The sequence below is a fragment of the Antechinus flavipes genome, chromosome 4 (genome assembly GCF_016432865.1).
Source record: "Antechinus flavipes isolate AdamAnt ecotype Samford, QLD, Australia chromosome 4, AdamAnt_v2, whole genome shotgun sequence".
Classification (NCBI taxonomy): Eukaryota; Metazoa; Chordata; class Mammalia; order Dasyuromorphia; family Dasyuridae; genus Antechinus; species Antechinus flavipes.
The window spans coordinates 485,334,204-485,477,583 of record NC_067401.1 but is presented as its reverse complement, the minus strand read 5'-3'; the positions used below and the strand labels follow the sequence as shown (position 1 = coordinate 485,477,583).

The following is a 143,380-nucleotide window of genomic DNA, read 5'->3' as shown; positions in this document are numbered from 1 at the left end:
AGCATGGCTCTGTCCCCACCTGCTATCCTTTGAGATGGCAATGCTTGCTTTGGACTATCTTATTCTAGCCACATGACTAGAGCCCATAAAGCAGCTGGCTTCCAAGCATACACATAAGGTAGAGTAGGCAACCTGTGAAGTTCCATCAATGACAGCAACATGTTAAAGGCTCTTCTCAAACGGTGAACACTCAATTGATTTTTCTTTTTTTCCTGAATTTTCTATTTAGAAACAGAAGCAGTGATTTAATAGACCAATAAAATAAGGAAACTTCCCTTTTTTACTTTGTTGGGGTGAATCAGCCGATTAAAATTTAAGTGCCTACTTTGTACCTTGCATTGTGCTGAACAGCAGAGATATAAAAACTTTTGAGAATGTGGAGGAGTTAAGGGAAAGAAAGCATGAAATCACCCATCTACAAACAAGATTTATACAGGATAAATTAAGGATGATCACAGAGGGAAAATACTAAGAATGAGTAGGAAAGAACTAATTGGCCTCTACTCCCTCCTTTCCTCCAGATTAGAAGCAAGAACCAATATCAGTGATGACATCATCTCGTGAGGAATATCATAGATTGTGAACTAAAAGACTTCAGGGATCTTCTAGTCCCACATTTCAGATCTTATCTACAACATTCCCTACAAGAGACCATGTAGCCTTTCCTTGAAGCTCTCCAGAGACAGAGAACTCATTTGTCTGCCAAGGCAGTCCATTCTGCTAAAAGATAAGTCTGATTGTTAGGAAACTTTTCTTTATGTTGGGCTGAAATTGTCAGACCACATTCAAATCATTGACCAACATTGTGCTGAATACTGGGACACAATGAAAAACAATTTTTTCCTTAGTATTGTTCTAGGTATCACATTTTAAGAAGGATATTGACAAATTGCAGAGTCAGGAGGAGGAGGAGGATAGAAGATAGTGGGAGTACTGAATAAAACTCATGCCATGTGAAGATCAGGTATTTTTACATAAGGAAGACATGATTCATGAGAGGACATAAGAACCATGGTGGGGAAGAGGGGCCATATTTGTTCTTTGTGACTCCGGAGCACAAAAATAGGAGCAATGGGCAGCTGAAGGGGAAAGTGTCAGGATTTCTCTTTCATGAAGAGAAAAATGTTTGGCTTGTATCCCTATTTTATATACCTGTATACCCAAGGTCATGTAGAAATTTCTTCGGTGAAAAGGAGTCCACAACTGGAAAAAGTTTAAGAAGTCCTGGCCTAAACTAACCCTTTCATTTTATTAAGAGGAGGTAACAGTTCCAGAATCATTCATGTGATTCTCCAAAGACATACAATTAATGAGAAAATTGAAACTTAAACCTAGGTCTTCTCAAAATCCAGGATCAGGAACTAAATACAAAATTACATTATTTTGGAAAATGCAAAAATAAAAACATCAACAATTAAAATATTAAGATAACCATTTGGAGTTGAAACTTCATTAAATACTTAGAAAATGGTCATTGCATTGTATTGTGAAAGTAAATAGATTGTTGATCCTGTTAATCTAGAACAGACAGCTATGTGATATAAGGCAAACTACTTTGTTTGCCTCAGTTTCCTTATCTGTAATATTAACTAGAGAAGGAAATGGCAAACCACTCCAGTATCTTTGCCAAAAAAAAAAACCCAAATTGTATCACAAAGAGTTGATCACAATTGAAATGACTGAACGCAACAAACTATCACTTTTTTTCAAATTTTATTTTTTGTTTTTCTGAACTGAAATACTAAAAACCATGAACATTTCCATATATAAAAAAGAACAGAAAGAAAAGATTGCATATGAAAGGGTGAATCCTATTGTCTACAGCTTAAGTTTTTTAAAGTACATAATAATTAAGCATGTTGGTTTCAAAACTATCCTGTTTGACCACATTATTCCTGAAACTTCTTTTTTTTCTCTTCTATTCATTTAAAAATACTTCATTAATGCTCTTTTCTTCTTTTTTGTCTTCTCTACTACCAGCTTTTTTTTTTCTCTTTCAATTTTCCCCTCAAAAAGGAGTTTATAAAAGCTTCAAATAACAAATGGGCATAAACAAACAAAAATAAACTTGTTCATTGATCATGTCTGAAAATATTAGCCTTATTGTGTATCCCTAGTCCATCACTTTGTCCTTTGGAGTAATGATTGAGGATTGCTATCAATCAGAAGTCTTAAATCTTTCAAATGTGTTTTTCTTTAAAATGTTGCAATTGTTTTTAAACCATCCTCCTATTTCTGCCCACTTTGTTCTGCATCAATCCATAGAAATCTTTTCAGGTTTCTAAGAATCCATCTATAAATCATCTTCACAAAACATCATTCATAGCCCAAGATTAAGATATAATTTCTTCAATAAAAACATAGTAACTCCCAGGTGAAAGTAGTCCACGAGGAGAGAAAAATTAATCAGGAGGTTAAAGTAGCCTGAAAAAAATTCACCTGGGGTCTCCAGAGCTGCCTAATAGATAATAGACAGAAAAAGAATTCTTTATTCTAGAAATGTCTTGCTGATATACTCCTTGCCTGAAGGGCAGTTTTTAGAGCTGGGTCTCAGGTAAATTTAATTCAAACAGTCCCAAGTCTGCTTACAACAGATCTGATGAGAATGTATTGTGTGTTGCTACAGTCTTTTAGCTAATATTTAATTTAACTTTTTTTGCAATAAACATATTAAAGATAGTGCCTATAATTTTTGTTTTCTACTTTGTCACTCCTTGGGTTAGGTATCAAAATAATAATTATGTCCTAAAAATCATTTAAAAGATTTCTTTATTTTTCCTTTCCTCCAAGAGTTTATCAAATATAGGAGATAAGAGGAAGTATGATATATTAGAAAGAGTATTGGGTTTAGAATCAAAAAGCTGAATCCAAAATCTTTGCTACTTCTGTCACATGAGCTATGCAATCTTAGTTATTTAACTTCTATGGACTTCAATTCCTCATTCATAAAATGAGGTGATGACCTCTAATGTCACATTTACCTCTAAATCTAGCATCTATTAATATAAAGATTATCTATTAATCTGAATGTATTACCTATTAAGATAGCTAAAGATTCCAAAATGGGAAGGAGGAAGGGAAGGCAAAAGAAGATAGTATGTGGCAAGAGAAAGGACTGAGCTGGATAGAGTTGAGGGGGTGTGTGTGCTCAAAATAATAGATGAGGTTTTATTTTGTATAACTTCACATGTAGTTTCTTAATTGTGGGTGAGGATAAGGAAGAGAACCTAGAACTCAAAAATCTTAAAAACAAGTGTTTAAAAATTTATTTTGAATATAACTTGGGAAAATATTAAATAAATAATTAAAGACCTCATTTCTAAAATATAAAAAAAAAAAATTCTGTTAAAAAAATAGATGAGGTTTTTATTTCAGCAAATGGCAGCTCTGAACCACAGTAGAAATCAAAATTTGTTCTAATCCCAAACCATCTCTTTTACACAGCATGTGGTAACATTCACCTTGGATTTATCACCTCTCTACCTAAGAGAAGGAAAAGTGTATTATCAACAATTCTCGGAATCCAAGTCTCAAGAATTATATGTGTAAAATTGTACAAATCATCAAAAGAGAAATAGAAAAAGAGGACTAGAATCCCCTTTGGGGACAGTTTAGTGAGAGATCTGGTCAACAATTATACAGAATGAGAAAGCTTGAAAGAGCTGTAATCTATACTGGTAAAGGGGGACAAATGCTTATGAGATCACAAATTTAGTGAATGACAAAAGTATAAAAAATAATGACACAAAGCAATATGTGAATGTTATAATTAATACAGACAATAGATTCTACAGAGAAGAGAAAGATTGTTGTATAATACCATATTCATAGAATGGAGCCTTGGCTATTCCATAATGTTTCTCCAAGAACTAAAGTGAATTTTCGTCTTGGATACTGGCCAGATGAATTGGCCAGAGCATGAAGTGCCTTAGCTAATGAGGAAAGAACCCTATAATGTACTATAAAATCATTGAAACTCCCTGGAGTCTCATAATTCTCTCTTTCTATATCCTGTATAAAACTTGTATAAACATAATAATTAAGGACAATAAAAAAGCTGACATATATAGCATTTTGAAGATTGGAAAATATATCAAACAACTCCTTTTTTGTATTTTAAAAGTATTTACCTTTAGCTCATGAACCCTCCCTGGTGCGCCTCCCTAATAATAATCAGCCAGCAGGTTCAATTAGATTTAATTTTTGTTTTTGTTTTGTTTTGTTTTTTTGCTGAGGCAATTGGGATTAAGAGACTTGCTCAGGGTAACACACAGGAAGTGTTAAGTGTCTGAAGTTAGATTTGAACTCAGATCCTTCTGACTTCAGGGATGATGCTCTATTCACTGCACCAAATTACCTGCTTCCAAATAGTTTTTAAAAGTGGTATTTACTCAAATGGCAGAGCAAGAATAACGATGATAGTGCTTCCCTGAAAAAATCTGAAGCATATTCTCCTGTAAATTTACACCAAAAAAGTAGGCATAAACTTAAAGTATAATGATCATGAGACATACATGTTGGGGACATATCTGGTCAAAATAATTTGCAACTTTGGAATATCAGGGTCTTGATGTTCTTTCTTTCTCTGAAGAATTCTCACGTTATTCACTGCAGGCACTGATGAGTCACTGTTAAGTTGAATTAATCAAACAGGTTCTTTAGTTACTAAGCTGGCTCCTCACTTGGCTGAGATGCTGTTGAGTTAGACCAGGAAGATTGCTCAGAAACTGGTCAATGCTATTACTAGGTTGGTGCAGATAGTCTATGGCCAAACTAGGCTGAGCAGGTCACGTGGCAAGTGGGCTGCTGCTCAGTCCTGGGTGTCAAACCATTTGGTCTCTCCATAGTTTATCTCTGCTGTATGGGACAATTTGCTGTATTCCCTGGGGATTTGCTTGTGATGGGAAGTTGCAATGTTTCCCTCCCCTAGCTGGTTGTTGCAATTAAAGGCAATAGCCCAATTTCAATTGTATTTCTAGTGCCTTTTCTCTGTTAATTGTTTGCTATTTAACCTGTATGTAGTTTGCTTTATAATATTCATATATTATCATATATAACATATATATAATATATATACAATATAAATATTTATAATATTTGCACGTTTTCTCCTAAATTAGATTGTAAATCCTTTGAGACAAGAGCTGTCTTTTACCTCTTTTTGTATCCCCAGTGCTTGCTACAGTGCCCCATACATAGAAGGTGTTTAATAAATGTTTATTGATTGAGAAGCTGCTTCTATCTGACTTGCTCCAAACTTCCAGGTAGGAGATGGAACAGTTGTAGATTCCCTATTTGATATACCTTCTGGTTCAGATCAGAAATCTCTTAGGAGAAATCTTTTTACTTAAAGTCAGTATCCCAAAATATTGGGATATCCCATTTCTTATGCACAGAAATGGCTTAAAAACAAAAGTAAGGGAGCAATCTATGTCCTAGTCATCCAACTTTTTTATTTTTTTTTATTTTTTTGCTTTTTTAAGCTGAGGCAATTGGGGTTAAAAGACTTGCCCTTGAACTCAAATTCTCCTGACTTTAGGGCTGGTGCTCACAATCTATGTCCTAGGGGCAAGTTTACTATCTGCTGGAGTTTTTCATGTATAGTTGAAATATAAGACTTAGATCTTTGGTATAACAGAATGCTTCCTTTATATCTGAAAGGGTTTGTCCTTTACATTGCATTGTGTCTGACTTTTGCTTTTTCCAACCTTTATCTTTGCTTAAGTACAAATATCCCCATATAGATATATTATCTCATTTGAACTTCTCCACAACAGAGAATATTATGGTCATTTTATAGAAAATAAAAAGAGAGAATCAAAGATTAAGTGACCTGCCTTGAGTCACAAAACAAATGAGTGCTAGGACTTGAATATAACTCTTCCTGACTCCAGATTTCATTTTCTGTCTATTGTGTCATAATATATTAGCACTGGAGTTTAAAAAAAAATCAACTTCATGTGTATCAGATGGGGGACAGATATGGCTAGATAGCAGTTTATCTGAAAAAAAAATTTCTGTAGTTTTTGTGAATTTAAAGTACAACATGAATCAGCATATTGTGGAAGCCAAATAAAAAGGGTAATGGATCTTTAAAATAAATAAAAAAGGACCACAGACTTTGGCTGAGTTCACAAAAAGCTTCTGTATCTTTGAACTTAGTGACCCATTTCCCTTTTAGTCCCAATAAACTTTCCAATGACTCTCCACGGCACAAAGACCTCTATTCTTAGCAGGATGGTACATCTTACAGGAATAAAGTTAAGTAAATATTGCATCATAACCCTTGTAGTCATCTATTTCAATAGGCACCAAATCCAAACTCAGACATATAATGTCACACTCTGCCTACTAGTTGAAGAAAAATGTGGAAAGAAATTGAAAATGTATTTTTTACATATCTTCCAATGTTCATTATTTAGACATAAAGAGTGATATTATAAGCAAGTTAGAAGAATATAGGATAGTTTATCTCTAAGATCTGTTAAGAAGAAAGGATTTTGTGTCCAAAGAAAATCTGAAACTCAAAAGTGAACACCAAATAGATAATTTTGATTATATTAAAACATTTTTGTACAAACAAAACTAATGCAGAGAAATCAGAAGGTAAGAAATAAATTGGGAAGATATTTTTTACATTTAAGGGTTATCATAAAGGCCTCATTTCTAAAATATATAGAGAATTGACTCAAATTATAAGAATTCAAGCCATTCTCCAATTGATAAATGGTTAAAGGATATGTACAGACAATTTTCAGATGAAGAAATTAAAACCATTTCTAATCATATGAAAAGATGTTCTAAATTACTATTGATCAAAGAAATGCAAAATAAGACAACTCTGAGATACCACTACACACCTCTCAGATTGGCTAAGATGACAGGAAAAGATAATAACAAATGTTGGGGGGGGGGATATGGGAAAACTGGGACATTAATACATTGTTGCTTGAAGTGTGAACAGATCCAGACATTCTGAAGAGCAATTTGGAACTATATTACAAAAATTATCAAACTGTGTTTACCCTTTGACCCAACAGTGTTTCTATCTAGGTTTATATCCCAAAGAGATCTTAAGGAAAGGAAAGGGACCCACATGTGCAAAAATGTTTGTGGCAGCCCTGTTTGTAGTGTCAAGGAACTGGAAACTGAGTGGATGCCCAACAGCTGGGGAATGACTGAATAAGTTATGGTTTATGAATGTGATGGAATGTTATTGTTCTATAAGAAAAAATCAGTAGGATGATTTCAGAGAGGCCTGGAGAGACTTACATGAACTGATGCTAAGTAAAGTGAGTAGAACCAGGAGATCATTGTATACAGCAACATCAATATTATACGATGATCAGTTCTGATGAATGTGGCTCTTTCCAACAATGAGATGACTAATGCCAGTTCCAATAATGTTGTGATGAAAAGAGTCATCTACACCCAGAGAGAGGACTATTGGAACTGAATGTGGATCACAACATAACATTCTCATTCTTTTTGTTGTTTGCTTTCATTTTGTTTTCTTACTCATTTACTTTCCTTTTTGATCTGATTTTTCTTGTGCAGCAAGAGAATTATATAAATATGTTTACATATATTAGATTTAACATATATTTTAACATGCATAACATATATTGCTTATCATCTAAGGGAGGAGTGGAGGGAAGGAGGGAAAAATCTGAAACACAAGGCTATGCAAGGGTCAATGTTGGAAAATTATCCGTGCATGTATTTTGAAAATAAAAAGCTTTAAAAGAGAGCGAGAGAGAGAGTAGATTCTGGGACTTCAGAGGAAGGATGGTTAAGATGAAATGAAATGGGAAAGCATTTATTATGCTTATATATTATGTTATATATTATTATGCTTATTAGGTAAAATAAAAATCTTTGCTAAGAATTGAGGATGCAAAAAGAAAAAAAGAGCTTCCTCCCCCAGTTGTAGTAGACAGAATCTAAAAGAAGGCACAGTGGTGGAACAAAAGGAAAAACTCAGTAGACCTTAGGAGGACTGATAGGAGGGTGGAAAATAAAGCCCTATACCTTGATAATACCTGAGGGATCTGGAAGGCCTAATGGCAGGGTATATTGTAAGGCTTAAAGGACCTTTAGGAGCAGTAGCAGAGCAGATGGTAAGATGCAGTGATTTGCCATTTTACCAGAATTATTATAGTATCACTTATCAAGCTCTAGATTCAGAGAAACTCATTATAAAGTTGGTGTTTGTTGGATATGGTAGGTCATACCTATAATCCCTACTGCTAGGGAGGATGAGGCTGCTGGGTTTCTTGAGTTGGGGAATTCTGAGATACAATAGACTAAAAATTATCAGATGTTTGAACCAAGTCTAGAGACAATATAATAAAGCTTCAAGTGAGCTCTGGGTCACCAGGCACCAAAAATGGGGTTATATAGGACAGGCTAGAAAAAGAGCAGCTCCAACCTTCTATTTCATTCAATGACAGGATCAGGCTTCTGAGTGACTTCTACTCTTCTAGAGTACTTTCAAAAAGAAAAAAGAAAAGGAGAGGGGATAAGGAGAAAGGGTAAAGGATAGGAGGGAAAGCAAGTCTGTTTTCTTTTCTGAGCCTCAATTTTTTTCCTGTAAAAGAAGGTTGGACTAGATGGAAAGGTAGGAGACACAGTGCCCAAAGTACCAAGTCTAAAATCAAGAATTTTCGAGTTCAAATCTAGACTCAAAAACTTACTATTTGTGTGATTCTGGGCAAGACATATAACCTCTGCCTGTTTTGATTTCCTTCACTTTTTGTAAGATGAGGGTTGTTGTGAGGATCGAATGAGATAATATTTATAAAGTGCTTTGTAAATCTTAAAGTGCTATATAACTGCTAGGTTCTTATTTCAGATCACTGTGTCCAGCTCTAAATAACTTAGATCCAACTTTTTTTTTGGCTTTATTTTCCCAGGATAATAACAATAACATATGTCTGAATATACAGACTCCCATTCAGATAAGGAAGCTAAAAATGCCAAATGATTAAAAAAAAAAAAGATTCCTTGGTATTTCCATGGGAAATTTACTGAGTTGAAGAAGGAAGACATGCTGCTGACATATGACCCTGTATGACCTTGAAGTAGCTTCCCCTCTCTGAACCTCTGTTTTCTTGCCTGCAACATGAGGGAGATGGTCAATAATCTCCATGTTCCCTTCCATTTTTAAGAGTCTACCAGTCAACGAAAGATGAGGTGGAAAAGACAAGCACTTTGTATGCTTTTGGGCAGCTAAAATTGCATTCGCTGCTCAGGGTGAGCCCTTTTTCAGTATCTTTGATGGTTACTACACCAAAAGAGGTTGCCGAGGACTGGAAAGAGAGCATGACATAATGAGTAGAGAGCACTGACCTCTAAGTCAGAATAATGTAGTTTTAAATGCTACCTCTGATACTTACTAGTTGTGAGATCCTAGGCAAGTTACCGTAACAGGAGATCCAAAGATAAAGTAAATTGAGAACAGAATAAATGTATTTGGTATAACTAAGGGAATCATGTGTTTTAACTGGAATCACCTAAGGAGGCAGCTAGAGGAAGACAAGAGCAACAAGGAAACAATAGTAAAAACAATATGAACTGCAATAGCACCCCTCTTTTTCTATATAGAAGAAAGCATTTTTTTTTATCTGATGCTTCAAAAAGATAATTTATTGTACCTTGGTTGTCTCAGCTGTGTAGAACTCTTTGTGATCCCAGTTAGGGTTTTCCTGGCATAGATACTAGAGTGGTTTTTTATTTCCTTCCCCAGCTCATTTTACAAATGAGGAAACTGAGGCAATCTGGGGTAAATGACTTGTTTAGGAGTACACAACTAGTAAGTGTCTGAGGCCAGATTAGAATTGAGGGAAATGAGTCTTCCTGACTCCAAACCCAGCACTCTATTCACTACAACATTTAACTGCCTGTAAGACAGCACACCCCACCAAGAACTTAGACAACAGCTAAACCCCTAAACCATGGAAATAATTGACAGTTTCAAAACAGGACAAGGAAGGAAAGGGAACAGAGATATCCAGGAATATTATCAGAGAACCTTGAGTTTCCTAGTCTCATAGAATTTATAAGTTAGTTGTGATCTCAACAGCCATCTTGTTCATCCCCAACACAAAGGATAACATACCAAAAAATGGTCCTCTAACTCCTCAAGAAAGTGGAGTTCTTTTACTCTCAAGAAAAGCTATTCATCATTTTTGGACAATTCTGCCATCAATATAAATTGGTCTCTTTGCAACTTCTACCTATCACTCTCAGTTCTTATCCTCATTAGCCAAATAAAACCAATCTTATCTCTTAACCACATGAGAACCCTTCAGAGACTTGAGGATGGCTAGCAAGCCCCAATGAGTGTTCTTTTCTCCATTTCAACATTCTCATTTCCTTCAACTGGTCTTCTTATTTTATAAGCTTAAGTTCCTTCACCACTCTGATTGACCTCCTTTGGACATTCCTCTCCAATTTATTAATCAGAGCTGACTACAGGACACCAGATGAACTTTTAACAAATAGGAAATATAGTGGGATCATTATCTTGCTGTTCCTAGAAGCCATGCCCCATGGTGAAATATTTATTAAAATATGTTTTTTTTTTAAGTTCATGGATCCCAATCTAAGAACTCTTGGCTTAGAGGTAATTTAGTCCAACTCTTTCATCATAAAGATGAAAAAACAAAGTTTCACAGAAATTCAAGTGGCTTGCCCCAAATCATACAGTAATTCATGTGAGATCTTTCCTATCCTCCCCCCACCAATGCACTGCCAAAATGTTAACAACATAGCTGTTGATGATCATCATAATGAAACCCTTCACAGAGCAGAAGTCATAAGAATATACCCAACACATTACTTTCACTTTCTTATGTCCCATTTACTGTTAACCGCCCTTGTGACAGATGACTTAAGTGAAACTTTCTTGAGGTTACCAGTGGTCAAGTCTTGGTTGTTTATTATGATGGCCTTTCCACAGTCCTCAATTCTTTTTGACTTCTCTACAAACATGTCTTACTGCTCCTACAAGTTCCTGCTCCTAGATACTTTCTGTTCTCTGTTTTTTGTGACGTTCTTCTCTTCCTGTTTGGCTGTTTCTTCTCCATCTACCTTCCAAGATCCTCATTTGTTTCCATAGTTATATCTACATATATGTCTCTATATATCTCTATCTATATCTATCTATATATCTATCTATATCTATATATCTATATCTATCTCTCTCTATATATATACTTGTCCTGGATTTTCTTCTCTTCTTTCTCTTTATACTTTCTTAGTAGTTCTATGAGCTCCCAGTGGTTCCAGATCATTTCTGCACAAAAGACTACCAACTCATGCTCAGTTCCTGTATTTCTTCTGACCTCCTGTACCACCAGTAGTCTAGTGTACCTCTCTGCCTAGCTATATCAGAAACATCTCAAACTCACCATATCTCAAACTGAACCTATCTTTCCACCATTTCCCTCAAAGCGAACCATCTTCTGAATTTTTATGTTTCTGCTAAGAGCAACATTTTTTCTACTTCTCCCCAAGTTCATAACCTCAATGTCATCCTCAATTCCTTATTTTCCCTTCCCTTCATCAAATCCAATCAGATGCCAAGTTTTATTGATTCTAAACTCCAGAGTATCTCTCATATCTATTTTCCTTACTCTCTATTAATACAACTTAACCTGAGTTTAATTCATCATTACTTCTCAGCTGTACTATTGCAATAGTTTTCTTATTAGACTTCTGTTTCTCCTCTTACTTCCTCAATCTATGCTTCACACAGCTACCAAAGTTACACAGCTATAAAGCACATCTCTAAGATAACATGCAAACTTCTCTATTTGGGTTTTTAATCACTTCATAATCTTCCCAAATTCAAATCTGGCTGCAGACACTTGCTACCTGTGTGACTCTGGGCAATTCACTTAATTCTGGTTATCTTAGTTTCCTCATCATGAAATGAACTAGAGAATGAAATGTCTCTTCCAATATCTCTGTCAAGAAAACCACAAATAGGTCATGAAGACTTGGACACAGCTAAAACAACTGAGCAACAAAACATCACCCTAAACCATCAGATCAGTAAATGCCCTTCCTTTTATATAGGAATAAAGTGATGTTGTCTCAACTCTATCCCATTTTAAAGCAACTTATGCTTTAAAGCCAAGATATAGACATCAATCTAAAAATGTTGGAAATGCCTAAAGAACATTCAGGTGGAAATATCCAGCAATCATTTTCAAGTTCTTGAACCCTGAACTTTGAAAAAAAAAAAAAAAAAGCAACTAACTTTGGAGTCAGAGGACTTGAGTTCAAACTTTGCATTTGTTACTTATTATTAGAATGAGAATTCCTTGAGAGCAGAGATCTTGTTTTTCCATTGGAGTTCAAATTGTGTCTTTGTCACATGGTCAGAAGGTGAGCTTCTTGACAGCAGTATCTGTCTTGAATTCACAGTGCCTAGGGCAGCATTTTGCGCAAAGCAAACACTTTATAATTGCTTTTTCAGCCATTGATTCCTTTCTTCATTATCCATACTAGCAACTAGGTGTCATATGCAAAAATGTTTGTGGCAGCCGTTTTTGTAGTGGCAAGAAACTGGAAATGGAACTGTCCATCAGTTGGAGAATATGGTCTATGAATATTATAGAATATTATTGTTCTATAAGAAATGATCAGCAGGATGATTTCAGAAAGGTTTGGAGAGACATGTGAACTGAGCAGAACCAGGAGATCATTATGTACAGTAACATTTAAGATTATACCTTGATCAGTTCTGATAGATGTGACTCTTTTCAACAATGAGATGATTTAGGATAGTTTCAATGATTTTATGATGAAGAGAGCCATCTAAAACCAGAGAAAACTGTGGGAACTGAGTACAGATCACTCATAATATTTTCGCTCTTTTTGTTGTTTGCTTCCATTTTATTTTCTTTCTCATTTTTTCCCTTTTTTGATTTGATTTATCTGATAATTATATAAATATGTGTACATATATTGGATTTAACATATATTTTTACCATGTTTAACACATGTGGGATTATTTGACATCTAGGGAAAGGAAGGGAAAATTAGAATACAAGATTTTGCAAGGGTCAGTGTTGAAAAATTATCCATGCATATGCTTTGAAAATGAAAAGCTTTAATAAAAAAGAAAATGTGTGAATAATAAATGCGCTGAAGTCTTTTTATGTCTTTCACATGTTTATTATTTCAACAACCCATTTAAGAAGTTTTTAGAGAAACACAGAATCCCTAAGTTGGAATGGGTTCCCTCAAGGCTCACCTAGTCATTCCATACTTACATCGACTTGTTTTTGCATTTCAGAGTTGTACTAGATTACATGTTCCCAGTCAGTAAATTATAGTGGCCTATACTAATTTTATATAATAAAGGCCAGGTGGCAAAACACAACTTGTTTTAAATATTTTAGCCTACTAAGCAAACAAATTTTTTTCATGTAAACAACAATTCCCAAATATTTTCATTTTTTCAGAAAAAAAATAACAAAACACTTCAGAATTTTTCCCAGAGGTTTTTTCGGCCTTGATCTCCAGCTGGGATTTTGTCTTCATTGTTTGACAGTCTGATCTGAGGAAAGCATTGTGATGTAAAGTTAGTTAGCTCAGCCAGAGTCATAATGCACACTACTTATAGCAGTGCAACACAGTTTATTGGCCCTTCGGCTGGATCTGACACCCTTGAGCAACCATGGATAGAGTAAGCCTTACAAGGTAAAATGGTTATCTTTCTTTAAATGTTAGAGGTTAAAAGTCAGCATCCAGTGTTGTGATTTCTTCGGGGATAATAGCAAGATTCCTGAAAAGAAATGCATTTAAAAGTTGGGATGCCTCAAACCACCAATCCATGGTCCATCTCAAGTTGCCTTCTTTGGTGTTTATAATTTCCCATAACAGGGAAATTATCTATAAAATGCAAAGAAGGAATAAGGCACAAAGTCCTAAGCTTATAAGTGGAAAACATGAAACACTGGGAAAATAGAACCCTGGCATAAGGTTCACTAGTAAGAAGAGAAAGGGAATGCGTTCTTCCCCCTTTCTTTTCTAATTCTCCAAAAGAACAAAAATTTCAGAGCCTTTTTTTTAATGAAAATGTGCAAAATAGAATCATAGGACTAAAGGGAAACTAGAAGGGCTTTATCTCATCCATCTCCTCTCCTAGTATTGAGATCATCATAAAAATCCACTTTCCTCTTACCAGAACGAGATGCTCGTCAGTCTCCACTGGTAATATATCATTCTAGTGTCTCATAGTCCTTTCAATCAAGTTGTCTTAAGTCATTATAAATCAATGATCAGAATAATCACTTACAAGAAGCATTGGAATTGAGCCCTAGACTAGACTAGCCAGTCAGTTGTTTGTTTATCTAACAAGAGCTCCTTGCCTATTTATCAGACCTATTGGAGGGGGGTGGAGGGGAAAGAGTGTTTTTATGTGTGATTTTTCCTGGGAGGAATATTTACAATTGGGAGCACTGTAAAAATAATGTCAGTCATTTAAAATGGGACCAGAAGAGGTAGCATTGAGCAAGATGGATAGGGAGATTGGGACTTTGAAGTCAGGAAGGATTGCTTCTTAAATATCAGTTATTAAACCCCGAGCAAATCATCCTCTCTGAGTTTCAATTTGTTCATCTTGAAAATGGAAATAGACAATAATTGCACTTGCTTCAGACAATAGTTGTGCCGTTCAAATGAGAGAATAAATGTAAAATGCTCTGCAAATGTTAAAGGATTATAATAGAAGTTGTTATTGATTTACATTTTGCTTCAATGTTCTGGCAACTAGGTGGCACTATAGTGCATAGAGTGCTGGGCCTGGAGTCAGGAAAACTTCCCTGAATTCAAATCTGACCTGGGAGGTGTACTAGCTGTGTGACCCTAGACTAGTCACTTAACCCTGTTTACTTCAGTTCTTCATCTATAAAATGAGCTAGAGGAGAGGAAATGGCAAATCCCTCCAGTATTTTTGCCAAGAAAATCCCAAATTGGGTCAGAAAGTCATACACAACTGAAAAATGACTCAATGACAACACTTAAAGTCACATGACATATTTGATCTTGCCTAACCTCCAAAGGTCATTCTATTTTCCCCATTAACTTAGTGGGAATTAATGAGAATTCTTTATTACAAGAATTTATTTAAAAATGACAAACAAAAAAGAACAATGTTATAAAATGCTTTCTTAACATTTCAGAGAAATTTCATTAATCATATTGTAAAATAAGTGAGTCTGGCAGGTTGTCTTGGAAAAATCAGGACTCATTTGTTAATATACTTATTAATAATATTTTGATTATTATTAATAGATGTACACTGAAAACATCCAGAAATGCAAATGGAAAGTATTGGTGTAATGATTATGTGTGCCTACAGAAGCAATATGGGGGTGATAGAAACTAACTTTGGAATCAAGAAGACCTGAGTTCCATTATACTGGCTGTGTGACCTTATCTAAGCTCATTATTCTCCCAAAACTCTAAGGCAAGCCTTGAAGACAGGGATGGGGAACATCCTGCCTATGTGCTATATATGACCCTTGAAATCATTTGCTAAGGCAATCGCATGAGATGATAGTTGAAAGCTAGGTACAACAACCACTTACATCTTGAATTCTATAACTTGATAAGGTAGTATGGCCAGGGAATGATGTTACAAATATCCAAATGACCTTTGGCAGAAAAAAAAATTCCCCTACCCTGCTTTAAGAATATATGCAGAAATAACGGTTTGGTCATATATACTTATTTTTTATTTAATTTATACTTTAACATATTTAATATGTATTGCTCATCTTGCCATCTAGGGGAGGGGGTGGGAAGAAGGAGGGGGAAAATTGGAACAAAGGTTTGGCAATTGTCAATCCTGTAAAATTATCCATGCATATAACTTATAAATAAAAAGCTATTAAAAATTAAAAAAAAAAAGAATATATGCAGTAGAATGGTCCTGGTTCTGCAATAATAAAGGAAATGTCTTCACCTGAATCCTTGAAACAATTATCACAGATCCAGACCACCATCATGCTCTCATCCCCAACAAAAAAGTATCTGTAGGAGATAACATTTAAGAGACCAGGGTTACGTGGTATCAGGGGGCAGACAACAATAACAATGCCCAAGAAAGCCGTGGCAAGTTATTTAACTAATAACTAACTTCTAGGTCTACCAAGAAAGACATCTTTTGATGAATAGATACTGTATCATGTGCTAACATGTAAGAATTTGAGTCTGTAAACATTTGTTATACTCCTGTCTTGTGGCAAACCACTGCTTTAGAGAATACAAAATTAAAAACAAAAAGAAGCTGAGCCTGCCTTAGCTGAGAGCCTGGAATAGGGAGATAACTGTGAATGAAGCTGACACAGAATCATTGTTTTTTTTTTTTGTTTGTTTGTTTTTTTGTTTTTTGGGTTTTTTTTTTAATTTTTATTTAATAATTACTTTATATTGACAGAATCCATGCCAGGGTAATTTTTTTTACAACATTATCCCTTGCACTCGTTTCTGTTCCTATTTTTTTCCCCTCCCTCCCTCCACCCCCTCCCCTAGATGGCAAGCAGTCCTTTATATGTTGGATATGTTGCAGTATATCCTAGATACAATATATGTTTGCAGAACCGAACAGTTCTCTTGTTGCGTAGGGAGAATTGGATTCAGAAGGTATAAATAACCCGGGAAGAAAAACAAAAATGCAGATAGTTCACATTGTTTCCCAGTGTTCTTTCTTTGGGTGTAGCTGCTTTTGTCCATCATTTATCAATTGAAACTCAGTTAGGTCTCTTTGTCAAAGGAATCCACTTCCATCAAAATATGTCCTCATATAATATCGTTGTCGAAGTGTATAATGATCTCCTGGTTCTGCTCATTTCACTTAGCATCAGTTCATGTAAGTCTCGCCAGTCCTCTCTGTATTCATCCTGCTGGTCATTTCTTACAGAATAGTAATATTCCATAACATTCATATACCCAGCCATTCTCCAATTGATGGGCATCCATTCATTTTCCAGTTTCTAGCCACTACAAATAGGGCTGCCACAAACATTTTGGCACATACAGGTCCCTTTCCCTTCTTTAGTATTTCTTTGGGATATAAGCCCAATAGAAACACTGCTGGATCAAAGGGTATGCACAATTTGATAACTTTTTGGGCATAATTCCAGATTGCTCTCCAGAATGGTTGGATTCCTTCACAACTCCACCAACAATGCATTAGTGTCCCAGTTTTCCCGCATCCCCTCCAACATTCATCATTATTTTTTCCTGTCATCTTAGCCAATCTGACAGGTGTGTAGTGTGGTATCTCAGAGTTGTCTTAATTTGCATTTCTCTGATTAATAATGATTTGGAACACTTTCATATGAGTGGTAATCGTTTCAATTTCATCCTCTGAAAATTGTCTGTTCATATCCTTTGACCATTTATCAATTGGAGAATGGCTTAATTTCTTATAAATTTGAGTCAGTTCTCTATATATTTTGGAAATGAGGCCTTTATCAGAACCTTTAACTGTGAAGATGTTTTCCCAGTTTGTTGCTTCCCTTCTAATCTTGTTTGCATTAGTTTTGTTTGTACAAAGGCTTTTTAATTTGATGTAATCAAAATTTTCTATTTTGTAATCAGTAATGGTCTCTAGTTCATCTTTGGTCACAAATTTCTTTCTCCTCCACAAGTCTGAGAGATAAACTATTCTATGTTCCTCTAATTTATTTATAATCTCGTTCTTTATGCCTAGGTCATGGACCCATTTTGATCTTATCTTGGTACACAGAATCATTGTTAAATGAAGAGATAATTGTAATAAAGATGAGGAGAGTACGTGATAGGCAAGGGAAATTTTGGTAGAAGAGTTCAGGATAATATTGGAAAATAGCCATCCAAGTTGTCTGGACAGAGTACAGAGAGGGGAAAGGGATAGGGAGAAAGATAATCTGGAATAAAACTGGAAAGATAGGTTAGAGCTAGATCACAGAAGGCCTTAGTGGTATTTGAATTCCACTAGAAAGAGTCCATTTTTTATCTTGGAGGCACTAGAGAACCATTGAAGGTAAGTGAGAGTAGGGAATGAGTAATCAGCCCTGTGCCTTACACATAGCCTGGGCAGCTATGTGGGAAGGGATTGTCTAGAGGAAGGTAAAGTTGGAAACTAGCACCTGCTATGTACAACTGAACTAGAAGCTCAAAATCAAACAAAAGAAGACAGCTCCTGACCTCAAAGGATATATGAATTCTATTGCACAACATATGTAACAAATAAATATATTACAATCTCAATGCTGTTTCAAAATAATTTCCAGAATGAGCATTGGCAAGTAGATGGAAGTAGGGTAGTAGGTTCAGAAAGATGACCTATAGAAGGCTGAGAAAGCTTTTCTTTGAAAGAAGTTACAGATTCTGGTAGTCAGAGATGAGGAAAATTATCAATCCAGACCTGAAGACTCATGGAAAAGGGAGATCTATAGTTCTATTAAAATAGGTATGTTGGTGGATGCCTGTAGTCTTAGCTGCTAGGAAGGCTATGGCTAGTGGATCACTTGAGCTCAGGAGTTCTGAGTTTCAGAAGAGGTAAAGCCCAGAACTGATATGGTAAACCTTCCGAAGTGGAAGACCACCAATAAGCTGTTTAAGGTGAAGCAATCTAGAGCAAGTCAGAAAAATAAAGCAGATTAAAGTTGTCATGTTAATCAGTATTGGGATCAGGCCCTTAAATGACCACTGAAGGTAGGAACTAATTTATGAAGAACTTTGAATGGCAGATTGAAGTTTTATTTTATCCTTGAAGCAATAAGGAACCATTGAGAATTTTTTGAATATGGTATGTCTAACACTGATTTTAAAAAATTTTTTTAATTTAATTTTTCTGTAACAAATAGGCTCTGGGTTCATTTTCTCAATTTTCTTCTTCCACTTAATCAGCAGGTCCAGTTCCCAGAACCTGCCACTAGAGCCCCTTCTTTGGATTCTAGAAGTTGTCCTCATAGAGTTGGGGATATCTTTCTCTACTACATCCCTCACTGGATCTCTAAAGATTACTACTCTGTTTTAATTTTGACCAGTCAAATCTTGGTATAATTAATGAACAATTTACATCAGTTAGCTTTTACAAAGAGCTGTTTATTAAGAAGATATAGCAACCCTAGAAGTATAAAAATGTCTCAACAAAACAAAGCAGGATATACACTCATTCTTTCTCCTTTACACCTTGGTGCCAGGGAAAGTAGACTCAACTATAAAATATTCCTCAAAAAGAGAAGGGCCAACTCTTCTCTAGGATCTCAGTTTCTGCAAAGATTGGGTTTAAATTTAAGGTGGGGGATTAGCTACACACACATTCTTTACTGGGTACTGGCCCTCCTTTGATTTACTTCTGAGCTTAGGCAAAAAAGTCACTCCTGCAGGCTACACTGGCTATCAGATTCAGTTATTCTGGATACCTATATGTACCTTTAGTGATGTTATCTTTTGAATTTCAAAATGTCATTGTTTTCCTGATAATCTAAGATCATTAAAGAATAAACACATCAGACGGAAAAGAAACAAAAGTACCATGTATTTGTTTGAGGATACTTGGTGACCAAGTGAGAAAGGGACTGCCACATGCTAAGAGCATTTTGCCTTCCTTACCTAGTCATAAGGGAAAGAGACAGACGACAGACAGACACAGAGATAGAGACAAATAAAGATACAGAGAGACACAGAATGAGAGAGAGAGAGAGAGAGAGAGAGAGAGAGAGAGAGAGAGATTGGCGCGGGGGGGGGGGGGAGGGAAGGGGCAGAGAGAAAGAGAGTCAGAAACAGAGATAGAAACAGAGACAGTAACAGAGAGACAGAGAAAGACAGAGATCTTTTGTCTGTCCATGTTTTTCATAAGCACACTCAATTCCAGTTCAGCAGCTCTATCTATTCAGCAGCATCTAATAAAGCAATGGGAAACAGTCAGTAAATTTCTGTGCATGCTCTATCTTGAAAAGATCTTTCCATAACTGTTCCACCATGTATTTCCATAAGTAGGTTCATCAAGCTTCCACTCAAATTTTCTGCAGGAAAAACATAATGTGCTTCCAGGATTGGGCCTCCAATGGCTAGTCACAGGTTACATTAACAATCACTTTCCCATTCAAATACATTGAGCTTTCTCCATTTCCCTACCCAGTGAGCCATTGTTTCTAACTAAAAATAAAGAAGAGGAAAAAAAATAAAGAAGAGTTCACCAATACTGGCTTCTAAGCCAGTGATAAGGCTATCTCATTTTGAGCCAGGTGGCCCCCTTGCTTTCCTAAAAAAAACTTCCAAGAAACAGAGCCAAAAGTCTTGAAGAGGAACCCTTTCTCCCAGTGCTGGGAAAGCTAAATCAGCATTTGGAGTTGTTGCTTTTTCTTTTGTGCTAAAGAACAACATTGGTATACTGATAAAATTAAGAAACATTAAAACTAGAAGAGTACAAGAAAATATATATTGTTTTCAGTTTTGAGAAAGCATAGTTGAGCTTGTTGATAATTATTTTCTAAAACAAAGAAGTTTTACAGGTAAGTTTCCAGAGCGGAGTCAAGTTTATGTGTGAAATGAGAGTAGTCACAATAATACTGCTTCCACTAAAGTTTCCATCCAGGGTCAGTGACAGCCAGACCTCAGAAGTAAAGGAGACAGCAATAACAACTCTCTGGATCTTAAAAGTAGACTTCTAATCAGGTCTTTAAAGCATTCCTGCATTGTTCTAGCCTGTGAAGTTCTGTATGAGGTTACTAACAAAATGTAAAATGATTGCAAAATGATTTCCCGGAGAAAGGCAATAAGAAATGGGGATCGAATTGGGGATCAGGAAAGATCCACTTTAAATAGTGGCACCTAAGTCAAGTCTGAAAAGGGACTCTGAGATGAAGAGGTTTGAGAAGAAAGGCAATTCTAGGTCTGGTTGTCAGTCCATAAGAAGTACAGGAAGGCCTGTTTGAATTGTAACCCAAAGCTTCGCTGTTACTTAAATGTAATAATTAGAAGATTTAAAGCTGGAGTGACTTTCATTTTTTAAGATCCTCTTGTTACCTCTTAGATCTGATTACAAGGTAAGCCATAGATCCCTGGGATGTGTGCTGTGTTCTCCCTAAGAGAACTTTATTAGCTTCCCAGATTATTCGCCTGCCATTGTCAAAGCCCAGAGTAGCCATTCCCTTGCGATCTTTTTAATTAAGAGTCCTGCTTTCAGTAAACTACAAGAGAACAAGAGCTACTTTCAGGGAGCATGATCGGGGTATGAATACCATATTGTGAAAGACAGGGATGGCTAGACTGACTCCAACTGCTGGGGGAAGGGCCTCAGGAACCTTGTGGAACACACAAACACAAATTTAAAGTGAACCTTGTCTGCCTGCCTGGAGAAAAGCCTAGCATGCAAGTGGGAACAACCAACCCTCTCATTTCTCAGTGTGCAAAGACACTCTGCTCTCTGCAGAAGAATTAGAAGTAAAGTCTCTAGGAGGGCTTATTTTTAGGCCCAAGGCACCACCCTTTCCTCTGGCACCAAACCAGCTTTGTTATTTTAGGTTCAAGGCAGGGCTTTTCACCTCTAAGGCCACTTGGTTTACAGAAAGTTTTCTAGAGAATCTCACTTGGCACTTTTAAAAGCAAGGATTTCAGACTCAAAACTTGCAAAAAGGTGAATCTTAGCTCAAAATTGATTGAGAAAGTGTTAGCTGGTGCAGATGTTGCACAGAAGAGGAATTTAGAGCAACTTCATGCTCCTTTTCACCAGGGGCACACCCACAAGCGCAGAAACAGTCTCAGAATATATAAGCAAGAGAGGATGTAAGACAGGATGGGTTGGGTGGAGGTGTTAGTTTTGTTATTATCACCAGGCATGATCAACGACATTTTACAAAGGAATCGCAGTTAATTTCAGTTTTAAAATAGTACGATGAGCAAGATTGACTTTGATACATCTATGGTTAACTGATGTGGCTATTCCTTCCAAAGAGACAGATTGAAGCCTATTTTTATCTGTGGAGAACTGTGTCTGGTGTTCTGGGTCCATGCCCTCCCCTAACTCTGCTGTCTAGCAGTAAAGAGCTAGTGAAAAATCCCAGATTGAAAAGTCAAAGGCTTAATCACCCTTGAACCCTTGGTAGTGAATGAATGTCAGGGGAAGGATAGAATGGTTATTTGTTAGCAACATCCAGAAATCTACTTTTAACACTGGTTTCCTCAGGAATCTGGTGCTTGGGTGATTTAGAAGAGCTCTCTGTAGTTTGGGTGTGTACAGAGTTTTAAAGTCAAACATAGAATGTTGATTTTATTATCAAATCAGGACCAATTTGAAAAGTTTCCTACCTAATTTTGCTTTTAAAAATAGCTACATGTAGTTTTCTTACTCACTTTTATCATTAAACATTAAAAGAAACCCCTTATAATAAATATACACAGTCCATTCAAAGAAACTCCTTATAATAAATATACATAGTCCAGCAAAACAAACCTCCCACATTGATTATGTCCAAAAATGTATGTTTCATTCCACTTTTGTCTTATTGCCTAGTGATATTATATCTTTCTTTTTCAATCTCTATTGGTTCTCCAAAAAGTAAACACTAGTTTTCAGGTAAACAGACATACACATGTGTGTATAAGTTAGTATATATTTTATACAAGTATGTGCATGTTTACATGTACATATGTATATACACATATGTACAGAGAGACACGTGTGTGTGTTTCTCCTCCTTTCTAGCTCTTGGAGAAAACACAGTAGAAGAATTATCTAAATTTTTCAAACCAACAACAGATTAAATAAGAGGTAAATATTCATGCCGTGCCATTGTCTCTTAGAGGTAGTGTGATAGAATGGGTAGTGCTCAGCACTTGAAGTCAGAAAGCATGGTCCCCTGATGAATAATAAAAATAATAGTAGTCTTCATATAGCACAAAGTACTTTACATAGCTTTCAAAGTTAAAAATACCTCATGTATGTTGTTTCATTTGACAACCTTGTGAGGGAAGTGCAATGATTACTCCCTTTTCACAGGTGAAGAATCTGAGGGAAATCCTAAGGTCACGTAGCTAGTGAATATGTAAGGCTAAATTTGAAATTAGGTCTTGCATCACTCATATTGTGTCATCCAAGTTGCCTCCATTTAAAAAAATTTCTTTGTATTCTCTTCCATGTCATCTCTCAGAGACTTAGTTTCCTCATTTGTAAAATGAGAGAGTTGGATCAGGTGGCCTCTGAAGTCTCTTTTAGCTCTGTATCTATGATCTTACAGCTAGAAATTGGGACTGCACTTGTGATTTCATTGGTGGAAGTAACTCCTTCGTGAAGAAATTCTCTTTACTAATGTGGGTTGAAATCTTCTCTGTATCAATATCTTACAGATGTCATAGAACATTGAGAAGTGACTTGCCTGAGATCAGAATAGTCAATATGTATCTAAGGCAGGTCTTCCTGGTTTCAGGGCTAACTATCAGCTTTGCCTTCCAACAACACTATAATGACCTCATTTCAAATTCACCTTGACCATGGACAAGTTCCTTAATCTCCCCAAGACTGGGAAAACTGAACCTTATCTACTAAATCCTAAAAGGGTTCTAAAAGGGTTCTGTCTAGCTCTGTTCTAGCTCTGTCATGGTGCAGGGAGTTCTCATACCCATACTACAATGAAGTCTCTCATTTGCACATTCTTGTCATAAAAGATTTTTGCTTAAAAATGAATCTGCCTATCGGCTTTATTGAAATAGGAGCTACTTTTCTCTCCTCCTTCCAGTAATCTATAAGGGTTCCTTTACACAGGCTATTAATTAACACAAAGACTTGAGGAGGGTAAGGATCCTTCACAGAGAAATTAAAACTAATGCAATGGCAGCCACTGCTGACTGTAGAACAGTAAACAATAAAGATAAAGTATCACTGAAATTATGTGTCAATAGGAAAAGGTTTCAAGTTTTAAATATTTTATCAAAATACAAATTTGCTATTAAAGCATTGAAAATTGTCTTCATGATAGCTAATGTTTTCAGTATCAGTAAGTTTTAGATTACAGTGGCCTTCTGTGTCAGTAATCAGTGATAAAGGGTAATGCCAGAAAGGGCTGGAGATACATTGGCTGCAGAATTTTATCATAAGAGTAATATTGCAAGGGAAATCCAGAAGAGTCCCCCATGCCAGTGTTCCAATTCTAACTCTTTCCCTGATATCCAACTACATGATCAAACTCTTTTCCAGGGAATAGAGGTTCTTTTGGGGGGGAGGGGGAGAGGCTTAAATTTAAAGGTCAGAACTGAGTTGATTTGTCACTTCTATAGCCAAGGGTTTCATTTGAGTAAGGCATCTTTCCAGGTATGGCTGAAAGAGCCCAACCAGGAATATAAACACCAGCTTATTATTTTTTGTCCTCCACTGCAAGAAGCCAGCATCGTGTAGTAGAAAGAACACTGTGTTGTTAGTTTTTTTCCTGTAGTGTGGAAAAGAGATAGAACTTGGGCTTGGCAATAATCAGTCAGTTCAGTTTGTGTGGGAAACTGTGCTCTTGGAAGACACACTTTCATATCCTTAATCCAGAATATGAGGAACAGTTGAAAGAGGAGAATTAACATTTGTGGAGAGGAATACAATCAGTCAGTAAATATTAATTAAGTACCTACTATGTGCCAATAACTGTGCTAAACACTGGAGATATTGAGAAAAGGAAAAAAAAAATCTGTCTTCAAGGGGAGACAACGTTCAAACTATGTACAAATAAACTTTGTACAGGATAACCTGGAAAGGACTGGGAGAGAGAAGGCACAAGAAATAATGGGGATTAGCAAAGACTTCCTATAGAAAGTGAGATTTGAGCTGAAATTCGAAGGAAGCCAGGGAACCTAAGAGGCATTGTAGATGAAAATAAACACTTGGTTGGGTCGGTTCTCTACTGAAGAGGTTTTGAAGGAGAGTCAGCCAAATATGGACTTTGAATGATCTTCATTCATATCAGGAGAGGAGAGTTAGTTTATTGGACTTCAGAGGTGTCAAGTATGAAGAATTGGTAAGTTAAGCATCTTTTGATAGTGCTGTGGTTCTCAGCTGAATGGTTACAATATGTATCTGTATACATAGTTGTCCAGCTACTAACAACAATTCAATACAGTTAGCATTAATATAGCTCATTAAAATTTTCAAAGCATTGTACACATGTTATCTCACTTGATTCTCACAACATCCAGTGAAGGTAGATGTTATGATGTAGAGAACCACAGATAATGGGAACCCTGGAGGAAGCATAAGATCCTTTAGTCCAGTAAAAGGAACCCTGCTAATAGTATCAGATTTGGCTCCCCACACCCGCCTAAGCGAGTGTCGCCTTCCTGAGAAGTCTGTGTTGTAATTAAAGCAGAGTTATACTAAATGGCAAAGAGACATTTACACACAATAGCAAGTTGTTTATATGGTACCACATACACAGCATATAGTTAGTGCATGAGCCGTGTGCTATAGTTATGTAAGGGTATTAGGGTATATAAGGCTGAGAGAATTTTGAATAAATGGTCTCCATGTTTGACCATTCATGTGAGTTTCACCCCTTCACTCATCTCCTATGATCAAGAACTAGTATCGAGCTCCTACAATGAGCTAGTCTGCACATTACATTATGATCCCCATTTTACAAATAAGTAAACTGAGACTTAGAGAGGTCCTGGTAGTGTCTGAGGCAGCATTAGAACTTAGGTCTTCCTGATTCCAAACCCAGCCCTTTATGCACTGCACCACCTAGTTCCCTAGATCAGTTCAGAAAAACCTGAGTGGGTCCATGGTTTATAGGAGGCTTGTAACTTGAGTTTCCAAAGTGGCTGGACAACCATCTCAGTGTCATCAGGGTTCTGGGGCCATTAACATGAGATAAAGGCCAGAAGTAAAAGTCTTGACAAGACCTCATCTTTGATAAGACATCATCACTATTCAAGGGACAGATGTCAATAAGTATTTAGTAAATAGTAAGCAGAGCAAGGAGAACATAATAATAGACCTCTGGAGCCCTAGGTATGTTCCTACCAAGTGGAACTGCCTCAGAAGATATAAGGACATTTTAATCTAGTGACTTCAGTCAGTGAATAAATATTTGTTAAGCACCTATGGATTGGCACCTCTGGCATGAGGGCTTGTTGAGTCCATTTCAAGCTGCTTGTCTACATTTGGGGTCTATCTGCCATCTAACTCTCACTTGTGATTCCAAGAAGCTGTAGCATACATAGCAGCCACAGCCTAGTAAACCTCTCAGTAGATGGGATAAACTAGGTTGAAGGTGGGTCTCAAACCTGTTAGTGAATTAGGGGGATATCTACCCCAATTGTGTGAAAACTTGATGGAATGAGTAAATGAGAAGTATTTGTTCCAGTGGCCATGAAGATGATTGAACATGCTGTGGAACAAGCTTAGTCATACAGCAAAGACTCCAAGGGATATCTACTGAATTCTGGACCACCAACTTTTGTCTTGCCACTCAACTTCAATAACTCTAGAAGAGAGACTGAGGTTGATGATTCTTCGCAACTGCTTCACTTAAATCCAGTTCATTTGAAAATCAAGACATCACTTATGATGTCATAGATCATCTTCAAAAATGAAGTGTCAAGCACTGTGTGAACTTCTGTGTACACTTTTGCTCTCAGAGAGCTCATGACTAATGGGGGGACAAGCATCAACTATGGTTAAACAAGAATTCACAGAATAAAATGGAGAAAATCAACACAGAGAAGGGACTAGAACAAAGAGAGATTGAGAAAGGTGTCCTGTACAAGGTGAGATCTTAGCTGGCTTGAAGGAAGCCTTCTGGGGCCAACTAGAATGAGTCCAAAGTCTCTTCACAATAGATATAAATACCTGGAAAGAAGGAGTAGCTTCAGTTATGTCTTTAAATGTACCAGGCCAAAGCCAGAAGGAAAAGATAAGGAGGGCTGGTGGACCTGCTCAGGGAACACAGCCAGTATAAATGCTTAGAGTGGAGAGATGTAACAAGGAGGGGCAGTGTCAATGGATGGAAGCATGGGAAGAATACAGCTATCCTTTTCACATCTTGACTTTCTCCACCTTAGTTTCAAGATATTCAATATATGCTAGTTAATATAGAAACTAAATGGGAATTTTTTTGGGGGGACAGAGTTTTGCAGAAGATGCAGATGACATGTGAAAGTCAGCAGTTGACAGAGAAAAAAGTTTAGAAACTCAGGAGTGGATATACACACACACACATACATACTTACACACATATATTTTGTTATATAATATGACATTATCTTTTAATACTATAATAATTCATACTTCTTCCCTAGTAAAAAGGGAGGGTCAACACATTTTATATGGATTTTCCAGGTTGGGAGGTACCATATCCCAAACTCCCTTGATGAAGAAGTTGTAACTGTACATGAAGGAAAGGTTGTGAGAAGACTGGGAAAACAGGGAGGAGGTGAACAGATTATGAAGGACTTTGAATGCCACAGAAGTTTTTATATTTGATATCAAAGGTGAGAGAGTCACTAGGAGTTACTGGGGGAAGTGACATGGTTAGACCAATGTTCTAGGAAGATCATTTAGATCTATAATTTCCTCAGGATGGACCAACTACCCAAGTCCATCAGTCAAAGTGAAATGTTTCCAGTTCTGGGGATTTCATTTTAGAAGAGGCACCAGTATAATGGAGCTCACCCAGAGGAGCTTGAGCCAGGATGGTGAGAAAGGACTGGAGACCATCTACTGGAGGACCACCTGAAGCAAGTGGACATGTTTAACTTGAAGAAAAGAAGATGTGGGCAGATCAGCAGAGTGTCCTCCAAGTGTTTTAAGGACTGATGGGCAGAACTCAATTCAAGGAAGCATCTATAAAATGTCCACTTGTGAGATCTTTCCACTCTTAAATATTTATACTGGCTGTGCCTCCTGCCTGAGATGCCCCTCCTTATTTCTTTCTCTTGATTTCTACCTTGTGAATTCAAAGACAAGATCTAGCAACCTCTGCCTTCCAAGTGCTTGTATTGTATGGTGAAAAGCCAGTGGACTCGTTCTGACTGACCCAAGAAGGCAGAAATTCAATGGCAGACTTGATCTGATAAACAATTTCTTAGTTTAGAGTACAGCCTGCTGTCCCAGGGGAGCTAAGGACTTTTTCTAAGGGCTAGTATTGGGGTATTGCAGAGCACACGTAGAGTTTGTGAGGATACGGTCTAGACGAAATGACTTTTAACAGTCTTTTCCAAATCAATGTCTATATCTTCTTTTTCCTCTACATAGTAACATCCTCAAGTAAGCCCCGCCCCCCATGCTCTCCGCCTTCATCTGTTTTGTCTTGGGAATTTGTTTCAGATGCTGGGCAAAGGAAGTCCAGCTTTCTGTGGCAGCTTGGCTAATAAATAAGCCTGGGGTTAGACATCTTTAGAGCCTTCTTAAGGACATTCGAGGTAGACTTTCTGGAAAGAAGAATGGAGTCATAAAGAAGGGACTAACAAAAGGTGACTTGCTGAAACTTCAGCCAGAAAGTTATAAAAGGAGTCGAACAAATACTGAATAATTTTCATCCAGCCTGAAGCAGAAGAGGGAGGAAAAGGAGGTGGAATCTATTTTCTAGGGGTCTGTTTGTTAGATCTGATCCCCTTGCTTCCTGATAATTCTCCTGATGGTACCAAATTTATTTCCCACCCACTTTTTCAGGCCGGAGTTGCGTATTTGTTTTATTTTTCCAGAATCCTTCTTTTATTGATATCGCTCAGAAAGAAGTGTCTCCTAATAACCTCTCCAGGTCTGCAGTTTGGACCCAAGACTTTCCACGCAGACCGTACAGATGAAAAACAACCTGGGAGGGAAGGAAAGACAATGGAGCAAAGAGGAGGAAAGGCTTTCCAAGTGGCCAATTATGCACAGCCCTGACATTGCTAGGGGTCAGATAGCTGGAAGATTAAACCTGGTTTTGCGGATAGTAAATTAGTGAATGAACTCTTAACAGCAACTTTAGGGAATGTGGGGGATGTCCGAGGGAAGCGACTAGCCAATTAAACAGGTTAATAGCTCCCCGCCCGAGTCTACCCGGGACTGGGGATTGTAGGGGTACTGACGGTTCAAGAAACTGCAGTTCTCCCCACCCCCTCCCATTCTGCTCCAACATCTCGGCCCAAATGGGCCCTGCCCTTCTTAACCCTTCTCTCCCGGGCACCGGCTCGGCCAGGACGGAAAGGAAGGCAAAGAAAGGGGGGGGGGGAGGGGGCGGGGTGCGAAGGAGGAGAAATTATGGCCATTTCCATCCCCCGGATGGTGCTAAGAGCTCCTAGGATGGCTATTTATAACCCCAGCTTCTCCCTCCCAAGCTTTTTCATTTGATGGAGAAGCGGGAGGTGAGGGGTGTAAAAGAGCCCCCAGCTTTTCCTAGCATTCTTTGAAGATGTGGGACCTTGCGCAGCCAGCAGCCGCCGCCTAAATTCCCACCCAGTGGAGGGAAAGAGGGGGTATTCCAGTCAGGGAGTTAGGGTTCACGCCCGTCCAGCCCAAAGCCCCTTAGGGCTGAGGCCATCGCCTATCCCGCCGCCAGCTCCGAGCTAGGGTAGCTGGGGAGAGCGGGAAGGATCCCCCTAGATCACCGGCTTGCGTCACTACGGCCAGAGCTCAGGAGTGGGTCCCGCTGATTTCAGCGCGCCACCGCGGGTGGGCAGGGGGGCGGGAGGCGCGGCCCGCCCTCCCTGGGGCCGGGCGCTGGGCGGCGCTGGTCGCAGCGACGGCAGCCCGGGCAGCAACGGAATCACAGCGGTAGCGGCGGCGACGGCAGCAGTAAGAGCAGCGGCTGCGGCAGCGGCAGCGGCAGCGGCAGCAGCAGCTGCAGCAGAAGAAAAAAGAAGCGACACGGGGCTGGGCGCCGGGTGGCGCTGAAGGCTGCTTCAGCAGCAGAGGCAGCAGCAGCAGCCTCAGCTGGAGGAGGAGGAGGAGAAGGAAAGAGGAGAAGGAGGAGGAGGAGGAGGAGGAGAGGGAGGGCTGTTAAGGGGCAGGGGCGTTAGCTGCGTCCTGCCTTAGAACCGGGAGGAGGAAGCCGCTGCTGTCGCCGCCGCCGCATTGCTACCACCGAGACAAACCATGAACCGAGCTCCTTGGCGGCCTCCCCGTGGCCCCACAGACGGCCCTCCCTTCTTGGAGGACAGCCGCCTCCTGTGAGTCCGGATCCGAGCGCCCTCACCTCGCCTCATCAGCACTCCCGCCCGCCCAAGGACCCAAAGGTAAAGGCGATGGGAGTGGGGGGTGCTGTCAGGGCCAGTGGGGGGCAGTGGAGGCGGGAGTTGGGGGGGTAAGGAGAAGATGGTGAGTGGTGCCAGCTCCAGCACCCCCAGCACCGCCCTCCTGGCTCTGAAGCCTGAGGGAGGAGGAGGAGAAGGAGGAGGTGGGTGGTGGTGACGGGGCTCCGTTATAATGTGTGACTACTACAAGAACTTGCCACCATCTCCACCACCGCCTCTCTTCCTTTTCCTCCTCCTCGCTTGCTTAGGGCTCTCGGCAGCAGCTTGCCACCGCCATCCTCAGCCCAGCCTCTGTGCTGTGCCTGTGCCGCAGCTGCAGCCAGCCGCCCACTGTGGCAGTTCCAAAAGCTGGACTCAACCTCCTTGGCCTCGCCCCTTCGCCCAGGCGGGGCTGGCGCCCCCGGTTCCCCAACCTGCTTGCTCTCTACTCGTGGGCTTCAGGTTCTGGGAACTGGAAGATGGAGAAGGAAGAAAGACGGTGGGAGGAGGAGAGATTAGCATCTTTGGGGCTCACCTTGGGCACATCCCTCAGGGGAATAGGAACTCCTTTCTCTCAGCCTTTCCCCACACCCATGCGAAGTCCGAAGTTGAAACTCGCTCATTAAGAGTAAGAGAAGGAGGTGGGAATGAAAAATCAGTGACGGCCGAGGGGTGTCCGAGAGATGTCTATCTGTTCATCGGCTTCCTCACCATCAGGAAGAAAGAGGGGGTAGCCAGACCCATGGGGGCGGGGAGGCATCCCAGTGCTCCGAGGCAGAGGCTGCTCACCTCTTCCCATCAGAACCTCCAGACTTGTGAAAACCCATTCAACCCTTCTCCTGCTTCTAACTTGTTCTTTCTGTGGCTTCTAAAGAATTGTTCTCCCTAAAGAGCCCAGTAAAAATGTGGTTTCAGAGGCAATTAGTCAATTGTACTTTCCTTTTGAATCCACTTCCAAGTCATCCTCACAAAAACCAGGCTCAATTTTAGAGCATCCCTACATTCTCTCCCCTCCCCCTCCTTCCCCCCACCGTGTGGGTCTTTTAGAATGTTGGTGCAAAACTTTAGGTACTGAAGAGTCTTTAGGCTTTTAAATTTTACCAGGAAGTCTGGGAGTATAAGAAAAGAATGATCTCTCTTTTTAGCTTAAGCTCTTTGGGGGGAAAGGGAGTGGTCATTGCAGGTCTTGACTATTAGAGGCCTTAATTAGTACACCAATGTCTTTTGGGTTTTTTTTTTTTTTTTAAAGACCGCTTAGAAATCTACACATTACTGTCAATGGTTCCCGATAAAAATAACAAACGATTTCCAAAGAAACAAGACTTCGGCACACCTACTTCTTTTAACGAGTCTATTTGCAAATACTGGGAGGTGGGGGTGGGGAGGGGGGAGGTAAGATACTGGTATCTGCAAAAGTTGTGCTCTTGTCTACATATATTGCAAAACACACAAAATAAGCCAAGTTAATGAATGAAATTTGGGAGAATACAAAGTTGGCTGTACTTTCGAAGTTTTGCTGAGGTCCAAGAAGTTTTAATGAGGTCTATATAGTGGAAACAGAAAAATAGCAGATCACATGTGTACCAAAAGGAATATTTTAAATGTCTTGCTTTAGACGGTGGGAGAATAGAAGTGAAGTTTTATGGGCTTATGGTCAGTGGTTAAATCAAATACCTTACCTAAAATCTAGACTGAGTGGGTGGGTGGTGGGGGAACCGCCAAAAAAAAAAAAAAAAAAAAAAAAAAAAGAGTGTAAGTTTTCTAGGATTGATGTCTAATGTTGCAAATAGTCTGGGTTGAAACATGTGTCACAGAGCAAACCAGTCTAATTTTTTTAAGTTGGCACTAAGCCGATTAAAGGAATGTCATAAAGTATTTTTTTTAATTTGTAAATTAAAAGCTAATTTTGGGTGTAATACATTCCACAAGGAAAATGCTTTCAGAGAAATTTGTGACCTATTAGTTACCATAGTAGTCAATGATTCATGTTTATGGGAAGCTCATCTTAAAAATAAACAGACCCCAGATTCCCAAACGTTGGAATAGTCATCCACTGTGGTACAAAGAAGAAAGCACTGGAAAGTCTGGGGACCTGGATTCAAATGTTGCATCTGCTCCTATTATTTAACTTTGTTGAGTCACATAACCTGTTGAAGTAACTTGCATAAGTACTTTTCTAGTCTGCATGCAGGACAGTATTTCATGATTTACTTTTCAAATGATATATCTTGAATCTAGTAACTACTGATTAATTTTTTTGTGTAAATGGCAACATAGGGATCTGGTTTTAGCACTGTTTGGACCTTTGAGATCTCTTTCAACCTTAAAGCCATGATCCTAATGCAAAACAGTTAAATTTCTAAGCTGTTCAAATTGTTATTCAGTCATAAATACTTGTGTCCAACTCTTCATGACTCCATTTGAGACTTTTTTGGCAAAAATGTTGGAGTGGTTTGCCATTTTCGCCTCCAGACCATTTTATAGGTGAGGATAATGGAGGCACACACTTAAGTGATTTGCTCAGTCACATAGCTAGTTAAGTGTCCAAGGCTAGATTTGAATTTTTAAAGATGAGTCTTCCTGATTCCAAATTGTACCAAATATCTAAACAGTCTGTCATTTTATATGTGAAGTCAATTTTAAAATGTTGCTCCCCAAACTGTCGTGCTATTCTTATTACATGTATGACACGATCATATCATTACTATGTAACAGCAGGCTGATGGAGGCAGAATACTGGATTGAATCTGGGCTTGAAATCAGAAAGACCTAGCTTGGAATCCCACTTCACTAGCAACTGCATAAGACATCTGCTATATCACTCAAGAGTAGCCATCTGTGAAGGGAGTTTCCCACATTGATGAAGTCATAGATACTTCCTTTATTACTATATGCTCTACATGTGTGAATATATATTGTATATGTTCATAGCTTGATGACTAATCAGTACAAATAGTGATTCATTTTTGGGACTGATGCATAATTAAGTCATTTTATAAAATCTAAGATGTTTCAAGTGTTTTTCTCTGTTGATTTGAGCCTTGATTCCTATAAAAGTTTTCTTGACTATTTCATTCCAATTTTCATTACCTTTTTGCCATACCAAGAGTTAAATATGTCACCGAACAGGTAGTTTTTACAACTTTGTGCATATTTCTGAAACTTTAAAAGTAATCTAAAAAATGGAAATTTTGAAATGGCTACCCTGGATAAATTGTACCAACACCTGAGATCTGTCTTATTTAGCTATTTGTTTAATTTTATTTTTTCAGTTGATGATTGGATCATTTAAACCCCATCGCAATTGCCATATTTTTAGTCTCCTTAATTCTTGAATTCATGTTAAATCATTTTAGCTCACAATTCTCTGAAAATCTCATTTGAAGAAATTGAATGCTTCTGAATATGAAATATTCTTACAGCAATTCAGTCTTCAGTTGCCATGTATGTAAAAAAAAAAATAGTCAGCAGTTGCTAAGATACATGATAGTGTCATTTGTAAAAATAAGCAATGAAATGCTTCCTTTTATGAAAGGCCAGAAAGATACTTCTGGCAAATCATTTAAAAATTTAAAATTTACATAAAAATAGTCAGCAGTTGCTAAGCTATGTAATACTGTCATTTATCAAAATGTGCGATATATTGCTACTCTTTAGGAGGGCAGAAAGGTAGTTCTGGCAAGTCAGAGAGCTTTCTGATGTCTCGGTTCCTTCATCTGTAAAATAGGGATAATAATAGCATTTCCTTTATTGGATTATTGGAAGCATTAAATGAAATACCATAATTATCACTCCCCAGAATTATTCACCATTGGCCTATCCTTTCCATTTTCTTTGTGTATCTTCCCCCAGGTTTAGCATAGTGCCCTACACTTAGGAAATCAGTCAGTATTAATTGAATTGAATATCAACACCCCTATTAGGAGAAGAAAATAGTATATTTTCTATACTAATGGCATGGCATCCTAATTGGTCCCTAGTCCCCCAACTGGTATGCCCCCCAACTATTTTGCATGTATCTATGAGCTTAATTCAACCAATCTTTGATAACTGCTATAGAGAGAATCCTATACTAAGTAAAGGGAAGAGGAGCAAGATAAATAGATTTACTAAGGCATGATCTTGCTCTTATAAAATTTATAGTTTTCATAGAAGGAAGTGATGGCAAAACGTAAGCTCCTTGAAGTTAGAAGATATTTTGGTTTTGTCTTTATGTCCTAGTCTTCATAGAAGGAAGTGATGGCAAAATGTAAGCTCCCTAAAGTTAGGGAATAGTTTGGTTTTGTCTTTGTGTCCTTGATTTTAAGATGGTGTCTTAAATATACACAGTAAGGACACTATATATATATATATATATATATAGAACAATATGTAGGATAGTATACATGATATAAATCTTCATAGTAAGCACACAATTTTAAAAAATTTTAACTGAATTGCATTTAGTTACATGCATGATAAGAGTTTAAGGTATTTATAAACAAAGTCTTTTGCAAGATGAGAGGAGATGAGTTGCCTAGAAAGGGGTCAGAGAATCTTCATGGATGAGTTGACATTTTCTGGTCTGTAACAGATCAGGTAGCACCTACTGACAGAAGCGATGAGACCAAGATGTCCCATATTTTGGGACAGGACCAAAGTAGAACTGAACTATGCATGTTGGATATAAGAGCCTTGTTTTTCCTTTCATTTAGGGGTGGGTAGGAAAGGGAAATGGAAGACTAGAGACAGGGTAGCCAAAAAAGAAAAGGAAGAAAAGATCACATTGAAGTATTGTTTTAAGCAGAGATAAGAACAGCAGGAAGGTGAGCAAGATCCCTAACAGGCCTGCTGCTTTTAAAGTTACAAGGTAAATGTGTTATATGCTTAAAAGGAAAAAGAAACTTTAGAGGAATAGCGGTTCAGGGGTGGTAGTGGACAAAGATAGGAGTAAACAAATGGGAAAGAAGCTGTCAGATATATAGAATGTGGGAAAGAAGGAATCCAGAAATTCCAAACTTTTCAACTAGGTGAATAGTGGTAGCCCTGATAAAAAATATTGCTGTCAGAGAAAAGTAGGTAGTGGGAAAAAGGTGAAGAGCTCAGAGATTTGGATGCCCTTTATGAGAGCAGTTTTAGGAGAATGGTGAGCATTGGAATCAGATTTAGGTGATTAAGGGAATAGTGGGAAGTGATGGAACAGAAGTACTATTTTTTTCTGTGAATTTTGGAAAAAGAGATAGATGGGCAGTAGCTGAATAGGATATCAGGAGTTGAGGAAAGACTTTTACACTAGAGCATGTTCATATATGTTTGGGAAAGATCTAACCAAAGGGAGGAGTTAAAAGAATGTGAACTAACAGCAAAAGGCTGGAAGAAAATGGGATTGATTACAGAGAGGTTCAGAGGAAGAATAAACAACTACTATAAACTAGGCACTGTGCTGGAGTTATCAAAACAAACTCCATCAGTTATCAAAACTGAAACCCCAGCTTTCAGGGATTTTGCAACTTTGTGCCAACTCCTCCACACCAAGAGTAACTTATTGGCAAATAAGCTTGTAAACCACAATATGAAAATGATTTTTTAAGATTTGTTTTGTTATTTTTCAGTCATGTCTGACTCTTTCTGAACACATTTGAGGTTTTCTTAGCAAAGACAACTGGAGAAGTTTGATATCTCCTCCTTTAGCTCATTTTGTAAAGGAGGAAACTGAGGCAAACAGGGTTAAGTGACTTGCCCCGGGTCGAACAGTTAGTAAGTGTCTGAAGCTGCATTTGAATTGAGGTCTTCCTGATTCTGGGATTGGTGCTCTATCCATTGCACCTAACCACCCTGTGAAAATAATACAAGAAGCAATCATAACAGATTACTTTGAGCAAAAAAAGGAAGTGCATGTGTTAGATATGGGTCAAGAGAAGTTGGTTATTTGCTTATTTCTTAGCTTTTAAAAATGATTCTTGTTAAGTAGGTGCTAAATCTGTTAAAAGAATGAAAATGTCAACATATAACTAATTTTTCAAACTGCACAATCTCTTAAAAATCATCATTTAACACCCTGTTTTTTGGTACCCTAAGGCAAAGACTCAGCTATTCCACCTTAGTCATGGTTCAAAGATATATTAAATCAATATAGTCACTTAGATATTAGATGAATAAATAACTCATGAAAGAAAAAAAAAACTTCAATATCTTTGTCCCTATTTAACCTTATTAAGAGAGAGAAAGAATACGTCTCTATAAACTATGGATATTGCTGGTCACAAATTAGGCTTCCCTTCTCTGTATTTTGAGAATTGTTTCCTCCATTTGTGCTTCCTCACCCATTAATTTGAATTAAAGTAGTGAGTTTGTTTGAAACCCAAATTCCCCAAGGTGAGTTTAGCCCAGATGCCTATGGTTTTTATTTAAATATCCTTGATAATCAAAATCTTTCTCTCTGAGGTGTACTCCCAAAGATTAATATGTGTTTTGTTACTCTTAAAACGTTTAGCTCCCTTGGCAATGTAATATCCTCTTCGGGGTTACAATACAAATGTATATTATTTATTTAGTAAGCCAATAGCAGTCAAATGTTATAGCATCCTGATGCTTCAGGAGGTGCACCTGAATGCTTAGAGACCATCTTCATTGCCCTGAACTTGAAATTAGGGGGATTTGAAGTCAAATCCTGACTCAGATACTTACTAATTGTGTGATCCTAGGCAAGTCACTTAAACTCTCTTTGCTTCAGTTCCCTTATCTGTTAAATTGGAACAATAATATGATCTACCTAACAGAGTTGTAAAGTTCAACTGAGATGGCATATAGAAAGTGCTTTTATAAACTTCACAGCATTATATTAATGCTAGTTATTGTTGTTATTATTATCATCATTAACTACCCTTAAACTATCTCTATTCTCTCCCATCCATGCCTGGTATATAATATACTCCTTCCTCACTTCTGCCTCTTTAGAGAGCTCTGGCTTGTTTCAAAGCCCATCTCAAAGGTTGATTTGTAAAAAACCTAGAAAGACTTAGATGAACTGATGGAAAGTGAAGACAGCAGAACCAGAAGAACTGTATACAGTAACAGCAATATTGTATCATGTCTCATGCATCATGATCAGCTGTGAGTGACTTAGGTCTTCTCAGCAATGCAATGATCCAAGACAGTCCCAAAGGACTCATGATGAAAAATGCTATCCACATACAGAGAAAGAACTGATGGTGACTGAATAGAAATCAAAGCATACTATTTTCAATTTTATTGTGTGTGTGTGTGTGTGTATGTGTGTGTGTGTGTGTGTTTTCCCTTTTGGTCTGTGTCTTTTACCACATGCCTAATAAAGAAATATATTTTGCATGATTGCACATCTACCTATATCAAATTGTTCACCATCTCAGGGGAAGGGGTGAGAAGAGGGAAGGAGGGAGAAATATTGGAATTCAAAAGTTTTTAATGAATGTTAAAATTGTATTTTCAATTGGAAGATTGGGAGGAAATATTATTGTCTTAAAAAGCAAATAAAGCCTAGCCCAAGTACTGTCTCCTGTGAGAAACTTTTCCTTGTCCCTCTAGATATTAGTATTTTCTTTGCTCTATACTTGTCTGTTTATGTGATATACATACAAAAGGATCATAGGTATTTTCAGGGCAAGGACTATTTTATCTTTTCTTTTTTGTATGATCAAAGATTAGTGCAGCATCTTGTATCTAATCAACACTTATCTGTTCAACTGAGTAAACTGTTCAACTAAGTAAATACATCTTGGGTTGGATAGTATTCAATATTATTGAAGAAGTCACTCCTTCCGTTGTGCAGAACAATCTTTCTACATCTTGTTAGCCTGAGAAATTGTTATTGTTTTGCCTCTATAGAGGGGAATGCATTATGCAACACTATGTGGCCAAGCCTTTGTTCTCAGAGCATTTTGGGGGGGGGGGGGTCCCAGTGGATCCCAAGCGTCATTTGAGCTGATTCTTCTTTGCTTCTCCTTGATCCAGGAATGGCCCACCTTTGACCATGCTCAACTTTTATTGTCTGCACTGATGTCATATATCAGTCTGCTTGTGTCTGTCATACTTCTTCCCGTATCTACTGAGTTACCTCTTTTCATTCTTCATTAGCTCTTGAGTTAGAAAGAGTCTTGGCCATGGATATAGCATAATGTGAGAAACAGATTTCGCCAGCAGTCAGCAGTTTAGAGTCATTGAAAGTATATCCCAATTTCCAAAACACATGTCAAGTACCTTCTTCCTTGCCCTCCATTCCATGACTCATTTGCCATTTGTCTATAGCACTTATTCCAAGATAGCCTCACATGTTAACAGATTGTGGACTGATTTAATCGACTTCTCACTGAATTGTTGTATATCGTGAACTGTTCAAATTGAACTTTCCTCTCTTATTGGTTTTTTCACCACTGATCCTGGGCTAAACCAGTCCCTTGTGTACTTATGGACTTCTTGGAGTTCTGGAGGCTTTCACAGATGACAAAATCAGCATGATAGACTCATGCAGGGTTCCCATGAGCCATCTTGTCCAAACCAGGACATGAAAAAAAGAATCCTCCTTACTACAAACCTTAAAAATACAGGTCCTCTAGCCTGAGCTTGAAGGTCTCTAGTGATGGTAAACTTAGTAGCTCCCCAAGCAGCATATTATACTTTGGGGACAACTCTAATTGTTCGGAAGGCTTTTCTTACAGATAATTAACTTCTGGCTCTGTGTGGGTTCCACCCACTGCTCCTTATGCTGCCCTTTGGGACAGAAGAGAAAAAGACTAATCCCTTTTCTGTAGAGTATTGTTCTCAGGCTAGATACAATTAGTATGACATCATCTGCAAATAGGGATGTTGGAGCACTTCTCATCAATAGGAAATCCTTCCTTTGTTTGTCCCTTTGTGAAAGATCTCTTCCATAACACCTTTCCTCTTCTCTCTAATTTGGCCTGAATATGCTTAAAATCTTAAGAAATAGGAGACCTAAGAAAAACAGTTAACTTTATTAGTAGAAGAAGGAGGATCTGAAAAAAAAAAAAAGACAGAAAGGAAAGGGAACAGAACAAACACTTCAATAAACTGTTCCACTAATAACAGTGGAAATGAAAAAAACAGGAAGTTTTGCTTTATGACTAATATGGCATAACAGACTAACTAAAGAATTCCCACATAGAATGAATAGATCCTTATAGCTCCTTCTTGATCATCATTTTGTGATCCTAAATTGAAGCTAGGGATAGGAAGTGTGAGATGTAGGAAGGTCAGTGAGCAGAAGAGTTGGTTAGGTAAGGGGAGATATGTGGTCTTCAATTCAAGAATAAAGACAGCCTAATTTGTTTCTAAAGATGCAACTCAGGGACAGATGGGAAAACACTGGATTAGAAAGGATAAGGGGACCCTTAATAGGGATTTATCTCAAAGGGAAAAACTGACTGAGTAGTGTTTGAATTTGACCAAGAGAAAAGGGATAAATGATAATTATTTCCCCAAAGATGTTCAACTCCCAAATGAAAGGGTGTCTTATTGTCTCACAAGAACCCACAGTTGACTGAGGATTACTTTTAGGTCATGGCATTTTTCTCCCCCATTCAATAGATGAGCTAATTGAGTGATTTTTTTTTTAAAGGAAGGTCTGGGGCAGCTAGGTGATGTAGTAGATAAAGCATTTGGGCTTGGAAAAAGAAGGATCTATGTACCTCATTATTTACATATTAAGGTCAGGGACAGCTAGATGATGCAGTAGATAAAGCATCTGGGCTTGGAGAAAGGAGAGTCTATGTACCTCATTATTTACATATTATCTCTCCCAATTAGAATGTAAATACTCCAAGGACTCATGGTTTTTCTCTCTTTCTTTCTTTCTCTCTTTGTCTCTTTTTCTTTCTCTCTCTCTTTCTTTCTTCTTTCCTTCTTTCCTTCCTTTCTTTCTTCCCTTCCCTCCCTCCTTCCCATTACTTATACACAGCATGCTTGTTGAATAAGTAAGTTCTTTCAGGATTCAGTTCAAGGGTCATCTTTCACATGGCTTCTTTATTAATTCCTTCCACAATTAATCCTCCCCATCTTTTATCTCTATATACCATTTCTACCTCTCCACTTGTACATATTGTTCCTCCTGATAAAATGTAAGGTTTTGGGGAGCAGAGACTGGTTTAATTTTGACTTCAAATCCCCATCATAGTATACAGTAGGTGCTTTAAAAAATATTTGTTGGGAGCAATAGGTGGTGCAGTGGATAGAGCACCGACCCTGAAGTCAGAACCTAAGTTCAAATCTGGTCTCAGACACTTAACACTTCCTAGCTGTGTGACCCTGGGCAAGTCACTTAACCTCAACTGCCTCCACAAAAATAAAATAAAATACTTGTTTATTAGAAATCCAGAAAAGAAATAGGAAGGAGTTAATAAAAAAGTCAGTTTTAGCAAAGCATATTTCAAGAAGCTTAAGGGATTATCTAAAAGGCCTCACAGGGTAGAAACATTTAGTATCAAAGGCATCCAGCAAAACTGTCTGTTCCTTAAAGAGCAACATGGTAAAGTCCCAAAGGAAAAAGCTCCCTCCTACTCATGAGAAAGTGAGGATGACAGGAGGAAACTGAATTAGCTAAACCCAGAATTCTACTAAGTTCTGGGAGGTCTGAGAAGTCAGCATACTCAGGGTCATTATATAGAACAAGTGCAAAAGAATTCTGCTATTAGAGCTGATAACCTCAAATGGGATCTATAAGACATGATGGAAAATTATATAATTATGTGCAGTTTGGGACCTATAATATCCACTGGCACCAGGTATTTTTGGTGTGAAAATCTCCTTAACCAATCAGTTACTTGTCTACTACTTGGAGGATTAATTATCAATGGCATGGAGAAGTTGAACAATTTACCTGGTCACCTAACTTGTATATATCCAAGCCAGAATTATCATCAGAAATTCCTGATTCCAAGGTAGATCTTCTATCCGCTAGGCTACATTGCCTTTCATATATGTTAAGTGCACATGATCATTGTTCCATTAACAAATCCTCCAAATAGATGAATTTAAAATTTTTTAATTAGGCTTCTGATGTTCAAAGTACTGGGGATACAAAACTGTTTCCCTTAGAGCTCGTGTTTTAATGGAGATCACACATATAAGAGGTATCAGTTGCAAGTCAGATGGAAAGATCCTAAGGATGTAATATCAAAGCAGATGGTCCTGACTCTTCTTTGATGTCATTTCCACTGATAGAATCATATCCATTTCTGGTGCTGAACAATTTGGCAGCATCAAGGACTTTGGTGCTGAGAACATTTTTTTTTTCTGGGCCTTAAGTAGCTGTGGCTACAACCCCTACAGAGGCAGTTCTCTGGTCTTATCTCTCCAGGGCCAGGATGATGGGAGGATTTTGGGTTCAGGAGTTGAACTAGAAACAGGTACAATGATCTGGGAGACCAAGAGATCATGAGCCTAGGTCTCTTGAGTTCACATTTTTCATGAAAGTTGGTCATAGATGGATGATAGTAATAGTAACATGGAAAATAGTCCCTTTATCTTTACCAGAATCAGCATCTACCATTAACTACTCTAAATTTGACTTAATTGAAAATAAATGTCTTCAGATTTCTATGTATTTTTCCTGATTTGGGGCAAACACTTCTGAAATCCAGGAAGTTTTTCCTCTGCATCCCCAGCTTTTCCTTTGTGGAATAAGAGAGTTGAATTTGAGATCACATTGCCTCTTATATATGTACACCCATATTGGATTCTATTAATAATTCCTCTGAATGAAAATGAAGGAATGAATTGAGTAGAATAAAAGCATGAATAATAAGTCCATACAATGTACAAAGCACTGTGGTAAAATACAAATAGAAAAGCAGAATAAAATCCCTTATCCCAACATTTCAGTGTGAGAGACAACACATCTAAGAACTTACAGTCTAAGGTCCCTTTTATCTTATTAAATTGAATAAAAGTATGGAATACGTCCATACTGTGTACAAAGCACTGTGCTAAAATACAAATAGAAAATCAGGGGGGAAAAATCCCTTATCTCAACATTTCAATGTGAGAGACAACACATCTAAGAACTTACACTTTAAGGTCCTTTTTATCTAAATTTTATAATCCTTTGGCTCAAAAATCCTACTGCACTCTAATGGTAATACTAAAAATCTGTTCTCTGGAAAATAGCATAATGAGATTTCCTATATGACTTCATCGCTTTCTTATTTCCTTCTTATTATGAGTTCCCTAACAAACAGGGCTGGGCTGTGGACACTTCTGAAAGAATGCCCATCTCCAATTTAGAAGATCTTTTTCAGTCAGCAAGTCTATTTATCCAGGGACTGACACGCATTAGCTGCTTAATGAATGTTTCTTGATTCATTTATCAAATATCAATAGAATGTCCTGAAACCATGCTCTATGACAAGAGCATTATCACTAATAGATGTAAACAATTGAATTGATGGCAAGCACTAATATTCAGGCATAGGAGAACTCAACAGCATCTGCCGTGCTCTTCTCTCTGTCTCTTCTAGGCACATTGGTTAATTTTATTTCTCTCTCTGGTCTAGGAGTTATTCACCTGGGGTGCTCAGCGTCATCAACATCATCCTAGCATTTTGATAACTGTATAGTATTTATTTCCCAAAGTCTTAGTGCATTTTTGAGCTTCAGTGATGTCAGAAGTAATAAAAGGTACAAACTTACAAAATGAATTTGAAAGGTTAACTATTTAAAATTTTTAACTTTTGAAAGATTTATGATAAAATTAGAAAAACAAGAAACAGTTTATCTGTCAGATTGATGGAAAAGGGAAGAATGTATGAGCAGATAAGAGAGAACACATCATAAAATATACAATGGATAATTTTGGTTACGTCAATTTTTTTAAAAAATGGAACAAATAAAAGTCATTGTCATCACCATTTTAGATCATACGTTGTTCTAGATGATTTTTGAACTTTGTAAAAACTTTTCTTAGTTATTACTATTCAAATAATTGTATTAGTGAGGCAGCTAGGTGGCGCAGTGGATAGAGCATCAGCCCTTAAAGTCAGGAGGATCTGAGTTCAAATGTAGTCTCAGACATTTAACACTTCCTAACTGTGTGATTCTGGGCAAGTCACTTAACACCAATTGCCTCAGCCAAAAAAAATAAAATGCACACACACACACACACACACACACACACACACACACATGGTAATCCTAGGCTTAAGATCATACAGTGAACAAGATTTTGATGTGCATGTGACAGTTTTGATGTGAGCCTAGAAAAAGTGTTCATGCAGATTCAGATGATTGAGGTTGGTAAATGAATCCCCTTTAGTAACCCACCAGTTTGAGACAATATCCAGAAAATTATATTAGTTAAAAATTTATTCAAATAAATCCACAAAATTACTTAGATGACAAAGAAATGTAAGAAATCTTTTATATGATGTTTTTGGAACTTTGTACCATTTATTCCTCTGAACTTATTAAAGCTTCAAACTGCACTGAGACTTTTGGGACACAGTATAATTTTTTTTTCAGCTTCCTCAATTTCCTTTGCTATCTTACCTTTTGGTTTGGGGCGCTCAAATGTTATTCTGAGAATATTCACCAGACTGCCATGAGGGGTCCATGCCACGAAAATGAGTTTGTCCCCTGTTCTAGGGACAAGTTCCCTTCCAAACAGTACTGCCCTGCCTCCAAAGCTATTCCCACCATCTTTTCCAAGTGGCCTCTGAAATGTTAGGCTATCATCATGCTACTGTGATGGTGATGTTACTGTAGCTCAGCCAGCTTAAATTGACTTGTAACAGCTGGGATGGAAAGAAGGTGGAAACGGTGTTAGAAGTATTGCCAAACTTAGGATGACCTTTCCTGCTGTACTGAGCTCTTTGGGATTTATATGAATAAGACAGAACCAAAGAGAGTTTGGAAGTGGGCAATAGAAAGGATTATGGGAGCCAACTTGCCTTTGTTCCAGATGCTCCTGGAGAGAGTGGATAACTGAGCTTGATCACTCTCTGTTGGTGATCCATCTACTACTGTGATGAGGTTGTTGGGTTTTTCCTTCACATAACAGGTTCTGATAGTTGTCAGAGATAATGTGGATCGAGACCTAAGAATGGTCTATGTGGCAGGGTTATGCTTTGTCGGTAATTGGATGACTAGGAGTTTATAAGGAACCAGAAACAGTTATATGTGCTAAAAATGAGAGGCCTCTCAATTTCAGTGATGTTTATTCTTAAAAACCAGAGATAAATACATTACATATACCATCCACCTTGAATCTTCAGCCAATTTTCCAGAATCACTTAAAAACAAAACCCCAAATGTTATCTCCTCTGGTAAGGGTGGAGTTGGAAGAATATGGATATTGGAAAGAAAGTGATGTAAAAACAAGAGATACTCCCCCCCCCACCTCTCATAAACACACACACACACACCAAATAATTAAATGAAATAGATTCAAATAAGAGAAATGATGGTGAATGGTTTAATTTCTCAGATGTTAAATCTGCTCAGTTTCCCCTTCCACATTCTACCACCCTAAACCCAATACCTGTCCCTAACTTCCTTATTTCCTTAATGGCTCCATCATTCTCCCAGGGTCAGACCTCACTTAGCTTTGACTTCTCTCCCCTTCTACCTTCAATATACTTATCTAGTCATAGAAAGCTATGTCAGCAAAAGTCTTTGATATTTCCATTATCACCACTCTGGTTCAGAGACCCTCATTGATTCTTGCCTTTATTATTATAAGAGTACCTGGAGCATTTCTGCTTTCTCCCTTTATTGTTCTTCACTCCCTCCCTCTGCCTTCTACCAAACACATACACACACACACACACACACACACACACACACACACACACATCCTTTCATTCTTCTGAAAGATCAGTTTTCTTCAGGTATAATATTAAAAGCATCAGAAAGTCTCAGGTCTTCCACAAACTAGATGTATAAACTTAGGGAAATCACTTGAATTCTCTGACCCTCTATAAAATGTGGGAGGACGAGGGAACATTAATACTTCCCTGTCCCGTTAAGAGATTTTTTTAAATGACAAAGATCTCAGGAAATGGCAAAGTGTTGTATAAAGTATCAACACATCATCGCCCTGCTCCAAAGTTCCAATAAATTCTGCATCACTAAATAAAGGCTGCTATTTTGGGTCTAGCATTCAGGGCCCTTCATAGTATAGCCAAAGTCTATCTTTCTTACCTCTGCTCCCATGATCCTCCTTCTGAATTTAAGCCAAAGTGGTATTTCTTGTGTTACTACACAAGGAGAAAGAGTTACCTTGGGGACTCAAATCCTACTTCAGGTACTTATTGTGTGATATTGTTAAGTCATTTAACATCCCTAGCCTCGGTTTCCTCCCTCACTGGCGTTGAGTTATTTCCCATTTCACCATCTATGTTGCCAGTTCTATTCATTCTACACAGAATCTTGGTTTTTTGTCCCCTCTCTTATGCTCATGCTCTTCCCTCTAATACCTTTACCTTGGAAGAAGCACAAAGTTCAGTTGAGCTCATACCTCCCCTATGAAGCCTTCTAGCATCCACACAACTGGACTTGGTTGCATTCATCTGAATTCCCCCCCTTCTTATGACTCTTGTCCTTGTCTCAATGATATTTGACTACCCCTTTCAATCCTTAACCCATATTGCAAGCTCTCAAGAGTAGAAACTACAACTTATTGTACCTCTCCTAGCAACCAATAAAATGCACGATGACTTTGCATGTGCTCAGGAAACAAATTCTCTAATTGTAGACATCTTATTTTTCCTTCAATTAAGTCTCATGTTCTTTTATTTCAATAAATTGCTTTTTAATGTTTCAATAATAATAATATTGAGCATTTATATAACCCTTTTAGGGTTGTAAATAACTTTACAAATGTTATCTTATTTAATAACCCTATTAAGGAGATACTATTATTATCCCCATTTTACAGATAGAAAACTAAGATTACGATTAAACCTGAGAGAATTGCCTAGGATCACATGGCTAGAGTCTGTTGATTGTCTTCAGTTTATCTTGTATATACAGGATATACCTTGTATATCTTTATATATACTATATATACCAGTATATATCTATATATATATATAGATATATACTGTATATGCCAGTATATATCTGTAATACTTTATATATACTGCATATCTGCATAGATTTTGTATTTCTGTATATACCTTCTATATCTGTATATGTACTGTATATATCGGTGATCTGCTTATTGCCTACTTCTTTAGACTATAAGCCTCTTGAGAAATCCCCTTGAGAAATCCAGAATTGTCTTTTTCATTTTATTATATCTCTAGTGCTTAGCACAATGCCTGGCACACAGTAGGCATGTATTATTTAGGGGCAGAAGGAGGAGGCAATCACGATTTAAGTAATTTGCCCAGGGTTACACAGCTAGTAAGTGTCTGAAGCTGGGTTTGAACTTTGGTCCTTGTGACTCCGGGGCCGGTGTTCTATCCACTGTGCTACCTAGCTCTGCCCTATATGTTATAGGCATTCAGTAATTGTTAGTGGGTCAGCTGATTGAGGCAGAATTTGAACTAGAGTCCTCTTAGCTCTGAATCCAACATTCAAGCCACTCAATGAATTACCAGCCCAAGAATCACAGCCCGGGCTGTTGGCAGGATTTCGATATAAATATGTGGATGACTCTTTCACTGAGGGCGTTCCTCTAGGGCAGGAGCTGAGCTTTCTTCATCTCTATGTCTGGGACACAGAGCAGCTCCCAGAGCAGGCCCTCAGTAACATTCAAAGAGTTTGTTTTGGCCCCAAATGGCAACGAGTTTGGCCAGCGGTTAGGGGAATCTATCTGAACCACAGAGGATGAAAGCAGTTAGTTGAGAACACCTTGAGGGCAAACTCTTGTTCAAGCCAGTGCCATGCTGTTCCAAGGGACTCTACTGGTTCTTCTAGAATTCTTTGCGGGGATTTCTTGGGAGTTTGGGGCTAAGTATTCTTTTATTAGGGGGTGAAGTGTAGAGTAGATGCCTGTGATCTTAGCACACGGGGCTTTCCTCATTTCCTCATGTTCACTGGCTCCAGTAGTGGTTGGTTTAATGAGGATTTGGGGCGATGGAATTGCTCAAGTCCCAGAATGAGTTTGCCTCAAGCCTGGATGTGCAGCTTTTCTTCCAGCTGTCCTATTTGAACTGTATCAACATCATTTGTTTTGAAGACCTCAGAATTCACCACAACAGATGCTTAAAATAGCCCAAGTAGCTGGTTTATTAACCAAATTGTGATTTACTGAGACCTCACAGAATCACAAGATCTCAGAGTTGTTAGGGACCTCAGCTAATCCAAAAAGTCCCTCACAGGAATCCCCTCAATGACCTAGCTAAGTGGTCTTCCACTTCCTGCTGAATGACCTCCAGTGAGGGAGACCTTCCTTTGAATTCCCTACTAGGCAGCCAATCCCATTATTGAAGAACTAAAACATACTTTCCCTTATGTGAAACCACATTTCTCAGTTTACAATTTCTACTCGTTGCTCTTAGCTGGTTATTATTAGCAATAATTATTAATAGTGCTGTTTTAAATAATTATAATGATAGCCGCCAGCATTTAGATAGCACTTATCATGCTCAGGCACTATGCTGAATGTTTTACAAATATTATCTCACTTGATCCTCACAGCAACTATGGGAGATAGCTGCTATGATTCTCCCCATTTTATGGATGAAGGAACTGAGGCAAACAGTTTAAGTGATTTGCCCAGAGTTATACAATTAGTTTAGTGTCTGAGGCTGGATTTGAACTCATGTCTTGACTCTATCTACTGGGCCACCTGACTCCCTCTTGGTTCAACCCTCTGAAGATTAACAGAAAACATTCAGCGCCTCTTTCTTAGGAGATTTTTTCAGATTCTTCAAGTCAGTTAACGTGATCCTTGCCATCTGAAACACACACTCCTCTGAGCCTCAGTTCTCCAGGTTAAGCATCCTCAGTTGTTTAGCATCAATGAAAAACTCTTCTGTGTCCTCCTTGCCATCTTCTGCATGCTTCACTGGCTTATCCCTATTCACATACGTTAGTTGGTTTCCCATCTCACCAATATAGAATTTCTTTCTTCCACTCAGGGCTCAACTTATCCATTCCTACTTATTCTATGAAACCTTTAACCATGTCTTTCCATGAGCTCACCAAGAGAATCCATCCATGGTGCTGAGGACCCTCATTGCCTTTCCTTGTGAGGGTCCCGGTGGAACACGCTGGCTGTCCGTTAATTACTCTTGACTTTCACCAAGTGACTCTCTCATCTTCCTTTCCTTTGATTACATCTCTCCCTTCTATTCATGATCATTTCCTTATTGGTTATATGGTACAGTGTGCCCACTCTCACCATGTACCTTTCTATTGCCCTGTATGGTGCTCTTTAAAAAAAAAATGAATCTCTGAGTAATTGAACATCTTTAGAAAAGACAATCTAGATTATTCATTTAGAGATATTCATTGGGCTAACTGTGGTATATAAGAGAACACTAAATTTAAAAGTTTATTTTTTCAAGTCCGCAAACACCAGAGGTTGTATCTTGAAACCATTCATTACCAACTTGTTGACCTTAGGTCAGTCGTATTAATTGGATTCAGCTAATATTTATTAAACTCACAGAAGTCTACTGGGAAGGGGGGTTACTAACTCTTTAAGTCTGCTCTTAAGACACTTAGAATCTATAGGAAAGAAAGACAAACACACAAATAATTGTGATACCAGAGAGAATGATATGCATAAAATGGAGGCTTACATAAAATATTTTGAGAAACTTGAAGGGGGGGTGCCATTTTCATCTGTAATAAGGAAGATCTGAGTTCAAATCTAGCCTCAGATACTTCCTAGCTATGTGATCCTGAGCAAGTTACTTAACCCTGTTTTTCTAAGTTTCCTCAGTTTATAAAATGAGCTGTAGAAGGAAGTGATAAATCTTTCCAGTATCTTTGCCAAGAAAACCCCAAATACCATCACAAAGTGTCTGAAATGACTTGACAACAACAATATGTAATAAACTGAAAATAATTGACAAAGGGAAGGCACTAGAATTAAGGGGAATCAGAAATAATTCCCATAGAAAGTGAGGTTTTAACTGAGACTTGAAGGAAACCAGGAGATGGAGGTGAGGAAATAGAAAATTCCATGAACAGCCATTGAAAATGCCCAGAATTGGGAGATGGAGATTTAAGATGGGAAGAAATAGATGGAATAAGTATGGAGAAGAGAGGAGGAAGGAAGTTGGGGGAGCAGCCTCTGGCTTCTTAATCCAGAAGATAGAAAGGAAGGTCATCTATTGAGAAGGGTAGGGATCTTGGAGAAGAGGTTTGAAACAGCTGTCATGGGGGATGTGCTGAGGAGTCACTAAGAGATAATTAAATTAAAAAATTGACACAGAAACACAGCAGTGAGGACCCGGTTGGAGTTCTATAACATTTATATGTGATCAGCACAGTCCCATGACTTCCTCTGGTAACACTTGGCTGGGTACAGGAAGTTCTTAAATTCTTCAGAATTGAGGATTTGCTCTGCAAGAATGGTATCTGGACAACAGCAAGGAAGGTCAAAGGTGGAAGAAATCCCATCCTTCTTCCTTCCTCCATGTAGCTGCCATTTGCAATGTTGCTAAGTAACTTCATTCCAGTTCCTTCTCCCTCTCAAGTCCTCAACAGCTCCCTCATGCTTCTGCCTGGTATTTAAAGTCTTCTCAAAGCTGGCTCTAATCTTATTTAAGGTTATTCCTCTTCCATGCATGACATTCTCCCTCCAGTACTCCATGCCTCGATTGTATTCCTTTTCCATCTCAAAATTGGGGAAGCCTCAGTTTCCGCCCAGTGTTCATGTGCTAGCAGAAAGCCAAGTCCTAACTTAACCAGTAGGAAAGGCTTCAGATACGGACTGAACAAAGGGCCAGTGTGGCTGTTGCCTGAGGATCATCCCAGCAAAATTCAGGACCTACTCATCAGGTGCTTGGCTGGATAGTGTAAATTGAGCAGCAACAACAACTTTCGGAAGCCTCTTATTAAATTGGAATGAGGTCAGAGGCTATGTCTGTTGATTGAGTAATTGCTCTCCTGACAAAATCACAGAGTCTGAAGTGAGGGAAAAATAATAAAAGAATTTGTTAGTAATCATGATTTCATTTCAGGCCTTCCCTAACTAAATACTTCAGCACTGATCTCATGAAGTGTTAAGAGTAATTCTGAGAGTATCTTTTATGTTTACTCAGTTGTACTGAAGCTAATTCCTTAGGAAAAATATCTGGAGCAGCAAAACAGGCACTGGATAAGGATTTGAATTCAAATCCTAGCTCTACTTTTTATTACTTGGCATGATTTAGGTGGGCTGCTAGTGGATGCAGTGGATAGAGTGCCAGGTCTAGAATTTAAATTTAGCTGTGTGACTCTGGTCAGATCATCTAATCCAGTTTGCCTCAGTTGCCTCATCTGTAAAATGAGCTGGAGAAGAAAATGGAAAAGTACTCCACTTTGTAAAACAAGACAAAATAAATGGAGGTCACAAAGGGTCAGACAGTTGAAAATAACTAAAATCATGAACATGACCTTGAGCAAGAAACATTGTTTGAAAGCCTCTAATTTTCTGCATTTTCAAAATGAGGAAATTTGGAAAAGAGGCTTGCTGAGGTTCTTTAAAACTGAAAATCTGTGATTGATACTGGGAAGGAACCTTATCTCCATCTCTTTCTAGAGCTATCATCTCTATCCATTAATTGGACCTATGATTTCTTTTGTGTAGCATACTTCTATCAAAAAACTCCCTTTTCTAATGTATATCTCACTTTCTCTGCACTTGTCTTAGAGAGTTGCCTAGTGAAACTAGGAAGTCAATCAACTCATTTAGAGTCACACAATCAGTAATAATAATAATAACAGCTGATATTGATTGAGAACTTTAAAATTCATCAAGACCTTTGCAGGTCTTGACACATTCTCATTAAAACCTGTGAGATAAGCACCACAACTGTTAGTATACCCATTTTACAGATTAAGAAACTTGATTTAGAAAAGTTAACTGATTTACACATGGTCATACAACTAGTATCAAAGGCAAACACTCCCATGGAATAACACTGGCTCTGGGGGAGAGGACTTAACTCTTACTTACTTGCTACCCAGGTGAAGTTAAGTCATTTAATTCCCTTCTTCCATCTTAAAATGAGGGCATTGGGCTAGTTGGTCTCTGAGATCTCTTATAGATCTGATTTCTGATTCTATGAGGAATTCAGATCTTCAGGGTCCAAGGGCAGCCCACCTAGTTATTAATACCCCATTGTATATGTGTTTCCAAAGGTTAGGAAGATCCAGAGTGGATATGAATGCTTACAAAGATCAATTTTTGGAAAAAGGATTACCCTGAAACCCAGACCAGAAACTCTTAACTTTTTTTTTCTATCATGAACTCCTTAGTCATGTATTTAAATAACTAAAGGAAATTTTAAATTTCTTTTGGAAATTACTGAAAATAAAGAAAAAAAAATTTTTGCTCTCTAAATTCAAGGATCTCTGTCTGTAGTTCTCCATGGCATCCTTGGGCAGGGGTTTGGAGCCTAGTCTAAGAACTTTGCCCATTAGAACAAGAAGTGCTTCAGGATCCCAATATTTCTCTCATTAATGCTACTGAAAAGTGTAATTTTGTGGAAAATAAAGAGAAAAGAAGAGAGATGGAGTAGTGGAATAGTCCCTTAGACCTCATGTCCACTTTTTTATAAACTCTGAATGATGGAAAGGAGATGAGCAGTATTTCAGCTGTATTGTGGGTTAAATAAGCTTTTGTGGAAAAATTCACTGGACATTTTCAAATCAACATATAAAACATGACCTATTTTAACTAGAGGTCTGCCTGTTTAATTTTTTCCATTCTCTGCTGAAGCACCTTATCGAAATCAACTCTAATGGGAGTTTGAAACAAAGACTCAGCTCATTGTATGATGTAAGTTGGCTAGGTATTACATGACAGCTTTTAGTTACAGTGACTTAGCACAATCCAAAAGGCAGGGATTGGTTTTCTCTAGTATTTTGCTTCAAAATGTGTTCTAAATTTGCCTCATTACTAAATGAATTTTAATTTTTTCTGTATTTATGTATTCTGAATTTAAATACAAAAAGACAAAGAATGATTTCCACATGTACAGCACAACATAAAAAAGAGAATTCAATGTAAAACCATAAATTTCTATCTCATGCTGTTTACTTTTTTTGAAAAACTATATAATAAATACTAGATACCATTTCCAAAGCCACCCTGTTTTTCTAAGGTTCCTTCTAAGTTTTCTTTTTCTACCATGCATTTTTTTCTCCCTCCCTTACCATCCTGCCCTAGGGAAAGCTATCATTGGACACTAACTATATGTTTTACTTACACACACACACACACACACACACACACACCACACACACACATGTATATGCATGCAAGTGTTTATGTAGCTGTATGTATATTGTGTGTATTCACATGTATACATGGGTGTGTATGTAAAATATTTCTATTTATTAGTTCTTTCTCTGGATATGTTTAGGGGCAGCTAGGTGGCCCAATGGACAGAGTACCAGCCCTGAAATCAGGAGGACCCTAGTTCAAATCTGGCCTCAGACACAGTTGCCTCAGGAAAAAAAAAAAAAAGAAAGAAAGAAAAAGAAATGGATATGTTTAGCATTTTCCTTTAAAGGTCCTTTGCAGTTGATTTGAGTATTTACAATATTCAAAATGACTTAGTTGTTCAAAGTTGCTTTTCAGACAACATTGTTTTTATGTATACAACACTGTCTTGGTTCTGCTCATTTCACCTTTCATTATATCATAAATTACATCCACCCTGGCAAGAGTGGAATTAGAATCCATGTCTCGAAGGTCACTGGAGCCTAAATCCAGTACTTTAGACTTCTCAAACTGCACACTACCTACTTAAATCAGTTTTTAAAGTTTTGCAATTAACCTGTGTTTTGTAGAATTTTCCTGTGTGCCAAGCACCATGCTAAGCCCCAAGGATACAAGGAAAGGTAAAAACAATCCATCCCCACCCTCAAGGAGCATACATTTTAATGGAGGAGACAGCATGTATATGACTAAATACTTCAAAATGTAGAAAGGAAAATCATGTTAGTATAAGAACTATCAAAGTGGGATGTACAGCCTTGAGAGGTAATGGGCTCCCCATCACTGAAGGTTTATAAACAAGCTGGACAACTTTGAGTGCCATACAAGGCATTATTAGGTTGGTTAGTTGCTATCTGGATTAGATGGATTCTGAAGTCCCTTTTTACTCATCGATGAACTGACTATATACTCTTGACCCTTCCCTATCATCTTAACCCCTTGGTGAGTCACTTCAACTCTATATTGTCCTCTTTTCTCAAATCCCTTGCTTCTTTTCTCCTTTATTTTCTTACCAATCTTATTTGCTAAATCAACCCTGGATTATTCCCACATGGATTGCCTTTGCTCCTACATACATACATTTGTGCCAAAGAACCCCAGTTGGGCCCTTATGATGGCAAGGCAATCCTTCTGCACCTTCCCCACTGATTCACTATACTGCTCACCAGAGTAATGCTTCAAAACCTTTTCATCCCTTCTCATAAGTCCTATTGCTTGCTCTCTATCATCCTCTCAGCTGAGACCCTTTCTTTATAATTTACTGCCAAAACTGAGACCATTCACTGAGAGCTCCCCCTACTTCCTCTCATCCTACACCACCGAAGTGCCCTTTATTTGCTTTACTCTATCTTTTATGAAGAAACAGCCCTACTCTTTGACAAAGCAAACCCTTCCACATGTACAGTTGATCCCAGTAGGTTGTCCTGTCATTAATATTCAATCTTTCCCTAAGAATTGGGAATATGCTTATGTCCTCCCATCATAAAAAGCATTCTTTAAATCTCAATGATACCTTTTGAAAATGTCTTTCCTAATACTTTTTGATGCATATCATGTCTTCCCTCTGAGATTATCTTCAATTGACCCTGTATATATCATTTATGCAAGATTATTTGGATATTGCCTCCCCAACTAGAATGTGAACTACTCGAGGGAAGAGACCATGTTTGGTTTTTTCCTCTTTGTAGCCCTTTTACATTTAACATTTAACATAATTCCTGACCGCACAATAAGTGCTTAATAAAGGGTTTTTTTTTTTTAACTAACTGAACAGGAATTCCAATAATTAGAAAAACCATTAAGAAGAACTGATATAAAAATTAGAGAAAAATTAAGAAAAAATCTCCAAAATGTTAATTCATCTTTTTAGAGTCCATCTGTTGTAAATTGCTTATTTTTATTGTAACCAATATTTAAGCTGTTGAATTAAGCAATAATCCAATTGAATTCAATGTCTATGGTTGAACAACAATTTAGGAAGGCCACTGATTATTAATTGAAGAGCTACCAGAGTTTCCATTGTAAAATAGTTGGTTGAAGGAGTTAGGAAAGTAGCCTAGAAAAAAGGAAACTTTGGTTGGTAGAGCTTATATGATAGCAGTCTTCAAGTATTAGAAGGTCAGGGCTGTCTTGTGAAAAAAGAAATTAGATTCATTATGTTTGACTCTAGAGAGCAGAACCAAGGGAAATTTACCTCTTATGAAAGGGAATATATCTTCCTAGCCATCAGAACTATTCCAAAGACATGAAATGCTTTTAGGAGGGTATGGGTTAGACCTCATTGGGTCATCAAATAAAATCTGAATGGTAACTTGATAGGTTTGTTGGAGAGAGAATGCTTATGGAGGGATGGGTTTGACTAAATGGCTGCTGAAATTCTCATTCAGATTATGATAATGTCTTTCATCTATTAGCAAAGGCAGAACTCTTAAGGATGTTTAGTAAGGAAAGTCATCAGTTATAGTCAGCCCTAAATCAGGCCCATTTCACACAAACCTTCATTCTCATTGTGAGAATAATTCTCACAATTGCACAAGAATTTGCATTACACAAGAATTTAAAGAAAGCTGAAAACATTTGTCCCCCAAAGAAATTAAAGTTTTTTCCTCCAAAGATAACTAACTTGTGCCATCAAGTAGATGTTTCTTTGCAAGCAGAAGAAAAGGCAGTTTAGAGTTTCTCAAGAGGGCATTCGAAGGCACAACTTTATTCCTTTACAGTAGGATTAAGATACATGTGAAAACAATGAATCTCAAAATCCATGTACCCTGAATTTTGGCCCCTCTCACATGTTCTTTAACTTTCACAGGTCTGGCTGGGCTCAGCTCCTATCAGTAGCTATTTTCCCAGAAGGCATTTCATTTTGACTTATTTCTAGAAAACACCACATTCTTTCTCCTGTTACAGTATGTTAAGTGAATGTCTGGGGAGGAAAAAGTAATAGTTTTCCATAACCTTTTTAGTTTTCACATGCTAGGTATCTCTTGGCCTTCACAATTGGAGGGTGACTTGAATTGATTCAAGGAGCCTGAGCAGGCATTACAACAGTATATTTTAGAGGTAGATAAAGTGAGACTCAGAGAAGCTAGTTGAGTGACTTTAAGTGGTCATACTGCCTTTAAGAGTCAAAGTAAGAACTATAGTTTTTGGAAACTGGTGGATGCCCATCAGCTGGAGAATGGCTGAATAAGTTATGGTATATGAATGTAATGGAATATCATTGTTCTATGAGAAACAATCAATAGGATGATTTCAGAAAGGACTGGGGAGAACTTATATGAATACATGCTAAGTAAAGTGAACAGAACCAAGAGATCATTGTACATGGCAACAGCAAGATTATACGTTGATCAATTCTGATGGCTGAGACTCTTTTCAACAATGAGATGATTCAGACCAGTTCTAATGGTCTTGTGATGGAGAGAACCATCTACACCCAGAGAGAGAACTTGTAGGGACTGAGTATCGATCATAACATAGTATTTTTACTTTTTTTGTTGTTGTTTGCTTGCATTTTTTTTCTTTTTTCTTTTTTCCCTTTTTGATCTGATTTTTCTTGTGCAGCATGATAATTATGGAAATAATATATAGAATTGTTTTTTAAAAAAACCACCCTATAGTTTTCTTGTTGTTATTATTGTTGTTGATCAGTTATTTCAGTCATTTCCATGATTTTATGACTCCATTTTGAGGGTTTTCTTGGTAAGGTACTGGAATGGTTTGACATTTCATTTCCTTTCTCCATCTCATTTTACAGATGAGGAAACTGAGGCAAACAGGACAACGTGACTTGCCCAGGGTCACACAACCAGTCAGTGTCTGAGGCTAGATTTGAACCTGAGTCCTTCTGCTTTCAGATTCAGTCCTCTGTCTACTGCACCACCTATCTACCCTTATCAGTAATCTTACTCTCCCAGTTTAATATTCTATCAACAAAGCTAGCATAAGCAGAGCCCTTCACAAATCTTAAAATAACTAGTTATCTATTCACTTTAAGCTGTATGGCTATCGACTAGCTCTTCCAGACAGTTAAGTACAATCAGTGATTAAACCATCCACCAGAGAAGACTTGTTTTTCTCTTCCAAAGTTTTCCACAGTTAGAAGTTATGGAACTTCACTTAGTTCTTGTTTCGTATTACAAATAACAGCAACTAAAGACAGAGAACATTCTGATTACTCCTTAGTTCTTCCTTAAATCTTTTTTTTGCATCTGGGTCCCTCATTTTATTTCATTAGGGCTAGGTCAGCATTCTGTATGAGTGCTCTTCAAAGAGACTATTTCCCCCATATTTTGGAGGCAGTTATTATTGCTTCCAATTTATCCTGCACATATCTTGTGTGTACCATGGTCATTTGGATGTTGCATCCCCCATTAGAATGTTGGAGCTGCTTGAGGGCAGGGGCTGTTTGCCTGTCTTTAGATCCCAGCCCTTAGTATAGTGCCAAGAATGGAAAGGTCACTTAAATCATGTTCACTGATTGGCTAACAGTTATTTCACTCTTAAAATCATAGCTTTGGAACTGGAAAGGATCTTAGATGTTTTCTAGTCCAGCCTTCTCATTCTACAGCTGAGGAATTTCACCACCAGGCCAAGTAACCCAGCTTATTATCTTTTCCATTTAGATTCTGTTTTCTATTCCTTTGTTAATTTATTGTTTTGAAATAACTGCTCTTTGTTGTTTTATTTTCCTTATCATTGGACAGAAGGAGGAGAGCAAACAAGCATTTAATTAAAATGCCCTGCACTGTGCTAAGCGAGTCACAAATATCCTTATTCTTACCTGATCCTTATAACCAACCCTATGAGATAGGTGTTATAGGTGTTATTATTATCCCTATTTAACAGTTGAGGAAATTGAGGCAAACAGAAGTTAAATTACTTGCTCAAGATCACATAGCTGATAAATGATGAAGCCTGATTTGAACTTGTGTTCCTGATTCCTGGTCCAGTGCTCCATCCAGTGGACTACTACCTGCCTTTCTTAGGGCTCCATACTTAAATGCAAAACTCTAATGACAGTCCGAATTATCCTGAAGAGTTAACTTTGAGCTCTAGCATATTCCCCATTTTAGGATCAGGTTCTCTTAATTGGTTATGTATTCAAAGCCTAGATCACAGAAACCCACAAGTATATCCAGTACCACTTATCACCTCCTACCTCCACTCTTGGGTTGGTGATGGTCATACTGGGTTGTGCTCTTCATTCTCCAGTGACAAATGGATGACTGTAGACATTCTTTATTTTGGGGGGAGGGTGCAGAGTGCTTCATTCTACTTCTTCAGAACTGCCTGATACACACACACACTCTCTCTCTCTCTCACACACACACACACACACACATATACACATACATATGCATTTATCACCCGGAAGATCTTAGGGTTTGGAAATAGAAAGAGACCTTAGAGATCATCCAGTCCATTGATCCATTTATCTTACAGGTGAAGAAAGTTCTATTCCCCTATCCCTACTCCACCCCTAGAAAAGAGCTTGGGTAGGCCCTATAGTAACAAAGCATGGTTAGCTGAATTAGAAGGGACATAGAAGGATGGGGAAATTTTAGTGTGTCTTAGTCTAAGAAGAATTAGAAAGGATGTTAGCATATCATTCTCTTGGAAATAGTTCTTTAACCTCCTCACTTGCAATAGAGAATATTATTCCTCAACTTTATCTACTATTGCTTTGGGTATTTTTTTTTTTTTTTGGTAAAACCATGACACAGTGAGTCAGGAAAATTTGAGTCCTGACTTAGATATTTATTTGCTTTCTGACTCTAGGCAAATCACTTAATCTCTCTCAGCTTTGGTTTCCTCATCTGTAAAATGGGGATAATAATAATATCTGTCTCCCACTGTCATTGTGCAGATCAAATGAGATAGTATTTGTAGAGCAATATAAAATAAACATTTATTAAGTACCCACTATATGCCACTGGGGAAACAAATCCTGTTCTCAAATAGCTTACAATCTAATGGGGAAAGATTCACAAAAAGAAGCTGAAAGAGCGAGGGAGGGAGGGAGATGATTTGGCTGGAGGGACACAATGAAGATGATGAAGAAATTGAAACCAAAGAGAGCAGCTGATGGCAAATGAAGAGATGACTGGCATTTTGAGTTCCCTCTGATGAGAGGATATGGGTGGAATTTATGTTTTTTACTCCACCTTCCATCCTGCAAACAAAGAGGCAGAATCAGTGGAGAATATTGATGAGGCTGAAACAATCCTTATGGTGATGAGCTTATTATCCTGGACCAGGGTAAACTTTAAAGCACCATGTAAATGCTATTATTGTTGTTATTATTATCATTATTATTAGTATTACTCTGAAAGTGCTTCCGAGAATACCCAGAGGATGAGCTGACCTCCCAATAGTTTTATGCAATTACAGTAAGCAGTAATTTGATCCCCCTACATATAGGAGTTCACAGAACAGGCGAGATAATAGGACACAGCCAAAGAGCAATATGTCCTTGGGCTACCTCTATCAACTCCAGTGAAAAAAAGGAAACTAGTAGCAATGATAATAATAATTCCTGACATTTTGTGAAGCTTTAATAAAGATTTGCAACATCCTTTCCATATATCATCTTATTTGAACTTGACAACAGTCCTGTAAAACAGGCACTACAAATACAGGATGACTTCCCCTTCCCCCCCCAAAAAAAAAAAACCCAAAACCTCTTAGTGCCATTTAAGTTTTAAAATGCACAAAGATTTTTTGGGACACCCTTTATCTATTTTTACTGTTTTCATTTCTAGATAAAGTACAGTTCCTTCCTCTAACACACATACTGACATGTGTCTCCCTACATGGATAAAATCAGTCTAGACAAAAAACAGATAACCAACCAAAAAATGAAAACCAGATGAGAATATGGAAGAAATAATATGTGACATGCTGTCAAAGTAACTATCCTACTATAGAATACAATGAGGAAGGTAATAATAATAATGACTGGCTATTATTATTATATATAATATGGGACTATAAGGTTTCAAAGAATACATGTATTGTATTGTTGGATTCTCACAATGACCTCATGAACATTTACATGTCCATTTACAGATGAGAAAACTAAGGGACAGATTAACAAACTTTTCTAGATACTAGGAGGTGTCTACGGGAGGATTAGAATTTGGGTATTCATGACTCTAAGTCTAGTACTCTTATTCATTATATTACCACTTAAGGTGAAACTTTACAGAAATAAATTTTAACCCCTCAAAATATATTTTACCTTATCTTTAATTATATCATCTCTGAAGCATTTTGCTTTTGCAGTCTACAGAAAGTGAGATCATCTTTTTGGAGGTGATCTGATAATAATAATATAGTATTATATTTCCTGTTCAGGTTGGATTCTTACAGAGGCAGAAATGAGACTTTGTTCTTTTGACTTCAGATCCGATGCCATTTCTATACCCCTGAGTTCCTTGAGTCTTAAACTATTTATTCAATAGAGTGAATAAATAGTTTAAGACCTTTGCAGTTTCTAGCCTGCAGTCTGCATCAAGAATAAATCACAGGATGACTTTTCAGTAAGGATATGCACACACGTATAATACATACATAATGAGAAAAATATATCAGATCAAATAGAATTCATTATCTTTCCCTGCACCTTCCCTTTCATTGTAAAGGGCAATACCATCCTCACCATGTTTCAGACTGGCCTACTTAATATTACCCTTGACTCTTTACAATCTCTCTCATATTCAATCTGTTGCCAAGGCTTATCTAATTCACCTTTGTAACATCTGCTGAATATATCCCTTCTTTTCTTTCACATTACCAAGCCCCCTGGTAAAAAACCCTCATCATTATTGCAACAACTTGCTGTCTCAAGTCTCTCCCCGGTCCATCCAGTCTCCATTCAGCCACTAAGGTGATTTTCCTAAAATGCAGGCCCTATAATGCAGTACTTTTGTTCTTTGTATCTTTGTACTATTAAAAATTATTGAGGCTCTATCTGTCCAAAGAGTTTTTGTTTATGTGGATTATGTTTATAGATATTTACCATTTTTAGAAATAAAAACTAATATTGAATTTATAGACCCTCTGAAAAAGATTTTGGAGATCCCCAGGATTCTCTGGTTCACACTTTGAGAAATACTGATACAGTGTTACTCTCCTACGCAATAAGCTCCAGTGACTCCCATTTATCTCCAGGATCCTTTTTTTTTTTTTTTTGGGGGGGGGGTGTACAAAGCCTTTATAACTCAGTCCTCCCTCCACCTTTCCTGTCATCTTATATTTTACCCCTCACCACATACTTTCTTTCCTCCCTTCTGCTCCCCGTTTCCTGTTTATTTTCAGTTGGAGGTGGGGGGGCATCATTTTTTCAATGTAAAGGAAAAAAAGTAACAATTTCAACACAAAATAGAAATCTAGGAAGTGGGAAGGGGAAGAACCCAAAATAGAAATTGCAGAAGTAGAAAGAATGAGAGAAAGTGAAGGAAAGATTTAGTGATGAGAAGGGAAGTGTCCTGTTACTCTGCTTCCTTCTCTTGGAGAGGATTGATTTTGGAGAAGAATGGAAGAGAATTGAAATCTTCCCCAAAAGAGGGACTTCTCTGGAATTTTGGGAGTTCAAGCAATTCTCACTTCTTACACTGGGGAAGGGTGGGTGGATGCCAAAGTGAGAGGAGGTCAAAGAGCTGAGGGGGCCCATCTCATCATATACTCTTCTGACCAATGCAGACTTTATTTCTCAACTCTAGGCATTTTTTTCTGGCTGTCCCCCATACTTAGAATGCCCTCCCACCTCATCTCCACCTTCTGTGGCTTCCTTCAGATTCCAAGTAAAATCTCACATTTTACAGAAAGCTTTTCTTAATGGTAATGCCTTCCTTTTAATTATTTCATATTTATCCTGTACATACATATTTGTATGTTGCCCCTCTTCCCTCATTAAATTATAAGTTCCTTGAAAGAGTATAGGGATTTTTTGCCTTTTTTTGTATTCCCGGTGCTTAACAAAATACTTGGTATATAATAGGTGCTTAATAAATGTTTATTGACTGACTCTTCTGACATCCCTCATTTTAAAAATGTGTAAGCTAAATGGCCTGTCCAATGTGACACAGGTGTAAGTGAAAAGAGTTTAGAATTCAATATCTAAATGTAATACTCCTTCATCCTTCTGCTGCTTCCCCTCCTCTTATTAGACAGGGTGAAATTAAATAAACACAAGACATATTCCTTGCCTTCAAGGAGTTTACAGTTTAATTCAAGAAGGGGACACAGAATATTTAATAGAGTTCAGTCTTAGGTTTGGGAAGGATAGATAGTTTGAAATATCTAGTCTCCACAAGGCAGAAATAGGAAGAAAGCCTAAAGGGAATAATGAAATAGATTTAGATTTGAGGAGGTGGGGAGAAGAAAAGTGAGCCCAAAAAAACCCTGGAACTTCTTAGCATTAGAATTCTCTATAAAACAACTGGTAACTCAGTGGTTAGAGTGCTGGCTCTAGAAGACCTGAGTTCAAATGTAGCTTTAAACACTTACTGGTGGATGACCCTGTAAATCTGTAAAACAGGGATAATAATAATAACACCTGTCTTGCAGGGTTGTTGGGAGGATCAAAAGAGTTAATGTTTGGAAAAAGCACTTAGCTCAATGTCTAGGATATGGTAGGTGCAAGTAGCTATTCTTATTTATTATTATAAAAAGAATGGGTTGCCTGGGACAGTCTGGCTTTGGAGGTCTCTAGATAATCCAGTGATGGGATATGTCACAGAAAGAAATCTTATTTAGGTATGGGTTGAAATGAAGACCATTGAAGGTCCTTCCAGGTCCAAATTTCCATACCTCAAAGAAACCACGACCATTCATGTTTGTAAATAAAAGAAACTGGCACACCTGTGAAGTCAGAGCTAGTGCAGGCAGTCTCCATTGGGGATGGCCAATAGATTCTTGTTTCAGGGCCATCTTGGTGTTAGAATTTCATCTAATCCCAGGAGATACATTTGAAGGGAGTGATGGAATCCCAAATTTGAAATCTGGACTTTGAACTGTCACATTAGACTTTCTGAACCTCAATTTTCTCAATGATGTTGATAAAGCTTATACTGTCTACCTTATGGGCTAATTAAACAAGGACTAGGTCAATCTTAAAGCTAAATTTCTCAATCTGCAGTCTGTAAAGTTTTTTTTTAATGTGCCCTTTGATGGCTACTTCAACATAATTGTTTTCCTTGATAATTCTATGTGTTTTGTGTATTTAAAAGTATGATTCTGAGAAGAGGATCCAGCGGTTTCAGTTGACTGATTAAAGGGTCCATGGCACAAAAAAAATATGGGAAAGAAGGAAACAAGCATTTATTATGTGCCTAAGTGCTTCATAAATGTTTTCTCCATGGAAACAACCTTGGAAAGTGGCTGCTATTATTATCCATAGTTTACAATTGAGGAAACTGAGATAAATAGAACACTTGCCCAGACTCATAAGTGTTCTGAGGCTAGTTTTCAACTGAAGTCTGCCTGACTCCAGACCTAATGTTAATACATGCAATGAATAAATGTCAACAGTGCATCCACTTATGTCATGAAAAGAAGCTGTAATGTGCCTTCCAAGCTCCAAAACTATGTAATTCTTTGAGGAATTGTAATCAGGAAATGACAAGATGGGTTTTCTAGCATTTGGCTGTGCTTGAGTGACTTTGGGTAAGTAATGTAAAGGCATCTCTGGCACTCAGTTTCTTCATCTGTAAAATGAGGAGGTTGCCTAGGTAACCTCTAAGGTGTCTCTAATTCTATAATTCTGTGGTCTTGACTCCCATTCTCTATCAAGTCTTATCAAGTAGTTCACTGAAATGAAGTCACTTGCTGCATATAAAGGACAGAAGGATGGACTGTCCTTTCTCCTTTGCTTTCTATAAAATCCATGCTCCATGCACTAGTCTAGTCTCCTCCCTAGAGGAAGAGACCTCTTGGTTTGTTATGTCCTCTTGGTTTGGTGCAGTGTGATTGGATGCAGACCCAGAGCTTTCAGATCAACTTCCTACATAGGCAGAATAAACAAAGTGGCAAGATGTTTATGTAACAACCGATTTGCTGAATAGACAAGATATAGCATTACAAGAGTGAAATGCCAGTATCATATTTGTTTACCTTGACTCTGCTTTACATAATTCCAGGGTTTCACCAGTCCCTCACACAATGTTGGCAGTTTGTATCTCCTCTTTCTGGCATTTTAGGCAATGTGCTTGAGTATGACTATGGAGCTGTGATCTCTTCGATGTGTGACTCAATGGGCTGCTATCTTAGCGATAACCTATCTACCAGTCAGACATCCTGGGGAGCCATTCATTCTATCAACATTTATTAGGCATTCACTGTATACCAGACACTACTCCTAGGAATACAAAGAAAAGCCCTCAATAAGAGTATATCTAATGAGGGAAGATGGTTACTGTGGATGATATGATCTTATTTTGTGGAGTGTTCTAGATTAGGCTTGAATCAGGCTAATCTCTTGGGAATTAAGATTTGAGATTGGAACCAAATGAGATACTTGCAGGTAATTCAAAAGTTAAAGTTTATTTAGCCATTAGTTGGAGAAAGAAATGTACATTGAAGACAATTGTAGTTGTTTTAGCTGAGTAAAATAATCCTTTATGTGAGTCCCCACCACCAAGCTAGAAAGCTCCTGATGGCTGGTTTGTATTTAGGTTTGAGGAAACCAGTGATAATAGCCTGAGCCAACCAAGGGTTCTTATTGTAGCTTAACTTGCATGAGGATGACGAGTTAGGATTTCCTACCACAGAGGACCATTGCTCATTCAATTCAATAAACATTGATTAAGGGCTCTCTTTATGTTAGGCACTTGGGACCAAAGGCTGAAAAGAAAATCTGCATCTTCTAGTTTACATTCTAGTGGGGACTGGGGAGTAGGAAGTACAACACATACACAGATAAAAAGAACCACAGTATATACGAGGTAATTTACATTTTGAATTAAGAAAGGGCAGGAATTGAAAGAATATCCTTATAGAGAAGGTAAATAGCAGTTGGAAAAAATTCTGGACGGTGTCTAGGTTTACTATCCTTCCTACCTGGCCTCTAATACAATAATGAAACTGTAGTTTTGTTAGTATCTTTGCTTACACCCAAAAAAACACTGTAATATCTGGGATTGCTGTGATGATCACCTGGGCATTCTAGGAAAAGAGATCAAATATTATTGTTCTTGTTGTTGTTTTTACAGTCTGGAATATTGATGTCTAACAAACCTTTGGTCAACCTGAGCTCTTTTCAAGGAAGGTGGGAACTACTCTCAGAAAAGAGAAAGATCTTTATAGTGGTAGGAGGTGGATGTAGGGAATTGAGATTAGAAAACAGCTGGAGAGTCATGTAGGCAGCTTGTAGGGAGTCTGAGAGCTTCCTAAGTGTTTCTACCCCAAAACTCTTTGAGTATGGGTATTTCCAGTTCTTCAAGCATCCTTTTATCCTCTCATCTTAACATTGAAAGGGAAAGTTAGACAGGCAGTAGGAAATCCTTCTCCTGACCAGAGGGATGCATATTCGAGTGATGTCTCTTTCTCTCTTTCCACAAGACCATGTTATAAATTTATGAAACTGGAGCATTCTAAGAGATCATCTTATCCACTTTTTAATACCTTCCATTCCCTACTCCCCACATTTTGAAGATGATGAAATAAAAGCCAGAACAAACAGCAATCTCCCAAATTGTTATCCACAGCCCAGACTACTGAGTCATTCTGAAAAAGAGCTCCCGTTCAAAGAGGCTATGAGGACTTTTCCCTTCCTTTTGCTGGATTTTAAACCATAGTGTTCAAATGCCACTTTTCCTATTTTCTGCAATGCTCCTCTGAAATGTGTCCATAACTACTAAAGATCCCATCGCAATCATGATAAGCCTCAAAAGTTATTTCCTTTTCTTGGACCCCCATTAGAAATACTCCTGCAGAGGAGTCACTACTTAATACTGAGTGATTGATTATTCATCTCTTGGCCCACTATCAACTGCCCCTTCCCAGAATCAGTAACTTCTATTCCCAGCACTAGAGTTTATATTCTAAATATGAACCAGCACCATACCAGTTTAGTATCATCATCTTCCTTGGAAATGAATTAATGCTCTTTTTGCCATAGATTAGCAGCCTCTTATCTATTCCCCTCAGGAAAGTGATTAAGAGTGCAGGGAAAATAATACCAAGGAAAATGCATTTCTCTTTCTTCTCTCAGATGGTTTTTGTCTTTTTGTTTTTTTCTTGTAAATTAACCAGTCTGAAGCAATGGGTAGAGCCTCCCCCACCAAGGGATGAAGGAACAGTCTAATTTAAAAATTTTCCAAGTTCATCAAACTAAACCAATCATTATCCCTTGTTGAGACAGTATTTTCTTCCTCTTCCTCCCCCTATCCATTTCTTTCTACAAGTAACAGAGAACCTCTATTAGACTAAAGTGTTTGACCCTCCTTATTGTAATAGTTGCTTTTTCCTAGAATATTTTATTTAATGCTTCATTTGCTCTTTGTTTTTAAATGAACCTTGTAAGTGGACACTAGATAATGTATTCTGAGAGTATGAAGTTTTTTAATTTTAAGGAAAGTTTTCCTTGGGTTTATTCTGCCTTATCATGTTCTTATTTTATCCAAACATAACACTGTGGGCAGTTCTAAGTAATTTCACTTCCTTCTTGAAGTTATCCTCTTAAGGGACTTGAGCGATTAAGTTTTTTGTCCTCATGTTGATTCATTACCATTTTGAAAAACCCACAGATTTCTCTCTAGTTTTAATTTTTTTCAGATACTTGTTTTCATGTTAATTCTTCCATTTCCTTTTACCATTTTTCTACTATATAAGAACAAAAATGTTGAATTATATATTAGATTCTATATAGAAGACCTTGGAAGACAGAAATTCTTTCTACCTTTGTATATAAACATTTTGTGTAGCCTAAATTGGGGCAGGCTAGGTAGGGTAGGACCCACTTTGCTCTGCAAGGTTTGTGATGCTTATTTAGGAGGAGGGAAAGAAGAAAAAAACCAAATAAACATTTATTAAGCACCTACTATGTGCTAGACACAATGCTCAGCCCATTACAAATATTTCATTTGGCCTTCACAACAGCCTTGGGAAGTAAATGCTATTAATATCTTTATTTTTCAGTGAAGGAAACTGAGGCAGATAGAGATTATGTGACTTGCTTAGAATCACACAGCTGAATTTTAATTCAGTTCTTTTTTTTTCCACTTCTCGAATTGACCTACCTCCAAATAGGTAAGGGGGTTAGTGCCAATGCCAGACCCAGAAACGATACTGAAAAACTATAGCAGGGGTCAAGATGGGAGTAACAAGCGGGGGGCAGATTTTAGGCTGCAAGTGTGTAGTCCTGGAAATTGAGATAAATGGGTTAGATTTTTCACATTAAGAGCTTCACGAGCTCTAAAAAATAACCTCTTTCTCCTGTTCTGCCCTATCCCCCTTCAAGCCACTTTCAGCTAAAAAGCTCTCCATTGCTAAGGCCTTCATTAAACTTTATGGGATAGTGGCCAGATTAGGTTGTAACTACAAATCTATAATTTATTTTACAAACACAAGGTATAATTGAGATTCTTAAGAGAAAAGCTCCCATTCAGAAGAGAGGAGTGAAGGAGATTTCAGTGGAGATGACATTTGAATTGATCCTTGGTCAGAATGGACAAGACTTCAATAAGCAGAGATATAGAGAAAGCTCCTATATTCCATTTGGAGGAAATGCCATAATCAAAACCCTTTAGGTGAAAAAAGAAAGATAGGACTGGTTTGGGGAACAACAAGTAATCTCTTTTGGCTAGTATAGAGAATAGGGGAAGATTAATATGTGTATGGAGTGAGACAGAGTTGGGTCATTCTCTGGAAAATCAGACAGAGAAATTGGAATTTAAAATAAAATGAAGAGGATTGAAGATTTAGAGCTAGAAAGTATCTTGGATCATTGATTTCATTTTCTTTATTTGGATCCTAAGTCTCAAAAACTTGCTTATCTTGTAAACTAAGAGTCAGGGTTGGAATTGGAATTGGTTCCTCTTAAGTCCAAATACTGTGCTCTTTCTTCTCTACCTTGTTGATCTTTAGGAAGCTATTGAAGGTTGAAGTAGGGGAATGATAGAAATGGAAAAACTGTTATACAATAAAAGGCAAAAAAAATGAAAAAACATAAAAAAATTCCAAGTTATTGTTGTTAATTTATTATTGTTACTTTCAACTTTTTTTAGTTTTCTTTTTTTATTAGAATATTCAGCTCCCAATAATTAATTTCCTCATCAATCAATATTTGCACTTTTATCTTTATCCAATAGTCTTAGAGGATAGTCAGTAGAGTAGACTCAATAGTGTTAAACTAGTCCAGAATATCAAAAGGAATCCTCAGAGCTAAATCAGATTAAAATGTAATTGGAAAATATTTAACAAAAGAAAAAATACCCTGAAACATAGATAATATATAATTTTCTAAGTCAATATGTGACCCTCATATTTTTTTATATATAGTTTCAGTTCAGTTCTTTTTCAACTGGGTTCAACTCTATATGATCACATTTTCTTTACAGAGATAATGGAGTGGTTTGCCATTAAGTGATTTGCCCAAGGTCACACAACTATAGTAATGTCTGAGGCTAGATTTGAACTCAGGAAGAGTTCCTTATCTGAGCCCTGTGCACAATCCACTGCCCCACCTAGCTTCCCTTAAATATAGTTTAGTGGCCCCTTTTTCTATTTGTCTGACTGATGACTTGCCCAAGATCATATAGACCACTGTGTGTCAGTACGGGGAAGACAGGACTCCCTGACTCTAACCAACACCCCATCCTTTTAGCCCATGATTATTAGATATTACCCAGGATTTTACTGGAATTTGAACAACTAGATTTTGTGGATTCAGAATCTTTTTAGCTGTGGATTTTGTTTGCTCACTTTTCAAACCCCAAACTTCCAGGCTTTGATTCTGTGACAAAATGATAAATAATTTGGCAAATCAAGATTGGTTCAAGCATTTCAAAGGGTAGGAAACTTTGTGTGACATCACAATCTTTAGTGAAATGCTTACTAATTCCAGAAGCAGTCTTCCTTAAGCAGAGTTATCTTTAGTTGACTTTGACAGCCATCTATAAAGAGACTTTTAGGAAAGTTTAGTATGTTTGATGGGTTTTTAAGTAATAGTTCTCCATTGATGATCTCCTTTGTTTTTTTCTTTTTGATTTTTTTTCCTGCCTGTCTCTTACATTTCCCTGTAACAAGCTAAAACATTAGTTTGTTGATCCTTCTATATTTGAGATCTTTTTTTTTTTCTGGATGCAGTCCATAAATCAATTTCTTACAGAACCATTGATTGGCCTTAAGTTCCTGTGGTCCCAGAAAAGTACTTCCTTCACTTTGTTTTCTCATAATAAAATAAAGCAAGAACAAAATCCTAACCCCAACCACTTCTCCACACTGCCCCCAGCCCAGGTTTCTTTCCCAAAAGCATATGAAAGATTTCTTTTCCACCATCCCTAAATTCCTAAATTTTCTTTTTTGCTTGACTTGTCAAAGGTCTTCCTCTTTTTAAATTTTAGCATATAATTCTGTCCAGTTTCCATTATTTTATAGATGAACTTTAATCTTTTAAGAAATTACTGTTGTGTATTTTAAACCTCCCAATATAACACTCTTTACACTTATCCCCACATTTATTCCTCCGTGTACTTCATACCTTCAGCTTATTGATGAAGTTATCAAATAAAGCCATAACTGAGCATCCGAATACTACCTTCAATTCTACATATATATTATAGATATGCAAACTGATTTTATAGCTACAAAATACAACTCTCTAAACAATGAGAGTGAATCATAAATGATATGGTTATATATGTATAAATATATTATGAATATTATAGAAATTCCTATCATAAATTATGTAGTCATAAATGCATGTATGTTTGTATAAGTTCATGCATGTTTCACAAGTATGTTTTGTGTATATGAATAATCACTACTTTCAATATTTTATTTGTTCTGTTTAGCCAAAAAAAGTCTATATAAAGTATCTGTATTCTCAGACAATTTTTTAAGCAATAATCCAGTTCTTATTTAGGAAAAGTAACTTGTAAAGCTTCAAGACATATATCTATATGAATTGTCATAGATGCGTTTGGTGGATAGAACACTACAACAACACAACACTGGAATCAAAAAAGTCTGGATTCTAATCCTAGCTTAGGCACTTATTAGCTTCATCAATGACAGTTTCTCCATCTGTAAAATGAAAGAATAGGCCTGGGTGACTGTTAAGCTGCTTTCATCACTTTTAAATCTCTCAATCTTTAGACACTAATTCAGATAGTTTTTTCCTAGGAAGTGAATCCAATCTCTTATGAATAATTGGTTCAATTTTTCTTATCATTTTCTGATGGTTACTAAACTTTTCTCTTTGTTCCATTATCTGATGATGAGTTCAAGTTTGAACACTAAATCTCATCCATACACTTTCTGTTTAGAGATTGTTATTAAGTTGGCCCCTTGGCCTTTCGTTCCCTTTGCCTAGTGACTATTCAGATTTCAAAACAACTCATTTTTGCCATGTCTTCAATATCTTGTAACTTAAGAAAGCTGATTCCTGATGTCAAAAATGCTCGTCTTCAGTCCTTAATGAATTCTGTTTTTACTGAAAGAGTCGGTAACATTAGCATATTGACAAAGATGACAAAAGATGGGACTCCTCCTCAGTGTTGAAAGAGTCCTGGGAAAAGCTGGAGAGATGGTTGGGAATCAGTACAACTGTTTAGGAAAACAATTTGGAATTATTCAAATAAAATAAGTAGAGTACTCCTGCCCTTTGACCCAGAAATTCCACTTGCTTTGTCATTGAAAAAAAGTAACTAAATATATACCAAAATATTTATAGCAGTGCTTTTTGTGGTAGCGGTGATTTGAAGGCAAAGTTGATGCCCACAGATGGGGAAAAGCTAAGCAGATTGTGATCCATGAGTGTAATTGAATGTTTCAATGTTACATGAAATCACAAATATGATGAATACAGAAAAATTGTGGGAAGACTTATATGAAATAGAGCAACCTGAAGTAAGCAGAGCCAAGAAAACAATTTAGAAAATGAATATAAAAGAACAAATACACAAAACATTTGAAAATGAAAGTTAAAAATATTATTTTTTAAGTGAATGTTACAAAATTACAAAGGACAGCCTGCTCCAGAGAAGAGGGATGAAAAGATTCTACTTTTATACAAAAGGTGGGAGCGTCCACTGGTATGAAACTGGCTGTTTTTTAAAATCTTTTTTGTTGTAATAATTGTTTAATTATTACTTCCTCTTCTACTTTTATTTAACAACTTTTTTTGTTAATTGAGATGACTCTCCACGAAGGGGAAGAATACTGGGAGAAATTTAGGTGCTATAAAAATAAAAATTAACAGTAAAATCTATACTAGTTTTTTTTTTAAATAAGGAAGTTGGCGGAGGGAGCTGATAACTGTGATGAATTTTTTTCAAATTATTATTTTCTTTAGTTAAATGTAAATATTTTTTTATACATGTATATTCCATATGAGTCATGTTGGGAGAGAAAAATTAGAACATGAGGGGGAAAAAAGTCAAAAATAGTATGTGTTGATCCACATTCAGTTTCCATAGTTCTCTCTCTGGATACAGATGACATTTTCCATCCAAAGTTTATTGGGATTGTCTTGGATCACTGAACCACTGGGAAGAATCAAGTCTATCATAGTTAATCATCACACAATCCTGTTGTTGCTGTGTACAATGTTTTCCTGGTTCTGCTTGCTTCACTCAGCATCAGTTCATATAAATGTTCCCAAGCTTTTCTAAAATCAGCCTGTTCATCATTTTTTATAGAACAATAATATTTCAGTACTTTCATATACCATACCTCCTTCAGCCATTCCCCAGTTTATGGACATATACTCATTTTTCAATACCTTACCACCACAAAAAGGGCTGCTACAACATTTTTGCAGATGTGGGTTCTTTTCCCTCTTTGCTGTGATTGATTTTTTTAAGTAACTTTTTATTGATAGAACTCATGCCAGGGTAATTTTTTACAGCATTATCCCTTGCACTCACTTCTGTTCCAATTTTCCCCCTCCTTCCCTCCACCCCCTCCCCCAGATGGCAAGCAGTCCTTTACATGTTGAATAAGTTACAGTATATCCTAGATACAATATATGTGTGCAGAACCGAACAGTTTTCTTGTTGTACAGGGAGAATTGAATTCAGAAGGTAGAAATAACCCAGGAAGAAAAACAAAAATGCAAGCAGTTTATATTCATTTCCCAGTGTTCTTTCTCTGGGTGTAGCTGCTTCTGTCCATCTTTGATCAATTAAAGCTCTCTTTATCGCAGAGATCCACTTCCATCAGAATACATCCTCAAACAGTATCGTTGTTGAGGTATATAATGATCTCCTGGTTCTGCTCATTTCACTCAGCATCAGTTCATGTAAGTCTCGCCAGTCCTCTCTGTATTCATCCTGCTGGTTGGTTATTCCTTACAGAACAATAATATTCCATAACATTCATATACCACAATTTACTCAACCATTCTCCAGTTGATGGGCATCCATTCATTTTCCAGCTTCTAGCCACTACAAACAGGGCTGCCACAAACATTTTGGCACATACAGATCCCTTTCCCTTCTTTAGTATCTCTTTGGGGTATAAGCCCAATAGAAACACTGCTGGATCAAAGAGTACGCACAGTTTGATAACTTTTTGAGCATAGTTCCAAATTGCTCTCCAGAATGGCTGGATGAGTTCTCAATTGCACCAACAATGTGTCAGAGTCCCTGTTTTCCCACATCCCCTCCAACATTCCGCATTATCTTTCCCTGTCATTCTAGCCAATCTGACAGGTGTGTAGTGGACAACCTCAGAGTTGTCTTAATGCTGTGATTGCTTCTTAAATCACTGCCAATTACAGGGGTCCTCAAACTTTTTAAATAGGGGGCCAGTTCACTGTCCCTCAGACTTTTGGAGAGCCAGACTATAGTAAAAACAAAAACTTTGTTTTGTGGGCCTTTAAATAAAGAAACTTCATAGCCCTGGGTGAGGGGGATAAACATCCTCAGCTGCTGCATCTGGTCCGCAGGCCATAGTTTGAGGACCCCTAGAAAGATCACTGTGACCATTAGGTGGCGCAGTGGAGAGCATATTGGAGTGGGTCAGGAAAACCAGAGTTCAGATCCAGCTTCTGACACTTGGTTTCTGCCTCAGTTTCCTCAACAGAAAAATGCCTGTCTAACTTTATTTTCTTTTTGAACAGCTTTACTACCTCTAGCTTAACTAGGAAAGTATTTGACCCAAGCAGTCATACAATTCTTTTGAATAAAAAGAAGTAACTAACTTTTTTGATGAGATGGTTGAATGGTATGATAAATAAAATAGTATTTTTCATTTTTTTGAATAATATTTTCTTTTTTCTAATTACATGTAAAAATAATTTTAACATTAAAAAAAATCTGAGTTCCAAATTCTCTCCTTTCCTTCCATTCCCTTTCCTGAAACAGTAAGTAATTTTATATACATGATACATGTGCAATTCTGTAAAACATCTTTCCATATTGGACATGTGGTTAAAAAAAATCATTAAAAATAATACTTATTAGTGGTTTTAGTTTTAGATAAATACTGCTATTTTAAGAAACATTTATTCCTCTGCTTTCTAGTGTTTTTTTTTTAAAGGAATGAGTGTTATATTTTGTCTAAACCTTTTTCTGCATATATTAAAATAATCACATGATTTTGTTTGGTTTATTATTGATATGCTCAATTTTGCTGGTAGTTTCCCTAGAACCAGTCCTACATTTCTGGTATAAATCTCACCTGGAATAATATATGATCTTTGTAATATATTGCTGTAATCTCTTTGCCAGCATTTTATTTAAAATTTTCACATCAATATTCATTAGGGAAACTGGTCAATAGTTTTCTTTCTCTAGTTTTGCTTTTCTTGGTATAGGTATTAGCACCATATTTGTGTCATAAAAAGAATTTGGAAAAACTCCTTCCTCACCTGTTAATCCAGATAGTTTGTACTGGAATTAATTATTCTTTAAATGTTTGGTGGAATTCACTTGTACATCCATCTAGTCCTGAGGATTTTTTTTCCCTAGGGACCTCATTGATGGTTTTGTTCAATTTCTTTTTCTAACAGTGTTATTTAAGTATTCTATTTCCTCTTTTGTTAATCTGGGCAATTACATTTTTGTAAATATTCATCCATTTCACTTAGGTTATTAGATTTACCGACATATAATTGGGCAAAATAGCTTCTAATAATTGCTTTAATTTTCTTTTCAATGGTGGTGAAATCATCCTTTTCATTTTTGATAATGATAATGTGCTTTTCTTCTATTTTTTAATCAAATTAATCAATGGTATGTTTTAATTTTTTTTTAAAAAAACAGCCATTTTTATTTAGTTCAATGGTTTTCTTACTTAAAATTTTATTAATTTGTCTTTTAATTTTCAGAATTTCTAATTAAGTGTTTGTGAGGATTTTAAATATGTTCTTATTTTAGAGGGGTTTTTTTTAGTTGTATGTCCAATTCATTGATTTGTTCTTTCTCTATTTTATTGATGTAAATGTTTGGAGACATACATTTTCCTCTAAGTACTGCTTTGGCTGCATCCCATAAATTTTGGTATGTTCTCTTATTGTTGTCATTTTCCTAATTAAATTATTGATTTTTTTTTATTTATTCTTTAACCCCACTCATTCTTTAGAATTAGATTGTTTAGTTTCACATTAATTTTTTAATTTCTGCTTCCAAGGTCCTTATTGAATGTAATTTTTATTACACTATGATCTGAAGAGGATACATTTAATATTTCTGCTTTTCAGCATTTGGTTGTGAGTTTTATATACCCTAATGTGTGGTCAATTTTTGTGTAAGTGCTGAGAAAAAGGGCATAGTCCTTTCTTTTTTCCATTTTTCTTTTTTTTAATTACATTTTATTTTCAGTTCCAAATTCTCTCCCTTCTTCTACCATCCTCTAACCATTGAGAAGGCATGAAAAATAGAACTCATTACAAATATTCATAATCATGAAAACAAATTTCTACATTAGCCAGACACCTAAATCATATTAAAGGGGTTCTATGTAAGATTGACCTTTTTTTTATCAGTACCTTGACCAAAAGCATATGTAGTATACTCCCCAAATTTGCAGAGAACAAAACTGGAAGGTATAGCTAAAATTAGTCTTTATATAATGCTTTCAGGTTTGCAAAGCACTTCGTAAATATCTCAGTTTTTATGCTTACAATATACCAGGAAAGGGGGGAAGGCATTATTATCTCTATTTTACAGTTGACTGAGAGAAAGTGACTTGTCTTGTGTGATACAACTAGCAGATCTTTGTCTCCAGATCCACTCGATCCATTGCACCACCTAGCTACCTTCTGACAGAGTCAGGAACCCAAAAGATTTTGACAGGGCAAAATGTTGGGCTGAATCTAGTAAAAAGAAATACAGGAGGGATACAAAATACATAGTTTTATACATATGAAATTGATTTTGTGAATCCTCATAGCTAGAGAGAAATTTCTGGAAAATATCTTGGGCTGTTTTTTAGTGAATGATGGACATAATGTGAGTCTTCAGTGTAATCTCTCTGTGGACATAGAAGCTAATGTAATTTTAGTGTCCAGGCCCTAGGTTGGTAGTGAGTCTGGTATACTCTGCCCTTGGCAATCACCCATTCAATCAGCCAGTACTGGAAGCTCTGTGTTCGTTTCTGGATGCCAAATCTCAGGAAGAAGGACAATGGGGGAGAAAAGAATTCAGAGGGAGAATGATAGGTTAATGTCTTCAATATTTGAAAAGCTATTCATAGAAGGATAAGAATCATTCTTGTTGCATGATAAATGTGGAAATATGTTTAGAAGAATTACTCATGTTTAACCTACATTGGATTACTTGCTGTGTAGGGGAGAAGGGGTGGAGGGAAAGGGAAAGGGAGAAATTTAGAACACAAGGTTTTGCAAGGGTGAATATGAAAAAAACTATCTTTGCATGTATTTTGAAAATTTTTAAAAAGGGAGAGAGAGAGGCAATCATTCTGCTTGGACCCAGACGGGCAGAGTCGGGATCATTGAGGGAAGGTTTGCAGAAAAGTTGGTTTAGAAACTAGAGCAAAGTCCAGAAGTGGAGTCTCTCATTGGAAAGCTTGAATCGAGATGGAATGATCACATATGCATGAATGATGTAAAGGGAATACTGGTTTCTGTCCAAAAATTTGAGATCTCTTTTTGCAATGAAATTGTACTTCTATAAAGATAATGAAGACAGCACTCCCCAAAGGGGGCATTTGATTCCCTTCCACACCAGTCCCTGGAGTAAATGATTTGATATAAGTACCAGATGTGATTAAAAGTTATTCATCTTCATAATGATAAAATAATGACTTAAGGAAATCAAATCTTATCATCTAATGACTCACTTGGAAGAAAGATTCTATTAAATTAATATTGAGTTTGGAACCTATCTTGGGTTTGTGTTTGTGTTTGTTTTTGCTTCTCCAAGATAAATTTGATATGATAATTTGAATGAATATTCATTCCAAGAGTTTTATGTTGTTTTTTTCCTCTCAAATGAGGGGGAAGGTAGGGGAAGAAAAGAAATGCTTATAAATTATTAAAAATTGTTATTTAAAAAACAAAAATAGCAAATTTTCTTAGTGTTTCTTTTTCTTCTAGCATCAGGTTCATTGCCTCCTATAGAAGGAAAACCTGATGTCAGTGATTTTTCTTATCACTAATTGGGGAAAAGAGCCAAAGCATCCTCATTTGGTTTTACTTGTCCCATCCAAAAGAAAAAAATCTAGAGCAAAAAAAAAAAAAAAGTTATTGAAGGCGGTGTTTCCTTTGAATTCCTTAAAAAAAGAATGAAAAGAAAATTTTTTTTATTCGTTCCAATTTCTCTATTGCTTTTAAGAATTCCAATAAGACATCTATTGGTTTTGGGTCCTATTATAAAATTGAAAAATTAGCAAATAGTCATAGAGGCTAGATTGATGTTGGAGAAGAGAAAAGTAATTTCATTTCATAACACCTTTGCCTTTCAATCCCATTATAATTTTGATTACTCTTGGATACTACAATCATGCTACTTTTTTCCCCCAATCAACCTATGATTATTTGAATCATGCTTATTTTATTTCCCCAATTACTTCTGCTTAGCTGAATGGTGGTAATCTTTTTTCTCAACTTGCTTTTATGTTTGCTTAATATAGAAGAAATGTGTTCCTTTAAGAGAAAGTATGATAGTAAAAAATGTTTCATTTGTGAGTTTTAGATGCTTGAGGAATAAAGCCACATTGTGAGATTTGGATAAGCCTCATACAAAACAAACCCAGATTTCCTGGGGGGAAAGATAAGACAGTAAATTCTCTGTAGAGAAGGGATCATGACTTATTTACTTATTCATTTTAACAGCTTTACCGTAAAAATTTTTACCATTAAAAAAAAAAAATCTTTACCAGGCACTAAATTGAACTTGGACACTATTTCATAAAAGGAATTTTAGCAATAAGCAGAATATGGATATGAGGGGGAAATGAAGAACAAGAGGTTATAATCCATTTCATTTGAAATGTTTATTTCAAATTAGACTACTAGGAAGTGACCTAACTTTATCTTACCCATTCCTTTTCAGTCCAAAATGCAGAAGTCTTACATAAAGGATCCAGGATGAAAATGCAATATTTATAGGAAGGAAACCATGCACAGTATTGAATCTTTTTTAATACAAAAAAAGAAAAAACCTTTTCTTGACCTCTCATCATTTTCAAGAAAAGAAATATCCCTGCCTATTATATTGCATATAATACTTTTATTTTTGAATCTGTTTTCTGTCCATCACTTCCTAATACGTTATTGCTTCTGACCTGGGGAATAGTTATAATTTGTCTTTCTCCTTAGCTCCTGAGCTGAGATATAAAACATGATATTGATCGAAAGAGTGTTTCATGACTGAGGCAGAATGCTTTATTTCAAAATATCAGTGAACCTTAAAATTGAAAAGATAAATTATTCCTGTTCCTCTTCCATCTAGTTCTCAACCACTCTTTGGTTATGTTGTTTGTATTATCAAATTGGACCATTGTCAAGCCACAACAGAATAGATTCTTTATTTTATTTGTCACTGTCAAGAAATTGAGAAATACTGGTAGTAAGGAAAGCTTTGGGCCTTTAGCTAACTCATGTCTTTTGATTTTATTTCTTATATCCTACATTTTATAGTTTAAATTCTATTTTAAAAAACAACACTATACTTCCTTCATTTAAAAGCAAACCGTTATTCATCCATAAGTCCAGCAATGGCTTTTCAAACAACTTTTGGTGATGACAGAAATAAAATATGTCATCCTAAAAGACTGAGGATTTTTTTAAAGAAGTGCTATGATAAATATCCTTTCAAAAAAATTTAGGAGGATAGGGAAGAAATGAGATGAAGAATACCAACATATGATAAGTTAGAGGATGAATTCACTAAGGGATGGCCAGAATGAGAGAGGATATGAAACCTCATTTTCTCAGGTTCAATTGGTGGATCCTAGGAAAGTAAGTAGTCATTCAGGCAAAGATTAAGTCTTGGAAGAGAGTCCTTTCTGATGTTTGAGAAAGAAAAGAGAATCTATGTTGGTCCAGTGAGTAGAATGAACACTCAAGAGTAAGTGTTATGGGGGACAGATTTCAGCTAAATTCAACTTAAGAAAGAATATTCTACCAGCTAGATATGTCAAACGGTGAAAATAGGTTATTTTGTAGGTAGTGACTTCCATATTATTGGATGTATCCAAGTAGTTGCACAAGTGCCCATCATCGCACCTTGTTCATCATCTTAAGAATTACAGGTATTTAATTAAGAGTTGCATTTGATGACTTCAAAGATCCTTTCCAACTCCAAAATTGTACTTTTCTGTGGTATTAAGGTTATTTATTATGCCTTAAGAATTATTTAAATCTGATATTAGAGAGACAGTGTTCTGTCTCTCTAAACCTAATAAAGGAAGTGGACAAAAATGTCTATGAAGACACTGGATTGGAGGTGATTGTTTTGTAGATCTGAAATTTTCAAGCATATATATTATTATGATGTAGGCAAATGAGATCTACATCGAGTCAGGAGACCAAGTAGCAGGCCTGGCTCAGCTGTTATCCAGCCATGTGACCTTGATTAAGACTCAACTCTCTGGGCCTCAGTATGCTTCACCTGTCAAATAGTAGGATTGAAAGATTATATCTGGGTCCTTTCCAGTTATGGGAGTCTCTGACATCTGTTCACCATTTTATTTTTTAATACAATGATCAATAATCATGGTAGTCTTGGGAAGATTTCCTTTCTTCCTTTCTTTTCTTTCTTTCCTTCCTTCCTCCTTCCCTCCCTTCCTTCTTCCTTTCCTCCCTCCCTCCCTCTCCTTTCCTTCCTCCCTCCCTCTTCTTTCCTTCCTTCCTTTGTTTAAATACTCCCAGGATTCTAGAGGTGTAAACATTTCTCCAACTCACACGAATTATTATGCGCCATGATTCCTTAGTAATCTTCACAGGGTTGTGATCTGATTGGAAAAGTAAACTGATATATTTATTAGTTGATGATCAACTCTCTAGAGAAGGAGCCTCCATAAATTTAGCTATCAGAGGACAAGCACATGGTCTGTCATGTTACTAGTACTTAACTCTCCATTTCAGACACAGTAGCCTTTAGAAGCCCTGGGAACAGCCTCTTTTATAAACATGATATTTTGTGCCAACTTTTTAGGTCCCTTTCTGCTGAGGGACACAGAGGTGGTCAGAGGTCAGTATAGAGAGAGCTATGCTGCCTACCTGGGGTAGAATATGGTAGCAGAACTTTTCCATTTTTGTATCTGATAGCTGCTAATTAGATGGTGGATGTTAAAATATTTTGCAAACTTTAAAGTGCTACCTGATTGTCTCTGGTTGTTTTCTTATTACCATTATTCCTCTCAGACAAACAACTTATCCAGATCAGGAAGTCTTGGGTTCAAGTCCTTCTGACACAAACTGACCCTGGCTCAGCTACATGATCTGCAAGTCCCTGAGACTAATTTGTATGAGCTGGTTCGGCTTTTTGTAGATAAGGGGAGTTGTTCTTTGGAAGAAAGCACTGGTTCAGACCCCAAAAGAACACGTCACCTATTTCTTTTATGGCTGGTGATCTTTTAAGTGGGAATAGATTGACCTAGTCAGAAGGGTTCAAATTCGAACACTTTGGTTCATAGGTTTAGAATTGGAAGGAATTTTAGATGTCCTTGATTTTAGGCCTCTCATTTGACAGATGAGGAAACTGAGGCTGAAATTGAGAAGTAAAGGGACTTGCTTAGGGTCACTTAGATAGGAAGTGGTGAAATATGAACCTCTCCCAAACTGAAGCTCCTTCTACCCCATGATTCTGCCTTAGCTTCAGCTCTTCCTTGAGACATTGAGATTTAAAGGATTTATTCAAAATCAAACATTTAGAGATGAGATTTGAATCCAAGACCAGTGACATTTCTTCTGTGTCACCTTATCATCCCTTTGTCCCTGATTTTGGGTTCTTCTTTAAGGCTTCCTTCTCTTTGCCTCTCATATGCAATCTGGGATCCCATTTGTAGCCTTACAGCTGTCCCTTTGTCTTTCTTCCTTCTGCCAGCCTCATTACATCATTAGATGAAGGCTCATTAACACCAACCTAGACTTTGGCAAATGCTTCTTCAAAAGCCCTTCTGGCTCCATTTCCTGCCTTTTTCCAGTCTTATTTTATAGATCTAATTATGTTATAGTTTTATGTCACATATATTTCATGTATATTATATGACATAATTATGCCCCATGTTATATATGTCATCGAATTATATTTATAGATCTAAGTTATAAATTTAATTATGCTTTATATATTACATATTTATATAATTGTTATATCAATATATCTATTTTATTAATAGATTTATAGATCTAATTACTTCTCTGCTCCAAAATCTTAAGGAGATCCTTATTGGCTCCTGATTAAAGAACACATGCCTTCCCTAGCATTCGTAGATTTCTCCAACTTGACATTCCTCCACATATTACAAGCATTTGTCATATTATCCACATGCTCTGTGGTTTGCCAAAACCATTTTCCAAGCTGCCTTGACTCATGCATTATACTCTCCTACCTGGAAAATCTCAGTTACCCTCCCTGCTCTCAGATAGATGGGGGAGACTTGCCTTTCCTGGTCTCTGTATGTTTTGGCTTCTTGCCTATAGAAGCTCAATCACATATCCTCCTCATAGACTGTTTGTTCCTCTAAATCCTATTTTGTTTCCTATAATTGACTACTTAAACTAGTAGTGATTTTTATTAAGAAATTTATTACCTGCTGGTCTTTTGACCTGCATGTATATGATTAAACCATAAAAACAATACCAATAATAACATTTATGTACTTTTTAAAGGTTTGAAATGAACTTTACATATGGCATTTCATTTAATGTTAGTTGGTGTTATTAACCCTATCTTAAAGATGAGGAAACTGAGGTTGAGAGAGTGACTAAGTGATGTCCTCCCCTCTTCCCCCCAGATTTGCTCAACTAATATGTGTTTGAGTCAGGAATTCAAGCTGAGTGCTTCTTGAATCCAAAAATAGCACTTCTACTCATTGTACCACCTAGCGTACCACCACTGGCTCACAGCAAAAAATGGAAAATTTGAAAATAGAGATGGAAAATCATTTATAGATTAGTTAAAAGTTCAGAAATGCAAAAAATTGAACCAGTCAATGCCTCTTCCCTCCATGAAGCCCCACAGTCTATTTAGCAGTAGCATGTGTAGAATCTCTAGGCAAAAATGGGGTGAAAGTCTTGATATATTACAAGATAGTAGAAATTGTATAAAGAAAAGCTATATGGTGAAATAGCTTAAACAATGACCCAAGCTTAGCTCTTACAAATTTCCGTAGCAAAATGTTATTACTTGTTTACCTCTGGGAGGCCAAGATTTGTTATGAAAATGTATTGTATGCACATAATGACATTTTGTAGTGACAAACATTTCAGATTGGAAAAGGAAATGTGTTTCATTTCCTTTCTGGGAAAGCTTAGTGTGGGGACAGAGAAAAGAGTAGATTAAATGATTAATTTCTTGTTGATCTTAAATAAGCATCTTTTTGGATTCTCTTTGTTGTCTTTTGAGAGACCCCTTTCTTAGAGCCCCCACAGAAGTCCTGCATTATTGTTTGGTAATGGCATATAATTTGCCATGGGTTATTGAAGTTCTGCCAAAGGGAGAGTAAATTCCCTGGAAAGGGAGCTGGAAGGACAAGAATGGCCTTGATATGCAGATCATGGAAGGACCAGGCTGGGTAAATTAGTAAAAGTTCATCATCAGGTTGATCATATTATGAAAAATGTTTTGTCCAGAGCAATTCACAAAGACCAGTCACTCAGTAGGCTTTTATGAAATGCCTTCTTTATGGAAGGCACTGTGCTAGATTCTGGGATTACAGAGACAAAAATTAAAATGCATGCCCTTAAAGAACTTATATATTACCAGGAAAAATAGGACCATTAATAAGTAAATACAGCTAGAGACAAAATTAAGAATAGATTTAAAAGCACCCTATAGAACTCTCAAAGGCTATCTGTAAATCAATCCCACAAGCATTTATTATGTACTTATTGTGCACCACCTACTGTGTATTATATTAAGTATTGTGATAGGCATTGTGATTACAAAAACAAATCCTTATCCTCAACAGTTTTACTATCTGGAGAGATAACATGTACACAAGTAAATAAATATAGACTAAATTACCAAGAAATGAAAGTCTCTTCCAATAGGATCATAGATTTGAAATCACATAAGGATTTTAGAGGCCATGCTTTGCAGATTAAGAAAGTTAGGCAGGAGTGAAGAGGGGAAGGTATTAGCAATTGGGGAAACCAGGAAGGGGCTCATTTAGTCTCTTTTTGGAATAATGTTTTGAAATGCATAAAATAGAATACAAATCGTTGCGATGGAAAATAATTAAACTCCCAGAAAATCAAGTTTACAATCTGAAGATTAAGAATTCTTGATGTAAAAGATTATGCTTAATTAAGTTGACTCTTGAAGGAAATAAGGGATTGTAAGAGGTGAAAGTGTAGGGATGGATGGAGGAGGAGAATGCTATTTGTGTCTGGGGAGAGAATTCTTAGGCTGGTTAAATTACAAGAGCCTGCATCCAGAAAGAGGATTGTGGGGATCCAATGTGGATCTCAGCATAGTATTTTCACTTTTTATTGCTGTTGTTTGCTTATGTTTAATTTTTTCTCATTTTTTTTCCTTCTTGATCTGATTTTTCTTGTGCAGCATAATGTGGAAATATGTATAGAAGAATTGCATATGTTTAATATATATTTTGGTTAACTTACCATCTAGGGGAGAGGGTGAGGGGAAGAGAAGGAGAAAAAAAATTGGAACACAAAGTTTTGTAAGGGTAAATGTTGAAAACTGTCTGTGAATGTGTTTTGAAAAGAAAAAGCTTTATTAAAAAATAAATTAAAAGAACATAAAGTAGCCAATATTTCTCAGAGAGTATTGTGTAAATGAGGTTGAGTAAAGAGAATAAAAAGCATTTGCACTTGTGAAAAAGGGAAATTTTGAAGAAGATATAAAACCTGAAAGGGGAGGAGCGGGGAGAATAGACTATTTAGCTCCTACAATTGATTCAAAATCGTTCCCTCTCAAAGAAATGATGATCCAAAGTTAAGCTAAATCATTTGCTTCCCACTGAGCCTTGATTAAAAGGCAAGCAAGTATAACCATAGCTGCCATACAAGGTCTTTGTGAATGTGGAGAAAACTCCTCAGGACAAAATACAAGGAATTCCCTGGAGCAGAGTGCCCATGTTTTAACTAGAGTTTCTACTTTGACTAACTTTTTATAATCTTCGATTTTGTCTTTTGTTTTCATTTGTTCTACTTCTCAGGCTATATAAAGTCTGGCAAATGACAGTAGTCTGGACCATCCTGTTGCCAAGATCTACAAATATCCAGCAGAGGAGTTTTCATTTTCTCTTAGTGGTCCTCAAGGAGCCACTGCATTTTCTTGAGCAGAAAGTAACATAGTTGAATCTGGCATCTTTTCTTCCTGGAGTGTTTGATATAAACACTCAAGAGAAGCATAATATTAGAAAACTTTTATTCATTTCTACCAGCTGAGGGTAAAATCTAGCTTAAAGTCCCAAGACTTTGAAAAGAAAAGCAAGAATTTAGCATGTATAACCTTAAACGTGGGTTCAAGATCCAGTAAACTGTATTTATTTCCTGGTTTGTTAGGATAGTCCATAATGGTGATGTTCAGTCATATCTGATCTTCACAGTTCCATGGACCACACTGTCTTTGGGTTGGCAAAGTTACTGGAGTGGTTTGCTATTTCCTTCTTCAGCTCTTGATGATACTATTCAATTGCCATGAAATTCCTATGAATCCCTTGTGAGTGAGAGCTATAAGCTATAAGCCTTAGTAATGGATTCCTTGAATAAGAGTTGAAAGAGGACAATTCTGATTTTATTCTTTGAGTTCCTGAGTACTTTGTACCTGAAACTACCCTAAACTTAAAAAGTCATTTCAGGAAATTTACTTTCTATAATGCTAGTCACAATCAGAAAGGAGAGAATAACTAACCTCTCATTTGTAGGAGACATAGGGGTGACAATTTCCTGTGCAAGGTTCACATTATAAGAGCAATAACAGAACAAGTAGTCTATTTTAGCTGTTCATATAGCTGAATTAGGGAAAGAGTTTGAATCCTGCTTTAGATACTTAATCACCAAACACACATAAACTAATCACATATAACTTACAAGTTTCGTAACGTCAAGCTGGATCCTTTTCTTTCATCCTCAATTTTTCATCTTTAAATACAATATGCTAAAGCTTTATTAATTTTCTGCTGTGTATCAGTCACTGTGCTAAGCTCTAGGGATACAAATAAGGAAAAGAAAGTCAGTCCTTGCCCTCAAAGAACTTAAAATCTAATGGGGAAAAACAATTCACAGAAGCTGAAAGATGAGACCCAGAGAGTTATGAACTTGACTAAGGGGCAAATGAGGATGATGGTGAAATCACAACCTATTGAAAGTGGTGTTAACAAGTGAAGAGATGGCTGTTTTGAACCTTCTATTAAGAAAGGTTATTGGAGAAGTTTTTTGCTCTGCCCTCTAATCCCTTAATCAAAGAGGCAGAAGCAGTTGAAAACGATGAGGTTTGAGCAATCTCCAGGATGATGAGTTTTCCTTATGATGAGCTTATCCTGGATTGGGCAAGATGCAGATAATAATGGTGTTGGAATCAAGCAGAGAACCTCCTGGCAAATGAAGAGTATAAGATGGGGAAAATAAGTATACCTGTCTTCTGGGGTTGCTGTGAGCCTCAGATTTGATGATGTATATGAAAGATGTTTATACATATCATTTTTATGCTTGTTTTAAGATTGGCAAATTTAACGGTGCTATAAAAATGTTAGCAGCTACTACTACTACTATTACTACTACTACTACTACTACCACTACTACTACTATTTTCTCTATTATTATCAAGAGCTAACTTCTCTCCTCATCCTCTTCCTATTTGCTGTTAATACTAACAACAATAGCACTTGCTACTATTACTACCACCATTAATATTACTATTATTTCCACCACCATGATTACTTCTACTATACTACTACTACTACTACTACGGCTATTACTATTAATGGCTAACTTCTCTTCTCCTCTTCCTATCTGCTACTACTACTAACAACAGTAGTAACCGCTACTACTACCACTTCCTTCAGCATCTCTACTACTACTATTACTGATATGGTTGATGATGTGGAGGTTTGGCACCAAAAGTTGAGTTTGGTTATGTGAAGAATTCGCAGTCATTCTCCTTGGCAAAAGAGGATGAGGAAGGAAGGTATAGACAAATGAAGGGATACAGTAGACACCAGGAACTTGTCCCACTCTATTTCATATTTACCATTCCAGATAATTTTAGATGGAACCTGACTTATTTCCCTTCAATTGCCTTTGAACCATCTCTTTTAACTTTTTGAGGACAAGGATAAATCTTTGACTCCTTGTGAAAATAAAAACAATATGAGTAACTGAATGAAAATAAATCCAACCAGAACTTTTGGTAATATTGGGGAAATGGATTGTCCTTGGAGATCACTAATGGGAGAACAAAAGCAAAAGAAAACATACATAATATAGGAGAAAACTCAAACAGTTCCTGAAATTCCCTGTATTTCTTTAAAAGTTTTTTAAGCTCCATATCTTCCCCAAGTCCCTCTGGTTGGAGATGGTAGGAGTGGATATCTGGGAACTGATCCTCTACCATGTAAGGAATTCTCCTTAGCTATGGAATTCTCCTTATCTTTTCCCACCTGGCTGCTTTCCTGGATTTCATCATCTCCAGAAATTCATCATTCTGCAAAATGAAATCAACCTTGAAACTGTCACTTCTTAGGACACTTCCCATGGTGACTTCATCGTCACCCCAACTCCTTCTGTGAACGTAACCTCCCTTATCCTTTTCAGCTTCTTTTTATGTGTTCTCTCTCCTGATGCTGGCTACACAGTAGGCACCAAATAACTGTTTATTGATCTTGATTTTATTTCTCACTGCCTAGCAGTGTACATTGTATGTTGCACAACAGAGATATTAAACTTGGTGTCCATGCAACACTCCCAAGTGGGACCTGAACCAGATTAAAATGTAGTTGATTGGGAAATGTATAATAAAATTAAAAATACAATGCAGTAGGTTAATTTGTATTGACATGACTGCTTTACAGTATCAATAATGTTCAATCAACTCATTCATTTATTCCAAAAAATGGTATATTTTTTCAAAGCTATAAGTGCTGACTGCCAGGCACTGAGCTGCATACCCTTAACAGACAATCCCTGCCTTCAAAGAATTTATATTCTGTTCAAGAAAAATGAAAGTTTATATAGATAAACTGATACAAAATAAATTTTGTTATATTCATTTGTTTCAATAGTATCCAATTCTTCTTGAGTTTAGAGTTTTCTTGACAAAGATACTGGGGTGGTTTGCCATTTCCTCTTCCAGGTTATTTTATAAATGAGGAAAGTGAGACAAACAGAGTTAAAGTTTGTATATAAAATGTAAACAGGATAAATATAAATATTATGGAGGGTGAAGAATTAAGATTTGATAAAGATTCTGAGAGGTAGAAGAAAACACATTCTAGGCCTGGGGACAAGCTTGTGCAACGTCTAGAAATTGAAGAGAGAATGACTACAATTCATTGCCTTTGGCAGCACAATAGTGCAAGAAGGAGAGTGAGTGAAATGAACTTGGAAAGACTGGCCAGAGTTAGATGGTGAGAAGCTTTATTTAAATGATGAAAATAATAGATTATGTTATGTCTTAGGGGTTATAGGGAAGCACTAGTGCTTCTTGAGGTCAGGCTAGTTATGGGCAAATTTCTAAATCTATGAATGATGCAAATTGTTGGTGGCAGAAAGGAGAGAACATTGATTTTTGTTCATTGAAAAAAATTTTAATTAAAAAAAAACTGATGAATTTTCATAGGTGCAAATGGAATGATATGTTGAGTAATGGTGGAAAGAACATGAACTGGGAAGTTAAGAGAGTTCAAATTTTGGCCCTGATAGAAGTATAACCATTGTCATCAAGCTTATGTCCTCATTTGTAAAATGAAGAAAATAGGATATGTAGTCTTTGCCTCACTCCAGGTTTTTGTAGAGGCCAAATAAGCTGATGTTTGTAAAGCACTTTGTGAACCAGAAGAGATTACCCAGTGTTGTTACTAATTTAACACTGAATATTTTTGAACATCGGTTTTCTGAATATGTGAGAGTCCCCAGGCAAATTACTACCTCTCAGTGGCAAAGACAGCTAAGACCATAGATTGTAGAACTTCATGGTAAAAGTTTTGCATCCAGGAATTCTCTATACTAAAGAAATTATAGGATCCCTCCCTCCCCCTCATTTAGACCAATAGATTTGTATGACCCAAGCTTACCAGAAAATTAACCAATCTAGCTGCATGTCTTATACAAAGTGGGTATAATAAGTATTTGATAAATCTAAGTTTAAATTGAATCTACATATTATATAAATATGACCTAGTAATATATGAAAAATATCAGATTTACCTATTTGGGCCTGGCTTTTTGTGATTCGCAGGCCCTTTTCTTCTTCACTATCTCCCAAAGTCTGTTCAAGTTCATTCTTGTTGCTTCCATCACACTATCTATCCATCATATCCTCTGCCCATCCTCTTTTCCTTTTGTCTTCAATCTTTTCCAGCATCAGCATCTTTGTCAATGAGTCCCATCTTATGTGGTCAAAGCATAAGCTTCAGCTTCAGTATCTGACCTGCTAATAAGTAGCCTAATTTCTTTAACTTTCAACTGTTTTGATCTCCTTGCTATCCAAGTCTTCTCCAGCACCACAATTCAAAAGTGTGACTTCTGTGGCATTCAGCTTTCCTCACCTATATGGAAATGTATTTACTTGTTAAACTCATGTGTATTTCTCCTTATTTTTCAGAATCATGATTCCGGTAACGGAATTCAGGCAATTTTCTGAACAGCAGCCTGCTTTCCGAGTACTCAAACCATGGTGGGACGTGTTTACGGAATATCTCTCTGTAGTCATGCTAATGATTGGTGTGTTTGGCTGTACCTTACAAGTAAGTAAATAAAACCTGAGCATAAATCCAGAGGTGGGAGATGTGGAAACAAAGGAAAGCTTTTCTTTTAGATAAATTTTATTGGTGCCTTATATTTTTATATGTTATTTCCAGAAGTATTCTCCCTCTTTTCCATCACTCTTTCCCTCAAAATTGAATTAATACAATAAAGCAAAAGCTCAATATGAAGACTATTACCCACAATGAAATGACAATACTGCACCTCAATAGTTCCCCCTCTCCTCTGCTTTCTAGTAACATTGGCATCCCTGAAGTTCTTCATATGCCAATTTCTCTCTCCTGGCTCAGCACTTTCATTGCCTATACCCCAATACCTAAAATTTTCTTCTTCCTTAGTCCCAGCTCTTGGTTCTCTGGCTTCCTTCAAATTAATTTACAGCTATTCCAACCTTTTACAAGATGCCTTTTCCAGTGTTTCCCTCTAAAACCTACACCCTGATTATCTTGTACATATTTTGTTTATTTTGTTAGCATATTGCCTCTCTCTTTAAACTGTGAGTAAGTTTCTTGGGAGCAGGATCTATTCCATTGGCCTTCTGGACGTCCAGTGGTTAGTAAGCACTTACCTCTGGTTGACTAGTTAAAAGAAGAAGGAGGGTAGGATTCATTATCTGCTCTCCAGGATCATCTTTAGTTTTTCATTTACTTTTATGATCCTTCACATTGTTGCTGTCAGTTGTGTATGTTCCCACTTCTTAAACTGTTGATGACCCCATATGGAGTTTTATAACTGAATGTAAGAATCGTGAAATTATGATTTATTATCAGTAAATTTTGATTTGTATACTATTTTTATATGCCTATATATCTAGTGTCAAGTAAAAATTTCTCTGGTGAAAAGGCATTATGAGTGGAAAAGGTTTAAGAAGCCCTGGTGTATGTTATTCTTTGGGTCCTATTTATTTCACCTTGTATTTCCCCCATATTTCTCTGAAATGAAAAGAAACTATTTCAAAGAATTGCTAGAATTCTATTTTACATGTATCCTTTATCCCTTGCTCCTTACACAATTCCTGTTTGTTGTATGGCAGGGAGCTGAGCCTTTTTTGATGAGCTTCCTTGGAGTCCTGGCATTAAGATTATTAATAAATGTTCTTCTATGCTTTCATTGAAACTAAAAGGCAACTGATTGATAGCTTAAGCAGCTTGTTTTGCTTTTGTTTTGCTTTTAAAACAAATATCAAAAATATTTCTGATCTTAAGAAGTTTTGAATAATGAAATTAAAATCATTCCATTTTTGAAGTAGGATCATAAGATCATAAATTTAGAGCTAGGGACAACTTTAGATGCAACCACCCTCTCCTCCTGATTGGTGAGGAGCTGAGGCTCAAAATGGTTAAGTGACCTGACTTGTCTTCAAGGTCTCATATCCCTTGACTTCAAACCTAGTCACCTCCTCCTAAGGGCATATTTTTTTCTTTTTCTTTCTTTTTTTTAAGAGGTAGTGAGGGATAAGTGACTTGCCCAGAGTCACACAGTAAGAGTCTAAGTCCAGATTTTAATTTAGACCTTCCTAATTTCAAGGCCAGTGCTCTATCCACTGCACCATCTCACCTGCTTGAATATGTTTGTTTTTTTTAAGTTCCCAAATGAATGCCTTTCTTCCCAATAGTAATTCTAAGCTCCCTTTTATCACACATCCATAGAGGGATGGGAGTAGGATGAAATCCACCCTCTGCTTGTCTGAATATTCTTTGGCTGCCAGTGCATCTCTGGGCCTTGTTCATGAAATACAAATGCAAAAAAGGATCTGTCCCTCCCCTCAGAGAGCTTCCATACCAAATGTGTGTTAACGCTACCCCCCTGTAAATCCTTTTGGCATGGTATCCACCATATTTGGATGTGTGACAATTCTCAGAACTTGCTTAAGATACAATGGAGTCTTTGAACTTTAGATGTAAAAACAATCTTAGTATTTTTTCATCCAACTCTCTCCTTTTACAGATGAGAATACTGAGGCTGAAATAGTTCAGAAATTTATTTAAAATCAGGCATTTTGGAGAGAGTTTGGAGATTAGAAAGTAACTCTCACATGGGGCAGTCTAGAATTCTTCCCAAATCTTCCCTATTGTTTGTATTTTCTATGACAAGGATGCTTTATAGAAATTCCATTAAAAAGAAAGAACTAATCTATTTGGAAAAATGCTATGAAATTCAAGGATATTACATAGGAAAATAGTATCATTGAGTACTCTTTATTGTAGAGGTGTAAAATACAAGGTCAGCTGGGTGACAACTTAGATGTAGGGCCAGGCCTGGAACAGGAGAACTTCTCTTCATAAGTTCAAATCTGGGCTCTGCTACTTTCCAGCTGTGAGACTCTGGGCCAGACCCTTAGCCCCATTTGCCTCAGTTTCCTCATCTATAAAACGAGTTAGAAAAAGAAACGAGACCATTCCAGTATCTTTGCCAAGGTGACACCAAGGTAGTCACAAAGAGTGGGACAAACTGAGAACCAACTGACCAAAAGTCGTCAAACATGAGGTGGCTGTTGCCCTTCACACTCCTCACTGTAGCAGAACCAGATAAAATGTAATTGGGAAATGTTTGACATCTAATAACTATAACAAATTAATAATGATAAAATAATAAAAATGTATTAAAAACATAAGTAATGTTACATTTTAAAAGTAAGTCAGTGTGTGCCCTTGGGGATTCTTGCGTCTGGGCCTGTTTCTATTTGAGGTTGACAGCACTGATTTAGAGAACAGATCTCCCTTAGGTCCAGGAGTATGTTCCAGAATTCTCTGCACATTTGGCCTCATTAGGACATACTCTGATTATCCACGTTACCATAGGGGATAGGGGAGGGATACTATGCAGGCTATGTAAGTCCCATAGCTCATGGGAGCACTTCTGCACTCAGGTCTAAAACTTTGCTCTTTGTTCTTTTGCAATGATGGGCTTCTGTAGTTGGTCTTGGAAGGTAGATAGCCTTCATTTATTTGCTAAGTTGAATACTAGATACATATAATAGCAGGAGCAAGTATTAAAGGGGCAATCAATATAAATGAGAGCACTTGAAAAGGGGAAGAGATCATCATGGGCTGGACTGTTGAAGGAAGGTTTTGAAAATATAATAGGATTTGAGCAAGTCATGAAGGATATTTAGACTCCATAGAGGTGGTAAAGGGTGTTAATGTGTGAAAGATCAATAAACATAAAGAACACGGTAGTAGGCTTACAAAAGTCCTTGTATGGAAGGACAGGGAATAGATAAATTGACTTAGAATGGGGGTTTCCTTTGGGTTCCCAAGGGGTAAAAAAAAAGCTGAGCTGAAGCCATATTGTGAAAGCCTTGGAGAAGCTAAGGGAGTAGGACCTTATCCTATAGGCAATATGAGTAACCTGAATATATTCTCCTTGCACAAACATAAACACAGATCAGAACAACACTTACACTTAGCCAAACAAATATTTATACCCACACAGTAGCACTCTATTCCACACATTGTTAACCCAACTCAGGCATGCATAAAAAGGAAAGATTAAAAGGAATAAAAGGAACTCGGCAAACACTAAGAACCACTGAGGACCTTTGAGCAGAGAAGTGACAAGTTGAGAATTATAGATCTGTTTGAATGTGTGTGAGATATCCAGTTAGAAATGGAAACTAGTGATGTACACTCTCAAAAGGTAAATTCAAGTATACTACTTCTAGATACAAGGCAATGAGTGATGGTAGGAATGGGTTTAGGCTACAGACTAATCTGTAGGATGTGGGTTATGGTGATCTCCCTGAACAGGAAACACCCTCCACCAATCCAGGTCAGCCTCTTTTCTGAAGCTGATTTTAAAATAATGTTCTAGATCAGTAACTTGCCCTATAGCTAGAATGTGGTAGAACCCAGATGAACTTGGCTTCTAGGTCTCTCTCCACTTTGTACTGTTGCCTCTTATAAAACAACAGAACCAGTCCCTGCCTCCAAAGAGCCCACCTTCAACTGCTACTACTACTGGTTGACATCAATATAAGCAATGGGGGTGCGTTCAGGAAGGATGAGAAGTCTGGGGCGAGGGCTGCTCATTGTTTACCCACCATCCCAAAAGCTGTGGCATGCACAGTTGCCACATCCTGCCTAAACCATGCTAACAGACCAGCTAAATAAGGCCTGAGGGTAACCAACAGGCTTCAAACTCATCAGTGAGTAAGAGGGGTTCTAAACCAAGCATGTGAAGACCCTCCCCTGAAGGAATGGATGGAGCAGTACTTGTCCCAATGGCCAGGAAGGTGGGAGAAGCAGCAGCTATGGAGGGATTAAAGTTTGATAAGACACTGACGATGCCAAGCTTAGCTGCATCCTGGGTCATCACCCATCACCTTGACTTTTGTCCTGCCACAGAACTCTGATGACTCTGGAAGAGACAGTGAGGTTAATGACTTTGCACAGTTCTGCCTCACTTAAATCCAATCCACTTGAAAGATAAGACATCACCCTGTTATGTCATTGGTTCTCTTTGGAAAAAAAGGACAAACAACAATATAAGTACTCTACAGTTTCTAAAATATTTAACTGTACATTATCTTAATGGAACTTCACAATTCCTCTGTAAAGAAAGTGCTTACACAGATAATTATTCCCATTTTAAAGAAGAGGAACCAAATAGCCTTGGAAGTTAAGCAATTTATTGAGCTCTAGCTCAGTAAATAGAGCATTATACTTGGAGGCAAGAAGATATGCATTCAAATCTGGCCCCAGATACTAACTAGCTTTGTAATACACTGGGCAGGTCACTTAACTTCTGCTTGTCTCAGTTTCTTCATTTGCAAATTGGAAATAATAATAACACCTACTTCCCAGGGTTGATAAAATAATACCTGTAATGTCTGTCTGTCTGTCTGTCTGTCTCTCTCCCTCTCAAAAAGTAGTCAGGTTAAATGGTTAAGACTTACCCAGGGAAAACCAGATAGTAAGTGTTAAGTGACTGAGATTGCATTTGAACTCAGGTTCTCCTGACTTCTGTGTCATCCAGCTGTCCCTATCATTTTAAATCTCAAAATGCTGGCTATTATATTTTTATTTTAGTCACCTGCCTAATTAATGTTTGCTGCAGGATCTGCACCTAGATTTTCCAGATACCAAACTCAATGCTCTTTTCACACCATACTGCTTTTCTAAACAGATCTGATTTCAAGTGTGACCTCAGATGCTAGCTGTGTGACCCTAGACAAGACATTGCACCTTTTTTCTGTCTGTTTCTTCATTTGCAAAATGGGGATAGTGATACTTCCTACCTTCCAAGATTGTTGTAAGGATCAAATGAGATGATAATTGTAAAGCACTTAGCACGTGCCACATAGTAAGCACTGCATAAATGTTAGCTATTATTATTATTAAATAATAGTACTTGATAATTAGATATGGGAGGGGAAAAAGACAAGATTCATAGAAGTGACACTGATGTTTTGACTTCGCTTAAATGAGAGACCTTGTATGGAATAAAGATATTAAGAAGAAAAATTCTTTGTGAAGCCAGGGGAGGAAGATTTGGAGAGGGAGGAGAGGAATATAATAAATTAAAATAACCTTTCCTGAGCCCTACTAACTGTTGAATGTTTTCCCAGTCTTTGAATAATCAAATACAATGTATATTTCCTGTGGATAGAAACTTTTATTTTTGGCTTTTATTTACAGTACTTGGTAAAAAGTGCTTGGCACATAGTAGGTTCCTTAATCATTGCTTGTGGTATTCAAAAACACAAGAATACGATCCCTTGCTTTTTTTCCTTTAAGAGTCACTTTTGCTAATTAGTTTTATGGGGTAGAGGTGGGGGGCATAGAAGTGGGAACTTTAAGCTTTGTTGCTTGACCTTTCTTTCCCTTTTCAGACAGCTGGGAGGCAGGCAGATGTTCACAAAAGGGACTCCGTGACGAGAGCAGGGATCAGCTGAATGTGTTCCCATTGGTTCTTTTTGGCCTTGCCCAAGGTTATGTCAGAGTTATTGTCCTGTCCAAGTATTTACTGACATTGTCCTCTCCTCTGTGGTCTGTGCCAGCACAACAGACCATTTCCCATCATTTTTCCTTATAGTTCTGGAGCTTGTTTATGTAAATCAACAAAGGTTGACAATGGTGTGCTGATTTGGACTGATGTGTGGACATTTATATGCATGCTGTATTCAAATGGAGTGGCAGAGGAAACAACAGATCATGTCCTCTTTCTGGGCAGTGCCAGTAGTATATCAGGTCACATATACCATATTTATAACATGAAGGCAAGGAACCATTGGCCTTTGGCCAATTCATACTGCATTAGATTTAGTGTCAACCTTATACATGAAAACTGACAAAGGGGTCAAGAGGGATAGCTTTCCATGACAGCTAGATGAGTGAATCAAGTAAAAATGAAAATAGAATTACTAAGGAAAATAAAACTACCCAAAATGCTTGCAGAAGGAAGCAGTCCAACTTGGAGAGAGATATAATAGAGGCTTTTAATTTTAGCTCTGCCCAAATCATCTAATAAAGTTGGACTTAATGATGCCTTCCCAGCCAACAAAGAGTCCTTTCTGAGACCATAACTTGGACCACTAGATTTCTGTTCCCATTTTGGAGTTGGCATTTACTGAATTGAACAGATCAGGACTGTTTCCTGGGACCTTGATTTTTCCACCTGTAAAAATAGAAATACTGCAGTATTTTCAGGACTTATTTGTAAAGGTTAATTAAGGTAAAGAGACAAAGTGGTATAGTAAGTCAAGTACTGGATTTGGTTAGGAAACTTTGGTTCCAATCAGACCTCTGAAACTTAGCTGTATTACTATGGGCAAGCCCTTTAATCTCTCTGAGACTGAGTTTCCCCTCCATAGAGTTAGGATAGTAATACATAATTTTGTTCTTTAGTAATGTCTGTTGAACCTGCCTCACTGGGGTATTATGAATACTAGTGAGATAATGAATGTGAAGTGATTTGCTAATATTAAAGCACCATGTAAATGTAAATTATTAATGGTAAATTTATTAAATAGAAGCTTGGTACCTACTTACAACAAGGTGACCATATGTTGTCCTTGAGGTAGGCTTTAAAACCAGGTCTTTCTGACTCCCCATCCATTCTGTCTAGAGTAAGACAGTCAGCAAACTGGCTCACAGTAGGCGCTTACTCATTTCTTATTGATGTGACTTTACTACTCCTTTCCTTTCTATAAATATTGTTTTACATGTAGAGCTTTTGATAAGACTTATAAGATTTAACAATTAAAGATGAAAAAGTTATTTAATTTTTGATTAATGATAAAATATTTTTAGTAATGAATGCTTACCTGCTAACTCACATACGACATTTGAGTATGATAAATCACACCTTCCAGGTCAGTATTGGTAAGTTGACAATAATAACTAGTAATAAGAATAACAGTATTAATAATAACAATAATAGCTAATATTTATATGGGGCTTTGATAGTTTAGATCTTAAAATACATTATCTCATTGAAGCTTGAAAAACCCTTGTGTGATAAGCCATACAACTTAATATCACTGTTCTATAAGTCCATCATTTGCCTCGTTTATATTTACATGTATATGTGTTGTTAGCTTCCACAGAATATAAAATTCTTAAGAGTACCTACTAATAGGTTGTGTTTTATTTTTGTATTCTTCAAGTCCAGCACCAAGAATATGGTGGATACTTAATGAATTCTATAATAATATTTTAATAATGATACTTATTTATAACATTAGAATGTTATAGTGATGATACATGTTTATGATAACATTAGACTGTTATAATGTTACATCGTATGATAACATTAGAACATTATGATGATACAAGTTTTCTAACATTAGAAAGATACAATAATGATATATGTTTATGATAACATGAGAGTGCTATAATAATGCATGTTTATGCTAATGTTAAACTGTTATAATACATGTTTATGATAACATTCAACTATTATAATGATACATTGCATACATACATACAATCTTATAATAATAGAACATTATGGTAATGATTTAAGTTTATAACATTAGAATGCTATAATAATACATGTTTATGGTAATATTAGAATGTTATCATAATACATGTTTATGATGACATTAGAACATGATAATACACCTATTTTGTAATATTAGAATGTTATAATAATGATGCATGCTTATAATAATAAAGTATTATGATAATGATACATATTTATAACATTCAATTTGTTATAATGATATATGTCTTATGATAACATTAGACCATTATGATAATACATGTTTTAAGCATTAGAACATTCTAATAATGATATATATTTATGATAACATTAGGATGTTATAATAAGTATACATCTTTTATGATAACTTTAGAATTTTATTATATAATTAATAAATCAAATGTTGATCGATGAGATGGTAGGTTCCAAGAAATGATTTACTTAGAACAAGATGATCATACCTTGTCCTTAAGGTAGGCTTTGAAACCAGCTCTTTCTGACTCCACATCCAACATTCCATCTACAGTAAGACAGCCAGCAAACTGGCTCACAGTAGGCACTAACTTATTGCTTATTGACTTGACTTTACTACTTCTTTATGTAAATATTGGTTTAAATATGGAGCTTTTGATAAAATTTATAAAATTTAACAGTTAAAGATGAAAAAAGTCTCTCAGGTCAGCCCACTAAAAATTACCTCCTGCTTTTTCTTGCTTACTTGCTTTTGTTAAAGTAAACAAACCAGAATTGTACAGTGTTTTTATTCATATAGCACGTATTCACAACATCCCAATGACGGCAGGTTCAATAGATATTATTAAAAAACAGAACAATGTAGTCTTATCCTAACTTTACAATCTCAGAGAGGCTAATGGGTCTACCCATGGTCACAAAGCTAAGTTTCAGAGGTCTGATTTGACTGTAGAATCTTAGGACATACCTGGAAGAGGGAATTCAGAAGTCACTGAGTCTAACCTAATTGCTTTGTAGATGAGAAAACTAAAGCCCAGAGTAATTAATTGACTTTACTGAAGTCATGTGGGTAGGAAATAGCAGAGACTCTCCTCTCTGTATCATGTCATTCCACTTTGGAATCTTGTCTACAAATATTTCTACCTATTTCCTTATCAATCCTTGTGAGAAGTATTAAGTAGAAGTTTAATGAAGGTATAAAATTCACATCCAGGATAGGTGTCTTTTAAAGGTGGATGATAGTGATAGCTCGGCCCCATAAATATTTATCCAATCTATGAATGATTCTTGAAACTGTTGATACTTCTCGGCATTATAGTTTTAGTTTTTGTCAGCTGAGGCATTTTGTATATAGGCTATTTCACCGACTTTCAGATCTAGACTTCAGAGACCATGTCTCTGAACCCATCTCTGAAAAAAACACCTACAGAACTCAAAAATTGATGATGTTTAATCTTTGCTAGAGGACCTCCAGTGAGATGGAGTTCATCACCTCCTATAGCAGCCCATTCTACTTTTGATTATTTCTAATTGTTAGGAAATCCTTCTTTACATCAAGTTTAAATTGGCTACCTAGAAACTCATTCTTGCTGATTCTGCTTTCTGGAGGCCCAGCAGAAAAAAAGCTAAACAAAAAAAAATTAATAACTAAATAAAATTTTAAAAGAAATTAAAAAGCTAAATCCTTTTCCAGTAATTTATTTCTAGACAAGTGATTCTTTTCAAAACTGTTGTAGAAAACTGTTCCTAGAATCACCATCATTTTAAATAAAAATTTTGTTATTCATTTAAAAGCAGACAAAATACAGCATATTCCTGGGAAGTTGTATATGCCCAAGAGACTAATAGGGTAAACACCCAGATTAGTATGATATAAACATTGTTTAGAAACTATGTTATAGACCCAGTCCTAAAAGGTCAGCCTGTTACTTTCTGGAAAAATGTTAGCTTTATTTTTTAAAATACACACACACACACACACATACACACACACACACTTTTTTTTTTTTCCCTGAGGCATTTGGAGTTACGTGACTTGCCCAGGGTCACACAGCTAGAACGTGTTAAGAGTCTGAGGAGATATATTTATTATATATATATCTTTGCGAATAGCTACCATTAGACCCAAATCTGTATAGATATGTATACATAAATACATATACTTGTGCATGAGTTCTTTTTCTGGAACCAAAGAACATCTTCCTTTATAGGATCTTTGTGATTAATTTAGTTGTTTATAATAGAATGACTTGGTTGCTCAAAGTTGTTTTTAAAACAATACTATTACTGTATACAATGTTCTCTTAATTCTTCTCATTTCACTCTTATTTTGTGGAGTTTTCTCCATGTTTTTCTAAAAATATTGAGTTCATAAAGCATCTCTTCCTTATCCTCTACTCTAACTCTCCTTTTTTCTTGTTCAACCTACTCCTCTAAGAATCCTTCCTTTTTCCTCCCCCCTACTCTCCTAAACTTTAATCTAACCACCCTTCATCCTGTTCCCTTCCTCTCTTATTTCTTTACAAATTTAGAAGACACATACCCTTCTAGCTGTATATGTTGTTCTCTGTTTAACCTAGATCTGATGAGAGCAGGGTTCCAGTACTACCATACCTAATTTCTCTTATTATTATCAGTTCTTCCTCTAATACTTCATTTGTTCTTTTTACCTTTTTCTATACAATTTTGCTTTTTAGAATCAACCCATCATATTGAGTTCATTCCCAATCTTTCTTTTGAGCTACCTAATTACTAATAATGGCTGTCTTAAAAAATAATGGTTTACATTTTTATATATAAAAAGTAAACATTTTTATCTTATAGAACCCCTTGTAATTAGTCTTTGATGTGTACTTTACAGTTCTCCTGGATCTTTTTTGTCAAATTTTCCATCAAGTCATGGCCTTTTTATGACAAATCTGAAAAACTCTATCAATTCATTGATATCCATTTTCTTTTCATTTATATACTTTGCTGATTAAGTTATTTTTGTTCACAACCCCAGTTCTTTTGATCTTTGTTATATTATGTTCCAAGACCTGCAATCTTTTTACATAACAGCTATTAAATCTTAGGTGGTTCTAATTGTGACTCCATAGTATTTGAATGGTTTTCTTTTTTTCTTGTTGTTCATAATATTTTCTCTTAACCTGGGGATTTTGAAATTTGGCTATGTGATAATCCTGTAGGTTTTCCTCCTAAGATATCTTTCAGATTTTTATTGGTATGTATTTTTTTGTTTCTACTTTTTTCCTTTTGTTCTAAAACTTTAAGCCAATTTTCTTTCTTTTTTTTTTTTTTTGTAATATTGTATTAAGATTCTTTTAAGGGGGGAGGTGTTGTATCTTTCAGGTAGTCCAATAATCCTTACCTTTTCTCTTCTTGATCTGTTTTCTTTTGAAAATTCACATTATTTTTTTTTTTTTTTTCATTTTTAAGTTCTTCCAAGAACTCTTTTTGGACAAATGACCATTTGACGTTATTCTTTGGGACAGGAGAGACTTTTTTTTGTTTCAGAATCCTCCTCTGAAAACAAACCCAATTCTTCTATATCCCCATAGTAGCTGTCTATGATTGAGTTTGTTCTCCTTTGCTTATTCATTTTTATTTTGTTGTTGTTGTTTTAATTTTTAGCAGCTTTTTAATCACTTCTAGCCCTGGGGTATGCAGGACAGTGAGTCTGGCTTCAGGTCTTTCTTACTATTATTTTCTGAGTATGTCCAGAGCCCAAATTGCTCCTTTAAACTTGAATAAGTTTTAAGGCATTCTCATCAGATTGCCAAAACTTGCATGTGTAGGTCTAATAAAAATTAACAGTAAGGCCAGGACAAAACCTTTGTGTTTGTTGGATTTGTTAAAGTTCTTCTGAGCATTTTCTGTGCTTTGCTTTCTCGACACCTCTTTCCCCCTTGAAGTTGTCATAGGGCTTCCAGCCATACTATGCTGAAAATGCTCTTGCTCCCTGTGGATCTTCCCAGTAGCTGAAACCTTCAATTCTCTGACCTGAAACCCAAACCAGGAACTCAGCTCCCTTGCAAGTGTCACAGCCAGCAGCATCCCTCAAGTACTGCTTCTGCATTCACTGGGCCCGTGCTGGTTCCTTCTCACAGCCCAGGACTATACAGTTGGACCTGACATCCCTCAGCAGCAGAGAGGCCTTCATTCTTGCCCTGCTCATATGTTTGGGAGTATGTCCCAACAATGTCTGGGAGTAGAGAACTCCAGTGGCTGAGACTGAAGCTGAGGCTACCAACTCAATCCAGCTGCTCCCAGGGCTTATTTGTTGCTTCAATGGAAATAGCCTGGAGATATTTGCATTTCACGCAGGACAAACTTTGGTCCCTAGGGTTTTTCCTAGGGTGTCCTCACTGGGGTCTTCTCTAATTGTCCCAAGAGGACCATTGTTCTGCCCCAACTCATATATTTTTGCCGCTCTACATTCACAGTGCTATTTTGTCTTGTTTATGGAAAAAATCTGGAGAGTTTGGAATTTCTGACCTATTCCACCATCTTCTCAGAATTCCACCCTCCCAAAAAACATATGTTTGCTTTATATATTTATTCAGAGATTTCAGGTTATCTTCTTAAAATCCAATTCAAAACAACCCAGACTCTTACCAAATATAGCTAAATGTTCTAAAATGGGAACAGGAACTAGGAGAAGTCCACCCTTATGAAGCCCCAAAGGACCTGTCCTTGTGAATTCAACAGAAGAAAGATATTTCCTGCTCTCTTTATTAAAAAAAAAAAAAGTCATTGAAATGACTCAAGGCTGCTACCATAGATGATTTGTCCCTTTTGGCCTTCAGATGGTCTCTATTATGGTTCATTCTAGGAAGTGACATCTGAGATCCAGAATCCCATTGATGTTGTAATCCAGGTTACTGTCTACATCTCTCAGAGAAGTCACCATGGACCCCCAACAGCTCTGAGATCTGCAAGTGAGATGAAGTAGTCTTGATTGTTTGGTAATTTAGGCCAGTGGTGAACTCTTGAATAATTCAAAAAAGATGATATTAGAAACTAACCCTAAGAATAGTTGCCTTTTACATTTTACCAACCCTACCTCATGGATTCTTTTTTCCTTTCTGCCAAATCAGATTTGACCTCATGAAAAGGATGCTCAGAAATTTTCACTTGCATGGACATATTTTATATGTTGGAATTCAGAGTGTGGATGAGTTTGCAAAGGGTGCTAATGGGGATGCTTAAAATAAAACCTGAATTAGGACAGGTTTAGACATACACTGATAAAATTCTGTGTCCAGGATAATTCAGCAATTCTGCTCAAGTTTTGGGGAAAGAAGTAGGCTAGGACATTTGAGCATGAATGTTATAAGAGGAAAATTTTTTAGAATTTTTATTAACACATCTCTAAATTACTATAGCCAGGTAGGCTATATTAGGGTAGGACCTGGATTCAAAGTTCTGATAGGTCAATTACTTCTTATGGAACAATTGACAAGAATCAACCATCTCTAAACTGGGAATGATAATAGTCTATAAATATCTCCAAGGTATAGGCTCATAGAGCTGGAAGGGACTTCAAAGGCCCAGTTAATCCATCTTCATCAATTTATAGATGTGGAAACTGAGGCATAGGAATGTGAAGGCAGGATCACAAATGGTAAGTGTCAGAGGTAGGATTTGAGCCTAGTTTGTTCCTCTGACTCATGAGGCAGTGTTCTTCCCACTGGCTCATGGTGCTGGTTATACTTTGCAAACTGTAAAAACTTTATAAGTTGACTACCATTATTTACTATGTACCATTGCTCATTTTTTCTCTAGATCTGTGATTTCACCCATGGGAGAACTCTTTCTATCAATGTGTATGAACAGACCTCTATAACCTAGATCAACAGTTTTCAAATTTTTTGGTCTCAGGATCCTTTATACTCTTAAAAATCATTGATAACAAAAGAACTTTTGTTTATGTGGGTTATCAATATTTACCACATTAGAAAACTAAATTAGAAACTAAAATGTCTTATTATTATTACAAAAACAACCATTTTTTGAGAAGCATTGACTTAGAGAATTGTCAGGGGAAATGGACAATTAAATGACTTGTCCAGGATTACATGATTTCTTTATATCAGAGATAAAAAATCTTTCACATCTAAGAATTCCTGATTCTAGGGACATAATATAATAAACCACCACTAAGGCAGGTAGGAGGTAAAATGGATAAAACAGGAGTCCTGGTATTAGGAATACCTAAGTTCTAGTCTGGTATCTGACATTAATATTTACTAGCTGTGTCACTTCATCTTTTGCTTCAGTTTCGTTAGCTATTATACTATTATGAATAAATAATGTTATTCTTACAGTGTTGGTGCCTCAACCAAACCATTTACTTTTTATCTTCCTAGAACTTTTCATTGTGAGTTCATCATTCTTTGGAATATTTCCATGTAGAGAATGGCAGTACTTGATGAGAATGAATGAGATTTTCTTTTTTTCCTCCATTCTCTATGATTCTATAATACGGTGCTGAAAAGAATTCTCTTAGATCATCAGATGACACCATTTCAATACTACTGGCAATAAACAGGAAACGCATTTGTTCTCTCAGATCATTGTTATGGATTTTTGCACCACTCTTGTTGATGTTATAGATTTTAGCAACACATGGCATCCTTTTCAAATTAATAATGTAAGAAGTTGCTATACCATATTGTGAATTTTCTTTTGTCAGTCCAATGAGAATGATCTCTTTGACAAAAGAGTGTGAATACTTCAAAACTTGTGCCTAAAGATCCATATGTCCCTTAGACACCAAGGAAAGCAAAAAATTTGATTTTATATACAATTATAGTCTCTGATCTTGGAATTTTTTACAACCATAGCATCACACTGAGAGACTAATTTTAGCAACACCTTTTCTCCTTAGTCTACTCTTCCTTCAACTTTTCTCTATATTTGTAGGTTCTTTGTAGTACTAGGGTTTGATAGGATTTGTGAGAAGCCAATAGCAAGAGCTTCTCTTTCTCTCTCTCCCTTCTTCTCTCCCTCCCTCCCTCTCCTTTCTTCTCTCCTTTCCTCTCTCTCTCTCTTTCTCTCTCTCTCTCTTTCCTTTCTTTCTCTCTCTCCCTCTCTCCCTCTCTCCCACTCTCCTTTCCTTTCTCTTTCCTCTTCCCTCTCCCTCTCTTTCTCTCTTTTTTTTTCTCTCTCTCTTTTAAAGAAATAACAAAGTCTCCATGACTCATGGATTCTTAACTATTTTTCTGTTATGGATGCCTTTGGCTCTCTGAAGATTATAGCCCCCTTCTCAGAATAACATTTTTATTTTGTTAAATATTTCCCAGTTATATTTTTAAAACTTTTAAACATTTATCTAAAAAAAAAATTTTTAATTCCAAATTACTCCCTCCTTTTTGCCTTTCCCCCATCCCTTGAAAAGGCATGCAGTAGAATATTGGTTGTACATATGAAAGTCATATAAAATATTTTCTTATTAGTTATGTTGTAAAAGAAAACATACACACACAGGGAAAATAAAGAAAATGGATCAATGTGAAATGGTTCAACCATTCTGGAGAGCAATTTAGAACTATACCCAGAGGACTATCCAGTAGTGCCATTATTGGGTCTATATCCCAAGGAAATCTTAAATGAGAGAAAAGGACCCACATGTACATAAATGTTTGTAGCAGCTCTTTTTGTGGTGGCAAAGAATTAGTAAGTGAGTGGATGCCCATCAATTGGGGAATAGCTGAGTAAGTTGTGGTATATGAAGATCATGGAATATTATTGTTGTATAAAAAGTGTTGAACAAGCTGATTTTAGAAAGATTTACATGAATTGATGCTGAACAAAACAAGCAGAACCAGGAATACATTGTACATGATTAAACAAGAATGTGCAATGATCAACTGTGGAAAAACTTGGGTTTTCTCAATGGTTCAGTGATTCAAAGGAATCCCAATAGACTTGGACAGAAAATGCCATCCACATCCAGAAAAAGATCTAAGGAGATTGAATGTAAATCAACACATACTATGTACACTTCTTTTTTTCTGTTTTTTTTAATCTGGTTTTTCCATTGTTATTCCATGTTTTTTTTTTCCCTTTTGCTCTGATGTTTCTTTCCTAGCATGATTCATAAAGAAATGTATATTAAAAATAAATTAATTTACCAGAAGGAAAAAGAAAATGAATATGAAGTATACTTTGTTTTGTACTCAGAATTCATCTTTTTCTCTCTCTAGAGGTAGATAGCAATTTTCATCATGGATCCTTTGGACTTGTCTTGGATCATTGTCTTGATCAAAGGAAGAAAATCTTTCACAGTTGATTATCCTTAAAATATTGCAGTTATGCTGTGTACAACATTCTCCTGGTTCTGTTCACCTTGCATGAGTTCATGTAAGTCTCACAAATTTTTCTGAAACCATCTTGCTTATCATTTCTTAGGGCACAATAATATTCCATTACAATCATATACCTCAACTTTTCCCAATCAATGGACATCCCCTCAATTTCCAATTCTTAGCCACCACAAAGAGCTGTTATACATAATTTTGTACACATAAGTCCTTCTTCTTTTTAGAATAATGTTTTTAAATACTTTTAAGAAATTTTATATTTTAGAAATGACTAGAAATAAAGTCACAGAAGTTTATTTCTTTCTGTCCATTGTAATGAATCTTCTGAAATCTTTCCATGGACCCCAGACTTGTTACAAGTGATTGATAGGTTCAAGATTTTATTTTTTTTCTTTCAAAAAAAAGCTGGAATGTTGCTGCTCCTTGTTGGTTTTGTTTGTTCTTTGTTCTCAAAGAAGACCATGACACTAGGAAGGTGATTCTATAAAATGTGAGTGAAATGGATTTAAATGAAGATTTAAGGAAGGATTTAAGATCACCAGTCTTACTTTTTCCTCTGGCACTATCTAGGTCTAGTGACCATATCTAGATCAAGATGACTGTAGATGGCCCTCTATGCAATGAGAGACTTTAAAGCTAATTAGGGTCCTTAATAGGTCTCAGTTTGACTGAGGCAATGTCCAATCAGCAATTAAGACTGGGTAAGAAATGTGCAGACATTAGCCTCTTTTTACCTAGTCAAAAAAAAAAAAAATCAAATTTTGGAGAGAAAGACCTTCAGGGTTTCTAGCCAAGACAGAAAAAGTGCTATTTACATTCACTTCTAGCTGAAGAAACTGTAACTCCCACAGAGTTTTTTAGCCTCTCTCCCATTTTCTTTAGTAGAATTTCCGGGAATAGCAATCCTATCTTTTTAGCCTTGGCTCAATATTCTAACTTAATGTGCAAATTGAAATTGATTTTTAAGTCTTGTTTCATACATTTGGAATTTCTGGTTCTTATTTCAGAGTATTTAACTTTGCTCCCCCCTCCCCCACCAAACCATGAGAAATGTATCAAATACCCCAATGCATGGATTAACACTTAGTATATGCTTTTTTTCCACCCTAGAATCTTATTCAACTTGTCTGCTCAAATCGAGGTGCCTGCCTCGGTACTGGATACACTTCCATAGAAAATTATCTATTGCATTTTGATGGATGTTGAAAAAATTTGAGCTCCAAAGTAATGATAGTATTATTAACTAACCTTTATATAGGGCTTTTACAGTTTATAAAAATGCTTTACAGACATTATCTTATGATTCTCACAACAGCTCTTTGAGGTACATGTCTTTATTATTGCCATGGACTTGCTCCCCAAAGAAGCCCTTGTTAAGAAAAAAGCCTCCATTTAAACCAATATAACCAATATATTTATAGCTGCATTTTTTTCTGGTAGCAAAGAATTGGAAACAAGGTAAACTCCCATCAATTGGGGAATGGCTAAACAAATTATGGTATGTGAATATAATAGAATATCATTGAAATGATGAATGTGATGAATACAGAGAAGTCTGGGAAGACTTACATAAATTGATGCGGAATGAAATAAACAGAGCCCAGAAAACAACTTACATAATAATGACAGCAATGTAAGTGGAAAGAACAACCATACAGAGAGATGTTAAAAGTGAATGTTGCAAAATTAAAAAGAATAAGCAAGCCTCAAAGAAGAGAAATGAGAAGACGCCTCCACCTCCCACTCTTTTGCAAAACAGAAAAGTCTCAGACAAAAGTGAACCATATTTTCATTCCTCCTTCATATTGCTCATGCTTATACCTGTCTCCTAATAACTTGGAGCCCAGCCTCCTTGATACCATACCAGACTAAGTGTGGGGCAAAACATAATCAAGTGATTGGAATTCTAGACAGAAAAATAAGAGCCTTGCATAGCCCAGGCTTGTCTGGGTAAGGATCATGGTATTTAGCCTCTGGTTGCCTATCGTTATAATTTGCAGGGCAGCTAGGTGGTACCGTGGATAGAGTGCCTGACCAGGAATCAAAACAATCTGCTTTCAAATCTGGCCTTGACCACTTAGTAGCTATGTGACCTTAGGCAAGTCACTGTACCCTATATATCTCACTTTTCTCATCTATAAAATGAGCTAAAAATAAATGGCAGACCACACCAGTATCTTTGCCAAGAAAATCCTGTGGACAAGTCTATGGAGTCACAAGAAATTGAACATAATTGAACAATTCACAGAGGAAGCACTGTAAAAACTACAAGGAAATAACTAATCATAAAGCTATGGGAGAGGAACCAAAACCAATATGTCAATTGAGGAATGATGCTGAGGATGTCTCTTAAACATATGGCTGTTGAAACAAATTATTTACTTTAATTCATTTTAGCTATCTCAGCAATGGGATTTGTTTGTAGGTACAGTGGAAAAAGAACTAATCTTAGAGTCATAGAGCCTATATTCAAAGCCCAGCTTTGGCACTTAACTATACACGACTCTTAGGGAGTCATTTGACCACTCTGCCTCCGTTTCTTCATTTTTAAAATGAGAGAATCAGCAAGATAAATTCCAAGGGCCCTTTAATCTCTAAATCTATGGCTTCCCTATATCAGCTGACTCAGATAGAAGTCATTACATGGGAAACTTCAGTTACTTAATTTAAGCTAAAAAATGAGATTCTTCTGTTAAGTGAAATTTTGGTAAGCTGAGGGTTAATTTCACATTTTGCCTTTATATCTACTTCAGTTTATATTGAATTATTTAAGATTTCTATGTGGTGTCTTACTCAGGTAAACTTTTCTCTAGAGGTAAAAAAAAAAATCCTATTTTTTTCTAAATTCTGATTTGCTACATATAACTGTGCACAATAATTTCTGACAATTTTTCTTACATTTTTCTCTGTGGTTGAATTGATTTTGATAATAAAGCATTGTGCTCAGCCAAAAATCAATACATTATGCAGATGGTTGGCAGAAAAACCACTTCTATTATCCTTTTCACTTGCTTTGTTCCATTTTCTTAATTAATAACATGATCATCACTTACTGCTTATGCGAGCTTGGCAAGTTTGATTTGTCTTTTGGGGACCTCAAGTTCTTAACTGTAAAAGAAGAGGCTGAATTAGTTGAATTCCTAGGTCTCTAAATCTCTAATCCCATTATCCCTTTTGTCTTAAAATCTTAGGAAAGCTCATTGGGTTGCAGGCCTTGGGACTCATCCCAAGAGAAGTCTGTTAGGTGGTCTATTAGGTGAATGTTGAACTGGAGATCAGGAGAGCCATGAGAACTGGATATATAGGTTTGGGAGTCATGTGCCCAAAACCATTAGTAGGGCTTGAAACAGCTGAGGACATAGATCACTTCTGAGAACAATCTTGACCATAAGCTAACCCCGGCCTCTGGCTTGTCCTTCCAAATTTGCTCTGGTACATGTTGTTCTGGCTTAAATGTGGTGTGATACAATACATCTAAAATTTCTCAGGAAATTCTGCCCCAACAATAGACTCTTGTCATGTATTTGGCAATGGGAGTACAATAATGACTTTTTGCTAGATTCATTAAAAAGACAATATGTAGAAATGAGAAACCCTGAACTTCAGTCCTGACTCTGGCAAAAATAGTGGGGGGAGAGGGGTCCCTTACCCTCACTGAGTCACGTATTCTTCACCCCCAGAATGGGGGGAAATAATGTATTTCCCCCTACCACAAAAGGCCATGAGGAAAGTGTTTTATAAGCCTTATTTTATAAAGTTATCTGATTTTATATATAGTATATGTCCTTTGTTGAAAAGTGATACTTTTTAAGAGAATGAAAACTGTGACTCTGTATTGACCATACAAAGCATAAGTATCTTGTATAATTGTTTCATAATTGCAGATAAGTATTTAAAATTCTCTCGGCTAGAAGAGACAAGGTTTTCAGAGTTTACCATGTTATTCTGTTATTTTGCCACTTCCTGCTTGGCATGAACTTCCTGTCAGACACAGGCTGTCTGAAAGTGGAATAGATCACCTAAACAAGTAGTGTGTTCGCTCTCCTTGGAGGTATTAGGGCTCTGAGGCTGGAATAACCTTTTTTGGTGTGCTTCGGTGCAAATTCCTTCCGAGTCTGAATTGGATTTGGTGACCACAGGGGTCCCTTCCAGTTCTCAAATTATGTGATTCAATAAATTCCTTTCAACTAGCATTTTTAAAGTGCCTACTGGGGAGGAAGGGAGGACTGAGTGGTCAGACAAAAACATGATAGAGAAGCTTACATTTGATATGGGTGTAAGAAACAGAAGTGCACAACATATGTTCACATAAGCAAACACAAGATATAGACAAAAATCAATATAAAATAATTTTGAAAGAGGGAGACACCAGTAGATTGATGAATCAGGAAAGTGGATTCCAGGAGGAGGAGAAAGCCTGGGGGACAGGTAGGAGATATCAAAACAGCAAGTAGATCTCTTTGGTTAGAATAGAGAATGTGTGCTCAGAGAGAAAAGTAATGTGTAATTACTTTAGACAGATAGTTTGGAACCAGTTTATGAAGTTTTAAGTATCAAACAAATGAGTTTGTATTTTAATCTAGAGTCAAGAAAGAACCACTGAAGATTTTGAGGCAGCGAGGTGGTATAGCAGACAAAGTGCTGTAGTCAGGATGGCCGAGTTCAAATCTGGCATCAGACGTTGACTAGTCATGTGATCTGGGCAAGTAACTTAATCTCTTAATGCCTCGGTTTCCCCAATTGTAAAATGGGGATAATAATTGTGTCTACCTCCCAGGGTTGTGATAATAGAATGAGATTTATTTATTTGAAAAGCACTCACCTAATGCTTCCTTTTCTTCCTTTCTTCTCAGGACAGTGACATAGTGCTTTAGGAATATCATTTGAATGGGAGTGTAGAGACTAAAGACAGATGGATTAGGAGGCTTTAAAAATCATTTGATAAGGACCTTAACTTGGGTGACAGCTATGTCAATGGAGAAAATCAAGCAGATCTGAGAAATATCGTAGGGGTAGAGCTAATAAATCTAAACCACTGATTGAATGAGGACAGGGGAGAGATAAGTAAGAGTGGAGTCAAGGATGATAGCCATGTTGGGAACTTGGGTGACTGGAGGAAGGAATGGGAGTGCCCTTGACAGGATGAGGGAAATTAGGATGTGAGAGTTTGGGTGGAAAGATAATGGGTTTTGATTTTTGGAAATGTTGAATTTAGGATGCCATGGGGATATCCAGAAGGAAGGGCTGGATTGGAACTAGAGAGAGAGAGAGCTCAAGAATCGACCTATAGATTTGGGAATCATCTGCATGAGACTGATGGTAGAACCTATGGTAACGAATGAGATTATCAAAGGAGAGTATAGAGAAAGAAAAGAGTCCAGACATTCATTTACATTTGAGAGAGGGAACATTTGAATATTGAGCCTTCAAGGGAGACTCAAAAAAATTGGTCATGCTGGTAAGAGGAGAGCCAGAGGGAAGAAAAATCCAGAAGGCTCGGAGCCAGTAGAGGGGTTAAAATGCCTTGTATACCATCGAATTTCCCCATCATACCTTCCTTAGAACCATTCAAGATAACCACCTATTGCAGAGATTATAGGAGATGAGGGGGTATGAATCATCCTTCAGGAAGGCATGATCTGTCTCATCAGCTTAGTGATTCTGTGAGTCTGTGGCAAAGCTATTAGCCACTGGCAATGACTGCAGTGACCATACCCTCAATGCCAGCAACTATAGACAGGAAAGGTGGTCCTCATTTTCTATAGAGTTCTAGAGTGGGGAAGAACATCTCCAGTTCCCCTCATAGTGTGTACCAAGCACATAGCAAGTGCTTATTGATTGACTTAATTGATTCCTTCTTTTGCTCTTTCTGATGTCAGTTTCCTACCGACCCTTTCATCTTCTTTTCTTGGCTTTCTCCATCTTGGGAACTGGCCTAAGGAACCTCAGGCTTCCCAGAGTATTCAATATAACATCTCAAAACCCCTATCTTCTCTTCAATCCAATTCTGTATGTCCTGGGTGAGTTGCATGATTCTAAACTAATCGGGGAGCATTGGCTTGACTTGGGAGAATTTGCTGGAGAGTGTCATTGTCCCAAAAGTATACATAACATTCTCCTTTGGACTTTCCCCCCTGCTATACATGCATCTCTCCTGTTTACAGAAACTTAACACCATATTTCTGGATTCTCTTACTAAGTGTTTTAATAGGGTCTTAGAGCACCCTGCAAATTCTAGGATAAAATCTCGATCCCTATTTTCCTGCTTTAAAGAATTGCTGTAAATCAAAAGCATCATCACAAAAATGTATTTCAGAATCTCCAAATGACTTACTTGTGGCATCCCTGCCCAGGTTCATAATCCCTTGAAAAATGTTTACTTCTCTGTTGCCTTTGAAACTTTTCTCATTTGGATTTTGAAATAGGTTTTTCCAACCAAGAAATCTTTTCATCCTCCTAGAACCAACAGTCCATTTGGTTGATGAGAGAGGCCATGAGTCTGGGGATTCTTTAGAAATATTCATTATTCTATCAAGCTGTTCTTTTTCCCATGTTCCTTCTAGTCTATCTTCTCCCAGTGGGGGAGTATGGGGTCCCTCCTCCGTGAGTAAATCTATCTTCAGCAAGATCATAATTATTGATCCTTTTACTGACTGAAAATCATTCCACTAAGTAGAATGGAAGCAAAAAATTTAAATTGACAAGTGTATTCATATTCATTTCCCAAAGTCCCTCTCCCCAAAATCAGGGTATTAAGAATCATTTTGACAAGAGAATGAGAGAAAACTAAAGGGCAAGACATTCCTTCCAATAAAAGTAGTCATTATTTCATCTTCTTTTGGGATCCAAAGTTAGACATAATCAGTGGCAAGGTCCTCCCTACTACTCCCTCTGTGTGTCTCGTGAGTCAGCACTCTGCTTTATGTTTAAAGAGTTATCAGGTTGCTATCACTTAGACAGATATGGGGTAGGGGGGGACGGGAAGAGGAGGAGGAGGAGGGAGGAAAGAATGAGTATTCAGAGAAAAGAATTTGCTTTATCTCATAGGAAGCTGGAGTGCTTGTGACAAAAATATCATCCAAGCCATGCTGACATCTGTGCACAATGGCCAAGTCGGTGTTTTTTATTTTAAAATACTATTTAACTCTGCAAAACTTGCAAGATTTATTTGTGGAAACTATATTAAATAACTGATGAATTTCCTTCATATTTTCTGCATGCCTTCTGCCAATGTGACCATTGTAATTTGAAGGGATTTTTTATCCTAAAATTAATGAAATAGTCTTTTTTTAGATAAACAAAATGACTACAGTACTAGTACCCCATTTAAAAAAAAATCATTCTTTCAATTAACATATATACCGGAGGATCATAATCTGGAATCTGTGAACTTAGTGATAATGGTTTTTTGGTGGGATTTTTAAAAAAAATTTTTTTGGTTCTAGTTTTGGTTTGGGTTTTGTTGTTGTTAATTGCAATTTAATCTAACTGGTTTCTTTTCTAAAATTATGTATTTTATGCATTTAGAAACATCATTTTGAGAAGGGGGTCCACGTTTTTTTTCCTTGAGAATTATATTTTGGGTAAATAATTATAGATAGCAGTTTGCTTAAATGAAATATTGGGGACAAGTCATTCAACACCTTCTTGTGTTATTTTCAGACAGTTTCATAGTTCTCATAGTTTATCATTAAAATAAAAACTCTGCCCATGGCAGATAGGAAATTGTCAATAATAACTCTTTTTAGGAGCACATGTGCAGGGGGTTGTTTTTCCTCCCCACTGAAAGCGGCAGGGTCCTTGCTTGTATCACTGTGACAAAGACAACTTGTGGAGATCAGAGTAGTTCAGTCTTTGCCTTGGCATTATGGCAGCCAGCCCACTCATAGGAGTACTAGTTCTGGAGAAGCAGGGCCCATTAACTATAAATGAAAATTTGATATAGAGCTTCCCCAGTGCTATCTCTGCTTCCCTTTTATTGCTTCATTTCTTCTTATAAAATATTACTGGATTTGAACATGACTGAAAGTGTTGGGCCTGTTTACTGGGGTTCAGTAAATTTCTCACCTGTTGAAATTATATATATGTTAAGACAGTGGTTCTCAAAGTCTGGTCCAAAGCATCCTGGGAATCTCTGAAATCTTTTCAGAGAGTCTACAAATTCATAATTAGTTTTTATTTTTAATGTGATCAATATCTATAACTATAAACCACATAAACAAAAACTCTTTGGACAGATCCTCAATCATTTTTACTAGGATAAAGATATTGAGAACAAAAGTTTGAGGACCACTGTATTATTAAGATCATAGATTTCAAAATCAAATCAGGCCACTGAGCACAACAGTCTCATTTATCAGATGACAAACTTAAGGCTCAGAAAAGTTAAGGAGAGATAATAAACAAAGATAAAGATGTGAGGGCCAGCTGCCTAATGTTAGAATTGTCATGGCAAGAGCACATTCTATTGCTAAGGAAAAGGGGGATGAGAGAGAGAAGAGAGCACCTAATAATTCCATAAAGGCTTTGATAGATAATGAGCTAATGAAGCAAAAAAGAAAGGGTTAAAAAGACACCAATTTGTGTCCATTTTTCAAATGGATGTTTGTTCATGTCTGAATCTTGAGTTCTTCTAGCTTAAATCTATAGTCCTAGAAAAGCTATATTACTATTTTGTACTTCTGTGTTTGCCTTTTTGTGCCATTTTTAACAAGACAGCTCCTCACCCAGTTATTGCTTCCAGGTTAATAACTCACAAGTCTGTGCTGGAAGAACCCAACTGGGGTCTTGCTAATATTGTCTCTTCTAGCCTTAATAATTCCAATGACTCACATTTCTATAACTCTTTTTTTTTTTTACCAAAAATGTCTATCACTCCCAATTTTACAGATGAGGAAACTGAGGTTCAGAAGAATTAATGACTTCCCTAGGGCTTAATCAGGACCAAAATTGAATCTAGTTTCTCTAACTGCAAACCTGGCATTTTTCAGCACCCCTTTTCACCACCCTGTACCCCTCAACCCAAGCCATGTTTTTATCCCAGAATCAAAAGTGCCATTTAGTTTATTGTGTTACACTAAAAGTTGGTGTTCTGCAAAGTTATTGTATGTCCATTCTTGAAAAGGACCATGACATCAAGGAGGTGATACCATGACATGCAAGTGAATTGGATTTAAGAGAAGGAGGGGCTGGGCAAGGTCACCTGCCTCACTTTTCCCTCCAGAGCCATCTGGGTCCCCTAGGCTGATCTAGCTTAGGACAATTAGAGATGAGTCTGGATGCAGTCGGAGACCTTGGCCTTTTTAAGCTAAGGTCTTTTGAGCTTAAATACTGGGAAGAAGGGACTGGCAACAAAAAGGGAAAACAAGGAGACCACTTTCCTCTACTGTCCATAAACTTCCAGAGACTTTGCTTCTCTCAGAAGGAACAGGCAGACCTTGCCTATTTTCACATTCCAACCTTTCACCTGGGATAGCTGTAGCTCTGGTATGCAACCAGATAGGTCAATATACTTTTATGTTGCTCCAGTCTACATTTCACAGTTACTTTGATGTTCTTTTTTACTTTTATCACAGCCCATTAACATTTCACTTAAGCAAATTTCCTCTCTTTACAACTTGGTACTTATAGTCAATCCCTACCCCTTTTTTTGGGAGGGGGGATTGTCATGATGTTTTCCTTCAAAGCACAACTTAAAGGAGATTTTATTTTGAATTGTTGTGATTGAGCCTTTCATTCCTGACCAAATAAAACATACACAGTGGGTCCCAATTAATAATAATAATGATAAAAATATAATTTCCATAGTTCTTTAAAATTTACAAAGCACTTTTACAAATAGATCTCATCTTAATGTCAGGCATTATTATTCTTCTCACTTTGCAATTGAGGAAACTGAGGCAGAAGTTAAGTGACTTGCCCAGAGTCTTTCAACTTGTCAGTGTCTAGAGGTCAAATTTGAACTCAGATATTCCTGACTACTGGCTTAGCACTCTATCCCCTGCACCACAAGTCATAAAGACTGTAATAATATCTAGACTGAGGGTGGTAAGAGATCCACTCCGTAGAAAACACAGCTCTTTGATGTTTCATAACATAAGACATATACATACATAAATGTGTGTGTGTATCCCTATCTTCATTGGTGAGTATATGGGAATGGGGATGGGGGAAGCAGAGGAGAGGATCTAGTCCACTGCCCTTCTTTTCAGCCCAGATTTACATGTTGGGTGATTTTCCTGTATGTCTCATATGTAACCAGATATATTAATTGTTTTTCTTTTACATCTTTTGTTGCAAAAGGGTAGCTTCTTTGGTAGGGGAAGAGAGAACAAGTTATATAAAAATGTCAGGAATATAAAAAACAAAAGCTATCAGCCAAAATACAAAAAATTAAATAAGAAAGTTAATAAGTATAGTTACATATAACAAAGAAAATGTGAAACCATAAGTTGCAGTAAATTGCTCAAAGGTCCACAGAATGGACATATCTCTGTTATAACTCTACCTTGCTTACACAAGGTGTCCCAATTTACTATACAGAAATCGACCATCCATCAGTATTTTAAGGGTCTGTGATCTCTTCAGTCTAGCTTCTTCCTTCAGAGATGCTGATTATAATGCCTCAGCTTTAGTAGATGGTCTTAAGGAGTTATCACTTAAAAACCAATCTCCTCTTCCTAATTTCCATATTACTGTTAAGGACAATCCTTCCTGTCTCCCAGACTTACAGCCTAGATGTCATCCTGGACTCACTTTATTTCACTTCCCTTCCCCATCCCAGTCCCATCCTATCTGTTGCCAGGTCCTGTTGATTCTGCCCCCTTCTGTCCTCCAATGCAACCTTGATGCAGATCCTCATCACTTTATAGCTTCTGATTGTTCTTCCCACCTCAAATCTCTCTTCTGAAATCCTCCACTTAGCAAGGGTGACCATGTCACTTCCATACTCAAGAAATTCCAGTGACTCCCCAGTACCTCCAGAATCAAATATAAAATCCTGTTTGGTGTTTAAAGTTCTTCATAAGTTACCATTCCTGCCTGTCCAGGCTTTGTATATCTTCCTTTTTTTCATGCACTCTACTATCCAGTGGCTTCCATGTTGTTCCTAACACAAGGTGCTCAATTTCCCGCCTCTGGGCATTTTCACTTATTACCTCCTAGACCTGGAATTTTCTCCCTTTTCACCTCCCTACCTTCCTTCAGCTCCCAGATAAAATTTACCTCTCAAAGCCTTTCCTGGTCCCTCTTAAAGCTAGCCCCTTTCCTCTGTGGATAATCTCCATAATTTGCTTTTTTTTAATGAATTAATTTATTTTTACTACCCATTGCTTTATATGAATCATGTTGGGAGAGAAAAGTTAGAGCAAAAGGGAAAAACCATGGCAGGGGGGAGCAGAAAAAAGAAGTGATTATAGCATATGTTAATTTACATTCGGTCTCCATAGTTCTTTTTCTGGACACAGATGGCATTTTCTGTCCAAAGTCTATTGATTTTGCTTTGGCTCATTGAACTGCTGAGAAGAATCAAGTCTTTCATAGTTGATTATCGCATATTCTTGCTGGTATTGTGTACAACATATTCCTGGTTCTGCTTGTTTCGCTCAGCATCAGTTTGTGTAAATATTTCCAGGCCTTTCTAAAATCAACCTTGAATGTTCGTCATTTTTTTATAGAACAATAAAATTCTATTATCTTCATATACCACAAGTTATTCAACCATTCCCCAACTGAAGGGCATCCACTTGTTTTCCAATTCTCAATGTTACCATAAAAAGAGCTCCTATTTTTGCACATGTGAGTGCTTTTCCCTTCTTTATAATTTCCTTGGGATACAGCACTTCTGGGTTCCGTGGCTTGTTTGTACATAGCCATTCACTGAAAACTCCAGGAGAGCAGGGACTTTTGTTATGGTCATTGTTTTGCGGCGGGGGGAAAGGGAGCAACATATTGAGATATTTTTGTTATTTATATCACTGTTGTTCAGACACTTCAGTTGTGTCCAACTCTTTGTGACCCCATTTGGGGTTTCTAGGTAGCAATACTGGAGTGATGGGCCAATTCCTTCTCCAGCTCATTTAAGATGAGGAAACTGAGGCAGATGGCATTAAGTGACTTGCCCAGTTAGTAAATGTCTGAAGCCCGATTTGAATTCTGAGCTTTCTGACTCTAGGTCTGGTACTCTCTACACTACACTGCCCACCTGCCCTACTCTTTATATCACCAGAACTTAGTAAAGGGCTTAATAAAAATTTGTCTACGTGACTTTGTCACCATGGTCAGTCATTTGAATATGAACTCATTTGAACTTTAGTCCTGAAATAACACATACATTTGTACATTGTCACAGTCATTCCAGTTTGGGGCCTTGTGATCCAAACCTTGAGAATATGGGACCAACCATGAAAAAAAGGCATTGGGGAAGACTTTAGTATGGAGCAAAATATATAATATAACTGTGATAGCAATGCTCCAACCTAACTGTAACAGACTTTCAATGGACATTTTGCTTTCTTCCTTAGAATTGTGAGAGGGGCAGTGTGGAGAAGGTAGAAAGCTGGTCTTAAAAGCAGAAAGGCCTGAATTCAAATCTCTTTTGGTGACATATAGTGGCTATATGACTCTGGGCAAGCCATCAAAAGCCTCAGTGACCTAGGCAACTCTATTGCAAAGACGATACCAACCTCCATTGGTAGGTGGAGTTTCTTTATCCAGAATTCCTTTCTGCTGATAAAATCTCAAGTGATTCTTACACCATCTTGGAATTTAGAATGACTGTGTGTTGTATGTGAATGTGTATGGGACAGAGAGAGACTTGATGGCCATCTATCTTTAAAAGGTTGTTCATGTGGATAGAGTACCAGCCCTGAAATCAGGAGGACCTGAGTTCAAATCCAGCCTCAGACACTTAACACTTCCTAGCTGTGTGACCCTGAGCAAGTCACTTAACCCCAATTGCCTCAGCAAAAAAAAGAAAAAAGTTATTCATATGAAATCTTACCTTTTTTCTTTTTAATTAATTAAAGCAATTCAAAAAATTTATGTAACTAGTGAAATAAACCTGTCTAGAGTTGACGAATTATCATATATACATGTTTTTTATTTATAATTATGTCAGAAGCATGTCTTTAGGCTCTACCTATGGGCTTAGGACCCAAATATGGGCCATGATTCATCATATAACAGGAAACCATTTGAAACTGGGCCCCAATGGGGAGAAGGCTATCCATTAGCCCCCACGGAGTTACTTTCAGCTGAACTTGTACAATGAGGAGCAAGGATGTGGGACCACAAGGGGTTTCAAAACTAAAAACAGATAGAGTCAGGCCAGAATGGAAAGTCATAATATGAACAAGTTGTGAAAGGAGCCCAAGGCTAAAAGATGTCTGGTACACTAGACCACAAGAACTGAGACCTAATTCAAAAGAGATTTCATCATCAAAGACTGAATCGGCCCAGAGGGTCTCACAAGGCAAATTTGATTCAGGTACATTTGCCCAAATGGGAAACAGGAGGAGGGAATAAAAAACACTTGATGGTAGGTAACCAAGCTTCTCCAAGACTTGACTCCCTAGAATAAGGCTGAGGTAGCTTGAACTCTAAAATCTAAAGTAGGGGCTTCGTTTTGGGATCCTTTTGAGAAATGTCTTCTTTGACTTGAGCTGTTTGGTGGGAGTGACATGAAGGACACGTTCAGATTGTTTCCAGTAGGATGAGAGTAAAATGTCATGAGATATGACTGAGCTGGGGGAGGAAAGAAAATAGAGAACCTGGCCTGGCTTGGTATTCCCACACCTTAGATCAGGAGAAGCAGACACACAGGAGGGGTGGAGAAGTAGATTCCTAAAGGCTAAGGCAATAAACTAGCTGGGAAATCAGTGACAAAGGAAATAGAACTGAGTTAATATTGAGACTAAACAGATTAGGCAAGAAGTGTTAAAGGAGACGGGCCCCTAAGCTTTTGTTTGTTGTTTAATATTGGCACTCAACTTTAAGAAATATGACAGGTATTTCCTTTAACCTCTCCCATTGTCTGATATGAGCTCTCTTCATCCTTCGTATGCTTCCTGTGTAGCATGTTTTGAAACTAGCACTTCCTTTTAAAACGTATGTAGTAGGACATGTGTTCTTATCAAGGACGAGAGAGAGACAAAGAGAAATAGGGGGAAAAGAGACAGAGACAGAGAAGCTTCTCCTTTAATGAACTGTATTCTAGAGATTTGTTAAAAAAAAAAATATAGGACAAGTTTTAAAGGTTAAAGGGAGGGAAAAGGGAGTAAAAAAGGGATGGCAAGGTGGTGACCTAGCAGATAGAGGTGGATTTAAAGTCAGGGTGTTATTGTTCAGTCTTGTCCAGCTCTTCATGACCTATTTGGGTTTTCGTGGCAAAGATATTGGAATGATTTTGTGCCATTTTCTTCTCTAGGAGATTAAAGCAGGGACTTGACCAGAGTCACATGAGTGTCTGAGATTGTATTATAACTCAAGACATCCTGACTTCAGGCCCAGTCCTCTAACCACTGAGCCATCCAGATATCTCTAAAAGGTGTCAGGATAAGCTGACCTGGGCAGGTTGCCTTCCATCTTGCTGCTCCAGGCAACAAAGACCCTAAATTACAGATCAGTTGGGAAAGAGAACTTCCTCACTAGAAGCTCTCCATATTTAATCACTCCTTCTCGAAAACAATGGAAAGGGTCCGCAAGGAACCCATTCCCTCACCCACATACACACACTTTGTAAACATACACATTTACACACACATATACAATAGCCAGGGGTCAAATGAATGGAAAAGGAAATTTAGAATAATACTATATTTTTATATAAAAATATTAATAAAAGGAAAATAGTTATAATATAGGTTCTTACCGTTCTGTCCTTCTAAAAAGGACAAACAAAATTACATTCTGTTAGCCAGGTCTTCCTAAAGGCCTATCTTTGATGTTGAGCTTTCTCCTCTGTGAGTCCTTTGTCCCAACCCACCCGGCTCCATGGGCTGGCCCATCAAGTCAACAATTGTTTATTAAACCTACTATGTGCCAAGCCACTGCTAAGCTCAAGTCAGAAAAGCTCTGTCTTCAAGAATCTTACAATCTAAGGGGAGACAATATGCAAATAACCATGTATGAATACAGGATAAATTGGAAAGGGGCAGGGAGATGTACAAGGTCTCAATGGGATTCGCAAAAGCTTCTTGTAGAAGGTGGAATTTTGGCTAGGATTTGAAGGAAGCAAAGAGGCAGAGATAAGGAGGGAGAATATTCTAAGAATGGGAGCTTTCAGCCTACTTAAGTACCTGGAAGCATTAAACATGTTGAGCTTTCAGTTCCCCATGGGAGCAAGAGGCATTTCATTAAAACACTGGTGAAAAAAAACTACTGATCCTTATTTCTTTGTCAAAGGAGTGGGGGGTTTATGTTATAATTTCAGCATAAAATGCAAAGGAGCTGATTTAATCTTGTTTTAAGGAACAATAACTTCCCAACAATTAAGAGGTATTCACAGAGAGAAGTACCTGCTTTGGATGACTAGAGGATCCTCCTCCCTGGAAATGTTCCATGAAGAATGGATAACTATTTGTTAGGCATTTTCTCTTTCAAGTACTGGCAAGTCTATGGCTTCTTAAACTTTTTCCATTCATGTCCCTTTTCGGTCCAAGAAATCTACATGACCCTGGATTTGTATGTAAAATTATACATTTATTGATAATAAATCATAATTTCATAACCTCTGCATTCAGTTATGAGACCCCATTTGGGATCACAACCCATAGCTAGGGGGCTGGGTTGCACACAGTCTTAGGAAGGATCCCTGTCTAATTCTAAGATAATGTGTTTTAATAATGATCGGAGTCCACCAGCATTTTCTTTTCTCATCCAGATAAGTGGAGAGCAAATGTAGAAGAAAGGGCTGTATATACTCCTCCAGAGTCACAAAATATATATATATATAGCCACAATGGTGACAAGGAGGATAGTGCCCTGGACTTGCAGTCAGCTTGGGTGCAAATCCCAGTTCAGACATATAGTTTTATGACTCTAATCAAGATTAATCACCCCACTATTTGGAACCTCAGTTTTTCCATCTGCAAAATGGGAGTGGGGTGAAGTTGTTCTTGATGACCTCTCTAAGGTTCCTTCCAGATATAAATCCGCAATCCTTTAAGAATGATAATGGGTTAATTTCCCAGTTTTAACAACACAGACGAATCCTTGGGGCAGCATAATTTGAAAATATTCTTTCTATATTTCAGGTTATGCAAGACAAGATAATCTGTCTCCCCAAAACCATACAACCTTCTCAGAACCACTCATCCCTTCCTAACGCATCTCACACCATTGACACTTCAACACCACTGCCTCCTCCGCCACCATCTGCCAGCCCTGTAACTGTGGAAATGAAGGGACGAAAGACTGACTTGGACCTGCAACAGTACAGTTTTATAAACCAGATATGTTATGAAAAAGCCCTCCACTGGTATGCTAAGTACTTCCCTTACCTCGTCCTCATCCACACCCTCATCTTCATGCTTTGCAGTAACTTTTGGTTCAAGTTCCCTGGCTCCAGCTCCAAGATAGAACACTTCATTTCCATTCTGGGGAAGTGTTTCGACTCTCCTTGGACCACCAGGGCTTTATCTGAGGTATCTGGGGAGGATTCTGAAGAAAAGGACAACAGGAAGAACACCTTACAGAAAACACCTTATCCCTCCCAAACGCCGACCGATACCACTTTGGTCAAATCTCAGTCGTTAAAGTCCATCCCCGAGAAGTTTGTGGTCGACAAGACCTCTGCTGGGGCACTGGATAAGAAGGAAGGTGAGCAAGCTAAGGCCCTATTTGAAAAGGTAAAAAAGTTCAGGATACACGTCGAGGAGGGAGACATCCTTTACAGCATGTACGTCCGCCAGACTGTCCTCAAAGTGCTCAAATTCCTGATCATCATTGGTTATAACAGTGCCCTGGTTCCCAAAGTCCAATTTACGGTCAGCTGTGACATTGACATTCAGGACATGACGGGGTATAAGCATTTCTCTTGCAATCATACCATGGCACACTTATTCTCAAAACTTTCCTTTTGCTACTTATGTTTTGTAAGCATATATGGACTAACGTGCCTTTACACTTTATATTGGCTTTTCTATCGATCTCTAAAGGAATATTCTTTTGAGTATGTGAGGCAGGAGACGGGAATTGATGATATACCCGATGTGAAAAATGACTTTGCTTTTCTGCTACATATGATCGATCAATACGACCCTCTCTACTCTAAGAGATTCGCCGTGTTCCTGTCCGAAGTCAGTGAAAATAAATTGAAACAGTTGAACTTAAATAATGAGTGGACAGTTGATAAACTGAGGCAGAAGCTGCAGATGAATGCCCAGAACCGCCTGGAGTTACCACTGATCATGCTCTCGGGCCTTCCAGACACCGTCTTTGAAATCACCGAACTGCAGTCTTTGAAACTTGAAATCATCCAGAACGTCATGATTCCAGCCACCATCGCCCAACTCAGCAACCTCCAGGAGCTCTCTTTGCACCAATGCTCTGTCAAAATTCACAGTGCTGCTTTGAGCTTCCTGAAGGAAAACCTGAAGATCTTGAGCGTCAAGTTTGACGACTTCCGGGAATTGCCACCCTGGATGTACAGCCTCAGAAATCTGGAGGAGCTCTACTTGTATGGTTCTTTGGGTCACGACATCTCCAGGAACATCACTCTCGAATCTCTGCGGGACCTTAAAAACCTGAAAGTTCTCTTACTCAAAAGCAACATCCCCAAAATTCCTCAAGCTGTCGTGGATGTTTCCAGCCACCTCCAGAAAATGTACATCCATAACAATGGGACCAAGCTTGTCATGCTCAATAACCTGAAGAAACTGGTCAACCTCACAGAGCTGGAGCTGGTCCACTGTGATCTGGAGCGTATCCCCCATGCCATCTTCAGCCTGCTGAGTCTCCAGGAGCTGGACTTGAAGGAAAACAACCTCAAATCCATAGAAGAAATCGTGAGCTTTCAGCATTTACGGAAGCTGACGGTTCTCAAACTCTGGCATAACAGCATTACCTACATCCCGGAGCATATCAAAAAGCTCACCAGCCTGGAGCGCCTGACTTTTAGCTACAATAAAATAGAGGTACTGCCTTCTCACCTCTTTCTATGCAACAAACTCAGACACTTAGATCTGTCTTTCAATGACATTCGGTTTATCCCACCGGAAATAGGAGTGCTACAGAGTTTACAATACTTTTCCATCACTTCTAACAAAGTCGAGAGCCTCCCTGATGAATTGTATTTCTGTAAAAAACTGAAAACTTTGAAGATTGGAAAAAATAACTTATCAATCCTTTCACCAAAAATTGGGAACTTAGCATTCCTCACCTTTTTGGAGGTCAAAGGGAATCAATTTGAGGTCCTCCCTCCAGAACTCGGTGACTGCCGGGCCCTGAAGCGATCTGGCTTTATTGTGGAAGATGCACTGTTTGAAACGCTACCTTCTGATATCCGGGAGCAAATGAAAGCGGAGTAACTTATTTTTCTTCAAAGTTTGACTGAAATATGCTTCTACCAAATACATTATAAATAACTAGGTAGTCTAATGCCTTTACTATTTTTTTTCTTTTTCACACAAAACAAAATGTACAGACAGATTTGAAGTAAGGAGTACATATATTTTTAATAAAAATTTACTTGTATTTTTTCAATGTTAATATTTTACATTTTTATTTGTCCTGGATACTAATGTACCTTTATTATTGTTTTGTACTGGCAAAACCAGATAGTTCCATCTGCTGGTTTTTTGGGTTTTGTTCTATTTTGTTGTTTTAAATTCAATTTATTTGCAAGGAAAGGAGGAAGTTTGGAAATGCAGCACATTGTGGATTATTTGTAATTGATGAAGGGTATTTTGCTAAGAGCAAATAAGTCCAAGGTCTTTCCGTTGTTTGATAAACCGAGTAGTCTTGTAAACGATGCAGGTCATTTTCCTCTTACCATCTGGCTTTTCCCTTGACAACAGGATTCATTGGTTCTCCTTCTCTAAAGAATCAGAAAGAATTAAATTTAATTAGAATTAAAAAACCAGATTCATCAGTTCTCTTTCTGCTCAGATAAAACTGAAGTCAGTGAGCACAGTAACTAGAGGCACACAGATATAAAATCATCATTAAGTCCTCAGTGTATCCCACAACCCCAAACAAGATGGGTGGGATTGCAGGAGAGTTGTGATTGCCTTTGAATAGTAGAAGATTGTATGTGAAAGAAGAAAAATATCTTTAGTGGCAGTTGTAATGGGGTGAATAGAGTTGAATGGATTTGTACTTTTTGACAATTATTTTTAGAAATCAGATTTTTTGATTGAAATTCTCAGTAGTTTGTTTATCCTTTGTATCTTAACACTGCTGTGTAGCAAGGATAAACAACTTTTGACAATCTTAATTTATTTTAATATTATAATTGGTAATGGAATTAAAAATCATGAAATTAGAAGCCTGCTTTTTCAGTAACTCAATCATCTGCAAAATCTTGAAATATGTAGGTGCATTAAATAGGAACTATGCTCGATAGCCAGTGAACTCCACTGTTTTTTTCCTTCCTGTTGGGCAGTGTGGCAGTCGTTATCTATTTAAGTTTTGTCTCTTGCTCCCAAATAAATGAAAGACTATAAAATAATCTGTTTATGTATTAAGCAATTTCCCTCCAAACCTTTCTTTCCTGTAAACATACCAATGACCACTGGTTAACCATTCAGGCACAGGAAACATATCTGCTGTGCTTGACTTAAAACAGGATCTTATTCTAAATAGTTCTGTTCCCTTTTTTCTTTTATGTGTGAACGAATTGTTAAGTGATTTTCACTTAGCAGATTTTGCCTGATGATGGTCAATATTGGCCCTATCTATTCTTGCACTTAGCAATGCAGAAATATTTGGATCTCTGTGTGAAAAATGTCGATGGACTCAAGCTTTGTAATAAGAAGATACAAAAATGGTATTTGCATATGTTGTGATTGGTCATGAGACCTTTGTCATAGTACCAAATTTTCATTGCACTGAGCACTCTCTGGTCCAAGGAAGCTTCTCTGACTTATATCGAAGTCAAAAAGGCAAGTGTGATGGCCTCATAAAACTTGCTTTAAAAACTAGTTGTTCAACTAATAATTCAGTGACTTGTTGTTAATCTGCTATGGACTGCATCAATAGGAACCGTTCAGCGTATATCTGTATCACTGTTTCTATTTTCCCGTTGGGTGCCATATTGAAGATATCCTTTGCATTGTACTATTCACCTAATGATCTAGCCAAAGTGATGTTACAGGGCCTACTGAATCGTCAGTGTTTCTGAGTGCCAACTGGTCAGCTCACTTATGTGAGACCAGGAGTGAGGGTTAAAAACCCTGTGTGTTTGAAGTGGTCTTGTGTTTACATTTCTTCCCCACTTAACCATTCACTTCCAGAATGTTGTTGTGATCCATAGATACACTGGTTGTGAAGATTGTGTTGTATTTAGAAATGTGATGTACTCTGTGATCTGAATGTTTTTAAACTTCCAGGGAAGTAGGATTTTTTGGTTTTGTTTTGGAGTTTGGTTTTTTTTGGTTACTTATTAGTTTTTTTTTTTGGCCACTGAGAAGAACAAACCAACCCTTATTTCAGAAGTCAGGACCCCAGTGGAATCTGGGAAGGGGGTGCTCAATTTTTTTGAATTATAGGCATAGGTTTGCTTTTACATGCAGCCCTTTCAAGAAAAAAAAAGTGCCATCAAACTTAAAAGCTTATTTAAGCAACAATTCAGCTTTCTAGGTCTATAAGTATTTATTAAGCACTTGCTGTGTGTGTGAGACATTTCTATGACTTATATCAATTTTGGCAGAATTATAATGCCAAATTAGCCTAGCTTATATTTCATTTGTGAAATATTACTATCTCCCTTACCTGCCAAAATAAGTCTGATAACAATAATAACGATAATAATCTTTAAACTGGTTTTAAAAATGGAATAGCATGAAGCCTTTCAGCTTTGGCCTAAAAAATAAATGTGTAGATATTTCTATGGGGGCAGAGGTAGGGGCCTTCCCCACCCACAGACATATAATACACAGACCTAGATATTTCCTGATTTTCTCTTTTTTAGCTTTCTAATTTCCCAGTTCATATTTATTAATTAAAAAAAAAGTTTGGCCTTTATTAAAGAAAACTCAGGTAAACAAATAGCTTGGCTTCCCAAAGGCCATTTTAGTCATCTGTGGGGTCCATTTATGCCCCCATTTTCAGCATTTTAAAAGTGCTCTTGATAGAAGTGAATAATAAATTGTATTTCCCCTCAAAAGGACTTATATGAGGCTACCTATGTAAATATACAGGCACCCTATGTTTTCGCTGCTTAAACCTTGATACTCACAATGGTGAAAGCTTTTATACAGAGTGATGCTCCAAGAGCAGACGTTCCTTTCTTGATGAACTGATTGGAACAGCACATATGCTGCTTTTCCAAGTGAAGCCTGTCTATGAATTCGCTCAGCAATGGTTCTGTAGAAGTCTGATGTTCTTGATCCCATGATCTCTGACTGCAAGATTTTGGAGGGTAATTAGAAAAACTTTTGGATCAGATGAACACAATTGTCATTTCTGCCATTTGCATCATGATCCCTAAGCCCATTAAATCACCTCTGGTGCTAATCTAAACTGGTCTTCACAATTTGTGCTGTTATACATTCATGATAAAGAAAAAAAAATGTTATTTTAAATATCTCCTCTGCTAATTCCTAGAGAGGAAGTGTGGTTCAATTGAAAGAACCCTGGCTTTGCAGAGGACTTATAATCAAATAGTGCCTCTGATCTTTACCACCTGGACAACATGGGGACAGATCATTTCACCTCCCTGGTGGTCAGTATCACTGTCTGAAAAAAATGAAGGTATTGGACTAAATATCCTGAGAGGTCATGACCTTCCAGTTCTAGATCTGTGAGCTATGTGCATGGAAGGGTCAAGCCTTGGGACAATAAAGCTCTGGGTTCAAGTCCTTCTTCTGAGCTAGCTTGACAGCCGCAGGCAAACCACTCAGTGCTTCCAAACAACTCTAAGATGATAAGTACCTGGGAAGAGCTATGGGAGGCCCTGAAAAAGACCCTAAAAATGGACCTTTTTTCATATCTCTTGGGTCAAGGCTAAATGAGGAGATGATATGAAATATCCCAGAAGGCTTAGCCCAGAAAAGAGATGTCTATAGGGGAATATCATGGTTGCCTCCAAGAATTTGAAGAGCTATTTTGGAGAGATTGAGACTGATTCTTCCTAATCTCAAAAGACAGGACCAGGAGCAATGGCAACGGGGAGAAGCTGCTTAGGAATAAATTTAAGTTTTCTGTAAATAAAAACACTTTCCCACAATCAACTCTTCAAAAGCATAATGGGTCACCTCAATAGGTAGTGAGAGTGACTGGACTGTTCTCCCTTGGAGATCTTCAGGCAAAAGCTGGAAGACTACTTGTTGGAAATGGTATCATGGGATTCTTGTTTCTGGATTAGATGGTCTCTAAGATCTCTTCCAGCAACAATAATCTGTGACTCCAAGTCTGTGAAATGCTTGGGATGAGACAAATAGAGGGCCTCTTGGCCCTTGTCTTACCCCTTTGTTATTAATATGAAAGAATCAAAAATAGCTTGACTGGCAAGTGGATATCCTTTTAGTAAAATTTTCCCCATCCCCTAAAAAAGTGTAAAAGATGGGTATTTCTATATTTGCCAAAATTCAAGGAAAAAAAATACAGGCTTCCTGTATAATAGCTTCTTTCCACGGAAGTCATTTCTCCTAAACTGACCTCCATATTTATCACCTTTCAAGCACTCATTCAATTCAACAAATATTTATAAATAAGCATTTCACACCAGACACTATCCAAGGCAAAAGTAAGATAAAAATGAATGATTCCCTGACTTCAAGAAGCTTACATTCTACTGAAATGAAGTGAGCAACTAGGATCTACTGATGTGAACCATCTACAAACCTTACGTTATTACATAAAATTTTACCAATACTCTGGAGCAGTCAATAGAGAACATATTTCAGAATAGATGCATACTTTTTAAAGTCCCATTTAAAGTTCATGGTGAATCTGAAATATTCTTCCCATCAGTGATCCTATTGGTGATAAAAATTTGACTTCTCAAATTAATAATGCACAATGGGTTTTCCAAATTAGTATACAATGTAATTAATGGCTAGCTAGGAGGTTGTGTCCTGAAGGACCTAGAATGGTACTGGGAATTACTTTCCACTCAGAAACTAGGAAAGGGTTGTTGAACAGCTATAGACTGGATCTTCTTTGATTCTTCAGGATGGATAAACCTCATTGGTGGAAGGTGAGTACCATTTTAGATTGTGAACTCCTTGAGGGCAAGGACTGCTTTTTGCAATTTTATATCCCCAGCACTTAGCCCAGTGCCTAACACATAGTAGGTGCTTAATAAATATTGACTGAATGACTGGAAGCTTAAGCATGCCATTACTGTCCAGCATCATCACCCCTGTTCCCAATTGTTTCTAATATCAAGTATCCACTGGTCCTTGGTCTTCCTGGTAAAATTCAGATGAAAATGCTTGGCAGTATAAAAAAATAAACATCTTATATTTTAAGAAGGCTTTTTATGTCAAATCTCTGTAAAAATAAATAAATAAATAAATGAAAGAGAATGAAGATATCATGGTCTTGGTTTTATTTGATTGGCAGCTATCTGATAAGTAATGTCTTATGAATTTACCTGCTTCCTCTGTATCCATCTTCTCCCACCCAATTTCTCCTTTAAGGGGATATTTTTGTTGTCAAAATGTTATATCTGGTGAGCTCAGTCCTTCGTTGTATTCTCCAAACCTCAGTGTGTGTTCTTATTGTCAAATTCTAAAAAGATCTCTAAGACTGTCAAGAAAAGTTGGAAAGTGGATATGCTAGAGAATAATCTTAAGCCGATGGCAAAAAGTGTCTTAATATCATTGGCTGTGTTGTATTATATTGCAGTACAATTCCAACAATGTTAAATGAAATAAAACTTTTTTCTAATTTAAAATAGAAATCTGTCTTTTTCAGAGGGGGGATTTGGGGGAATAGTAAGATGTTTTGTATTTTTTTTTCATCTACAGTTTTCCAGGAGAAGGATAGCACTTATAAGTATTTTAAGTAAATACATTGTAATCTAAAGAGAGAACAATCATTTGTGACTGGAACATGGGGCACCATTTTGGAAATTTCTTAGCAAAAGGCAATGCAAATATAATGTTAAGTCTTGTATTTGAAGTCAGAAGAGATCCTATGTTCATGGAATTGCTGGAGTAAGAGGAAACCTCAATGCAGATCTGAAAACAAGATTCTCACTACAATACACCAAACAAGTGCTCATCCGGTTTAAACTGAAGACTACCTTTCCAGGCAGCTACTTCCATTTGGGGGGCTCTAATCAAGTCAAAATTTGATTCAGTTACTTCATAGTTGTGCCTTCTGAGGAGAGATAGAATAAGCCCTAACTCCACTTCCAATTGATGTCAATGTTAATGCTGGAGAAACTGAGGCAGGATAGAATTAGAGAGTTTTTAATATTTTATTTGAAAGGGAGAGATATACTGGGACCAAATGGATCCATGGTTTAGTCCCAGGGCTGAATGAAACTATCATCTCCAAAAATCCAGCAGCCAATGTGAACTGTCCATGACATATTTATACACAGTAGCTAAACAAAGGCAGGGGATGGAGTCCAAACTCTGGTGAGCAGGAATCTCCAGGCAGGAATCCATCAATATGGTTCTGACAGGTTTGGGAGTAGGACTATAAATTCTTACTAACAGGGAGGTAAGAAAATGTCTGGCTTGAGACAGGAAGTCTGAGTTTACATATTGACAATTTATAACTTCTGAGTTATACCAGTCTTAATGAACCAGAGGGGGTTGGGGTTTGCAACTATGGGGATTGAGGCAGAACAATTAAGGAAACTGAGTCAGGACAATAAAAGAGAACTGTGGCACAACAAATTACTATGTATGTCCTTCTTGAGACTTTTTTTCCAAGCTAAACATGCCCAGGTTGTTTAGTTTTTCTTTTTAACTGATCCTTATATGACATGAATTTGAGGCCTTACACCATGCTTTTTACTTCCCTCTGGATATTTTCCAGTTCTTGCCTAATCCCTAGAACTAAAAGGTTTACTGGGATATGGTTCAAGTTGGGCAGAGAACAGCAGAATTGTCACCTCTTTATTTTTGAAAACAATACTTTTATTGTTATATATACTAAAAACAATCCACATTTGCATTTGTATTTTAATCACAAAGTTGAGATAAACTGCATTTGTAGCAGAAAAACTACCTGTAACCCCATGATGAAGAATGCATTCACTTAGCCGTAAATGGTCTCTTTTTGGTTTACTTTGTTCTGGTGCAGAATTCCTCTGAGAACTCTGAACATAGCTCAGGTCTAGGTCTCTACAGATGTTAGTCTTTTTTTTTTTTAATCACATAAATTGTGATTAATTGAAGTGAGGCAAAGTTTCATGAAGGTCAGCCTCAATCTCTCTTCCAGAATCAACGGAGCCAAGTACCAAACTACCCTAGAGGACTGGCAATAGCTCAGGATATAGTGCATAATCCTGGCATCTTCAATGTCCAACAGAGCGCTAAATGTCCCACAATGCCTGCTTCTCCCACAGTTATGGCCTGTTGGACCAAATTGTTCACATCTGCCCATTCCACTGAGAATGATTGGGCTGAACACCCCTCCCAACCCATCTACAGATGTGAGGTCTGTCTCAATCTGCTTTAGTCCAGCCTGCCAAGATGTGTGATCATTGCATATGCTACAGCTTCTTAGAACCACAGTTGAGAGTTGGGCAGGTAGACACCAGAGGTGGAAAGCAGTCCTGAAAAGGGCTTGGTCCTCAGACTGGAGGTGCTAGTCTTCCCTGAACATTCATACATACATAATGCTTTTAAAAAAAAGGGGGGGGGGAGGTTTCCTAGATCCCAGACAAGCATTCAAGGTACATGGGGCAAAAGACAACTTTTATTCTACCCCCATATAAAAATATAGAAAACAAAGAACTCATTGTCCTCAGTGAGCTATCAATATACTTATTCTAGAACCCAATACAAGCATACACCTTTTAGGGCTTGAATTCAAAGAGTTCCTGTCGAGGTTCTCAACGTTCTAGTGAATTCCAATTTGTTCTAAAGACCCCCACATTCAGTAAGCCTTAGTATATCTTACTGAAGCCTTGGATTCCACAAAAGAGCAATGAACAACAGTGTCTATCTTCTTTGCCCTTAGATCTGTACCTTCTGAACAACTTAGAGAAATAGTAGAGACAAAATCCAGATCTTTTGCATAACTACTGTGACTTTAGTCTCTTGCTTCTCATGGAGGTAGGAGTAGGGAGAGAAACTAGGAGGAACATTATGTGTGTGATCATACTGTGTCTTCAAGAAGCCTGGGATTGCCCCTCTGTAGAAGATTGGATCCCAAGATTCTCATTTTAGGAGTTGCTATTGAAGCAAAGCTTTGCTGCAGAGAATATCCTGAAGTGCCCAGGGGAGAGAAAAACAGGGCAGCCAAAATAATGAAGTTTTAAGAGCATTTATTGCTAGCTAATGACTGAACCCCAACACCAACACTGGAGGAGTCAGTAATGAGTAGCCTCAGGGCCATATATTTATAGAAAGAAGAAAGACATCAAAATGTTTCTTGATACATTTGTCATAATAAAGGAATTTCTATTCTAAACAGGAGGTAAAAAGTTATCACTTTCTAAAGGGGTCATTCTCAGGCAGCAGCAAGCAGCATTTCTTATCAGGTTGTCAAGGTCTCAGGACTCTCAGGACAAGTACATCTGGGTTGTTAAAAATACCATCTGCATTAGGGAATGAAGAACTAGTAATAAACTTCTAACTACAAAGATTCAAGATTATGTTTCTCAAGGTCCCATTTGGGGTGCTTTTCCACTTCAATCCCTTTTCTCTTTCTAGAAGAATTCTAGAATTCTGGGATCAAGCTACTCTGAAAGTCCTCAGTTCTCTCCAGAAGATTGAGATTCAGCAATTTTCACCATTCAGTCCACATGGTTCTTATTTCCTTGACTGTCATGTGACTAAGAGCATAGATGCTCAACCCCATCTCTCCTGGGCTTGATCCCTGATCCCTTGGTCTCCAGAGAGTACTGATTCAAGAACTGTACCCCAGAATTATATGGATTAGGAATCATGAAAGTCCAGTGTATTTCTACCCCAGCACAATCATTATTTACTGGCGTGTGGGAAGGGATAAAGGAGATCTTTGGGGTTAGGTCTATTCTTATATCCACTGCCTCTTATCCTACCAAAAAAAAAAAAAAAGAAGAAGAAGAAGAAGAAGAAAGAAAGAAAGAAAGAGAAAAGAAAAGAAAGAAAAAAACTAAGAAATAAAAAACGGCCCTATGAACTTTTTACTTAATACCTCCTATATTTATCTTCCTCTTACTCACAATGGGAAAACATTGCTGTCATCTCTGATTGTCAACTAAGAATTGAAAGTTGTTTGATCTGATGACCGCTTATTTAAAATCAGCTGGAGTCAGGAATTCAGGTTAAAGGGAAAAATCTTCAATCTTTATGGAAGTGAAGAGGTGAAGAAGGATTGCGATAGCAATATGGGCAGACAGGAAGCCAGCTAGCAAAGGGGGATTGGAGGTGAAGGGCGGTCGAGATAGCCATGTGAGCAGCTGTGACAAGATACCAGCCCACAGCCTCTCCTCTTCCCTTTCCACTCCCCTGCCTCCACTCACCAAAATCATCATTTCCTATACAACACATCAGGACTTGCACAAAGAGTGGGCGGGGGCCATTCTTTCTCCAAACTTATATATTAATAGAGTATTACTATTTAGCCTCACATGCTTGGGACCTCAGTGCATCAACTCAAGTCTCAGCCCATTTCAGTTTGGTTACTGATCTGGTTGACATGGTGTACAGACTGCACTATGGTGCTAATATCTTGGATCCCCACAATTTGTTCTGTGTTTTGTACTCATTCTTCAGAAAAAAACGTTATTAAAGTCAGCAGAGAGGTGTGGATTCTTCTACAGGAGTTCTAACCACTAGTGCTAGCCAACCACTTCATTCCTGATCCATCCTCCATGAAGTGTCAAGTGGAATATTAAAGAAAAGTACAAAACTTCTAGCTTTGTAAGCTCCCCAGGATAATCAGAAAACACCTCTAATCACCTTCCTACTCCCAAGATTTTTTCCAGAGAAACTTCTCTATACTACATGAGCTGATGAAATTGACTTTTAACATTTTACTTTTATTTTTATCACATTTCATCTTATTCTATTCAGCCTAAGTCCTAAGTTTATTAAAAAAATCTTTTTTGGATTCTGACTCTATTGTCCACTGTGTTAGTTATCCCTCTCAGTTCTGGGATCATCTGAAAAATTAATGATGCTACCTGTGTCTTTAAGTCAAGTTGTTGGGCTTCAGAGGAAACCCCAAAAAGGTAGGGCTTCCAGACCAATGGCATGAGGTATCTCAAAAGAATTTGCAGCTTCAGACCCATCTCCAAATCAAGGGGCAAATTTTATTATAATTGCACCATCAATTGAAACTGGCTAAGTTCCAAAGGAATTTAGTAAAAAAGCAGGAGCAAGAAGATAATTTTATTGGAAAGAGAAACAAAGATCAGGTTCAAGTCACTGATGTGCTAATTTTATGGCTCAGAGGTATACCTGAGGAGTGGTAGGGGTGGAGAGTTCCCGTCATTGAATTCTGTGGCTTACTTACCCACAGATTGTTCTCTGACAGCCAGAATTGTTTATAGCACTCCCAAGACCAGGTAACCTAAGAGTTTCTCACATCCTCCCTAGGAGCTCCACCCATCAAAGTCATTGGTTAGAAGGGTTACATAGTATTTTGTCCACGTGCATTTGACTAAAGCTCTTCCAAGTTAGTATTAAACTATTAATAGCTATGTTGAGGTGTGAGAATTGAGGGTTGAGAGATCCCCTAATAACAATGGAATCTCCTTGGCCAGGGGCAGGCTTTGAGAAAGAATTCACAAACCTCAATGAATACAGGCTCGAAGGTGGTGGCAAAGAATGGGTTTATTTACACTAAGAAAACAGCTTTCTTAGAGGGCAAACTTCTGTTAGGAAGTAGCAAAGGTGGATTGACAGACCTTTGGTTTAATGGTTTTTCCTGATCCCCTCTCCCCGAGCTGGGAGCCCTTATAAGGACTAATCTCCAACTCAATGGAGGGTGGTGATTATGCCCCTGGCCAAGATCTCCAATTGAATGAGATTACTTATCTTGGAGTTTCCCCTAGGAGGGTGGGGCCTTTCCTAGATGCTGGGAGTGTTTGAGCCCCAGGACTACCCTTTCCCCCAAAGGGGACACAGTTTATATCAGGGCCTTTCCAACCTTTCCTCCCAAAAGATCTCAGTTTATATCATTTATAGCATCTATTTTTAGAATTCACCATGTAACCATGATCAAATCTAGCTCATTGTACTACTATCTAGCCCATCTATCCCCATCTTTTCCATAAGAATATAATGGGGACTTTTTTCAACACTACTAAAATTAAGTTACTTTATTTTAAAAATGTTGTCATCATTTTCAGGTGTGACTCTTCATGACCCCATTTGGAGTTTTCTTGGCAAAGATACTGGAGTAATTTGCCATTTCCTTTGCCAGCTCATTTTAAGATAAGGAAAACTGAGGTAAACAACGTTAAATGGCTTGCTCAGGTTCATATAGCTAATAAATATCTGACACTGTATTTGAACTCAGGAAGACAAATCTTCCTGACTCTATCTGCTGAGCCATCCAGCTGCCCCTAAAATTTAATTATGTATGTATTTAAATATTAAAATATGTATATGCACATTGCTGTTGTCCTTCATTTTTGAAGATGACTAAAATGACATCACTGTTAGAAGCGAGTTTCAGTGTGTCCAACTGTGGCTGATCAGACCACATATAAATTTGGAATGCTCTACCACAGATCGGACACAAATAGTCCATATAAACATTTGTTATGTATATATACATATATGTGTGTATGTGAATATCTATCTATCTGATGGGGCACGGGGTAAAAAGGCACTAAAGTTTCCAAATATATTGGAATTTCAGGACTCTCTCAAGTAGCCCATCAAATGTTAGAGAGAAGGATTTGGGAATCCTAAAGTATAATGGGTCTCAGACCAGAATCATGAGTTATCTCAAAAAGATGTATAATCTTAGACCTTCTCCAAATCAAGAGGCAAAGATTTTATTATTACTCCATTGAATGGCATTCTAAATTCCAAAAAGGAGCTAGCCATTAAGAAGGGGAAGGTCTCTAAGTTTCCTAGCAGGACTCATAATTAACCAGGGGGAAGATGCCATAAGGGCATGGCAAGTTTCTAATAAAGCCACAAAGAATTAGAGGATTACACCATTGACTAGCAGACTAATCCTAAAAAGCAGTTGGTTTGGTTCACATGGTTCCCCATCCCCTTTCCTCGGGGATAAGGATAGAGATACATTGGGAAAGTGATGTAAAAGTAAAATATATCAATAATATAGAACCAAAACTATTTAAACAATGACCAACCATTTCAAGGAAAAAAAAACCTGTGAAAGATATAAGAATCATTGATATAATGTGATTTAGGGTTTTCTGTTCTAATGAGTCAGTGGGCCTTGGTCTTCTGGCTTTAGAGTCCATCTTAGGAAACTCTCAATCTATCTGATTCTGACTGCTCCTTAACCACATAGCTTCTGGCTTCAGGAAAACCCCTATACCCAGTACTAGCCCATTGAACTCTCAAAGTCAATAAATCCTTTTTACCAACTTAACTTGAAGACTGGGTCTGTGAATTCTTTCACAATACCTGTGACACCGACCTGGGGACCCCCAAATGTTGTTAGGGTGTTTCATCCCTCAACAATACTTTAAAAAGCCAAAAAGAGAATGCCAATAAATTATTTGAAATAAACAAAAGAGAACAGAAGGAAATTCAGAAGGCACCTCAGACATATAGAAAGCAATGTTCATTTTTAATTATACCTCCCAAAATTGCATGTCTAAGGGGGTGGGTTTTAATAGTCTCTGAAGTAAGCATTTAGGGTCACACTCCTTGAAGAGCAACAAAATGAAGGACTCTGGATTTAGATTAATCAAGAATAGTTGTATCTCAGAGTGGGTTGATTCAATTCAACAATGAAATTACTACTACTGCTGTGTCTCACAATAGTCTGGAAACATGAAGAGTTGTCAGGTAAAAGAGAGATTAAATTGATTTTATCTGGTCCTAATAGAAAAATCAGGAGCCATGAGCTGAATTTAGCCTTGATGTCAGGAAAATAATTCCTATCCATTAGAGCTATCTGAGGGTAGAAAGGGTTGCAACTGGATATAATAGATATACCTCCCCCTTCTTTAGCTTGTTCCATCATATGTGGTATTCAGAAAGAAAGAAGATGACTACTTTTAAAATATGTTGTAATGGGGATTTTGGAGATGGGGTGGGCAGGAGTGTAGATTGGACTAGATAGCTATAGAGGTCCCTTCTAGCTGAGATTCTGTTACTCTGTTCTCCTCCCCAAATCTCCAATGAATAGGTATTACAAGAAAAAAAACTACATGAGTACACAGTTATATATACAATTTACTTTTTCACCATCTTTGCATATTGAAATGTTCACTTGGTTGATGCTTATTCCTAATTAAATTTATAAGTTCATAATAAAAACATCTTAAGTTCATAATTTTTAAAAAGGTTTTAAAAATAAATTTAAGTACCAAACACGTGATAGATACTTAAGAAATGCTTATTAAATGAAAGGCTTGGATTAGAAGATTTCCTTAGAAATTGCTGCCTGCCCTTTCTCCTTCTAAGCATTCTCCTTTTGCTTCTTTCCTCTTTGCCTGCTCCTCCCATTCTCCCATCCCTTTTTGTTTTTCTCAGCTGCTACCTGAAATTTCACCAGCCACCAGATCCCTAATCCCTGTTCCTCACTGTTAAGACTGAATACTTAATTTCTATTTCCCTTAACAGTTCATATAATCAGCAAAATCAAAGGTCATGTAACAGAAGCAATGAAATGTTAAATATATAATAAAGGGAAAAGCCATGTTAACACCCTGTCATCCTTTTATTAAGTATGAAAGAGTTTTCCAAAATTGAATAGAAAGAAGTACCATCTATATGAACGTTATGGAATATTATTGTTCTGTAAAAATGACCAGCAGGATGAATACAGAGAGGACTGGCGAGACTTACATGAACTGATGCTAAGTGAAATGAGCAGAATCAGGAGATCATTCTATACCTCAACAATGATACTGTATGAGGATGTATTCTGATGGAAGTGGATCTCTTCGATAAAGAGAGCTAATTCAGTTTCAACTGATCAAGGATGGACAGAAGTATCTACACCCAAAGAAAGAACACTGGGAAATGAATGTAAACTGCTTGCATTTTTGTTTTTCTTCCTGGGTTATTTTTTACCTTCTGAATCCAATTCTTCCTGTGCAACAAGAGAACTGTTAGGTTCTGCACATATATATTGTATCTAGGATATACTGTAACCTATTTAACATGTATAGGACTGCTTGCCATCTGGGGGAGGGGGTGGAGGGAGGGAGGGGAAAAATTGGAACAGAAGTGAGGGCAAGGGATAATGTTGTAAAAAATTACCCTGGCATGGGTTCTGTCAATAAAAAGTTATTTAAAAAAAAAAGAAAAAAGAAAAAAAAGACCTGATAAGCAGGGTATTCAATAAATATTTTTTAAAAATTAATCTGCCAAGAAAAAAAAAAGAAAGAAGTACCATCATTGATGGAAGACTGGTGGCCCCTTGAAAAGCTAAATGCAGCAGGAAAACAGCTTTAAGAGCAGGACCTCTAGTATCAAGGCAAAAAAGGTGAATATGGATTGGAAAAACAATTAACCCTAGCAATCAAGAGTCATGCTGCAGAGAGCCCTGGGGTTCAAACTCTGATTCTAATACTACTTGGGTGGCCTTAGAAAAGTCACTTAAACTCTGTGGGCCTATTTCCCTTTTATTAAAATAAGGCAACATAAGATAGTTTTTAAGGTTTCTTCCAGGTCTAGGTCTGTGATCCTCTTATCCTATAATGTCTGATTGATTGGGTGCAGGAGTTGAATTCCCAAAACACAATGGGGTTGCAAAGTGTGCAATCAAATTTATAGGCTTAGACCATCCCCAAATCAAGATGCAAAAAGTTTGTTATTCTGTCATTGAACTAGCAGGCTCAAGTCCAAAAGGGAATTAGCCATTAACAAGGAGAAAGATGGCACAAGATTCCCTGGGGAATTCAAGATTAACTAGGGGAAAGATGTGGGCTAAATTTTCCTGGAAAGTCTGGAAAGTCACCATTGTGACTCTTAGCAAATGGACAAAGTTTCTAAAAGTAGTTAGTAAAGGAGTGGGGTACCAGTTGGTTCTTTTATAAGAGAAAAATTACCTCAGGAGTTGACATCTGTAAATTGGCTTTCTGATGGGATACAACAATTGTTGGATCATGATAATTTTGTTAATGCAAAGAATTCACAAGGCCCACTAAAGGATAACAAAGGGGCCCACTTAAGAACAGGATAATTTTGTTAATGCCTCTCCCAACTTGCCTGAGAGAGTAGCTTGAAAATTCAATAGGACCCATTGCAACTGTGAAAAATGAATGGGTATTAATTTGGTTTCCACAGTTATGAAAATTAAATTGGAGAAATGAAACTTAACTTAGAAAATTGAAACCCACAAGAATATCAAATAATCAAGAGTGGAGGGTAAGTTATCTTCCCTCAAAAGAATGTAAGCTCCTTGGGGTTAGGGACTGGCTATGTAACAAGAGGTGGAGATTCACACCATATAACTTCTATAATATTCAATTAATGAGGAATCAGGAAGGGACTTGTGTTTCAGAAAAGGAAATAAAATACTCTTTGGAATTTCAAAGGTGTATCTACTAACCTAGGCACTCATTCTTGCAAGAATGTAAAATAAATCTTTACTGCATTCATCAGTGAATCTTGGTAAGATATTTTGTTTCTTATACAACAAAGGAGTTTGTTCAACCAAAACTGTCACCATTCCTCCTTATTCACCAAGCTATCAAGGATCTGATGTCCTTTTGATGGGGTCTTATTCACTCCATTTTAAAATTTCCTTCTAGCTATAAACCTATGATCCTAGCTATTACCCATTATTCTAATTATGACCCATTTGTGTGGTACCAGTAGTGACCACTAAAACAATCAAAAGTCTTAGTATGAGTGTAGGAAAAAGTTTATTTCTTTCTCATGAGAAAAACTGTGCAATCTCTGATACACAAAACATGGTTTTAGAGAGAGACACACCCAAAGGGCATTCCCTTTTTTATTCCCCAATTGGAGTTCCCCTTCTTAACCCCCAGCTCCTTCCCATTGGCCGGCATTTCTAAAGTATAGTTTCTTTTTTCTTTCTTTCTTTAAATTAAAGCTTTTTATTTTCAAAACATATACTTAACAGAGGGGGGTATTTCCCACTCAATTGAGTTCCTGCCCCCAAGGAGCTTCCATTCTAAAAGAGGAAGATAACTAAAAGAAAGAAAAATGTCTTAGAAAGCTAAGGACAAAGAACAAAAGATTCTTTCTGTGTGGAACAGTATCCACCACAAGAACAATCAGGGAATGCAGAAGCCCCCACCCACCCTAGCCTGACCTTTTCTCCTATTGTTTTGATTTGGTCTGGGCTTACATTCTAATTGTGGAAATCAAATCCAGAAACAAAAGAATAAATTGCCTCCAAAAGAGGTACTTAAATGCTAATTAAGGGGTCTTGGGAAATAGGAGGGGACAAACACCTGCAACTTTTTTAGCTATAGATCTACTTGTTATTATAAAGCATCAAGTCACAATTAAGGTATAATTTAAGGCTATATTCCCATGAGAGTGTCTTCACTCAATTAATTCCACACAATCCCTCAGCTTTTATTTATTGGCCTTTGAAGACCTCTCATACCATTTTTGATGCATTTCCTCAATCCTTTTGTTTTTTAATCCTTCTGGATTGGTTTTGTCCTTTTTCTCTAGGGGGGTCCATTCTTGTCTACCCTCTCTAGGTTGCTCAGTCTTTCTTCTGTGGAAATCCCAGTCATGTTCCTAAGGTTAAATTTTCCCTATAAAACCTACTTATGGGCCATCCAGTGGCTGTCACTCTCCTCTTGATTAGCCCATCACAGTGAAACAGCTCGTGGTCCCTTTAAGAAACTACATTCCTAATTCCTTTCAGATTGTTTTATTCTTTCTGATTCCCAACCCCTCCTGGCTGACACATTATTGATCCAGGAAACTAGAGTCTTTGATTCACAAATCCTGGTCAAAAGTATACCTTTGAATTCCAATAGGAAATCTGGGCTTATCCCAACCCCCATTGGATCTGAGTCAACTTGGGCTTTCCCAGCCCCCATTCTAATGATCTGCTTGGGTTTCCCAAGCCCCACCAAGCAAATTCTAGCCCTTAATGAAACCCATTGAGGAACCAATTTGGGACTCTACCTATAGGCCCCCTTTAGCGAAATCTCTCATTATAAAGAGAGCCAAACTAAAATCCTCTCTTGGTAGAGGTTCCAACCCCAAGGGCCTCTGCCCACTGGAATACTCTTTTCCAGTGCCCTTTTCTCTTTACCTTCACCTATTTCTTTGACCAGACTTTAACCTTACTTCCAATCCCCAAAATAAACCTCTTTTATCAGTCTAGGTTTTCTGGTCTGTAAATTCCTTTACAGAGGATCTCTGCACCACCAGAAGAGAATCCCCAAACTCCCTATCCTTGCGCCGCCACTAGACTTTATTTAACTCCCTGACCACCAGAAACCCTAATTTCATTTGGGTTTCCCAAATCTAAACCTCATCAATAGCATCCTGCTGTGCTATCTTTTCCCTTCTTCCATACCACAAGGTACATCTCCTAACAGCACTATGCTTTCTGACTCTACTTCTCCTCATTACAGCTAATCAACTCTTTTAAGGGATTTACCCTTTCAATATTTACTGCCAGCTAAGAGCATGCCTCAAATTCATGGGGTATTCCTTATCTCTTGGGAAATTGTGAATCCCACTGAGGATATGCTCTCCCAACTGTTCTTCATATTTACCATCCCTTCATTTTGTCTATAATCTATTCCCCCAAATAAATCTACCTTTTGCCAAAGAGAATGGCCATTGTGAATTCTTCATATGACCAAACACCAACTTTTGGTGTCTGCTATCATAACAAATCTCACACTATCTAGCTCATCAATGAGGACCAGGTCAGGAATGAGACATAGGCCAATTTTCTTACGTCTCTGGAAATTTCCTTTACTACTTGTCCATTATCATCAATTTTCACACAGCAAAAATTTAATTTCCCACAAACTCTTCTTCTTTAGCCAACAAGTAGTTTAATATCATTCTATGCTGAAGTATTGCTTCTCTACTTTGAGTGGCTTGGTCTGCTAACAATTCCGGTGCCTTTGTGGACTAGTTAGTAATTATTTCAACCAGTGTCTGGACTCTAATGAGCCTATTTAACATACAAATTGGGGTTCTATACTCCCAATTCCCATCTGGGGCCATCTATCACCCCAACCATTTGTGTGCCCAGTGATTGAAGTAAGTAAACTTTCACAAATAAAAATGCCTATGAGCAGCAACAAAATAAATCTAAAAGAAACAGACAGATATATGCATCTAGCAACAGATAGATGACTAGGCCAAATACTCACTTATTTATTTAGTATATAATGACCACCTATTTCAGATAGGAAACTGCAAGATCTTACATTTACTGAACACTTGCCCTGATTATAGAAATTTGCTGTGAGAGGAAAAAAGCAAAGATGTGATTATAATCAAAAACTAGTCCTTCAGACTTTAGCCTGAAAGCATATATGTGTTAGGATAAAGCCTCTTTAGCTCACTTTAGCAATTCCACCTTATAGCAGGCTCAATAGTAATCAGGCAGGTTCTTACATCACTGGGAAACTGAGTCAGAAGGATCTCATCTTTTTTTTTCTCTTTTTCTCTTTTTTTCTGCTTTCTCTCTCTCTTTTTTTTTTTAATAACTTTTTATTGACAGAACCCATGCCAGGGTAATTTTTTACAGCATTATCCCTTGCACTCACTTCTGTTCCGATTTTTCCCCTCCCTCCCTCCACCTCCTCCCCTAGATGGCAAGCAGTCCTATATATGTTAAATAGGTTACAGTATATCCTAGATACAATATATGTGTGCAGAACCAAACAGTTCTCTTGTTGCACAGGGAGAATTGGGTTCAGAAAGTATAAATAACTCGGGAAGAAAAACAAAAATGCAAACAGTTTACATTCACTTCCCAGTGTTCTTTCTTTGGGTGTAGCTGCTTCTGCCCATGCTTGATCAATTGAAACTGAGTTAGATCTCTTATCAAAGAGATCCACTTCCATCAGAATACATTCTCATACAGTATCATTGTTGAAGTGTATAATGATCTCCTGGTTCTGCTCATTTCACTTAGCATCAGTTCCTGTAAGTCTCTCCAGGACTCTCTGAAATCATCCTACTGGTCATTTCTTACAGAACAATAATATTCCATAACATTCATATGCCACAATTTACCCAACCACTCTAATTGATGGACATTCATTCATTTTCCAGTTTCTAGCCACTACAAAAAGGGCTGCCACAAACATTTTGGTACATACAGGTCCCTTTTCCTTCTTTAATATTTCTTTGGGGTATAAGCCCAGTAGTAACACTGCTGGATCAAAGGGTATGCACAGTTTGATAACTTTTTGGGTGTAATTCCAGATTGCCCTCCAGAATGGTTGGATCCGTTCACAACTCCACCAACAATGCATCAGTGTCCCAGTTTAGAAGGATCTCATCTTATGAGGAAGCCAAGGTTGTCCTCCCAACTCTTACCCAGATACTAACCTCCACCTGTAACAATTAAGGATCACATTCCTTTGAGTAGCTTGGGGAATATTTCCTTCAGATGGTGGATTATTGACTTGATCAGACAATCATATCTGAATTCAAAACTCCAAATAATGTCAGCTACAATCCCAAGAGATTTCATCTCAAATAACAAGCCCCATTAATCAAATTTGAGATGAATTTAGCCCTCAAGAATCACATATCCTAAATAAGTATTGACTATAACTACTTAGATTGATAACAGTAAGAGATTCATCCTAGAAAGTTCACAGTTTATCTTCATATCTAAATAAATAGGTTTTAAATTCAACATTACACAAATCATTTTACTTTAAGATGCTTAGTAACCAATCTATAGCAAAACATGTTATTAACCATGTCCAAAAGGACAAAGACAGACCACTATTCTTAGAATCTCCCTAAACAATGGGAACAGTTTTAAAATGACTCAATACAACTAATTAAAACTCACATAGAATATAGAATATACCATCCTAATTTCACATTAAAGAGCCCTATCAGAATTAACAATAATTTCTTCATCCTAAAAACATGTCAATTCAATGTCTTCCAATTGAAGAGTCCCTATAAATTAAAAAATAAAAAATAAATATAAAATAAAATTCAACATCAATATTGTTAAAATTCTTCTAAGCACAAACATTCCCACCTCTCACCAAAACATTCCTAGTTGAAAAGTTAATTTTAGAGGTTATAAATTGTCCTTAATAGTCCATTCTTGAGGTTCCTCCATAGATCCTCTAACCCTGATATTCTCAGCCTGCACAAGACTGCAGTCTCATTCATCTGTAACATCTGGTAAAATACTTTCCACTCTTCTTCTTTCAGGACTTCTAGAACTGCTAACTCTAAAGGTGTTGTC

General features: G+C 37.2%; 1 protein-coding gene across 1 annotated transcript; it reads left to right on the top strand.

Moving 5' to 3' along the window:
- Nucleotides 1-29,933: 29,933 nt before the first annotated feature.
- Nucleotides 29,934-128,606, top strand: LRRC8C (leucine rich repeat containing 8 VRAC subunit C). The gene is made up of 3 exons (XM_052000029.1): nt 29,934-30,210; nt 88,153-88,294; nt 120,793-128,606. The coding sequence occupies exons 2-3, from the start codon at nt 88,157-88,159 to the stop codon at nt 123,064-123,066; spliced, it is 2,412 nt and encodes an 803-aa protein (XP_051855989.1). The 5' UTR covers nt 29,934-30,210; nt 88,153-88,156; the 3' UTR covers nt 123,067-128,606.
- The last annotated feature ends 14,774 nt before the right edge of the window (nt 128,607-143,380 follow it).

What these genes read in the sequence shown, in the direction of transcription:
- LRRC8C (XM_052000029.1), top strand. Translation starts at nt 88,157, where the DNA reads ATGATTCCGGTAACGGAATTCAGGCAATTTTCTGAACAGCAGCCTGCT. An exon ending in TGTTTGGCTGTACCTTACAA is followed by an intron (nt 88,295 to 120,792) that starts GTAAGTAAATAA and finishes TCTATATTTCAG; the next exon opens with GTTATGCAAGACAAGATAAT.